Source organism: Sphaerodactylus townsendi, linkage group LG02 (assembly GCF_021028975.2).
Source record: "Sphaerodactylus townsendi isolate TG3544 linkage group LG02, MPM_Stown_v2.3, whole genome shotgun sequence".
NCBI lineage: Eukaryota > Metazoa > Chordata > Lepidosauria > Squamata > Sphaerodactylidae > Sphaerodactylus > Sphaerodactylus townsendi.
Genome location: NC_059426.1, coordinates 15,422,866 through 15,564,950, shown reverse-complemented (window position 1 = coordinate 15,564,950; position 142,085 = coordinate 15,422,866). Strand labels below are relative to the sequence as shown.

The 142,085-nt window shown below is 50.9% G+C and overlaps 1 protein-coding gene across 1 annotated transcript; it reads left to right on the top strand.

The window, feature by feature from the left end:
* The first annotated feature begins 25,550 nt into the window (after positions 1 to 25,550).
* Positions 25,551 to 111,306, top strand: PIKFYVE (phosphoinositide kinase, FYVE-type zinc finger containing). Its single transcript, XM_048485388.1, has 36 exons — positions 25,551 to 25,636; positions 29,597 to 29,732; positions 31,706 to 31,863; positions 34,288 to 34,399; positions 36,643 to 36,790; positions 37,263 to 37,430; positions 47,361 to 47,423; positions 49,379 to 49,508; positions 51,184 to 51,364; positions 52,227 to 52,301; positions 53,848 to 53,955; positions 55,186 to 55,326; positions 60,607 to 60,733; positions 64,257 to 65,371; positions 67,093 to 67,193; positions 69,533 to 69,604; positions 72,237 to 72,408; positions 74,491 to 74,669; positions 76,107 to 76,220; positions 76,361 to 76,469; positions 79,347 to 79,501; positions 80,163 to 80,253; positions 80,726 to 80,786; positions 81,893 to 82,048; positions 83,398 to 83,518; positions 85,627 to 85,722; positions 88,530 to 88,613; positions 91,470 to 91,561; positions 93,368 to 93,532; positions 94,859 to 94,918; positions 96,865 to 97,041; positions 98,664 to 98,767; positions 100,445 to 100,573; positions 102,579 to 102,867; positions 106,770 to 106,844; positions 110,035 to 111,306. The coding sequence occupies exons 2-34, from the start codon at positions 29,643 to 29,645 to the stop codon at positions 102,654 to 102,656; spliced, it is 4,932 nt and encodes a 1,643-aa protein (XP_048341345.1). The 5' UTR covers positions 25,551 to 25,636; positions 29,597 to 29,642; the 3' UTR covers positions 102,657 to 102,867; positions 106,770 to 106,844; positions 110,035 to 111,306.
* Positions 111,307 to 142,085: the final 30,779 nt, after the last annotated feature.

Genomic DNA, 142,085 nt, shown 5'->3' with positions numbered 1-142,085 from the left:
CTAGATGGACTCTGGTCTGATCCAGCAAGCTAGTTCTTATGTTCTTATGAGCTCAAATCTCTTTACATCTATTACGATTAGGCACTAGTCCCTCTGGCTGTCCTTTTAAAACTGGGGTTCTTAATCTGTGGGATACTTGACGTCTCCCCAGGGGAGGAATTGTTTCATTCGCATTGTACATAGACAGAATTTATTTCCACAAAACTGATTCACTGCTTGTGTTTGTTTCAGCGAATATGCATTTTTAGCCCACTCCCGAACCTAAGTTTTAGATTCAAGATGAAAAAAAAAAGCTTGCATTTTTAGAGCCTAACAATGCAAACTTGCTCTGCCAGATTCATGGGAGGTGTAGGTCATAAGACCAATGTGACAGCAAAAAGTTTTAAGAAAAACTGCTTTAATATCTTTTTGATCAAATACCACCTGACGTTATTTTCCTTCATCCCAATAAAAGCCTCCACTGCCCATGTCTGCATTTTATACCAAAACTACAAGACGCACCAAGTAACTTCCATCTCTGCAGCAGAACAAAAAGAACAAAAAGAGGTCGGTGGATGACCGCGGCGTTCAACTACTCACGCCTACCTGCATAGGCGAATCTACACGTTGAAGCCGGATAGGTTTTCCGCGTTGCTGTTCCTCGGCCTCTCCGGCATCGATTGCGCAGCCTGTGGAAGAAGGCTGCCGCCGCGGCGGCTCCTTTGCCCAGCTGGGAGTGGAAACAGGAAGTGGATGCAAAGGAGGAAGATCCTGCAAGCGGCGCGGGGCATCGTCTGCCTCCCCCACTGCAATTGCTGGGAGGAGAGCGGAGGATCGGGTTTGCTGAGGAGCAGGTGGAGGAGACTGGAAAGGGTTCCCTGGGACCGAAGGGAGGAGGAGGGAAGGTAAGATGCAGATGCAAAGCACCCTGGTTGTTATTGTTGTCATTTCCATCTTGGGACTTCTAGGAAATGGAGTGGCTGGTCTTCATGTAACACCTCCCCAGTTGTAATTCCAAGTGCATACTGAAGTTGGGGAAGAAGACGAAGAGCAAGGGTTTGCATTTATACCCCGCTTTCCCAACCACGAGAGGTCCAAAAAATGGCTTGCAAACTCCTTTCCCTTCCTATTCCCACAACAGGCACTTTGTGAGGCAGGTGAGGCTGAGAGAGTGCAGAGAGAACTGTGACTGGTCCAAGGTCACTCAGCAGATTTCAGGCAGAGAAGCGGGGAAGCAAATCCAGCAGATTAGAGTCTGCTGCTCAGGGGGAGAAGTGGGGAATCAAACCTAGTTCTTCAGATTAGAGTCCACTGCTCTTAACCGTGACGCTATGCTGGCTGTGAGCCTGGCCTTTTGGCTGGGAAGAGCAGGATATCAAAATTAATAAAATAAATACGTTTAATTAGTTGCATAATTCTCTTCTGTATTTGGATATCCTATAAATCCCACCAAGAACAGCTATTCTTGAGGATCAAGGCAAAAAAAGGGCTATTCTGTTTCCAGAATAGAGCCCACAGCTCATGTGGAAGAGTGGGGCTTCAAACCTGGTCCTCCAGATTTGAATCCGTTTATACCTTGCTTTTCTCAGCTGTGTGGAGTCTCAAAGCAGCTGGCAAACATCTTCTGTTCCATACAACGGATTCCTTGTGAGGCGGGGGGGGGGGGGGCTGAGAGAGTTCGGAGAGAACTATGATTCGCCCAAGGTCACCCAGCAGGTTGTATGTGGAGGAGTGGGGAATCTAATCTGGTTTTTTTTGCATTTTAAAGTCTGCCACTCATGTCGAAGAGTGGGGGAAATCAAACCCACTTCTCCAGATTTGAGCCCACTTAGAGCCCACTTGCTCTTAACCACTACACCACGCTGGATCACGTTCTTTTGACTTCTTGGACGTTTAAATTGTTACAGCTTTGGGTTGTAAAGAGTCCAATTAAGAATTATTAATATAAGTAGGTAGCATTGTGACGGTATTGTGATACACCACCCAGAGCCCCTAGAGGATGGGGCAGTATAAAAGTTTAAAAAATAAATAAATATAAATAAATAATAAATAAATATTTCTGCTGGGATACAGGAAATGTTTGTATTTTGATAGGTTTTGTAAGAAAACATTTTGAAATAACAACAACAGTGATTGTATACAAGAAAATCTTTTAAATTGATCAACTTATGCCCCCATTACCCTGTTGGCTCTCTCTTTATATTTACGCTTGTAATTAAGCCCAACTTTGTTTCAGTGTTTTCTTTTGGTTGTATAATTGCTTTTTTATTGGTATAAAATATATATGTAGAGAGAGATATAAATAATAATTTACTATGATGTTTTCTAAAAAGAACGATGTGGCTTTTCATTCCTTAGGAGCAGCAGTGGCGTAGGAGGTTAAGAGCTCGTGTATCTAATCTGGAGGAACCGGGTTTGATTCCCAGCTCTGCCGCCTGAACTGTGGAGGCTTATCTGGGGAATTCAGATTAGCCTATGCACTCCCACACACGCCAGCTGGGTGACCTTGGGCTAGTCACAGCTTCTCGGAGCTCTCCCAGCCCCACCTACCTGACAGGGTGTTTGTTGTGAGGGGGGAAGGGCAAGGAGATTGTAAGCCCCTTTGAGTCTCCTGCAGGAGAGAAAGGTGGGATATAAATCCAAACTCTTCTCCTCCTCCTCATCTTCCTCCTCCTCCTCTTCCTCCTCCTCCCCTTCAGCCTACCCACAGAGTCTTTTGTAGAGACAAGTCTGGTGCACAGAACCTTGGCTGGGAGATCTAGGGTGGACCAATATTCTAGTTTCCCCAGCTCTGTGCCATGTTTCTTTTGTCTGCTTTGGTGGGGAGGGCAAGTCATGTGCTTCTGTTTTTCCCATGTGGTAGGTAGAAGCCACAATTCCCCTGAAAGGTTGCCTTGGGGCTCTTGGTAGAATTCATGTGTGTATGTAGCAACAGCATTTCTTTGGGACATGCCTTCACGATCTTTCCTTCCTTTCCTGTGCTGTGTAACAATCTGCTCCTGAACCTTGTCTTTGGTGTATACATGGTTTGACCAAAGCCCAGAGAGCTGCTATTTAAGAAACACAAACCTAGCTTTGTATGGGTGGGAGTGGTCATGCAATGCTTTTCTAAACCTGGCCTCTGACTACACAGTCATTTTTGTTGCATTGACCAGATGCTGGAGGTGAGGTGGCTCCTGCAATTTGTTGTGGGACAGGAAGTTTCCGCAAGTACGTCATCTATCCCAGGCAGGGGCAAACCTCCTCTAAACGTCTCTTGCCTTGAAAACCCTACAGGATTTGACATAATAGTCCCCAAACCAAAAAACCAACTAACAGAAACCCCTGACAGTAATTTATGTTTAGTTGTAGAGTTGCTACAGAGAGAAGATCACTTTCTCAAGGTTGCCCAGTTGCCTAAATCTTGAAGAAGACATAGTTACTCCGCAGTTATTCTGTGACGGTGGGGAGAGACTTGTGAAGTCACTCTGCTTAAAAACATGGGGTCAGCAATACAACCATTGCATTGCTAGGGCTGAACACTTTGAATTTGTTTTAAAGCAGCAAGTTAGAACATCTTCAAGGGTAACTGGTCCAGCATCAGTACTGGTATTATCTGTGCTGGGAGGCTTGTGACAAGAATGTCATTTTTCTCTTTGTTCAAATGGCTGTGTGAGGTACCTGATCCGTGTCCTGCTACAAGAGGAGATGCTAGCTTGAGATGAACCTCCTATGTTTCCTGTTTCAAACTTTTGTTTTAAAAGAGGACTTTCGTGGATACCTGCCAGAAATGGATCTGATAGCATCCTTGGTCTAGTTTGCTTGTTGTGAAATTGGATCGAGTTTGCTGTTTGTAAGGTAGCTGCCAGCTGGGGCTGTGATTTTATCCGTCGTCCCCCCCCCCCCATCTTCTCTGGAATGCTTGCCTTGGTCTTGAAAGCATCTGTGTAGCTGCCTGTGAACATCCTTTTGGGATTCTGGGCCGACTAGACCAGGGGTAGGGAACCTGCGGCTCGAGAGCCGCATGCGGCTCTTCTGCCCTTGCACTACGGCTCCATGAGCCGAGCCGCTGCCCCCTCCTTGCCGCTGGCTTCCCCTCTCGCCTGCCCCGTTGGCGCGGGGCGGGCACTTTCCCGGCAGCCAGCGAGACCGAGCCGCTGGCCCCATCCTTGCCTGCCCTGCAGGCAGCAGGGCAGACGTATCCATGCGCTTCTCAGAGTGAGCGGAGTAAAAGTTTAAAAAAACCAATATATACAGTGTTATCTTTATTTTAAATGTCAAAAATTATTTGCGGCTCCAAGTGTTTTCTTTTCCCATGGAAAACGGGTCCAAATGGCTCTTTGAGTGTTAAAGGTTCCCTACCCCTGGACTAGACTCTGCTCTCAGATTTGGCGAATGCCCAAAGAGAGAGCAGTTGCTTGCGATAAAAGAAGGTATCGTATTGTATTATATTATTCGATTTGTATACTGCCCTCCTCCAAAGGGCTCAGGGCGGTGAACAACAGCAGTATAATACCAAACATCAATAATCATAACATCAAGCAAAAAAAAATCAATAAACATATCCTGTTTCCCCGAATATAAGACATCCCCTGAAAATAAGACGTAGTAGAGGTTTTGCTGAAGTGCGAAATATAAGGCATCCCCCGAAAGCAAGACATAGCAAAGTTTTTGTTTGGAAGCATGCCCGAGGAACAGAACACAGAAAAATAAGACATCCCCTGAAAATAAGACATAGCGCATCTTTGGGAGCAAAAATTAACATAAGACACTGTCTTATTTTCAGGGAAACACGGTAACATCAATCAACATAGGAACTCCTCTTGTAACTGCTAAACCCCTCCCCCTGCAGGTGTTTCCAATGGGGTGGGTGGGGAAGGACTCTCACTCCTTCCCACGGGCACCAGCTAACTTCCGAATCACAGATCCCACAACTACAAAAACTAAAACACAATGGGGTTTACTGCAAGATGGTAGGTGCAAGGTGATAGGTCAAGAGGAAGCCAAGAAAGGCTTGCTCCATCCCTTCAGCATATAAGAGGACTTGTTTCTGTGGTCCATGATCTGCAGGACCTTGGGTACTGGGACGTGGCCGAACAGCTCCCTGTTTGCAGGGTAACTCCCAAGGTTACAGGCAGCACTGGATTTTGTTTAGACAAAGTTCTTCTCTCTATATAATGCAAGCGCAGAAGTAGCCTGTTCCTGCCTGTCCATGAAGAGCTATTAAACTTTGGTGTTTACAGCAGGCTTCTATCTCAGTTATGCCATAAGACTGTGGCCTCAGTTTGTTTTATTTAATTAGATTGGAGTGCCGCTCCTCAGGAGGGAAGGAGTTAATACAAAGGACCAGCATGGACCCTGTGAACATTTTGCTAAGCAACGCTTCCTTGAGAGGACAGCGGTGTCTGTCTGTGCCCTCAACAGAGATAGGTGTTATCAGTTTTGTTCCCAGGGGGAGAGCTTTGCAATTGCTTGGACTTGGGTTGTCATAGATTATTACCCTTTGGTGGTGGTTCCTAAAAGTAACACTCTTTTTGTCTCTAGTGACCTATAAGCTAGCATTGAAACCATAACTGGGGAGGCAAACGTAAGAGGTTATCATGTATCTGTTAGGGATAAACAGGAGGTATTTCAAGGCAAAAATGTAATATATTTACGGGGAAAGAACAAACTGTCTGTACTAACTCTGTCGCTGTCCGTTCCAGTTCAGTTGTCATCTCTCAGCTCTTCCCTTTAAAAAAAAATAATGGCTCTTATCTGAACTTCCAGGACTCTTGGATGTCTGGATCAGTTTTGAAGAGGCAATATGGTTATGCTGAAAGTTCAGGACGCATCTTGGGTTGATTAACTGAATTCTGTGGGCTTCAAAAAACAACATTCTCCTTAAAAATTATTTGTTTGAATGGCAGCTGAAGGTATCAACAGTGTAAGCATTATTCCAGTCTAAGCTTGTCAATTTCAGGAATAATACTTCTTGCCCTTCTTTTCCCATTGTGCAGACTGAGCAAACATAAACATAGCAGGATATTGAGCTGGTACTTTGCCTGGTGAAAAGATGCCGCTGTTATTGTTGTGTAGGTGGTCTGAATGTTCTCTTCAGACCACCAAGTTAAGATAAATTGTTCACCGTTTAGCCGAGGGAAATCCAGCTTAATTGTTCAAGTGTGACTGTTATTCTTCATTATAGAAAATTAAGTTTAGGCTGTTTATGGAACAGAAGAAGAAGAAGAGTTTGGATTTATATCCCCCCTTTCTCTCCTGCAGGAGACTCAAAGGCGCTGACAATCTCCTTGCCCTTCCCCCCTCACAACAAACACCCTGTGAGGTAGGTGGGGCTGAGAGAGCTCCGAGAAGCTGTGCCTAGCCCAAGGTCACCCAGCTGGCATGTGTGGGAGTGCCCAGGCTAATCTGAATTCCCCAGATAAGCCTCCACTGCTCAGGCGGCAGAGCTGGGAATCAAACCCGGTTCCTCCAGATTAGATACACGAGCTCTTAACCTCCTACGCCACTGCTGCTCCAACAGAAGCTATTGTAGGTTGTTACATGCTTCTGTCGATGCTTGTGGAACTGTTATAGTGGAATGGTTGTGCAGGACATACTAAAGGTTGGCTGGTGAGAAAATAAACGATTGCTTAAAAAAACAGTGTGACTTTTCAGCTCTTCTGGTGTGGGAGGGAATCATGATCTGCACAATTAGGTTTCTGAGTAAATTCTTGTTTTGCCTTTCTTACGTTCTATAGCAGGGGACTTCAAACTATGGCCCTCCAGATGTTCATGGACTACAATTCCCATCAGCCCCTGCCAGCATGGCCAAGTGGGTTGAAGTCTATGGCTCATGGGAATTGTAGTCTATGAACATCTGGAGGGCCATAGTTTGAAGACCCCTGTTCTATAGTTCCACCAGAATTTAGTTGTTTGACTGTGGCTGTGCTTAGACAGAATGGCCAGGGAGTTTAAAGGTTGACCTACAGCAGGGGTGTCAAAACTCGCGGCCCTCCAGATGTTCATGAACTACAATTCCCATCAGTCCCTTCCCACATGAGCATTGGCTATACTGGCAAGGGCTGATGGGAATTGTAGTTCATGAACATCTGGAGGGCCGCGAGTTTGACACCTGTGACCTACAGGATTCATAGATTTGTTTTTCCTTTCAGATCAGCTATATGTTCCCTGAATCTTTTTCTCCAATGTGGGCCTGTTTTCCTGTCATAGGCTACTGATGGACAATTCCTGCAAGATATTAGTGTTTGATTCCCGTGGCTGCTGATTTGACACATGGGTGTCAAATCAAATTCTTTATTACAGTCATCTGCCAGCATGTAGTACAAATTTTACAGTGCATAAGTAATAATCTGCGATCTTAAAGCATCAAAATTTCATGCGAAATAATTAAAATTCGCTGTAATTATGGTTATGGAATTAAAAATTGTTCATTGTCACCATCAATAACTGTTATCCGACTTCGGACTTCAAACACAAAAGCGCAAAAATTAGTCACTTGCCTTGAAACAGGAGGATTTTCTTCTATTAAATGCTTTTCTAAGCACGCCTTCTACGCAGAGACAGCCTGGGAGTTTGGCTAGTAATGGGTTGGTCACTTTATTTCAGAATGGTATACTTTGATCTTTAGAAAGGTTGAAGCTATTGGTTTCCCCCTGGAATCACTCCTTATGCTCACAAAGGTGGAAGCCTTCAGACTAGTTAAGAATAGACTCTTGGATCTTGATTTTCATAATTTGACTCTTGCTGCCAAGACAACCTGTTCTCCGACTACATTATTAATCCCATGCGAGCGAGGAATTATGGCAGCAAATCTTTGTCTGCTGATTAATCCCACCCAGAGGAGAGCCTTGGCTACTGCAAGATATAATGTGCTGCCATCAGCTCTGCTGGAGGGAAGATTTAAGAATATGGAACGTGCTAAAAGAGTTTGTTCATGTGATATGACTACGGTTGAAACACTTGACCATTCTCTGTTTCTATGCCCTAAATACAATAAGATACGCATGAAATACATGAATTCCATTTTCTTGCAATGTTCTCAGTGGCATGAGTGTTATAAGATACCCAATCTCCTGAACAGCTCTGATGTGCTCTTTTGTGAAACTGTTACAAATTTTATGCTGGAAATTAGTAATTTTAACTGTGCTTCTTAACCTTGTTTTGTTTTAAAATTTTGTCCTGTTTTGTATGCCAATAAAGGCTTGTGTTGTATTGTTGTAGTAATGGGTTGAGAATCTCATTCCTCAATCCATAATAATATGGACAACGAAGAAAGGTGTGACCTATCGCCTCCACTTCTCCCATTGTCTCTCTGGGCGTGGAATCTTTTTATATCTGCCTTTGAGCCAAAGGCAGGGACATGTATCCAGCCAAATTAAAGGCCTCTTCTAATTAGGTAGGTGTCAGGTTGTAAAAGGCAAGGTGTTGGTGCAATGATATACTTAAATTTCATAGGAGACTTAAAATATGGTGACTTAATGAAGTCTTGCTGTCACTCTACATCTTCAATCCTGTGTTTAACTAAGTGTTTCACCTGTTCATAATCTAGCTGCAAAGGCGCAGTAGGAGAGAGATCCGCTCTCCCGAAGTGTAGTTCGCACTTTGTCACCTGCTTTGTGTTCTTTGATATGGTTTTGCCATTATTTTCTTACTGCTTGTGAGCGGCTTTTTACTTTCAATCTGTGTGAGCATTTACTAAGTGTGTATCTTAACTGGTTAAATGCCGAGAGACTCTATTAGGCTGATAGCCTTGATCATTAGGAAATCTACTGTAATAGCATTAGTAGCACGGGGGAATGAACATGGATTTATGATCACGTGCTTTAACAACTTATTATTCTGAAATTCCTACCAGCTCCAGATTTTTCACTTTTGCCCAGCAGTGCCGGTTTTTGTATCCATGCTTGCTCTTAATATGACCAGAATCAAGAGAGACCTGGGTTCCGGAGCTATAACTTGCTGAGGATTTTTAATCGGCTCTGCTGTTAAAGGAACAGAAACTATTTTTGGTTTCTAATCTCCTGAGTGTTTTACTTGTATCTGTACACAATATTGAAATACAGAATAATAATGGTTTTGATTTTTATCCTGCCCTTCCCTGCTGCAGTGGCTTCAGAGTGGCTTGAAGCAATACAAAAGATAATAAAATGTGTAATATGCAATAAAAACAACAATATATACAACACATGTAGATGGTGCTTAATCCAACCAAGGAGGGAACAGCATCAGGATATTCCCAAACTATACTCTAAAAACAAACCTCGATAGAACCAGACAAGGGAAGTGAAAGTTTCCAACTAAGATGGAAACATTTAGGGAGAAGCATTTGGCATGTGACAGACGTCTGACCTTCATTGGTTTTTGCCTGTCTTTGTTTTATACAAGGCCAAGCATCAAGTAAAAGGTAGAATTATGTTGTCCGTTTAGTTTGACTTCTACTTCACCCACATTCTAGAGTTTTAGAGCTGTTTCCATGTGGTACATACAGGTAAACTCCAAGAAGCCTTTTGTACTGCTGCCCTTCTGTACTGAATGTCCATTGCATTTGCCAGGGAGTGGGGTGCAAATACACACTTATTACATTCACACCAGAGGTGGGATCCAGCAGGTTCTCACAGGTTCCCGAGAGTAGGTTACTAATTATTTGTGTGTGCCGAGAGGGGGCTACTAATTGGCGATTTTGCCACGTGATTTTTGCCTTAGTTACGCCCCTCCTCTCAGCAGTAGTGCGCAGAACTTGAAGCTGTCTAGCAGGAGGTGCACCGGCGTGCGTGGCAGCCTGCACCTGCGTGCATTCGTTTCCAGCCCAAGGACTACAGCCCCACCCAGGAATACCCCGCCCCCGGAATTCCCGGCCACGCCCCCATCATGCCCCGCCCAGCCCCATTGGCGCTACGCCACAGTTTGAATCCCACCACCATGGGAACCTGTTACTAAAATTTTTGGATCCCACCACTGATTCACACTTTGTTTGTTTAAGGCAGTAATCCTTGCATATTTACCTAGGATTAAGCTTCATTAGACTGTGAGATTTGCGGCACAATCTTATGCCTGTTTATTCAGAAATAAGCGTCTAAGGCAGGGGTGCCAAACTGATTTGTTACGAAGACCGGATATGACATAAAAGTGATTTGGTTGGGCCAGGCTCTTGGGTGGGGGGGCTGTGTCCGCTGGTGACGCCTCACCAGCCCAGATTGGCGTTATGGGGTGGGGTGGCTATTTGGCTGGTGGGCCTGCAATGGTCCAGAACAGGACTGGATGGCGCTGGCTGTCTTTGCTGAGCTTGGCCACCCAGATTGGCACTGAGGTGTGTGTGGCTCACCAAGTCACATTGGGAATGAGGGGTGCCTGCATGCACTGAGTTGCCCGCAGTGAACTCGCCGACCCAGAACACCACTGGGGGAGATGGTCGCCATTTGTGGGTGTGGCTATTCTAGCTGGCGAGCTAGCAGCTCGGATTGACATGGGGGTGGAGGAGACTTGCTAGGCTGGGTGGGTAAGTTCTTGTGGACCTCATAAACCCTTTCAAGGGACTACAGCCAGTCCTCGAGCTGCACATACCTAAAAGTGTCCCACATTAAGTGGTTTTCAACCAAACTGTTGGTGAGAAAATGACTAAACCGGGTTTGCTTCAGGAGCATTGTGGAGATTAAAACTGAAAGGTGAGAATCCGATGTTGCTAGTTGCACGCTGAAACGGATCGGGAGGGGGTGACGGGACCAAATAAATAGTTCTACTTTGGAACTGCTGTTCTGGATTAGACCGAAGAAACATTTATGTCACTGATCTTACAATGGTCAGGTAAGATACCTTAGCGAGAGTCGCAAGATGGAGGCTAACGTTGACAGCATCCTTTTTTGTTCCCCTAGTGAGCAAAATTGTACACTCTCTCAATATATAGAGGAGGGGAGTTGTTGGGCTATGTGATTTGGTCAGCCATAATTTGGGCTCCGTCCTGTTGCAGTTAGAAAGGCTAGACCTGGCTAGAGATTTGGGCCTGTGGCCATTAAGTATAGCAGTCGCTAGACCTGCCCAGGATGCGACCTTACGTGTGTGTCTGTGTGGGGTTGTGTGTACATGTGTTTTGCTTTGATTGATTGTGTATCTTTTTTTCAAGTCAGTTAAATTGCCTTGCCTCTAAATCTGAAGCGTCTGCAACTGGTGGGTTTATGGAATCGCTTTAGGGCAGGGGTAGGGAACCTGCGGCTCTCCAGATGTTCAGGAACTACAATTCCCATCAGCCTCTGTCAGCATGGCCAATTGGCCATGCTGGTAGGGGCTGATGGGAATTGTAGTTCCTGAACATCTGGAGAGCCAAAGGTTCCCTACCCCTGCTTTAGGGTTATCTAGTCTTTGCTGAAGTTCATTTAGTTATATTAAACCTTTATTTATGTATTTTATTATGTATTATGTATTTTATGTGCTGTTATTGGAACAGCTGTATTGTGAGCCGCCTCGAGCCCTTTGGGGGTGAGGCGGCCTATAAATCTAATAAATAATAATAATAATAATTATCATTGTTATTATTATTATTATTATTATTATTATTATTATTATTATTATTATTATTATTATTATTATTATTTTGCCACTTGAAAGCTGTTGTTTGTTGACATGGTTATCCGGCATGGGTTCACCATGGCTGTTGAAAGGAATCTGTCCTGATTGTTACAATAAGGAGGTGGAACAATGGGTTTGAAAAATTGTGATGACATTATTTTAGACCTTAAATTATTTTATCCTCAACTGTTTTTTTTTTCCTGATTTGTCTATCGTCAGGTTAAGCGTCTGATAAAAACATACAATCATAGAGCAGGAAAGGGACCTTAAGTGTTTTCCGGTCAAACAAGTAGGAAATTCACAAGCATATCCCAACTTCCATGGGAATGGCGCTTCGCTTCAGTTCCAACTTTCCATAGCTCCCGGCCACATGTTCCTGAAAGGGCAATTTTGCTGAATTGTGGGACGGGAAAGTTTTAGGTCAAATATATAATTTGATGATTGACGATAAGGAATTTATGATAAGAGCTATGAAACAAAAATGGGAGAAGGAGGGCACTCTGAATGATGAAAAAAGTTGAAAGAATAATGGCCAGCATGAGAAAAATAAAAATGGAAAAATACATGGAGTTGGAAAGAAAGTTGGTTTTAAAATGGTATAGAACTCCCAAACAACTTGCATATATGGTTAAGGGATTATCCCCAAAATGTTGGCACTGTGGAGACCAAGATGCACATTATAGCCATATGTGGATTGAATGCAAAGAAGTAAAAAGATTCTGGGGAAAGGCATTGCTATGGATAGAGAAATTGTTGAAAAATAAAGTGGAATTAAGAAATGATCTTATTATTTATGGGAATAATTGATGATGAAAAAATAGATATACAATATAGAAATATGTATAAAACATTGATTAAGAACATAAGGCGAATCTAGCCCTGCCGGAATTCAAGACCAGAGTCCATCTGAGTCTGAAGCACTGCTGGGTTACTCGCAGTGCGCCCTACCAGGTGCCTTTGGGAGCTCACGTGCAGGATGTGAAAGCAATGGCCTGCTGCTGCTGCTGCTCCTGAGCACCTGGTCTGCTAAGGCATTTGCAATCTGAGATCAAGGAGGATCAAGATTGGTAGCCATAGATCGACTTCTCCTCCATAAATCTGTCCAAGCCCCTTTTAAAGCTATCCAGGTTAGTGGCCATCACCACCTCCTGTGGCAGCATATTCCAAACACCAATCACACGTTGTGTGAAGAAGTGTTTCCTTTTATTAGTCCTAATTTTTCCCCCCAGCATTTTCAATGAATGCCCCCTGGTTCTAGTATTGTGAGAAAGAGCAATACATGCTGTGATAGCATTTGGATGGAAAGATAAGAAAAAATGGACGATTCAGAAATGGTTGGAATATATATGGGAACAAGTGACATTAGACATTTTTGAAATATGATCAAAGAATAAAACATGGCAAGAAAAACAGAATGAAATAATGAATATATGGACAAGTTATGAGAATTGGATGAAGGAGCCGGGGGTCAAAGAAGACATATGGATAAGAAGACAACAACGAAGGAACTTGTTTGGTTAAAGAAAAGTAAAACATAATATTAGGGGAGGTTAAAGAAAAGTAAAACATAATATTAGGGGAGGGTGGGAAGAAAAAAAGGGAAAATGTATTGTTTGGAAATTATATCAGAAAGATGTAAATAGAATAATTATTTTAAACTATACAAAAAATATTAAAAAAAATTTTTTTGCAGAATTGTAGAGAGTGTGTTACTCAGCTCATGCCTCTCCCAGACCTGGGAACTCCAAATTCGACAGGTGGACTGGCTGGATTTTGTTAGTAAATCTGTTAGTTCTGATATCATCCAGGACCAGTGAGTGTATGCTAGCTGCCATGCTCCAAGGAACTGCCTCCCCCCCTTCTAAATTCTTCATTATTAATTTCTTTTCCTTTCCTCCTTTTACTGTACAGCATATTTTGATCTATAAGATTATGTGTTCATTATTATTTTTATTGTGATGATCGTGATTGTTTTGTTTCCTGTGCTTTTCACTTGTTTACTTTTCTGTAACTTTTTTGGTTGGTAAAATAATTTAAAAACAAACATACCCTCTCTCCTCTGGTGTGTGCCCAGAGCAGCCATTCTCAACCAGGGTTCCCTGGTACCCTGGGGTGCCGTGAGCATGTCCCAGGGGTACCGCTGCAACTCTACCGCCCCCCTCATTTTTGTGGTGTCTCCCACCGGCGCCAGCAAGGACATGGAGCTGGCCCATGGGGCAGGGCCTGCCACAAGGTCAGCAGCCGCCACCCCACTTCTAGCGCTACCCTTCACCCTGGGAGGGGAAGGTGGGGGGTGCGGCAAGCAGGGGCAATGGGAGGGGAAGGTGGAGGGCGGCGGCAGGGATACCGTGAGATATGAAGAGTGAGGTCAAGGGTACCCTGACCTCGAAAAGGTTAAGAAACACTGGCCCAGAGGAAGGAAACACCCCCCCCCCCGTCAAAAACAAATCCAGGATCCCTGGTCAGTCTGGCCTGGAGGAAAATTTCTTCCTGATGGCAAAGTTGTGATTAGCATTACCCTGAGCATGTACGAAGGGGCCATGAGAACTGAGCCCCTAGTCCTCTTTCTTGCCTCCCTCCCATGATCTGCCAAAGTTCACAGAATCAGCATTACTGTCAGAGGGCCATTTAGCTTCTGCTTAGAACCTTCCAATGACGCAGAACCCACCACCTCTTGAGGAAGCCTGTTCCACCCAGGAACTTCTTTAATGGGCAGGAAGTTCTTCCTAATGTTGATTTCAACCTGTTGGTTCTGGTCTGACCTTCTGGAGCAACAGAAAACAACTCTGCACCATCCTCTATAAGGCAGCCCTTGAGATACTTGAAGATATCGACCCATTTTTCTTCCCGTGTTCCTGGGTTTCCTGGAAGCAGAATGAATGAGTTAGAATGAGTGTTGACATCTTTGCTGTCATTGAGTTGAGCTACTGTGCCAGATATGTCCATCTGGTGGTAGTGGTTTGGATCCTAACTGCTGCCCACAGAGTTAAGTCCGCACCGTGGACTTTTGCTGTCTCCCGGTTCCTACAGCAATTCATGATGACCCCCACATTCTACTGGAGGCGGGGAACATCTGTATGGGTGTTTTCCAGCTGCTGCTCAGGGAAGGCAGGATGAAGAATTTCGTCTGTTCTTGGCATTCGAGGGGCTCTTGCCCTCAGCATGTGGGGCGAGGAATCACTACTTGCTCTTCTGCTCATAAAACAGCACTCTGGGATCCGACTCAGTGACTTTGAAGCTTCGCTGATGATGAGGCGCTGGGTGAGAAACATTGTTTTCCTTCCTGCTTTCTGACTTAGTCATCGTTAGTAATCCTGTTTTTGAGCTGCTGAATGTCAAGATGTGCCTTCAGTCTTCGGCTTTAACCCAGTTTTGCGACTGGCTTCTCGTGGTCTTTGCACGACACACAGTTAAATTGTGAAGCTCCCTACGCCAGGAGGTGGTGACGGCTACCATCTTGGAAGGCTTTAAGAGGAGAGTGGACGTGTTCATGGAGAACAGGGCTATCCATGAGGAGGAGGAGGAGGAGTAGTTTGGATTTATATCCCCCCTTTCTCTCCTGCAGGAGACTCAAAGGGGCTTACAATCTCCTTGCCCTTCCCCCCTCACAACAAACACCCTGTGAGGTGGGTGGGGCTGAGAGAGCTCAGAAGAGTTGTGACTAGCCCAAGGTCACCCAGCTGGCGTGTGTGGGAGTGTACAGGCTAATCTGAATTCCCCAGATAAGCCTCCACAGCTCAGGTGGCAGAGCTGGGAATCAAACCCGGTTAGATACATGAGCTCTTAACCTCCTACGCCACTGCTGCTCCAGACTACTAATGAATACTGGTCATGATGCATACCTGTTTATGGAGTATGCAGTATGGAGTATGCAGGATTTTATGGAGGAGAAGTCGATCTATGGCTACCAATCTTGATCCTCCTTGATTTCAGATTGCAAATGCCTTAGCAGACCAGGTGCTCAGGAGCAGCAGCAGCAGCCGGAGAAGGCCATTGCTTTCACCTCCTGCATGTCAGCTCCCAAAGGCATCTATTTGGTGGGCCACTGCGAGTATCAGAATGCTGGACTAGATGGACTCTGGTCTGATCCAGCTGGCGTGTTCTTATGTTCTTAAGTTCTGTTGTCTCCAGTATCAGAGGAGTATGCCTATTATATTAGGTGCTGTGGAACACAGGCAGATTAGCGCTCCTGCCAGTCGTCTTGCTTGTGGGCTTCCGAAAGCACCTGTGCAAACAGACTGCTGGACTTGATAGGCGTTGATCTGACCCAGCAAGACTTTTCTTATGTTCTTATTGTCTACTTGCCTGCAGTGGTAATAATAATTTTTAAAAAAATGGTTTCCAGGCAGTAAAATGCCTCTAAGTTTGAAGAATTTGTTCTTTTTAAGCTGAGGGTAAGGCAGAAGATGATTTGTAGGAGTGTAGGCAGGAAGATGACCTACTGCCATGGGCAAATTAACTAGTAGACGTGGCTTCATGTTCTGTGAATAGGGTGAGGCTGATGCCACCTTAAGATGGATCGATACCTTGCAAGAAACTTGAGGACGCTCATAAAGATGGTGGGGTGTTGTTGTTTTTTGTGAGCCTCCCCGCTCTCAGCTATGCAGTTCACCTTATCACAAATTTTGGTATCTTCAGATTATTCAGTTCTTACCACGAGTAGGCAAAGATGTGTGCAGTGGTGGGATCCGAAAATTTTAGTAACAGGTTCCCATGGTGGTGGGATTCAAACAGTGGCATAGCACCAGTGGGGCTGGGTGGGGCACGACGGGGGCGTGGCCGGGCATTCTGGGGGCGGGGCATTAATCATTTCTCTGTGACTGTAAAAAACTCTTACTGTAAAAAAAAGTTCCTAATTTCCAGCTGGTATCTTTCTGTCCATAATTTAAACTCGTTATAGCAAGTCCTATCGTCTACTGCCAACTGAAACAACTAATTGACTGCCTGTCAAATACTTAATACTTTCAAATACTTAATTTTGTTTCTAGAAATCAAAAGAAGGATACTTTCCTTAAACAGGGAACTTTACCATATTTCCAAAACATGTTTTTAAAACAGCCCAACAGGGAGAATTATCCCGTTTTCTACCTTCGCTAACCAGCCACGTAGGAAACAACAGGACTTTATGATTTTTGGACCTAATGGAATTTCTAACGGAAAAGCAGACCCAATTAGTAACCCCCTCTCGGCACACACAAATAATTAGTAACCCACTCTCGGGAACTGGTGAGAACCTGCTGGATCCCACCTCTGGATGTGTGGTTGGCAAATGTTCAGTATGATATCATGTGACATAAGTTGTCCTTTGTCTTCTTGAAGGCCCTTAAACAGGTTGACGGTTCCTGGCTTTCTTGGAATGCTCACATATACCTTTCCAGTTCAATCCTAAACAGTTAGGACCTTATAATCCTGTTGCCGTCAATGGATTTAGGGCACAACTCTGCCCAGAATGAGATTTCAAGTGGTGCTGTGCTGAAATTTTGTTTACCTTGGGCTGAGTTTTCCCAACAGCTATGTTGAAAGATGCCTGAACTGTCCCACAAGCTACGATGACTAAGCTGAGGCTGTCATGCGTTGGTCACATACTTAGAAGGCAAGAGGCACTGAGAAAGACAATAATGCTTCAGAAGGTTGAAGGCAGCAGGAAAAGAGGAAGAGGAGGAAGAGGAGGGAGAGGAGGAAGAGGAAGAAGAGGAGGAGTAGTAGTTTGGATTTATATCCCCAGAATTCCCCAGATAAGCCTCCACAGCTCAGGCGGCAGAGCTGGGAATCAAACCCGGTTCCTCCAGATTAGATACACGAGCTCTTAACCTCCTACGCCACTGCTGCTCAACGTGAGAGGAATCGACCCAACATGAGAGGAATCGACTCTAGCATAGGTGTCAAACTTGCGGCCCTCCAGATGTTATGGACTACAGTTCCCATCACCCCCTGCCAGCATGATGCTGGCAGGGGGTGATGGGAGCTGTAGTCCATAACATCTGGAGGGCTGTGAGTTTGACACCTGTGCTCTAGAACAGTGGTTCTCAACCTGGGGGTTGGGACTCCTTTGGGGGTCGAACGACCCTTTCACAGGGGTCGCCTAAGACTCTGCATCAGTGTTCTCCATCTGTAAAAGGGATAAATGTTGGAGTTGGGGGTCACCACAACATGAGGAGCTATATTAAAGGGTCGTGGCATTAGGAAGGTTGAGAACCACTGCTATAGAGGAAGACAAAACCCTCTGTTTGCAAGGCCTGAGCAAGGCTGTTGTTAACGATAGGACGTTTTGGAGGATGTCGGTTTGTGAGTAGGAAGTGGCTTGACAGCACACAACAGCACAAAACGCATGCTGAAATGTCATTTTAGGATCCAGTACAGGCAAGACCATGTTGCCTCTAATGTATTGTGGTGTAGGAGGTTAAGAGCTCGTGTATCTAATCTGGAGGAACCAGGTTTGATTGTCACTCTGCCGCCTGAGCTGTGGAGGCTTATCTGGGGAATTCAGATTAGCCTGGGCACTCCCACACACGCCAGCTGGGTGACCTTGGGCTAGTCACAGCTTCTCGGAGCTCTCTCAGCCCCACCCACCTCACAGGGTGTTTGTTGTGAGGGGGGAAGGGCAAGGAGATTGTAAGCCCCTTTTAGTCTCCTGCAGGAGAGAAAGGGGGGATATAAATCCAAACTCCTCCTCCTCCTCCTCCTCCTCTTCCTCCTCCTCGTCTTCGTCGTCATCGTCTTCTTCTTCTTCTTCTTCTTCTTCTTCTTCTTCTTCTTCTTCTTCTTCTTCTTCTTCTTCTTCTTCTTCTTCTTCTTCTTCTTCTTCTTCTTCTTCTTCTTCTTCTATGTTATTGCAGTGATTATTGTGGGGGAACTCGCACATCTTGGAAAGCACGTTTTTGCCATCAAGTCACAGCCGACTTATGGTAACCCCGTAGGGTTTTTGGGGCAAGAGATTTTTCGAACGAGTTTGCCTTTGCTAATTTCTGCATAGCTACCTGGGAATTGCTTGGCGATCTCTTATACAAATACTAACCCAGGGCTCGCCCTGCTTAGCTTCCAAGAGACTGGGCTGGCCTGGGCTATCCACATCACAGTGGAAAGAATTAACCCGCTATAAAATGGACCTTGGTCGCTCGTATTCCTTCATGGATACCGTTGTTTGACTGGGCTTTAATAGAGGCATACAAATGCTGGAGTCCCTGAAGGCCTAGATCTGAGTTGCCTTGTCATGCTGTACTAGAGGAAAAGAAAGAAGAAGAAGAAGAGTTTGGATTTATATCCGCCCTTTCTCTCCTGCAGGAGACTCAAAGGGGTTTACAATCTCCTTGCCCTTCCCCCTCACAACAAACACCCTGTGAGGTAGGTGGGGCTGAGAGAGCTCCGAGAAGCTGTGACTAGCCCAAGGTCACCCAGCTGGCGTGTGTGGGAGTGTACAGGCTAATCTGAATTCCCCAGATAAGCCTCCACAGCTTAGACGGCAGAGCGGAGAATCAAGCCCGGTTCCTCCAGATTAGATACGCGAGCTCTTAACCTCCTACGCCACTGCTGCACCTGCCCGAAGAGGTGCCTCAACTGGTCTCTGCTCCTTTTCTTACCCTTTTGGGTTATCATCTAATTCTTCAGTCACAGAGCAGAGACATTATTACATTAGCATGTTAGCAGATCTTAGGTCCCATTCCCATGCAGTTTGCTCCCCGGCTTTCTTCCATATAAACTATACGGCACCTTATCATGAGGTAGTTACTTAAAGACCCTTTCTGTTCCTTCTCCTCATAGGCTTTTTACAAAAGCAAAGTAAAATGTATCCCCCAATTTCTGAAAGGTAGGTTCAAAGGTGTTCCTTTCTCACTTAGGCCCTTTCTGCATGGGCTATTTGTACTGGAAGGTAGCCGGGATAAATGCAGTGGGTTGCTACCACAGCTTTGCATGGAGCTGCGGCTGTTGCCTGTGCCCCGCTTCCCCGCACTCTGGGGACCCTCCCCCCACCTACAGGTCAGGATAGTGCAATTCTCAAATATCCCACCAGGGGGGGTTAAAGCAAGACTGACCCTGTTTAGGGGCAGGAACTGTGCAAAGTTCCCTCCCAAACCGGGTTTAATCCTGCCCCCACCCCGGGATAATTGGCCCGTTCGGAAAGGGCCATAGAGTGTGTCCCTGTAACTCTCAGGATACAGAAACTCTGTAACACAGTGGTGGCGAACCTTTGGCACAGTGGTGGCGAACCTTTGGCACTCCAGATGTTATGGACTACGATTCCCATCAGCCCCTGCCAGCACGGCCAATTGGCCATGCTGGCAGGGGCTGATGGGAATTGTAGTCCATAACATCTGGAGTGCCAAAGGTTTGCCCCCACGGCTCTAACACATTCTTTTAGATTGTAAGTTGTACCATCGTGAGCACCAATTAAGGATTACCATCATGAGCACCAATTAAGCTTAGCTCACTCCTGTGTCTACTTTCTGTTAGAGGATAAAAGTGGTAGGATCTCATTGGAAATAGCAAATTTTTTGGCAGAGATTCTTAGGGTAATTTTTTTTGTATCGATGTTTTTTCTGTTGTGTAAGTTTATATTTTGTTTGCTGTTTGGTTGTCTAACTGTTATTGTATATTCCAATTTGTATGCGGTTGTTTTTATTGGTTTGGGTCAATAATTAGTTCAAATAAGATAGTAAACCAGACATCTTTCCCCTTCAGTATCTCAGCATATTGACCCAGAAGAGTTTTTGAGATCTGGATGGTGTCTCATGTGGCCATTGGAGCGAGCCGACGAGGTGTTGTACCAGTGTCTCCAGTCTCCTGGGCGTCCATGAGATGGCCACAGATGACAGGCCCTCTCCGACGTTGGACTCGATGAGCGAGGTGCCCTCCTCTCCAGGCGGCAGTCCTTCCCACCTTACACACTTCAAGCCCTTGACTCCTGACCAGGATGAACCTGCTTTTAAATCTGCGTACAGTTCTTTCGTGAATCTGTTCCGTTTCTCTAAAGGTAAGATCGAAACGTGATTTTGTTTTCAGTGTTCGTGTCCTGTCAGCAGAGTTCTGTGGGGAGGGGAAGCAGCGACGTGGCTCGTATATATATATATATATATTTATATATATATATAAAAACCTTTATTAGACATAGAATCCATATAACAGCCAACATTGTCCAAACAAGTATTCCATACGTGAGAACCATCGTAGGTAATCATTCCAAAGTTTCTATAAGGAACCTAGCTACAAAAGTTAAAATCTCGGAGGCGGAATTGTTTAGTAGAAACGTAATCTTCCCCACAGCATTCATTAAAGATTACAGGACAAAGAGCAAAAAGTCTGGTCCTAGATCCCTGGTATTTGGGGCAGTCAAGCAATATATGTTCCATGGTTTGAATCGCTGTGATACAAGGAGGACATTTCCGCTCTTGCAGGTCGATTTTTTGGAACCTTCCTTGTAACATAGAGCAAGGGAAGGAGTTGCAACGAGCCCTAGTGATTATCCATCTATGCTTGGGCTCCTGAAGTAAACTCAAATAACCTGCCATGTGATTGATTTTAAATCTGATGTTAAAAAAGAGGAGGGAGATATTTATTTATTGTTTACAAAATTGGTATCCCCACAAAGGCCACCGGGGCAGCTAACAAACTAAAACATACATCATAAAACCACATTCTATAACCATGTAAAACACCCATAAAAATGTGCATCATTAAAAGAATGAGAAACAGAGCTAAAATACACACAAAGACATAAAAACAACTACTAAAACATTAGGCAGGACAGAAGGACAAGAGCCAGCTGAAATTTAATACCAAGCACTGTCCCTGTGAGGCGCGTTGCAGTATCTCTTTAATCTATAGTAGTTGATTAAAATGTGGAATTTACTATCAGAGCGTATAGTGATCACCATAAACCGTAGATGGCTTTAAAAGGAGATAAAATATGTTCATGGTGGTTAGATGCATCAGTGGCAACAAAAAGGAATCCCCACATTCAGAGGCCGGAAACCTCTGAATACCAGTGCCAGAAGTCAGTGTTCTTCAGCCTCTATGTCCTGTTGTCGATCCTCTGGAGCACCTGATTGGCTGTTGTGTGAGTCACATGCCAAACCAGTTGGACCACTGATCTGATCCAGCAAGACTCTACTTATGTTCTTATGTATGGGCCAACTCTTGTGAGCAAGAGTGGGGACTACACAGGCATTTACAGTGGAAGCCTGTACAAATATTCCAGGCCACATGTTAATATTGTTGCAGACAACCAAAGCCCGGTGAAGATGTATACTTCATGCAGAAGTGTATTCAGAGGGAGGGACTGTACATGTGGGTACTACCCCTGACTTCCACAGGTATATAGTTAGGGGCTTAACCAGTGTGGTCTAGTGGTTAAGATCAAGTGGATTCTAATCTGGAGAACTGGGTTTGATTCCCCACTCCTTCACGTAAGCGGCAGACTCTTATCTGGGGAACTGGATTTGTTTCCTCTCTCTGACATGCTTGCTGCCCACTACCTGGCACCAGCCTTCCATTCATGAAAACAAGCCAAATTGTGTGTAACGTATATGACAGAGGAACAAAACAGCGCGTCACACACTGAAGACGGAGGATCACTATATTCAATAAATGTATTTATGTATATTTTATAATTGTCCAGTTACTGAATCCAATGATTGTACATCCAGTTTTTTCAACAATAAAAGTTCATTTTTGAGATATATAATCCATATCTTCAATATCTACTGAACAAAAATAGTTCATTATTTCAATATCTTTAGGCGCTGTTTTGTTCCTCCACCAGCCTCCCATTCCCCTGCTCTTCCTCTCTCCCACCCATATCTGGAGCCCACCCGTATCTAGAGCCCATTTTATTGAAGTATAAAATGGGCTTCACTGCTAGTGAATAATAATTGGTTATTTTATGATCCCAAATGTTTCAGGGGCTAAGCATCATCTTGTAAATTGATTAGATGTGGTGGTTCTTGTTAGGTTTTTGTTGCTATTCTTGGTATTTACCACAACACCATGTTTCTTGCACTTTTAGTTTCACCTGGTTGAGGACAACCGACAGACTTTGGGCCATAGCTTGTCAGCAAGTTATTGGCCGGGCATAATACTCTTCAGGGGACATAGTGGGAGAGGCGGTCCCACAGATAAGCCAGACTGTTGCAGACAACTACTAGATTCATTTGGGCGGCTGAATCTGTCGTGTGTTGTGTCCAGGGACTGAAAGTTCTGTTCTGACAAGTGTTACGCAACCAGTCTATACCTATTTAGACATCTGATTTTTGTGAGTCGGATTATATTGCGAAAAGGTGGTCATGGCCTGGAAAAGCGGGCCTTGTCATCTATTACACAGACTTTTTTAAAAGTCATTTAAAAATGGCAGTTATTAACACTTTGTATCTAAAATTCATACAGAACTTACATACAAAATAAGCTTTCTTAGTTTTAAAACTTTTAAAGATTTCTGCCCCCCGGGCTCATTTACATTTTAGAATTTGAGAAGCTAACAGTTATTATTCTTTCAAGCCCATTTGTTTACATAGTCAAGTGGTTAAGAGATTTAATAGTTGAGGCCAATGTTTGTGTGCTTGGTATGAACAGTACACTTTGCCTGCCTTGTGTCATGGTACTGTTCACATTCTCCCCACTTGAAGGTAAATGCACAGGTAAAGAAAGAGGGCCTCCCTCCCTCCCTCCCTCCCTCCCTCGCTTGCTTCCTCGCTTGCTTCCTCCCTCCCTCCCTCCCTCCCTTCCTTCCTTCCAGCAGGCCTCCAATGTCATTCATAATTGTGCAAAAGAATTTCCACCTACTGTCTGACAGAGCCAAAATTGGCACGCCACTGTTACAGGTATGAACAAGGATAAGCTATCCAAGTCTCAAAGGTTTTCAAAGTCCCAAACGCCGCTGGTTCGCTGGCTCTTTAACAACGTTTGCCAGGCCAGACCTGGGCGATATCTGACCCACGGGCCATATCCGGCCTGCGGATGACCCTGGCCCCTGCGTGCTGAGGCGGCGTCTTTGAAAGCCCTGCAGAAGCGCGGTTGCCTTGGCTGCCGGCTTCTCGCGGGCTTTCAAAGCCATGCCCTGCCTTTGGGCCGGTCCTCCACAATGTTACTCTGTTTCTTATGCGGCCCCATGGAAAAAAATAATTGCCCACCCTGGTTTGGGCCGTAAGCGGCCAAAGGGCACGTGTAATGCATTCCTGGCTCTGAAACAGCCACGCTGATTCACAACCCTGATGGTGCAAAAAAATACAGCCGCTTAAAGAGACGGCTTACAGGAAAAAATAGGGGAGTCAATTCATGCATGATGATTATACAGAACATCTGAGGGAATTATAATTAATCAAAGGGAGAAAAACAAGCCCGAATCATAATAAACCAATAACTTCATCCACTGTCTCCCACACACACCTAAAAACTACCCCTACTCTCCATCTGTCCCTCTGAAAACCAGACCCCCCTGGCACACATTGCAAGGACCCTTCCCCTCTACCCAAAAGAGTGATTTCCACCAGCAGGAATGCGCCTTCAGTTGGATGCCAGCCCCAGCCAGTCTAGACAAACACATCCTGCACTGCAGTGTGGCGTTTCCCCACCCCCCACAAATAAACAATGTCTTGAATACAAACTTGGCTTACGCCGCTGAGCAAAATTTGAACAGCCCTCATGTAGAAATTTCTGAAGCAGTTGCTACATTTTTAATCCATGTCCTACATGACATGTAACAATGATCCTGTTTTTGTATTTGGAATGTATGGTACTTCTGGTTTATGCCTAATAAAGGTTTTTGGATTGGATTGGATTGGACTACATGAGCTCAGGTTTTTGGTAACATTTGTTGTTTATTACTTCTGCTAAGAAAGTTGCAACCTTGAGAGTTATTTCAGGGGACCGATCATTTAGTAAATGAGGTACTTTGTATGTTGCAGGTAGGCTAGGTTTTGTTTTAAGAAGCGGAGTAATATAAGTACTACGTAGAGAAGAATAGAACTGACAGTTCAGAAGAATATGCTGGATTGAATCCACTTCATTTAATGGGCACGGACACCTTCTCTCTGAGATTGGTATGCCTTGATATCGTCCTTCCGTCACTTTAGAGGGGAAGGAGTGAAGCAATAACAATACAGCTGGTCCAGACTGGTTCTTTAAGCTGAAAAGTTGGTGGCTGGCACAGGGCGTCTGTTCTTGAAAGAGAAGTTGTAAAACTCCCTCTAGTGTTTGTGAAGGGAGGAAAAACTTCTTTCCCACCCCAGCATGTCTATGGGTGGATCCATCATAGAAAGGATTATGCTTGAACATGTACCCTGCCCCTTTTCTTGCGACTTTTTCACACATGCATAAACAGTGGAGTTTTTATAAGGGGTACCTTGTCTCCTCCCCGCCTGAGACTGTGTTCTTGGAGAGGAACGGTGGTGTCTGGAACGAGATTTTCAATCCTGATACTGGCCATACCCTGGATGATGTGAATACGCAAACCTGTCTTCTCTCTTTTTAGAGTTTAACGCTAGTGAGCAGCTAGTGAGCAGCAGTGACCCTAGTGAGCAGCAGTGGCGTAGGAGGTTAAGAGCTTGTGCTGAGAGAGTTCAGAAAGATCTGGAGGAACCGGGTTTGATTCCCAGCTCTGCCGCCTGAGCTCTGGAGGCTTATCTGGGGAATTCAGATTAGCCTGTGCACTCCCAAACATGCCAGCTGGGTGACCTTGGGCTAGTCACAACTTCTCGGAGCTCTCTCAGCCCCACCCACCTCACAGGGTGTTTGTTGTGAGGGGGGAAGGGCAAGGAGATTGTAAGCCCCTTTGAGTCTCCTGCAGGAGAGAAAGGGGGGATATAAATCCAAACTCCTCCTCCTCCTCTTCTTCTCCTCCTCCTCCTCCTCCTCCTTCTTGAAACCCTTCTAAAAACAATTCTGCGCAATCCTGACTGTGAAAGTTCTAATCCATTTTTTTTGAAGTAGTGGGGAAAATTGCAGCTTCTGGTGGGAAGGGCAGGGAGGGGGCCCATCGTAAACAAATGAACGAATAAACGCTGAAGTGATGGCTAAATGAAGTTTAATTTCCTTGTAGCTTGATCCACACGGAATCGTCCCCCACCCCTTTGTCAACGCGACTCGGAATCGTTCAAGAGGATGCAGGGAAATCTCCCGCTCGGAACAGGTAAGCCGGCCTGATTCAGACAGGTAGCACGCTACCGGTATTGTTTGCTCCTACCCTGTTTCCCCGAATATAAGACATCCCCGGAAAATAAGACATAGTAGAGGTTTTGCTGAAGTGCGAAATATAAGGCATCCCCCAAAAGTAAGACGTAGCAAAGTTTTTGTTTGGAAGCATGCCTGACGAACAGAACACAGAAAAATAAGACATCCCCCGAAAATAAGACATAGCACATCTTTGGGAGCAAAAATTAATATAAGACACTGTCTTATATTCGGGGAAACACGGTAGGAATGTGAGTGATTTCTGCCGACCAGCTCTTCTCATGACAGTCCCCTGAAGGATAAATTCACCTCTCGATAGTGGAGTGTCAGCAGTTGGCAAGAGCTCCGCAAACAGTGTGGAGGCCAGAGTTCAGGAAGAGCGCCGGATAAAATGACGCCAAAGGTGGCATGACGGTGCAATTCCTCTTTTGGCTGCTAGTCTTAGGGGAAGCGTCAAGCATCTGTTCCCAGAATGCTAGTCCTGATGCCTTTCATAGATGGAGCAAGAAGCATTCCAGGAACGTTTGCGCTTGTGCAACTTAGCAGCTGGCACGGAGTAAACCTGCCCTGGTAGGTGTACGTTTGTGCCCTGACCTTCTGCCAGGCCGCTCTTGCTTTTGGCCTTCCTCATTGAACAGTCTTGATGATGCAAAGCAGAGTTTCTGCGTTTCAGGTTCTCGTGATTATTGGCTGTCTAAAGACCTTCCCTTTTAAAAATTCTTTCAGTTGCCTTGCAGCAGAAAGCCTAGATCAGTGGTGGCGAACCTTTGGCACTCCAGTTGTTATGGACTACAATTCCCATAAGCCCTTGCCAGCATAGCCAGTTGGCCATGTGGAGTGCCAAAGGTTCGCCACCACGGGCCTAGATGCTTTCCCAGGTTACAGCCAACTTTCCTTTATTTTGGTGTCGTATTGAAACCAGATTTCTAGACCCTTCTTTAATTCTGACCCTTTCTATATTCTTGGTCGTGAAACAGGATAACTTCCCGTTAAAGCAGACGGTACTGAGCGGTGACAAAAAAGTTAGATGCAGTTGCCTCAGTGTTACTTTAGATAACTTCCATTTTTATTTAATCATTTATATACTACCTTTCTTGTCAGTGGGGAGTGTGGCAAAGCCTGTTAGAATGCAAAGAAATAAATATAACAGAATTAGGGGAAAGGGGGGAAGGCCTCTGAGCAAAGAGCAGGTCTTCCTCTTTCTCTCTCTGGCCCCTTCTGCACATGCAGAATAATGCGCTTTCAATCTCACAATTGTTTGAAAGTGGATTTTGCTATCCCGCATAGTAAAATCCAGCTGCAAAGTGGATTGAAAGTGCATTGTTCTGCATGTGCGGAAGGAGCCTCTGGGTCAAGTCTATAACCCTTGGATTTGGACCCAGAGGACAAAATACCTCTAAGAAACACAGGAGAAATGGAGTCTTAACTCATCCAGATCTTGTTCAGACTCTTCCCCTCCCCCGCCCTATCATTTCCTCATGAACTGAAGCAAGGGAGGGGGAAATCCCGACGTGGTTGTGTGAATTGGCCCACCAACGCTCATTTTATCTCGGAAGATGCAACTGCATGTCTGTACTATGAATTCAGAAGCGTAGAGAAATTTTAAGTGCTGGAATGAAGCACATTGTCTTTTTAAAAATCCTACTGTGGAGTCCTTTGCTTTTTTTGATGTGTTTTTAAATTCCTTTGCAGAAGGGAGGAGTGATTTCTGCCAATTCCTTGCTTTTCTGCTGCAGACCTTGACTCTGCTCTTGTGTTGTCTTTGGGGTCACCCCGTCCTGCAAGAGAAGTGTTCCAAGATACATTTGGGTCTGGAATGGAGGGAGGCAAAGAACTCCCACTCAGCCAGTAGAAATTCCCTTTGTCAGTTGAAGTGGACAGTGAAATCTAAGCCATTAAGATACTTCCTAGCTGTGTAATACAGCTTGGCTACCAGAATTGATATGAATTAGGAGAACTGGTGCATCTGTCCACATAATGGCCCTCTTCCACCAGGGTTTGGCAGTGCTGGAAGATTTACTTTTGTTAACTCTCGTCAGGATCTTATAGTGCAGTGATGGCGAATCTATGGCACGGGTGCCAGAGGTGGCACTCGGAGCCCTCTCTGTGGGCACACGCACACAGGGTTTGTCATGTGGGGGGCGGAAAATCACCCCCACACACATCTAGGCTGGCCTGGGCCACTGAGCACAATGTGTGTGCACCGCGGTGAGCAAGGAGGACTCGGCTGGCGGGCCTGGTGCCTGTGCTCTGGGTGGCTGCTGCCCGAGGGGGCGGGGGCAGAGGAGGCAGAGATGCTAGAGAGGCACAGAGTGGTGCGCGCAGGACTTGCTGGAGGCTAGAGCAGGCTGGCCCTTGCTTGAGCAGGTGGGGTGGAGGAAGAGGGAGCCAGCCATTTTTTTCATCCCCAGAGCCCCTAGGGGATGGGGCGGTTTAAAAAAATCTAATAAACAAACAAACAAACAAACAAACAAACAACATTCAGTTTAAATTGCTGGGTTGGCACTTTGTGATAAATAAGTGGGGTTTGGGTTGCAATTTGGGCACTCAGTCTCAAAAAGGTTCACCATCACTGTTATAGTGGAAAAACAGTTGTGGGAATCGCCATCACTCAGCGAGGATTTATTTGGCAAACAGCGCAAGCGTGAATTGAATGCTCACCTGTCATTAATTCAAAACACATTTTTTCAGACGAAGGATCCTGTCAGATTTGGGGGTGTGTGTGTGCCATTTGAATTGCAGTATTGTATTGCCTTCGGCATCCAGGAACCAGTAAACTAGAGTTTCCTTGCCGGAAAATGAAAGTCGCTGAACAGCTGTAATCCTGGGTCCAGACCAGTTCAGTTGTGATGAGGGCAAGCCATCTATGTTTCATCACATGCCTGTTTATCCATAAATAGGCAGTGAGATCTGGTGATTATGTCTCTGCTTTATTGGCCCAGTTTCTTTTCTAAGAGCAGAAATGAACTGGGAGGAGAGCGATTGACACTTTTTAATTGAGCTGATCTTAATTCTCTCCTCGTTTAAGTAAAGGGAAACACCGCTAAAGTGGGTTCCCATTTATTGTTTTGACAGTAAATAGAGGCAAAGGAAGCGTTTGTGGTAAAGCTAGCTCATTATTGTTGTCTTAATTTGAACAGAGCTTTAGTTGCTTCTAGAAGAAGGTTTGGATTTATACCCCACCTTTCTCTCCTGTAAGGAGACTCAAGGTGGCTTACAAGCTCCTTTCCCTTCCTCTCCCCACAACAGACACCTTGTGGGGCAAAGAGTTCTGAGAAAACTGGGACTAGCCCAAGGTCATTCAGCAGACTTCATTTTGTAGGAGCAGGGAAAGAAATCCAGATTACCAGATAAGAGTCCAACACCCATTTGGGGAAGTGAGGAATCGAACCCTACTGTCTTCACAGTCACCTGCGCATGATTTTAATTCACCCTTTGTTGCTTCCAAGACTTGAGTATTCCAAGTTCTGCTAAGAGACTGTAATCCATCGATCACCTTGGCAGTGGCTAAATTCTTGGAAAGCATTTTAAACACCCGTATTTAAATGTTTTAAAAGTTTTCTCTTTTAAATGGAAACATACTAATAATTTATATGCCATTAAAGGTTAAAATTGAAATTGACTAGCCCAAGGTGACACAGCAGGAATGTAGAAGTGTGAAAACACATCTGGTTCACCAGATAAGCCTCTGCCACTCAGGTGGAGGAGTGGGGAATCAAACCCAGTCCTCCAGATTAGAATCCACCTGCTCTTAACCGCTGCACCACACTGGCTCTGTAGTTGCAGGGTTTTAAAAGCAACCGCGGACCTCACAGGGAGAAGCTTGTTAATTTGCTGAGCTGTCCTGTTAACCTTGTGCTTTTAAAAAAAAGGTGGCAAAGATGTAAGAGTTTGACCGTTGTTCTGTTTATCCCCCCAGGTCAGCCAGCATCACTAACCTGTCTCTGGATCGTTCAGGGTCTGCCATGGTGCCTCCCTACGAGACCTCGGTCAGCCCGCAAGCGAACCGTACTTACACAAAGGAGGCCAATGAAGACGAGCGCAAAATTCTGCTGGTACGAGCCAAGCTCTTGTTTCTGTATCGCACCCTTCTGAGAGAAGTGGGTCTCTGCAGTACACTATTTGGGAGCTTGCAATTTTGAGCGAGGCCGACTTGTACATAGAAAAGTGCCCCGCTGGATCAGTCCAGTGGTCCATCTAAGTCCAGTGTTCCAGTACATGTCGCAACCCACCAGATGCACAAATCGACAGGATTAATTAATTGAAGGTGCAATGAATTGTCAGGCCCTAAGTAATATTGAACAATATTTTTCCATTTGAGCAGAGACGTATGGCCTATTACCTCCATACCTTAACGAACCCACGCACAAGGAGAGCCCTTACCATTGCGCGTTTTAACATTATGCCCTCTGCCCTATTAAAGGGTAAGTTCAGCAATTTAGATAAATCCGCAAGGTTATGCAGTTGCAAATAATGTGGTTGAAAGCCTGACTCACCAACTCTTGCACTTCACCAGATTTGATAACAGCAGATCTAAATATACCAACTTACATTTTTTCTTCCAATCTGGGCTGCCTGATCTGACTAGGTTATCTCTATTGTTAAACAACTCGGACCCCAGTCTTTGTGAAGAGATCGCCAATTTCATTGCGGAGATAGTTGAGAGTTCCCAGTAGAACGTATTTGTTGTGCTCCCCGTGGGGCCTTTTATCTATCATGTATTCATGCAATTGTTCCCGATTTATGTAACTCTTTCTGACTATGCCAATAAAGGCTTATGTATGTATGTATAGAACAATATTTTTCAACTTGGATCATAGGTAGATTTTGCTATTCTGCACAGTAAAATCCAACTGCAAAGTGCATTGAAAGTGGATTAAAAGTGCCTTATTCTGCATGTGCGGAAGGGGCCTCTGACACACATGTTTGTTTGAATTGTGCCCCAATGAGTTAATGCTGAAGAAATGTTTGTAACTCTCAGGGGTGTCCCTGGTGATGTTGCACAAGGACTTTCCCCCAGAACCCTGCTGTTTTCACAGACTGCATGTTATGGGGGGTTGATTTCCCTTTTTAATACAGTTAATGTCCCTTTTTAATATAGTCCACTTCTGTTCCCAAAGGGCAAAAAAATAAAATTCTGAGGGGGAGGGAGCATCTAAGAAGGCATGAATGATTTCAGTGGTCCCGGTGAGAGAACCGGAGAGAGGAACTAGAACCAGGGGGCATCCATTGAAAATGCCGGGGGGAAGAATTGGGACTAATAAAAGGAAACACTTCTTCATGCAACGTGTGATTGGTGTTTGGAATATGCTGCCACAGGAGGTGGTGATGGCCACTAACCTGGATAGCTTTAAAAGGGGCTTGGACAGATTTATGGAGGAGAAGTCAATCTATGTCTACCAATCTTGATCCTCTTTGATCTGAGATTGCAAATGCCTTAACAGTCCAGGTGCTCGGGAGCAACAGCCGCAGAAGGCCATTGCTTTCACCTCCTGCATGTGAGCTCCCAAAGGCACCTGGTGGGCCACTGCGAGTAGCAGAGAGCTGGACTAGATGGACTCTGGTCTGATCCAGCTGGCTTGTTCTTATGTTCTTATGACTTACTCGGAAGTGGGGAAGCAGCTAATTAAAGGCAATAAAAATAGCTTTGCAGTGGTTTTCAGTTTTGCAAAAGCTCACTATGTCCCCAAACCGACTGAAATTTGTTTGAGCGTTGCCTCTAAGCGTCAAGAGAACAAAACATTCCGAAGAGCCTTTTTATTGGGTCACTTAAAGAATCCCTGGACAAAAATGTTGCAAGCCAGGCGGTTCAACAGTTCATTTTTAAAAAATGCTTTGTAAAAGTAACTCTGAGCAGTAGATGCATCAGGTAAGTAGGCGTCTGTACCTTCTCTTGGCTTCAGTATGCCCGAAAACCATTTGGAAATAATTTGTATCAGATGTAAACGTCTTCTACCTTCTGCCTTGAAGACATTTAAGTCCTCATCAGACATGCACTGTCTTTTTTTTTTACATCTTTGCTTTGTAGGACTCCGTCCAGTTGAAGGACCTGTGGAAGAAAATCTGCCACCACAGCAGTGGGATGGAGTTTCAAGATCACCGCTATTGGCTGCGGACGCATCCCAACTGCATTGTGGGAAAGGAACTGGTCAACTGGCTCATGAGAAATGGCCACATCACCACACGGTACGGGAGCTTGATGAGTGCGTGAAATGTTACTTTTAAATGTTTGGATTTAATCCACATACAGCAGAAGCTCGGTTTTCATTGCCTTCGGTTTTCATCGGTTTCAGTTTTCATTGATTTTTTCAGTGACAAATTTGTCTCGGTTTTCATCCATTTGCAGTAAAGTGCAGGAGTTTGTGGAGAAAAATCACCTGGACAGAGCTGTTTCAGGCCGTGTCTGCAACTTGTTTAATGACAATGTCTTGCCCCATTTCAGACAAATCTTAAAGAGGCGTCAGAAACAGACCTCTTGGGACAGCTTTCTGGGGCGACATTGGTCCACTGGCTCTGAAGCTGGTCCTCGTGTTATTGTTTGTTACTGTTTTCAGCATTAAACACTATGTTTGTTCACCCAAAATGTGTTTTTGGTATGTTTTTTGGAGTGTCTAGAATGGATTAATTGGATTTACATTGATTCCTATGGAAAAGTTTGCTTCGGTTTTCATCGGTTTCGGTTTTCAACTATTCTTTTCGGATGGATTACCAACGAAAACCAAGGTTCCGCTGTATTTGGATTACATTGTTATAGAGTTCCACTTCTCTCTCTTGCCTTGACTTGCTTGGGTTGCATTCTGGTTGTGTGTTTTGACTGTGGAGATAACATGTCATACGACTTATGTTATCCAGGGGCAAGGTCATGTACAGTGTGTAACATGCCTCTTTTTTGTGTGAGTCACCTTGAGGTTTTCCCCCCCAAGAAATTGCCTCACTGCTTTGAGGCACACAGTGGTCTAGATTGCCTGGGGTTGATAGGCGAACTTGATGCTACTGTACAGTTAGATTTGGTGGCTGGTGGAGTTGTCTTTGAGCTACCACTGGCCCTGAGTAATGCTCGTTCTGTGCATCGATCGAGTGTCTTCAGCTCAGAGAACTAGTGATCATTCTGGCCTGTCTAAAAGCACAGCACGGCTTGGGTGAAATCAAAGGTCAAGTGGAAGAAACTGAGGCAGCTGAGGCCTCAAGGGGGTGCCTAAACTGTAGTGAAATAGTCCCATCCTTCATTGCGACAGCCCAAGGCTCATTCCGCACATGCAGAATAATGCACTTTCAAACTGCTTTCAGTGCTCTTTGAAGCTGTGCGGAATGGCAAAATCCACTTGCAAACAGTTGTGAAAGTGGTTCGAAAACGCATTATTTTGCGTGTGCGGAAGGGGTCCGAGTCATTCTTTGAAGAAGAGAAGAGTTTGGATTTATACTCCACCTTTCTCTCCTGTAAGGAGTCAAGGCAGCTTACAAGCTCCTTTCCCTTTCCTTGGAGCTGCAGTGGCGTAGGAGGTTAAGAGCTCGTGTATCTATTCTGGAGGAACCGGGTTTGATTCCCAGCTCTGCCACCTGAGCTGTGGAGGCTTATCTGAGGAATTCAAATTAGCCTGTATACTCCCACACACGCCAGCTGGGTGACCTTGGGCTAGCCACAGCTTTTCAGAGCTCTCTCAGCCCCACCTACCTCACAGGGTGTTTGTTGTGAGGGGTAAGGGCAAGGAGTTTGTTAGCCCCTTTGAGTCTCCTGCAGGAGAGAAAGGGGGGATATAAATCCAAACTCCTCCTCCTCCTCCTCCTCCTCCTCTTCTTCTTCCTCTTCTTCTTCTTCTTCTTCTTCTTCTTCTTCTTCTTCTTCTTCTTCTTCTTCTTCTTCTTCTTCTTCTTCTTCTTCTTCCTCCTCCTCCTCCTCCTCCTCCTCCTCCTCCTCCTCCTCCTCCTCCTCTCCCCACAACAGACACCTTTTGAAATAGGTGGGACTGAGAGCGTTCTGAGAGAACTATGACTAGCCCAAGGTCACCCAGCAGGCTTAATGTGTCAGAGTGAGAAAACAAATCCAGTTCATCAGATAAGTGTCTACCACTCATGTAGATGAGTAGGGAGTCAAATCCTGTTCTCCAGATTAGAGTCCCCTGCTCTTCACCGCTAAACCACGCTGGTAAAAGATGAACGGTGCGAGACCGCAGTTTTGAGACAGAACCTATCATTGGAATGAGACTTCTTTTCCTTTCACTTAGGGAAATTCAATGTAGAGGTGTGAGTAGCGGACTGCCTTCCATTTCTCTAGAATTACACCTTCATGCCCTTGTTTGATTGGGACAACCTCAGTTAAGGGATATTTCCCTGACTCCATCATTGCACACTTACTACTTCCCCGTTTTGCTGCAGCCGCTACCGTCATCTGCGTTGCGAACTGCTTATGAGTCTTGAGGGTTCTGTGGCTCAGTTTGTGGGATAACTGCAAATATGCAGTAGGTTTCCTTGAAGGCAGGGAGTTTGCTGTGCAGATAGGGGAAGAGCCCTAGTACTCATGCAGTTCAGTTTGCTGAAGCTAAAGGAGGAAAACGTTTGAGACTGGGTATGTCTGTCCTTGCTGGTTGAAGTCTGTGTGCTGTTTGTTTCCAGAGCTCAAGCCATAGCGATTGGGCAGGCCCTGGTCGACGGCCGGTGGCTGGAATGTGTCAGCCATCATGACCAGCTCTTCCGAGATGAGTATGCACTTTACAGACCTCTACAGGTTGGAATCTTATTTCGTACTGACTTATGTGCAAGCTGTCCTTTTTTTTTCCTGTGTTTTGACTTAATTATTTCACTGCTAGGGATTCTTTTTCTTGGTTTGGGAATGCACCAAAGGACTTCATGAGTTTAAACATTCCCTCCCACCTTATCACCAGAGAGATTTAAGCCAGCTTTTCACCAGATGCATGCTTGTACATGTTGCCAAACGCTTGATGAGACCCTAGAACACATTCTACTTGTCTGCCCCAACTTCACAGACTTAGCCTTTTCCAGAACGTCCCAATTACAGTTAGCCTGCTCTCTCCCAACGCTAAAATGAAATATCTCCTGAACAGCCAGGACTAAGATGCTGGAAACAGTGGCCAATTTTTAAATGCAGATTGTCCCTCTGGGCGCCTCCCTCGGCCCAATTGAACAATGTATGCATGTGCCTGACATCTTTTTAATTATACTGTTTTACTTCTCTTACTCGTTACACCGTGTGTCCACACGATGCCTAATAAAGGTTTTTGAATTTGAATGTGAAAATTTGACTTCATGAGTTTGTAAGCTGCCTTGAGACTCCTTACAGGAGAGAAAGGCAAGGGATAAATCCAAGCAGTGGTGTAGCTGGTTAAGAGCTCGTGTATCTAATCTGGAGGAACCGGGTTTGATTCCCAGCTCTGCCACCTGAGCTGTGGAGGCTTATCTGGGGAATTCAGATTAGCCTGTGCACTCCCACACACGCCAGCTGGGTGACCTTGGGCTAGTCACAGCTTCTCGGAGCTCTCTCAGCCCCAGCTACCTCACAGGGTGTTTGTTGTGAGGGGGGAAGGGCAAGGAGATTGTAAGCCTCTTTGAGTCTCCTGCAGGAGAGAAAGGGGGATATAAATCCAAACTCTTCTTCTTCTTCTCCCCCGGTTTTACCCGTGCCACAATCTTGTAAGGTAGTGTTTTGTTGAAGGCTTTTATGGCTAGAATCAACTGGCTGTTGTGAGTTTTCCAGGGTGTGCGGCTGTGGCCTAGTAGTTTTTGCCGCTAACGTTTTGCCGCACATTTGGGCCTGGCTTCTTCAGAGGCACGTCACGGTAAGATCTGTTTCAGAGACATGCCACGCCTCTGAAAATGCCAGCCGTAAATGCAGGTGAAAAGTTAGGGGCAAAAACTACCAGACCACGGCCACATAACCCGGATGTTGGATGACATGATGTTGGATGACATGAAAAACCCAGCGGTCGCTTCATCGAACGTGTACTTTCAGAGCCAGTCCCTGCTCCTGGAAAAGACAGTCAAATATGATTAGAAGAAGAAGAAGAAGAAGAGTTTGGATTTATATCCCCCCTTTCTCTCCTGCAGGAGACTCAAAGGGGCTTACAATCTCCTTGCCCTTCCCCCCTCACAACAAACACCCTGTGAGGTAGGTGGGGCTGAGAGAGCTCCGAGAAGCTGTGACTAGCCCAAGGTCACCCGGCTGGCGTGTGTTGGGAGTGCACAGGCTAATCTGAATTCCCCAGATAAGCCTCCACAGCTCAGGCGTCAGAGCGGGGAATCAAACCCGGTTCCTCCAGATTAGATACACGAGCTCTTAACCTCCTACGCCACTGCTGCTCCTAGGAGGAGGAACATTTTGATCTCTTTTTAATTGAGATTGGTATTGACATGTGGCAGCCCCAAATATAGCAAGTTCCACTTGTGCACAAGATTTGGTAAAGGGAACGGTAGAGAGAGTTGTGCAATTTAATTTGTAGTGGCATGAAAGCCCACAAAGGATGGTGACACTGTCTAATTGTTTCCTACACAACTAGCACAAGTAACAAGGAGACCATGAACTGTGCTACATTCATCTATTGATCATGACAATCTTAGCGGAGTCTAATGATGTCTGAACTGTAGTCTTGAGATGTCAGGATAGAGTAGGCTGAATTGCGAGTCTCAGAATGTGCCATTCTCTATCTGTATGCAGACCAAACAACAACCATTTGTATGCTAGGTTAGGCTTAGCGAATGGTTGGCTCAAAATCACCCATCTTCATGGCAGGTAGGGATTTTCTGGTAACAAGTTTACAGATATGTCCCCCCCTCCAGATTTTTTTGTCTATCCATACTTTTGTTCTCAGCCCCGTTCCCTCAAACATTCATCTTTCCTCCACAGAATATTTCTGTAAAACTATCAGAATTAGTAAATCGTAACTCTTGTGGGTCAGCTGACATGGAATCATGATGGACACTTGTCTTCTTTTTTGTTCTGTTGTGATCTTTCAGAGCACCGAATTTTCCGAAACCCCTTCTCCGGACAGCGACTCCGTCAACTCGGTTGAAGGCCACTCTGAGCCGTCCTGGTTCAAAGACATCAAGTTCGACGACAGCGACACAGAACAGATCGCGGAAGAAGGAGACGACAACATGACCAGTGAGTTTGGTTGTTTAAAAATGTGTTCGTAACTCGGAAAGCCGTCTTGTACTTGGTGAAACTTCCGCTAGGATTTGCCTGCCACTATTGTAGTCCTTAAAAAGCTTTGATTCTTTTTGAAAGCTGAGGCGAATTTTTTTCCCCGTGCGGCTACAGACATCTGTTCCAATTTCTGAAATAACATAATATCCCTGGGCTGGCGGCCCCACAGTTGCCTCACTTAAGAAAAAAGATTATCCTCTAGACTTCCTCTGAAGGCGACCGATACTGGCAGGCCTTGAGTAGATGAAAAACTCTGCGTCTGTCCTTCTGTCTCTCTCTCTGTCTGCTTATAGCATTGCACTCTGGGCTTTGTGTAACTGAAGACCGTTTCTTCCCTCTCCTTGATATCTTCCATATGCACCTATTTGAACCCACCGACCCACCCACTTCTCCTCCCTGTATTTTCCTTCCCCTCGCCTGAATCGCAAAGATTCCGCCAGCCCTAGCAAGCGTCCCTCAGTCAGCAGCTTCCAGTCTGCCATGGACAGCGACTCAGCCGCTTCCATCAGCCTGAACGTGGAGCTGGACAACGTGAACTTCCATATCAAGAAGCACTCCAAGTACCCTCACGTGCCCCCTCACCCCGCTGACCAGAAAGGTAGGAGGTGGTTACTCCCCTCTTGGAGATGCTCGCGGTTGAGGGCAGGGCTCCTCAGAAAGCCACGGGTCTGAATGAGGCCTCCCGCCTCATCCCCTGGGTGTATTCTTTTTGGCCCTGTTGTTTTTAAGAACCTTGGGATCGGAGTGTGCACAATTTTTAATGTCGCATTCCTTACAGCAGCAACCCTTTGTTCCCACAGGTTGTTCCTACAAAAACACAGGCTCTTACCAAAACACACAAACAAACCCCATGTCAATCACCTAGTACAGTGGTTCTCAACCTGGGGGTCGGGACCCCTCTGGGAGTTGAACGACCCTTTCACAGGGGTCGCCCAAGACTCTCTGCCTCAGTGTGCTCCATCTGTAAAATGGATAAATGTTAGAGTTGGGGGTCACCACAACTGTATTAAAGGGTCGTGGCATTAGGAAGGTTGAGAACCACTGACCTAGTACATCACTGCAGGCTAAGACTTGAAGCCACCACTCTGAAAAGAATTGGGAGGTGCAATTTTACATGTGGATTTTTTCAGCCTTTATTTATTAATTAATTTATTTACACTTTGCTTATTTATATATTTTAATTTGATTCAACATGCCGTCCCTTTTGGACTTGGGGCAGCTCACAACATCTCTAGAAACATAAAAACCAGCTAACCATTGAAAAACAAGTAGAACATTCCAATAATTTACAATTATCCAATTATACAATTTACAATTATCCAAGATGGCGGAATACATCCAGTCCTGTGAGGGTTGGTAACCAGAAGGGAAAAGGGAGGGAAGAAAGAAAGAAAGGAACGGGGAAGGCCAGATGGTACCATGGTACTGTTTTCTTCCAAGTTGAGACTCAAAGCACATTGTTCTCTCCTCCTGTTTTCTCGTAACAACCACCCAGTGAGGTAGGCTAGGCTAAGAGTTTGTGACAGGCCCAAGCTTCCATGGCAAAAGTAGGAATTCATAGTAGGTCTCCCAAGCTCCTCCTCTGCCATGCTGTAGTAGACTCCCTCATCATGCTGTTCCTGAGGAGGGGGGTCCCCCGTCTCCCCGCATTTCAGAGGAGCATTTTTGTGGCCAAATAATATCCTGCTATCTGGAATCCCTTCTGTCGATGAAAATTACCAGACAACCCCAGTTTAAGAGGGAGGGGCTGTGACTTTGCATGCAGAAGACACCAGGTTCAATTTCTGGCATACCCAGTCGAAAAAATCAGGTTGAGGGTGATGTGGAATAGCTCTGCCTGTCTTGAGTAGACCATGGGCTGTCCAGCTCTGGTCTTCCAGGTCTTCATGGACTACGCTTCCCATCTGCCCTGCCAGCATGGCCAATTGGATTTGATGGGAATTGTGGATATAATGGGAATTGTGGTCCGTGAACATCTGGAGGGCCAGAGTCGGACATCCCTGAAGCAGACTATATTGTTGCCAGTACTGGACCAGAACCCGATTGTAGAAGCTGGAATCATGAGCCAATAACATCACCCAAGTTTGAAAAGTCTTAAAGTTTATCCATGACCGCAAATAAGGCTAACTACAGTCAAAAGAACGCATTCAAAGGTAGAAGGCAAGAATTGCACAAATGACCTATTGGCAAACTAGTTCAAAGCCCACTTCTTGTATTTGCTGAAAGCTTCTTGCATTTGTCTTCTACTTCCAAAAGCTGTTTCCCCTTTATAAAGCCACAGAGATCAAGGAACTGTCTATAGCTGGACTTAGTAAATTTCTACTATCCATTGGCCGAAGCTTAAGTCTCCATTATTTGGCCCACTTGCTTGGAAGAGGTGCTTCTTCTGTAGAGACAGAGAAAAAGACGGGAAAATGGCTCTACTAGTGTGTCCAACGCATTTGCTACCTGGCGACAATATTGACCTTGATAGATTGAAGGTCTCATTCAGTATAAAGTAACTTCCTGTGTGTTCAAGACAGGGCCTGCTTAGAGCCTAGTCCAGTGGTGGCAAACCTTTAGCACTCCAGATGTTATGGACTACAATTCCCACCAGCCCCTGCCAGCATGGCCAATTGCCATGCTGGCAAGGGCTGATGGGAATTGTAGTCCATAACATCTGTAGTGCCAAAGGTTCGCCACCACGGGCCTAGTCAGATGAGACCCCAGCCCTACAGTGGGTAGTGGGCCTGTGTGGAATATACCAGGCTTGAATAATTTGGGATGCGTTGTGAGCATTTGCTCGTTTTCTCTAAAGTAGAGCTAAGCTGAGATGGTGTAAATAATTATTGGGGGGGCGGGGTGGTGGTGGAGGAAAAGTAAAACCTAAAACCAGCCCCCAAACCAAGGGTAAAAATGGATAGAAAAAAAAATCTTCTTTACCTGATACTGTAAATTTGTTTGTGTCTGATACGGCAGAACAGAGCTGCTGGTTTAAAGCGCACCACAAAACCTAAATAAAAATATTGTGTAATGTATACATATAAATATCTCACCACGGTAATAACGCTGTAAACCTTCATTCGTTTTGCAGACATAAATCAGGAGAGCAAACGAATCTTCATCAGTGGTCAACTTAATATGAGCTATGATACAGGATAAAATTTTCTGTTGTATCAGTAGACGTTAGGCAATTTACAGGCCCATATAAGTTACAAAGTTAGCACAAAATTTAAATGTCTTATTTTTTTTGGTGATTTTGCAAGTACCTTCCCTTGATTACCATATACGATGATTGCAAACAAGCTTCTAATGTAACATAAGAAGAAGAAGAAGAAGAGTTTGGATTTCTATCCCCCCTTTCTCTCCTGTAGGAGAGAATTTGGCCCACTTGGGGCTGACAAGGTTCAATTTCTGGCATACCCAGTCGACAATCTCCTTGCCCTCCCCCCCCCCCCACAAAGGGGCTGACAATCTCCTTGCCCTTCCCCCCTCACAACAAACACCCTGTGAGGTAGGTGGGGCTGAGAGGGCTCCGAGAAGCTGTGACTAGCCCAAGGTCACCCAGCTGGCGTGTGTGGGAGTGTACAGGCTGATCTGAATTCCCCAGATAAGCCTCCACAGCTCAGGCGGCAGAGCTGGGAATCAAACCCGGTTCCTCCAGATTAGATACACGAGCTCTTAACCTCCTACGCCACTGCTGCTGTGCCTGATGCAATGAGATGCCTGTGGATAATTCATGCCTGCTATTTAGATTTGCGGCAACTTGGTGAAGAATGTTCAAGAATGTTGGGTTAAGTTTACCCAAACGCTGTAAATTGTTTAAACAACATTGTTGATAAAGGAGAAAGTTTTAATTTATATTGTGATATTACGCTAACAACTGTTGAAGATAAGTTAGGGCAGGGGTGTCCAACTCTGGCACCCCAGATGTGCATGGACTAAGATTCCCATCAACCCCTGCCAGCATGGCCAATTGGCTGATGGGAATCATAGTCCATGAACACTTGGGGTGCCAGAGTTGGACACCCATGAGTTAGGGTCTCTTGAGAGTCAGCATGGTTTAGTGGTTAAGAACAGGTGCACTCTAATCTGGGGAGTTGGGTTTGATTCCCCACTCTGCCGTTTGAGCTTTGGAGTCTGATCTGGTGAAACAGATTAGTTTGTGCACTCCGATACCTGTCAGCTGGGTGACCTTGAGCTAGTCACAGTTCTTCAGAGCTCTCTCAGCCCCACCAACATCACAGGGTGTTTGTTGTGGGGGTGGGGGGGGGGAAGCGAAAGGAGATTGTAAGCCCCTTTGGGTCTCCTTACAGGAGAGAAAGGGGGATATAAATCCAAACTCTTCTTCTTATTGTTATTGTTCAAAGTTTTATAATACACATTTAGTTCTGGTTTTGTTCTTGTGTTACAGCATATTGAGACTTTTATGGTGTGTTTTAAATCAGCATCTTTTTTCCCACCATATATTTGTTGATTAATTTTGTACTGGGTGTTTGATAACAATGGTCCTATATATAGTAAGTTTTCCTGATCGGTAGCCATGTTGGACGTTTACAGATTCTGAGATACTTCAATGCCAGACACTTTGGCTCATGAAATCTGATATCACCTTTAAACTGTGCATCTTCAGGGTTCCACAGGACACAGCTGTCTTTTGCACACTTTAGAACCAGATCTCTTTGTCTGAAAGCATTAAAACGGAAAGCGGCTGGTGACCATCTTTGCCTCTCTGTGGTAATGTCACCCTTGGCAGTTACCATTTTATAAGGCAGACGCTGAAATCCTGAAAGATGAAATTCAGTCACTCTGTTCTTTTTCATTTTCCTCATCTTTCCAACTCCATCTTCTGCAGAAATTCGATTGGTTCCTTTCCTTAAAAAAAAAAAAAAGACTATGACATACAAAGTAAATTTACACTTACGTGGAGAAGTTAACAAAGGTAATTCTCAGCCACGTTTTTGAGGATTGGGACTCTTTAGTTTGGAGAGGAGACGTCAGAGGGGGATATGATTGAAGTCTATAAAATTATGCATGGGATAGAAAATGTTGACAGAGAGATGTTTTTCTCTCTTTCTCACAATACTAGAACCAGGGGGCATACATTGAAAATGCTGGGGGGAAGAATTAGGACTAATAAAAGGAAACACATCTTCACACAACGTGTGATTGGTGTTTGGAATATGCTGCCACAGGAGGTGGTGATGGCCACTAACCTGGATAGCTTTAAAAGGGGCTTGGACAGATTTATGAAGTTGATTTATGGCTACCAATCTTGATCCTCTTGATCTGAGATTGCAAATGCCTTAACAGTCCAGGTGCTTGGGAGCAACAGCCGCAGAAGGCCATTGCTTTCACATCCTGCATATGAGCTCCCAAAGGCACCTGGTGGGCCACTGCGAGTAGCAGAGATGGACTCTGGTCTGATCCAGCTGGCTTCTTCTTATGTTCTTATGTTCTTATGAGATGTACGACGGCTTCTGCTTACTAAAACTGTTTTGATTGAAGTAATCTGTAGCTGACTGCCATAGCTCTATAGCTAAACTAATGTAGAATGGCTCTAGTAATGAGACTTATCCAGACAAGTGCTTTGAAGCACCCTAATCTTTGTATAATGCTGTTGCCTGTGTAAAAAAACAAAAATCCAAACTTCTGATGTAGTAAATTGAAAGAATGAGGGATGAACTGTACAGTCTTCCAGGCATTTCAGAGGAAATCCTGAAAAACCCAATTCAAAGTTACTCGGTGTGGCAGCTGACAGAAATTTATTGCCAAAATACTTGAAGAGGACTTTGAGGTTGAGCCACCTGACAGCCGAACCGAGGCTTGGATCCTGTGTTTTGCAGTTTTAAGAACATAAGAACAAGCCAGCTGGATCAGACCAGAGTCCATCTAGTCCAGCTCTCTGCTACTCGCAGTGGCCCACCAGGTGCCTTTGGGAGCTCACATGCAGGATGTGAAAGCAATGGCCTTCTGTGGCTTTTGCTCCCGAGCACCTGGACTGTTAAGGCATTTGCAATCTCAGATCAAAGAGGATCAAGATTGGTAGCCATAAATCGACTTCTCCATAAATCTATCCAAGCCCCTTTTAAAGCTATCCAGATTAGTGTCCATCACCACCTCCTGTGGCAGCATATTCCAAACACCAATCACACGTTGCGTGAAGAAGTGTTTCCTTTGATTAGTCCTAATTCTTCCCCCCAGCATTTTCAATGTATGCCCCCTGGTTCTAGTATTGTGAGAAAGAGAGAAAAGAGTTTTGCTTGTGCGAGATCTTGTACAATCCTAGATTTCCCCCAGGAATTTATTACAGTGTCCAGAAATGGGTGCCCCGGGATCTTGCACCAGTGAAACACAAATGGGGATACAGTGAGTGTGACTTGTGCAAGCGGCTACCATGGTGCTCACAAGTACTAGTGCAGGTGGAATTTTTGCATTGGGTCCAGCCTATCAGTCTCTAGAGCAGTGGTGGCGAACCTATGGCACGGGTGCCAGAGGTGGCACTCAGAGCCCTCTCTGTGGGCACGCGCAAACAGATTCCGTCATGTGATAATAGTGTAATTATTTCAGGGAGATTATTAGCATTAAACCTAAGACCTAGTTTTGGGGAAGCAGTGTAGGTAACCCTGTTAAGCGCTGTTAAATCCTACTGATTTTCATGGGAAGAACGAAAGCGTGAACCTTTTCCTGGGAATAAGCTCGGTTGCTGGCAATGAGGTTTGCTTCTGAGTAAACCCTCCTAGGGTCATGATGTACCCGTTCAAAGTATTGCACAGTTGCTTCAAAGCAAAGCCACCGACTACCACCAAGCTTACTCCCGAGTAACGCACGCCTTGGAATCAACCGTTTTTTCTATACTAAAACCTCAATATTCAGGTTAAATTGCCATGTTGGCACTTTGCGATAAATAAGTGGGTTTTGGGTTGCAGTTTGGGCACTCGGTCTCAAAAAGGTTCGCCATCACTGCTCTAGAGAATGTTTAAATCATGAATTAACTTGACTTTGATTGCCAGTGAATTCTCTTTTAAAGCTCAAATAAAGGCTGTTGACCTGTGATTGCTGAGTTTGCATCCTGTCACATAAGCCAACTTGTGAGCGTAAGAACAGGACTGGGAGGAGTTGCTGTCGCAGCACGCTGGAAAGTGTTTCAGCTTCATGTTCTTCGTCTAAAGTTGTGGAATGTTGTCCTAAGGCAGGGTGTCTCTTGTATTAATGCCAGACGGTATAGCTATGTCAGCGCATAATAGCTCAATTAAACATAGGCCTAGTGGCACTTTAAAGACCGACAAAACTTGTTCGAGGCCAAGCATTTGGGAGACATCAGATGCGTGAAATAATACACCTGTAGCAGTTATTTATAGTTAAAATTAGAAGCAACAGAACGGTGGAAGATGTTGCATAATTAAGGTCAGTTTGAAAGCAATAACTAGTTGGAGAGAAATCAGTCTGTTCAGAGTGAGCGAAGGCTATGGCCCACTGTTGAAGAGTAGAATTAATATAAGATTACACCAGATTTTGTGTTAAAACTGCTCTGCCCGGTCTTTGAACAGTCACAAGTGATTCTTGCTTACTGTCAATAGAATGGGAGGTGTTTCTCTTTGATCTTCCCTTTTCAGTGCCTCCCAACTTCTATGACTGTCTACCGGGGTCCCCAAACCTTTTGAGCTTGTGGACGTGGACTTTTGACACGGCATGGGGGGCATAACAACCAAATGCCTGCCACAGAATGACCAAAAACGTTTGCCACATCTTAACTTCAGTGGCGCAGTGTCGATCTTTGTGCCACGATGGCAGCTGCTCAGTCAGTCAAGAGCCTTGCTGATCAAAAGCCCTACCTACTTCCTAAAACCACAAGAAAAGGTGTCTGCCGACACCGTGGCACTCACGAGCACCATATTGGGAACTCCTGCTGTAAAGCATGCATCTGATGAAACTAAATCTGACTCATGCTGGAGAAAAGTTGTTGGACTGTCGAGCACCACTGTTTGTTTTCCATAAACCACCAATCTTGGAAGTTGCTCACCTCCACAAGCGATACAACCCGGTGTCTGATAATCTGAGCCTCTTTGAAGGTTGCCTCTGACTTCACAGTCCTGAGCAAACCTCTGCATTCAGGGCAGAGTTGTCCTGGAAGGGCAGTAGTTAAGGCTTGTAGTGATACCTGGATTATATATAGCACATTGAAATTGGAGCTTCTTAGAGTTCAGAACAGACAGTGGGAGGAAAGGAAGAGGATAGCAAAGCGTGCTGAGGTACTCAAGCAAGGCAGAACCAGTAGAGAAATTGCTTCTGTTCGGTTTTTTTGAGAAGCGAAGGCTCTGTTTCCTGTGGATAAAAGAATGGTTTTGCTGTGTGTGTAGGTTTTTAGTCCTGAAAACTGGCATCAAGCCGGAATTGATGGTGCTTTAGGTAGGTTTTGAGCATTCTAAAAATACAGGGAGAAGTGTAGGGGGGGAGATCTTCCGTTTACTGATGTTCGGTGGGGGTTTGGTCCTGAAACTTTGCATGCCAAGGAAATGTTCCCATTTTGTATGGAGCAAAACTGTGTTTTAACTGGCTTTTACTGGGTGTATAGAGTGTTTGTGACTGTTTTTCCTAATCTACTGGAAAGCTGAGCAAACGTGGGGAAGTTCATCATATTCTGGAACAGGGCTTGCTAAAGTTTTCGGGGTGCCGCCTGAGAGTTATTCGGCATGACAAGGTTTTTCGGCGCTGGCACACGACGGAGGTCTTGTCCCGACGCGCTTCCTCTTTGTGGCGTTCTGAGAGAGGAAGCGCATTGGTGCAAGAGTTCTTGTCCTGACACTCTTCCTTCTGCCCCGTTTGTTCTTCTTGCTTTCTGTGGGGAAGCGAGAGTATTTCTGGTGCAACTTTTCACGCCGGAGCAAGGCGAGAGGGGGGAACAGTTGCAGTGGGTAATATGTCGATATGAGACTTTGTTTGTCGTGTTGTTTACTTCCCTGGGGAAACTGGCTAAATTAGACAGGGGGACAGCCTACAAACACACTGTGGGGCCTATGGAGAAAGGTACTCATGCTCAGACTAGTAGTGGCTGATTGGATTTAGATAACTTCCTTGGGGTATCACTTCCTTTCTTAGGAATAGCTGTTAGAGAGCAAGTTTTGAAGCCCAGGCTCATTCCGCACATGCACAATAATGCACTTTCAAACTGCTTTCAGTGCTCTTTGAAGCTGTGCGGAATAGCAAAATCCACTTGCAAACAGTTGTGAAAGTGGTTTCAAAACGCATTATTTTGCGTGTGTGGAAGGGGCCCAAGATACTTCTGCTGTGTCCTCATTGGCATTGAACATGAGACTGTAGAACAGAATTTTTTTCGTCATAATTTTTTGTTCTTACATGAGAAAACACACAAATGCATGCATAAACACCTACAACGACCGCTACAGAATAAACAAGAAAAACAAGTTGAAGCATAACAAGCTAAAATATAACAAATTCTACCCATTACACACCCTACAATGACTTCCAGCTATCTCATCTTTGATTGAAAGTTAACTCTAGATTCATGCATATAATTAAAGATTATATTATACATCCTGCTGTTCAAATTCTGCAATTGTTTCTCTGCTTGAATAGGTTCTCACAAAATATTCCGTAAAAAGTTTCCAGTTCTCTAAAAAGTTGTCCACATTATTGTCCCATAACAGAGATGTCAGTTTTGCTGTTTTTGAATATTCTGTGACTTTTAAAATGTAGCCCTCCTCTGTTGATATTTTATTGTCTCTCCATTTTTGTGCATATAGAGTCCTTGCTGCAGTAGTCATGCACATAAAGAACTGTCTGTGTTGATGTAGAATATCATCTCCCATAAGTTCCCAACAAAAAGTTTCAGGTTTTTTGACCGTAGAATGGTTATAGTTCTGGGATGGTTTCCTTGGCTGCAGTATTAGCTGACCTCTCTTCTTTCCTTCACTCGCCCATAATTTCCATTCTCTTGACAAACCATGATTGTCCCAGAGAAGGGCGTCTCTTTACTAAACTGCCAACCTACACTGAGGGAGCCGGATAATGGTTCCCAAGGCGTTGCCTCCTGCTGTTTCTTGGGAGTGGTGGGAGAGGGAATAATTAATATAAAAATCTGTGAACAACAGTCCTGTTTTTCATTTTTATCAGAGCTCAGTCTCCTCTGTACTCTGGTCTGCTGTGTGGAACTCCACACTGGAGGGGGGGGGGGTTGATCCAGCCATTTGGTAAACGAGGCCAGTGTGAATCCAGAAACGGGCCCTCTGTTCTTGTCTTTTTCCAATCTGGCTTTATAGCTCCTTGACATTTGGCAGGCCTTTGCCAGCGCAGAGGCGGAACGTGAGACAAGGCAAAGTTATTCCAGTCTTCTGCTTTCTGGAGCGGTTACTACAGCAGGGGCTAAACCTAGAACCATGAGTAATATTGTTTTGTTTTCTTTTGCTGGTGGAGTGGGTGTGTAAGCCCTATAATTATATCAGCTGCACCAACCAGCTGTTGGTTCCTTAGTTTCTCCTCCCATCTCCATATATTATCCTTTTTATTTTTGCTCACGCTCTTCTTTCAGAGTACCTGATCGCAGACAACGGTGGACAGCAAATGGTCTCGATAAGCGACGCTTTCATCAAAGGTAAAAGGGGAACGGAGGGAGGGAGGGAGTGGGATGTGTTTTCCAGCCAGTGGAAGTGTCGGGTGCGTGGTTCACAGTTGTGTTTTTTCTCCCGCCTCCTTGTGAAAAGCTTTGGGCCTTGCGTTTGAGTGGTTGCATCCTGATGAAACCTATTCAGGCAAACGTCAGTGTGACCACATCTGTCCTTTGCCTCCTGTTGCTGTGCGGCACGTTATCAGGTTTTGTGAGCGTCTTGTGCAAACATTTCTACGTACGCACACAGAAGAAGCTACCTGAAATCCCGTTCTAAACAAATGACTACCTCTGGCTGCAACTTCCCTTGTGTAATAGTAGCAAAGTTCAGTTTCTGCTTCTGGGCTTTCTCAGATGCCAGACGTACAGCTTGGGCCTTTAAGAAACCCAGGTCCTCCACAGTTGTTTTTTTTTTTAATCTCATACTGGTCCTCTGGAGTAGCTTTTCAGTAAAAGAATATCATAATATTTTTGATTTCGTTAAAAGATTTGGCTATGACTTTTAAGGCTTTTATGCTGCCGCCTGGGGCTCCCTGCACTCCTTCGGGACCGGGCCTTTTACCCCAAATGTTCTACATCGCTCTCTGCAAGCTGCTCGGGCAGAGGCCAATCTACTGGTGGTCCCCAGCCCCTCAATGATGTGGCTAGCCTCCACCCGGGCCAGGGCTTTTACGGCCCTGGCCCCCGCCTGGTGGAACACTCTTCCTCCAACTGTCCGGGCCCTGTGGAATCTTGGAGAGTTCCGCAGGGCCTGTAAGACCGAGTTGTTCCACCGGGCTTTTGGGGAGGCCAGCCGCTGATGGTGAGCACCCTCTTTGCCTCTCCCTTTTTAACACCCTGGGAGCTGTGACATCTAGATCTACCGTCCCCCTCTTTGAGAGGGTTTTATTGATAGTTTTAATACTGGACGCCAAGTGGTTTCTGTAGAACGCTGTAATTTTATGTTTTAATGAGGATATTTAGATTAACTATTTATTGCTTATGTGATATTAATTTGTTGTTCCAGAGCCCTCAGGGGATGGGACGGTATATAAATATGATGATAAATAAATAAATAAAATAAATCTGTTCCTTAAGCCATTCCTTTTTCATGTGCTCCTTAAAAACAAGAACATGCCGAGGAGCATTTTGCAAATATTCTTGTAAAAACTGCAGCAGGGCTTTGGGCAATAAATGCCCCCCCCCCCCCCAAGCAGAGTGATCAGTTTCCCCTCAGTCATTGTGTGAAGACTTTTGGGGTTTTTTTGGCATTCTGTCACTGGTGCTCTTTGTCATTTATGGGTTTTATTTGTAGTTGTATCCTAAATTGGGTGGAAAGGTGACTCAGAAAAGTGTTTTTGTCCAGGAGCGGGGGTGGCCCCCACCCCCTCCCTGGACTTGCTCCCCAGCCCACGGCCGGCGGGTGCTTCCCCCGTGACTTGGGGCACCGTGACGTGGGGGGAGGCCCGTTGCCGCGTCGCCGAGGGACTGGAGTGCCCCGCGGCACGAGGGGAGTCTCGTCGCTGTGTCGACGAGAGGCCAGAGTGGCGCCCCGCTCTCTTCCCGGCCGTGGTGGGGCAGGGGAAGGTGGGTTGGCAACAGGGCCCCCGACGGGGACCCCACCCAGGGCGCAGGACAGTTTTAAATAAAATAAATACAATACTGCTTCACTGTACTATCTGGCTAAACCCTATTTACATATCCTCTTGAAATCTAATCGGGAAGCTTTTTATTTTGACGTCATTTGAGAGAGCCAGCGTGGTGCAGTAAAGCAGTATTTGAAAACCCACTTCTCCAGATTAGAGCCCACTGCTTTTAACCATTGCGCCACGCTGGCTCTCTCAAATGAAGTAAAAATAAAAACTTCCTGGAGAGCAGCTGCCAATCAGAGCAGACAGTGTTGACCTTGATGACCAATCACATGTTCCTGCATTATAATGTCACAATTCCCTTCCCCCTTTTAGAGTCGTTGTTCAATCGGAGGGTGGAAGAGAAATCCAAAGATCTTTTCTTCACGCCCTTGGGGTGGCATCATAGCAACCTTGACTTGCTGAGAGAGGAAAATGGGGAAAAGCAAGCGATGGAGAGATTGCTGTAAGTTGGGGTATGGGAGGGCTGAAGTCTAGAGTGCCCCTCTTTAGGCACTACATGGATTCTTAAGGGGGTGGGGCTTATTCTGCTCTTGCTGTTGGTGCCATCAATACATGAGGTGGAGGTGGAGTCCAGCAGGTTCTCACAGGTTCCCGAGAGTAGGTTACTAATTATTTGTGTGTGCTGAGAGGGGGTTACTAATTGGTGATTTTGCCACATGATTTTTGCCTTAGTTACGCCCCTCCTCTCAGCAGTAGCACGCAGAACTTGAAGCAGTCTAGCAGGAGGTGCACCGGCGTGCGTGGCAGCCTGCACCTGCATGCATTCATTTCCCGCCCAAGGACCAGCGCAGCGGCTGCGTCCTTGCCACAGCCCCGCCCAGGAATGCCCCACCCCCTGAATGCCCGGCCACGCCCCCATCATGCCCCGCCCAGCCCCATTGGCACTACACCACAGTTTGAATCCCACCACCATGGGAACCTGTTACTAAAATTTTTGGATCCCACCACTGGCTTAGCGAAATACTTTACTGCGGCATATGTAGTTCCCTTCCATCTGCTTGGTTTTGGGTCCCATAGAACAGTGGCTCCCAACCATTTTTTCACTTGCATACCCTTGGGCAGCCCATTTCCCTAAAATTGTATCCCATATTAGCAAACCCATTACGTAATTTCTTTTCTCATATCCCCAAATGCTCTAGCACCGTGGTGGCAAACCTTTGGCACAACAGATGTTATGGACTACAATTCCCATCAGCCCCTGTCAGCATGGCCAATTGGCCATGCTGGTAGGGACTGATGGGAATTGTAGTTCATAACATCTGGAGTGCCAAAGGTTCGCCACCACTGCTCTAGCACGTACCCCTGGGGATAGTCCTACCCCAGGTTGGGAACCACCACCATAGAAGATGAAGCTTCTGTTGTCAATTGCCTGCATTTCTTATTCTGCAGGAGTATATATCTGAAGCAGCAGGATGGTTGTAGAAAACCACTATCACACAGGGGAGCAACTAAGCAGAAATACTCCGTTTTCAAAAACCAGTGGCTGTCTCTCATCAGAGGGCAAGCTCATTTTGAAGACATTTCTGTAATATACCAAGTTTTGCATGTTGGGTTGATTTCAGAGCAATGCCTTGGCTTGTGGGAAAAATGGGGTGAGTTCTGCACGCAGGTGTTACGTCTTATGGGTTCGAAAGGTGAATCAGGATTAATCGAGGCTTAAAGAGTAGGGTAAGAGCCCAGTTTTAGTCTAATCTTGTCAGAGCTTGGAAGCTAAGCAGGGTTGGTCTTGGTTAGTACTTGGATGGGAGACCATCAAAGAAGTCCATAGTTGCTATGCAGAGGCAAGCAATGGCAAACCACCATTGGATGCATCTTCCTTTGAAAACCCCATGGCCATGTGGTCTCCATGAGTTAGTTGTGGCTTGATGGCTCACAGTCATTATTAAAGAAGACTGAATGTCTGTGCTTGTAATTCAGGCTCACCATGGTACATTGAAATCTAGGGCTACAAGTTAATTTTCAGGCAAAGGTAAACATGTTAGATATAAACAGTGTGGCCTTGTGGTAAGGCTGGATGTATCCCTTAAAAACTGCAGGAGTATGAAGAAACAGCTGCCCTTTGCAACAGGAGTTTTGGCGTTCCTTTTTTTTCTGATTCTTTAACCCTTTCCCTGCAGCTCGGCCAATCACAACCACATGTTGGCGCTGCTCCAGCAGTTGCTGTACAACGAGTCCTTATCCCTCTCCTGGAGGGACATCATCGTGCCCGTCGTCTGCCAGGTGGTTCAGACCGTCCGGCCCGATTTCAAGAACAGAGACGACGACATGGACATCCGCCAGTTTGTCCATGTCAAAAAAGTGAGTTGTGGGGACGGGGGCTGCGGAAGGGAAGAGAAAGAATTGGACTTCCGAGTCAGGCTGATGGTCGAACAGTGGAGTTTCTTCCATAACAAGAAGAAGAAGAAGAAGAGTTTGGATTTATATCCCCCCTTTCTCTCCTGCAGGAGACTCAAAGGGGCTTACAATCTCCTTGCCCTTCCCCCCTCACAACAAACACCCTGTGAGGTAGATGGGGCTGAGAGAGCTCAGAAGAGCTGTGACTAGCCCAAGGTCACCCAGCTGGCGTGTGTGGGAGTGTAGAGGCTAATCTGAATTCCCCAGATAAGCCTCCACAGCTCAGGCGGCAGAGCTGGGAATCAAACCTCCTCCTCCTCCTCCTCCTCCTCCTCCTCCTCCTCCTCCTCCTCCTCCTCCTCCTCCTCCTCCTCCTCCTCCTCTTCTTCTTCCTCTTCTTCTTCTTCTTCTTCTTCTTCTTCTTCTTCTTCTTCTTCTTCTTCTTCTTCTTCTTCCTCTTCTTCTTCCTCTTCTTCTTCCTCTTCTTCTTCTTCTTCTTCTTCTTCTTCTTCTTCTTCTTCTTCTTCTTCTTCTTCTTCTTCTTCTTCTTCTTCTTCTTCTTCTTCTTCTTCTTCTTCTTCTTCAAACTTTATGAATGCCAGAAAAGGTGGTGGTGGATACCCATGGGTGTCCGTAGGCACCATTTTGGACCCCCTAATGCAGGTAGAGGGCTCTTTGGTTCATCCTCCCGAGGCTGTTTTCTGGCTGACTTATTGCTGAGGATGGTAAAAAGCCCTGTCTTCAAAATAGCTTCACTTATTAATTCAAATTAGCCGTGGCTGGGAAACGGGAAGGTTAAGTGCAATGATGTTTGCTGTCTTGCCAGATTCCCGGCGGGAAAAAATTTGACTCGATGGTGGTGAATGGTTTTGTCTGCACCAAGAACATTGTTCATAAAAAGGTAGGCTGCATCTATGTTGAGTTTGTCTTTCTTGAGGAAAGGCTCATTCAGAGAAATTTCTTTTTGCTTGCTGTCATTTCCGCTTGAAGAACCGGTTCTGCAGCTCTTGAGTTCTGCTCTCTTGGCTGTCCCAGGGCCTTAGTACTAGAAAGCTTGTTGTAAGGTTGGTTGCCTGTCAATAGACATTAAGCAGACTCTGTTATTGATAATAGTAGTCTTTATTGAGGGTCTACACAAGGCAAGGTACCATACTTTCCATCGCCAGATCTGAGAAATGTGGGGAAGGCAAAGGGAGATATAGTTTCAGCTCCACAGCCTCTGACCACCCCCCACCCCGGCCATTTGGTGGGAAAAGCAGGGAGGTTAGAATATTGCCTGGCACTACAGGGAGGAGGAATGCGGTGGCCGAGTGAAGCTAAGACATCCTTCGAAGAGAGGCCAGTAGAGATTAGGGCATGGTTACATGACTGCAACTGTGTGATGTCACTGCTGACATAAATGGGCTGTTGGTTACCAGGCTTCTGCCAGGAGGCAACAATAGACCGACACCAAATTAAGCATACAGCAGCTGAAACTGTGGAAGGGATTAAAGCAACAGGTTCATTACACATGATTAATCACTTAGGTGAAAAGTGATTAATCATGTGTAACGAACTGGTAAAGTCCAGGCAAAACCAACTGTTATAAGTTCTTTATTGAGCTGGCACTTCTAGTCAGAAACAGGCGATGCGAGATCTGGAGCCCCAGATCTCGATCAACAGCTTTTACAGAGTAACAAACAGGCTCCCGCCAAGATAGGATAAACAAAGCAGAAATTCACACAGACTAGCAAGCAAGTGAGAGATAACCTAAAACAGCAAAATTCCCCTTCCCAGGCAGAGAGCCAGGAACCTCGACCTCTCAAGGTCGAAACGCACACACTCACTACAACCTTACATCAGGATTCTGACACTTGTGACCTGGATTCTATCACTTTGCTCCCGAGTATATCTTCAGGCTTCCATTAATAGTAAAATGTGTGGTTTTGTCTTGGTTCTGAACATGTCCTACCTACCTTCAGTTAAGTGCTTGTTTGGCAAAATATTTGTGTTCGGATGTGCGCATGATCCATACACGAATCCCTGCTACCAGTTGTGGTGACAGGATCCAATGGGTTCCTGAGAAGTCAGGAAAACTGCACCAGTTATGGGTTTAGTGAATTTTAGCAGGCAGAATTATGCCACACGTTTCATTTTATTTGAATTAAATTTGAATTAAATTTGAATTAAATTTCACAATGATATGAAATGAGCCACAACATTATGAGCCACAACACTGGCCGAGCGAATCCCCTGACAAAACAAACTGCGAAACTCGTAACGATCTAGAAGAGTTAAATAAGACTTCAATCTTGCACCTTGTGCTCCTGCGTTGACTCCAAGCATGACACCGTACTGACACTATTTTCAGTAGGGAAGTCAAAATTTGCAACGTGAACGTTACAAATGCATGTCAATTTGTTTTCCTTTGTATTTAACAACTTTGTCTCTTTTGTCTTTCCCCTCAGATGAATTTCTGTATTAAAACCCCCAAGATTCTCCTCTTGAAGTGTTCCATTGAATATCTCTATCGAGAAGAAACCAAGTTTACGTGCATCGATCCTATCGTCCGTCAGGTGGTAAAATCTTTCCCTTGTTTATTTTTTTTCAGGGTCTTAGCAAAGCCTAATGACTTGGACTGATTCCGCATGGGCCAAAAACAGCAGTGTGAAAACGGTGTGAAAACAGTATAAACCCTTCTACACAGTTTTAAACCCTTTTGCACCATTTTCACACTGCTGTTTTTGACCCATGCGGAATCAGCCTTGACTAACCAGCTCTGTGGTCTTTGTGTTTCCAAGACAATGATCTCAAGAACATTTCCCTGTTCTTCTGCTAGAGCCGTGGTGGCGAACCTATGGCGCTCCAGTTGTTTATAGACTACAATTCCCATCAGCCCCTGCCAGCATGGCCAATTGGCCATGCTGGTATGGGCTGATGGGAATTGTAGTCCATGAACATCTGGAGTGCCATAGGTTCGCCACCACTGTGCTAGAGCTTGTGCATCTTGTTCCAAATGTCACATTTCGTCAGAGCTCTTGTGTCTTAAAAAAATTAAAAGTATCTGACTACTTCCTAAAGCATGTTTGCAGAATATAGTATATGTGGTTGTGGATCCTATGCCGAATTTCATCGCTTCATGCGGCAAAATCTGTTTGGTTATTTAAATATTTACTTTACCTTTCCTCTTGACTCAAGGTTTCTCCACAATGAGTGGTTCTTCTGTTCGAGGTGGAACCACTTCAGTTGGAGTTCCTTGGAGGGTGGTTGGATTCCTTCCCAGTATTTCTTTTATTTCAGATGTTTATACCCTGATTTTTCTCTCCAAAGGAGACCCAAAGCAGCTAACAACGCTATTCTCCATTTTATCCTCACAAAACAGCCCTGTGTAGGGTGGGTTAGGCGAACCGTTCCAAGATCATCTAGTAAATTTCCATGGCCGAGTATCTCAGTCTTTATTGCTGCCTTGGCATGAAAATCCTGTTGCTCATCTCTGTTAACTATTGGTAGAAATATAAAGTTTCTGTAAGTTTTTGAAGCTAGGGGAATAAATAACACTTTTTTCCATTTTGAGGAGGAAACAAATTCTGAAATATATGCAATGTTTAGCTAGCTCCGCCACCTGTAGCCGCCATTTTGTGGGCGACGTTCACCGCACCATATCAGAATTCCAATGGTACTCACAGCTCAAAAAGGTTAGGGAACCCTGCCTTAAAGGCACTCAATCTTACAAGTGCTTAATCCTAATCTTACAAGCCCTGTCTGATCTCTCCACACTGATACTTGACCTCATCTTGCTTTGTCAGGAGAAGGAATTTTTGAAGAACTATGTTCAGCGGATAGTGGACGTCAGGCCTACTTTGGTCCTAGTCGAAAAAACAGTGGCTCATATTGCCCAGGAATTGCTGCTGGAACATGGTATTACTCTAGTCACAAATGTAAAGTCGGTAAGTGCTGGAATTCTACATGGAGTAGAGGACCGAGGTGTTCAGCTTTAAACATGAACTGTCGCAAAGGCAAGTGTTCTTGGAGACAGAAGTAGAGGATGAGATGTTCTCTGTTCATTGCCATTTAGTTTAAGGATCTTTTGTGGTTGCACATGGTGGGTCTAGCACTGACTAGGTTGACTCAGGCTAACCCAGTCTTGTCAGATCTTGGAAACCAAGCATGTTCATCCCTGGTTAATTCTTAGATGGGAGACCACCAAGGGTGCCTAAGGTTGCTCTGCAGAGACAGGCAATGGCAAACCACCTCCGAATGTCTCTTTACTTGAAAATCCTACCAGGTTGCCATAAATGCTCTGTAACTCAAGAGTACTTTTCACCTCTTCACAGTGCTTTGAGGATTTTAAAAATCGTTTGGCTTTTCTTCTTAAAGTGGCTGGAAGCCTGTTTGTCTTTGCTAAAAGGTTCAAGATTGCTTCAACCAGCAGGCATAGTGGGAGGAAATCAGTATACTTTTAACCCCCCCCTTTTTTTTTTCTATATCTTTTATTGCTGGGAAATGTAGGAACTTAAATGTTGGAAAGTTCAGTAGTGGTATAATGTTTCAAGTTTTGGTTTCCCACTGCCTAATCTGTTTGGTACAGCCTGTACCTGCAGTTGAGAACTCATCAATAACTTTTAGTCTTGTGTCTTAACCCAGGGCCATACAGACCTTCAAATAACAAGGGACAATTTTTAGGGTTTTAGAAGATGCCTTCTCCCCATTTGCAGTCTCTTCCGGCAGCCTGCAGAGCAGGCGTTGGTTCGTCCTGATTTCACCCTGAGCGGAGGTTAAAATGCTTGATTTCTCTCCATGGCCCTTGAAGCAGCACACAGTAAATGCTCCATCTACACTCACGCAAAAAAACCAACCAACCATCACCTCTTCTCCTCCATCCACAAAGCCATATGTTTTGAGCTTCCAAAAGAAAAAGGTTCTCCAAAAAGAAGAGCCAGTTGAGCCCAATGAAAAGCTGGTGCTCCTTTTGAGAACCTGTTTCTTTCTCTCTGCCTATGCCATGATTATACCTTTACTGGGGCTGTGTTATCCATAAGACTGACTAGGCCGAAGCCTAGAGGCCCTGCAGGGACTACAGACCCTGTTTATTGTTGTAAACCTCTCTACTTCTTGTGGAACGTTCTGGAATCCCTGCGATCCCTTTTCGTACAGCTATATGCTGAACAAGCATTACATTAAAAACTTGAAAAGTTGCAAGGTTTGCTTTGAATCAGTGGGGAGGGGGGAGACAATGGGCCAACTGCACACTAGCAACCGGGTTGCGATGTCATGCCATCCTTACTACACTTCCGTGAGCAATACAGTCCAGCCGTGACCTTGATTATATGTGCTCGAACATTCCCATGAGCCATTGGGACCAGCCCAAAAAATTTGTTATTTATAATTTTTTAAAAAGAACAAATGGCCTCCAACACATACAATTGTATAAAAAATTGTGAGTAAAATTCTTCAGGAGATCCTCCAAATGGATATAGGGCTATTTACTGCAGTCTACTACCTACCGTACCAGTGTCAGGCTGTCAGTTGTAGTGGGCAGAAAGTGCCGGGGTGTGTTGGGGGGGCGGGCGAAGTACCTGAAAGCCTAGAGCAGGGGTCTGCAACCTGCGGCTCTCCAGATGTTCATGGACTACAATTCCCATCAGCCCCTGCCAGCATGGCCAATGGCCATGCTGGCAGCGGCTGATGGAATTTGTAGTCCATGAACATCTGGAGAGCCGCAGGTTGCAGACCCCTGGCCTAGAGGCTCAGCCCTGGGTTAATACAGCACTGACCTTTACCTATAGAGGGAGGGAGGTTTTTCTAAATCAACCACATACAAGCGAGGAACATAGCAATGTGCATGTGACAAGGGATAGTGTCTACAAAAGACTTGAGGGTAAAGCACATAAATCCCAGGTTAAGGACAGAGACAGGGTATACAGGTGTCTCTATGCTAATAGTAGAAGTATCTTAATTCCTAAAATGGGGGAGCTAGAGTACAGAGTTTTGAAGGAGGACTTTGATATAGTGGGCATTACAGAGACATGGTGGAATGAGGAGAACCAGAGGGATGCTGTTATACCAGGCTACAGGCTCTATAGGAAGGATAGGACAGGGCGCATTGGGGGTGGAGTTGCCCTTTACATCAAAGAGAGCATAGTATCACATAAAATAGACAATGCAAGGGGAGCTGGTTCCCCTACAGAATCACTGTGGATATCAATACCAGGTGTGAAGGACAGTTTAATATTAGGAATATATTATCGTCCCCCTGACCAAAGTGCACAAGAGGATTCTGAGATGGAAAAAGAAATTAGAGAGACCAACAAAAACAAAAATGTAGTGGTAATGGGTGATTTTAACTATCCCCATATAAACTGGAAAAATGCATGTTCAGGTCATAGTAAGGAGAGAGCATTCCTGGATATGCTAAATGACTGTGGAAGAGAGCAGATGGTTGTGGAACCAACCAGGGGAGAGGTGATCCTAGATCTAATTCTATGTGGGACCCAGGACCTGGCGCAGGAAGTCAGTGTTGTTGAGCCGATAGGGAACAGCGACCACAATGCTGTCAGATTCAGGCATCTCAAAGCATGCTTAACAAGTGGCAACTACTAATGTAGTTACATTCACCTTCAGAAAGGGAAATTTCTCAAAGATGAGGGGGATAGTGCGCAGGAAGCTGAAAGGGAAAATCAAGACAGTCAAAACTGTCCAGGAAGCTTGGAGGGTATTTTAAAAACACAGTAATAAAAGCTCAGCTGGAATGTGTTCCACAGGTTAGAAAAGGTAAGCACCCAGTCCAAAAAGAAAGCCACCATGGTTAACAAGAGAGGTTGAGGAAATTATCAGAAAAAAAGAAAATGTCTTTTAGAAAATGGAAGTCCAGTTTGGCTGATGAAGAATATGAGAGGGAAACACAAAATGCAGGCAAAAGAGAAGCAAGAAGCCGTAAGGGAGGCAAAAGGATTATGAGGAACGCATGGCTGCGAACATCAAGACCAGCAACAAAACAGTTCTTCGGCACATCAAAAGCAGGAAGCCAGCAAGGAAAGCCGTAGGCCCGTTAGATGACAAAGGAACAAAGGGTGTGCTAAAAAAGATGGCAGGGAGATTGCAGAGAAGCTGAACAATTCTTTTGCATCTGTCTTCACCCAAGAGGGGGAGGTGAGGAACGCTCTCGCACCTGAACCAAGCTTCTTAGGAGGATGCATCTGGAGGAACTAGCGAAGATAGTGATAGACAAGGGAAGAAGTTCCTGGCAGCCATTGGTAAACTAAATGCTACCAAATCACCTGACCCAGATTGCATTCACCCAAAAGTTCTAAAGGAGCTCAAGCATGAAATTGCTGATCTTCTTCACTTTAATATGCAACTTATCCCTGAAATCGGGCTCCATCCCTGAAGACTGGAAGATGGCCAATGTCACACCAATCTTTAAGAAAGGATCTACTAGGGGGGACCCGGGAAATTACAGGCCAGTCAGTTTGACATCTGTTCCTCCTGGTAAATTGAAGGTAGAATCTGTCATTAAAGATAAAATTATAAAACATAGTAGAAAAGCAAGACCTGCTGAGAAAGAGTCAGCATGAAAACTTTTTTGCAGAGGCAAGTCCTCAGTCTCACTAAACTTACTTAGAGTTCTTTGAGGGTGTAAACAGGCATGTGGACAGGGGTTGAACCGGTGGACATTGTCTGCTTGGATTTCCAAAAGGCTTTTGACAAAGTTCCTCACCAGAGACTGTTGAGAAAACTCAGCAATGAAGAGGAATAAGAGGGGAAGATCTCCTCCTATGGATTAAAAACTGGTTGAGAAACAGGAAACAAAGAGTGGAGTGTAAATGGGAAGTTCTCACAATGGAGAGATGTCGGGAGTGGTGTCCCCTAAGGATCCGCTTTTGGGACCCAGTGCTCTTTAATAACTCTATTATTCATAAATGACCTGTTCCAAATGGGGGTGGGTAAGCGTGGTGGCCAAGTTTGCAGATGATACCAAATTATGTAGGGTGGTGAGAACCACAAAGGATTGCGAGGAGCTCCAAGCGGACCTTGATAAATTAGGTGAGTGGGCTCAGAAATGGCAAATGCAGTTCAATGCTTAGCAAAATGTAAAGTGATGCACATAGGGGCAAAAAATCCAAACTTCACATACACGCTACAGGGGTCAGTGCTATCAGTCACAGACCAGGAGAGGGATTTAGGCATCTTAGTTGATAGTTCCATGGGAATGTCAACTCAATGCATGGCAGCTGTGAAAAAGGCAAACTCTATGCTGGGGATCATTAGAAAAGGAATTGAGAATAAAACTGCAAAGATTGTCATGCCCCTTATATATATAAAACAGTGGTGCGACCAAGCACTTGGAGTACTAATGTCCAGTTCTGGTAGCCGCATCTCAAAAAGGATATTGAGGAGATAGAAAAAGAAAGTGCAGAGAAGGGCAACAAGGATGATTGAGGGACTGGAGCACCTTCCCTATGAGGAGGCTGCAGCGTTTGGGACTCCTTTTAGTTTGGAGAGGAGGCTGGCTGAGGGGGATATGATTGAAGTCTACAAAATTATGCATGGGGTAGAAAATGTTGACAGAGAGAACTTTTTCTCTCTTTCTCACAATACTAGAACCAGGGGGCATTCATTGAAAATGCTGGGGGGAAGAATTAGGACTAATAAAAGGAAACACTTCTTCACGCAACGTGGTGATTGGTGTTTGGAATATGCTGCCACAGGAGGTGGTGATGGCCACTAACCTGGATAGCTTTAAAAGGGGCTTGGACAGATTTATGGAGGAGAAGTCGATTTATGGCTACCAATCTTGATCCTCTTTGATCTGAGATTGCAAATGCCTTAACAGACCAGGTGATCGGGAGCAACAGCCACAGAAGGCCATTGCGTTCACATCCTACATGTGAGCTCCCAAAGGCACCTGGTGGGCCACTGCGAGTAGCAGAGAGCTGGACTAGATGGACTTGGTCTGATCCAGCTGGCTTGTTCTTATGTTCTTATGTTCTTATGTTCTATAGTTGTCTTGTCTAGAGTGATGCTACCATTGTTAAAGTAGAGGATGATATTGTGTTATTGTTAATGATAATAATGATAGCATCATCATTTTGCTTTGGAGGTTACCAGATGATTATGTAGACAAAGATTTAAGGACCACTGACCTTAACCAGTGATTCTCTGACCCAGCCTTATGCAACATGAACTGTACGCTGAGACACGTTCTTGATATTACCAATGTCTTACAGCAAGTCTTGGACCGAGTAAGTCGAATGACTCAGGGAGACTTGGTAATGTCGATGGATCAGTTGTTGACCAAGCCACACCTGGGAACCTGCCACAAATTTTACATCCAGATGTTCCAGTTGCCCAATGGTGAGTAGAACTGAGATGATCTGACCTGAATTGCCCAGAAATGGGCATTTATTTCTAATTTATTATATGTACAACAGCATAAAATAGTATCATAGAAAAGGAGGTTAGAGATATAAAATATTAACAATAAAGTGTTAAACTATTAAAATATGTGGCTAGTACCACACCGCTAACAAAACAACCCAGACATGTTCATTGCACTCCAAAGACCAACCTATGTAATTTGCCCTTGAATGTCCTAAACAAGTTCAGCAGGGCAAGGTTGTCATCAGAGAGTCCATTCCACAGGGTGAGGGGCCTTGACTAAAAAGACCCTTCCTCTGATAGTTCCTCGAACCGAAGGTGGTTCCTTTTTTGAGGTAAAGAGCTCGTTTTAATTATTTTTTTTAAAAAAATGTTTGTATTCATTTGAATCCATACTCACTCGCACACGCACACTGACTAAAATTATTTAAAGGAAAAATATAACAAACAAAACAACAAGATGGCTCTGAATGTTCTATAAAACTTAAGACATTATTCAATTTTGAATAGTGAACCTTCTATCCTACTTATTTCATTGAACATTCGGCTGTTTAATTATTTAATTAATGCCTACTGGTATGTATCAACTTCACAATTACTTATAGCCTTAGCTACTAACATGTTAACCTATTGATTCCATTCCTCTGAATCTAATTTTGATCTCCATTGGTAATATCGTTGTTTAATTTTTTTTTAAAGTTATTGATTCAGCCACATATTAAAAAATACAATTCCCACTTCTCATTGAACGAAAGAAGTCCAAGCACAGAAATTTCGGGAGGATAAAGTGAGAGCATGCTAAACCCGTGGTGGTGAACCTTTGGCACTCCAGATGTTATGCACTACAATTCCCATCAGCCCCTGCCAGCATGGCCAATTGGCCATGCTGGCAGGGGCTGATGGGAATTGTAGTCCATGACATCTGGAGTGCCAAAGGTTTGCCACCACTGGGCTAAACTAACCAATCTTGTAAGCAGCTCAGTTTAATTATTGATGAATTTTATAAGACAAACAACACTTTCCCCTTATTTCCTGTCAGGATGGATTCACCTTATTTTTTCCCCCTATCCCCAAATGGCTTTTCATGCTCATCTTTGTAAGGGAATTTCCATGTTCTTCAGACCTCACGGTGAGAGCCCAAACCTCCCTGTATCAAGAACTTCTCAGAAATCAAGGTGGGCCTCTTCCAATGGGTTCAGAAGAACTCCCTCAGCCGCCCTAATTTTTCAGGCAGACTCCTCTGAGGAAGCAGGCTTCCTTGGGTGTTTATTCTGTCTGGGGTCTCTGGTATTTTTCTCCTTGTTTTGTTTAATTATATCCCATTTCTGTCTCCAGTGGGGACACAAATTGGCTGAAAACATTTTCCCCTTCTCCATTTTGTCCTTGTGAGGAAGGTTAGACTGAAGAACATGCGAGTGACCCAAAGTCGCCTAACAAGTTTTCTTGTTAGAGTGGGGTTTTGAACCTGGATTTCCCAGATCCTAGCCCAACGATGGCGAACCTTTTTGAGACCGAGTGCCCAAATTGCAACCCAAACCCCACTTATTTATCGCCAAGTGCCCCTACCCTGGATGGCTAGAAAAGATTACATCAAAACTTAGACAGTTGTGTGATGTGGTCTGTGATCCCAATGCAACTTTTGGAGATTGGAAATAGCAGAGCAATGGGTATGGTCCACCAACGTCTTACTGACATTGAGTTGCAAACAGATTTTCCCCGGCTACCTGTCCTATATAAACCACTAAAATCATCATTGGATAGGTATTTCAGCTGCACCTTTATCTATCTGTAATAACATCAGCAAGAAGCTTCGATGGGCTTTTTTTCTAGGGCTCGCTTGATGCCTTCCCATCCAGCTAATCTGATGGGATCGATTTCTCCCAGTAATATATTCCAAGGCACAGGAGAACCTGTGTGTGCGGCTCAGGGGAAGTAGACTCAATGTCACATATCTTACTGCATTGCAAGTTACATGAAGGTGAAAGGAAGCTGTTGATCCAACCATTGTTAACCTGTCATGTATATCCATTCATAGATAACTCAGATACGAATTCTGTAAGAATCTTATTAGAAGATCGTGTTTCTGCCATTTCACAGAAGGTAGCTAAATTTTGTATATTGGTACACAACAAGCGTAGTTCCTTATTAAAACAAAGAGCCGCACTGTGTGATGAGGACTGTAATAATGCCTGAAGCTAATGTTATTTATTAATAGATTTTATAATGGATTTTAATTTATATTATATTTTTGTATAAGTGGAGTGCTATGTATTCACATGTACTCTGATTTTAAACTATTGGCTGGCCAAAAGGCCGTAATAATAAATATCTATCTATCTATCTATCGCCAAGTGCCAACCCGGCAATTTAACCTGAATTCTGAGGTTTTCATTTAGAAAAAAACAGTTGGCTCCCTCTTCCTCCGCCCCACCTGCTCAAGCAGGGGCCAGCCTGCTCTAGCCTCCAGCAAGTCCCGCGCGCACCGCTCTGTGCCACTTTAGCATCTCTGCCTCCTCTGCCCCCCCCTCAGGCAGCAGCCACCCAGAGCACAGGCACCAGGCCCCCCAGCCGAGTCCTCCCTGCTCACTGTGGTGCGCGCACATCATGCTCAGTGGCCCAGGCCAGCCTAGATGTGTGTGGGGACGTGATTTTCCGCCCCCACATGACAAACTCTGTGTGCGTGTGCCCACAGAGAGGGCTCCGAGTGCCACCTCTGGCACTCATGCCATAGGTTCACCATCACTGTCCTAGCCTAATACTGTAACCACTACAGCACACTGGCTTTCTTTGCTGGCAGGGGAGTGCTTCTCGGCATCTTTTGCATTCTTCTACCTCTTATGTGTGTTGATGGTTGCTGTACTTTTTTAGATGGCGGATTTTATTTATTTATTTATTATTTAGACTTTTATACCGCCCCATCCCCGAGGGGCTCTGGGCGGTGTACAACATTAAAAACACAGTTAAAATAAACTAGGTAAAACAATTAAAGCAGCAATAATAGTAGTAGGAGGCGTCCAGTGAACCCCATTTTGATTTTATAAATCCTCCCCAGGAGGGAGAGATGGCGAGTACCATAAGCTGGAGAGAGGCCCAGATGTCAGGAGCCAACAGAGGCGGGGGGGCACCTTCAGCGGCTGGTCCCTCCAAAGGCCCGGCGGAACAGCTCCGTCTTACAGGCCCTGCGGAACTCACTAAGATCCCGCAGGGCTCGGACAGCTGGAGGAAGAGTGTTCCACCAGGCCGGGGCCAGAGCCGTAAAGGCCCGCGTGGAGGCCAGCCGCATCATTGAGGGGCCAGGGACCACTAACAAATTGGCCTCCACCGAGCGGAGAGGCCGTGCAGGGACATATGGAGTGATGTGGTCTCATAGTGCTTGGAACAGTTCAAGTGATTTAACTTTTCTAATTTAAAACAGTTTGACTGTATTATGCAAGTGGTTATGTGCATTTGCCTCGTGCTACCATCTTTTCCTCTCCTCCCGCGCCCTCTAATTTCCCAGAGCAATCAAAGACACTGATGTTTTTTGACGGATGCCCGCAACACCTGGGCTGCACCATCAAGCTGCGCGGCGCCGGCGAATACGAGCTGGCTCGCGTGAAAGAGATTCTCATCTTCATGATCTGCGTGGCTTACCATTCCCAGCTGGAGATCTCTTTCCTGATGGATGAGTTCGCCATGCCCCCGTTGCTGGCCAAGGACGGCTCCCTTTACTCGCCGTCTGAAAAGCTGGGGGGAGAAGAAAACGGGTATCAACACTTGCCGAGCCGAGAAGCCGGCACGACGCTAAAGGACTCCGACGTGTTTTCCGACAAGCTGCCCGTTATCTCAGAACTGGTGTCCTCCAACGACGTTGGTTCCTCAGAACAAAAAACGCAGGCCAACAGTGACAACGGTGACCCACCAGGGCACCTCCTGCTGGATTCTTCCATTACAGCCCCCTTCACGCCAACGTTGATACCAGAGTCGCTGCTGGCCCTCCACCTGGGGATTTTGGACGGTGATCAGTTGGATAGCCTGCAAGATTTGGATAACCTCCAGGAGCCCAAAAGCCAAACGAGAGTTTTTAGGGACCCCCTGCAAGATGACACCGGATTATATGTCATGGAAGAGGTGACGTCCTCCGAAGATCGCCTCAAATCCTTCTCCTTAGCCTTTAAGCCCGAGCTGCAGGGAGTCATTCTCTGCATGTCCCCCATCATCACCTTCCCGGAGCCCTTTCTGTTAACCGACAGGGGTATGAGGTGCCCCACCAGGGAGTATTTCCCGGAGCAGGTTTATTTATCTCCTCTCCTCAATAAGGAATGCAAAGAGCTGGAGAGCAGGAAGAAGAGACAACTCCTGCGGGACATCTGTGGGCTACAAGCGATGAACGGAAGCACCCAGGCCAAGCCCGTTCAGATCTTGCCTCCCCACGAGTTGGTGGTCAGCAGAATCGCGGAGCCCCTGAGCGCGAGCAAAGTGCTGGCCACGATGCTGTCGGACTACCGGGCCAGGGGAGGGAGGATCGCCCAGAAGAGTTCGGACCCGTTCGTTCAGCCCAAAGAGACGCTGGGTGCGAAAGCGGAGGACTGCGAGAGCGGGTTTGTTCAGAACGAATCTTTGTGGGCTCATAAGGTAAGCGAAGGGGTTTGAAATGGGCTGGTTTTTGTGTGGGAAATGGGATGACACGTTAAACCGGGGTGCGGTTTGACCTCATTTGTTAAGAGGGCCAGATATGACATAAATGTGACATGGTTGGGCTGGGCACCTGCAGGAGGGGTGAGTCTGTTGCAGGGGGGGGGGTCTGTCTCAGCTGGTGAGCCCACAGTAGTCTCACTAGCCCCATGGTGGCAAACCTTTGGCACTCCAGATGTCATAGAGTACAATTCCCATCAGCCCCTTCCAGCATGGCCAATTGGCCATGCTGGCAGGGGCTGATGGGAATTGTAGTCCATAACATCTGGAGTGCCAAAGGTTCGCCACCACTGCACTAGCCCATATTTGCACAGGGTGTGTTTGTGTGGCCGGCCAGGACTGATCTGGAGCAGGTGGTTGTGTGCCTGGACTGGCAAGCCCACAGTGGGGTGGGCTTGGACAGATTTATGGAGGAGAAGTCGATGTATGTCTCCCCTCCTGGCCTTTGGGTTGGGCGCCATCTGTGCATGTATTTTTATCTGTAATTTTTGGAATTGCTGCTATAATGTATTTTAATGAATTTTAATGTTTTATTGCTATATTGTATTTACGAGATCTTATATTGTATTTGTTCTATGTCTCATTGTACACCGCCCAGAGCCCTTCGGGGGTTGGGCAGTCTATCAAGACCAGTAAATGAATAAAATCTTGATCCTCCTTGATCTGAGGTTGCAAAAGCCTCAGCAGACCAGGTGCTCGAGAGCAGCAGCAGCAGAAGGCCATTGCTTTCACCTCCTGCATGTGAGCTCCCAAAGGCACCTGGTGGGCCACTGCGAGTAGCAGAGTGCTGGACTAGATGGACTCTGGTCGGATCCAGCAGGCTAGTTCTTATGTTCTTATGAGCTTGCTGTGGACTCACCAGGCTAGATTGGGAGTGGATGCTGGGACTGGCGAGCCCCTTGTGGGCTCACCAGGCTGGATTGGGAGCGATATTGGGGTTGCTTCAGCTGGCTTGTGGGCTGATAAGAGAATGCTACTAGAACAGTCCGGAAACCACACAACACCCCAGTGATTCCGGTCGTGAAAGCCTTCGACAATACATTCTGCTTGACTATTGGAGACTTGACTGGCCGTGCAGATTTTTAAAAAACGTTGCTTTGGCTGCAGCTGTTGCACAGACCTGCACCATACTATTTAAATTAAAATGTGGTGGTCATTTTGTGGCTGGCTCCGCCTCCTACAGCAGCCATTTTGTTGCTGCGCCTATCATGCTGTGTCAGAATTCCAGATATGTCCGCAGGCTCAAAAAATGTGGGGATCTCTACCTTAAGCAAATATGCCAGAATCTAACAGCTTTAAAGAGAGGGAGACAACCCCTCTGTAATTCCAAGGTGAGGGACCCTCCTCATGGCTTTGCAGTGTCTGCCACGGGGATGAATAATGTACAGAAGGATGATTTGGGCATCCGTTTCACATATATCTTGTACTTCATGCACTGAAGGACTGTGTGCCTGCTCTGTTGTATCATCATCCACGCCTTTTCCTAGACCAGGCAGCTGAGATGGTTTGACTTGGACAGCTGGGCGAAATAATGTTACAACATATTGGGGGTCAAAGTCTCATTTTTTAGAGAAATGGCCTTCCTCCTTGGCATTTCAGCATTGTTGATGGTGTGCATTTGTGAATGGCTTGTTAATTTCCTGTTGGATGTTCCTTGTCAGGTTGACTGCCTCAGCCCTCTGAATCATCAGAGACTCTGTGTGCTGTTCAGCAGCTCTTCGACCCAGTCCAGCAATGCTCCAAGCGCCTGTGTTAGCCCATGGTATGAAACTCCTTTCTGTCTGTTTTCTCTGGTTGACTTAAATAGGCATCCTGGTTGACTTAAATAGGCATCCTGGTTGACTTAAAAAGGCATCCTGGTTGACTTAAAAAGGCATCCTGGTTGACTTAAATAGGCATCCTGGTTGACTTAAATAGGCATCCTGGTTGATTTAAATAGGCATTATGGTTGACTTAAATAGGCATCCTGGTTGACTTAAATAGGCATTCTAATCCCCAAGGAGGTTTTTCCTTCCTATGTAAAGACTAGGTGGAAGTGCATGTTGTGTATGACCCTGGGCATTGGAGAAGGATTCGGGTAAGGGGGCGGGGGAGTAGACTCTGCAGTTTTTCCTTCAGCTTCAAATCAGAAAACTTTCAAGGAGTGGGTGGTAGAAAGTGTTGCCAGGTTGTAGCAAACTTAGGGCAGTGGTGGCGAACCATTGGCACTCCAGATGTTACAGACTACAATTCCCATCAGCCCCTGCCAGCATGGCCAATTGGCCATGTAATCCATAACTGGCCATGTAGTCCATAACAGAATTGTAGTCCATAACATCTGGAGTGCCAAAGGTTCTCCACCACGGGCTTAGGGCAACTCTCATGAGATTTTCAAGGCAGAGGTGATTTGCCATAGCTTGCTTTTGTGTGGCAACTTCTTTGGTGGTCTCCCATCCAAGTACTAACCATGGTGGTGAGTTTCCAAGATCAGATGAAAGCTGGCTTGCCTGGGCCATCCAGGTCAAAGCTTTTGAGGAGAATGGGTGGGTGGGAGCGTGGACGCCACAACTCCTTTGTGTCTTCTTTAGGGTCCTCCCGCTGAAGGAGAACGCTTGAGGAGTTGGACAAACTTCCCCCCATCTCTTTTGTCTCTACTTTTGTTGCCTTGAGCCCAAGGGAATGACTCTTGGATGCGTTGTGGAGTTCTTCCTATTGGCTCAACAGAGCGCCTGTAGAGCTGTGATTTCATAAAAAAATAAGCTACTACACAGAGAGCAAAGATGACAGGCACACTTAAAAAGAAACGTGTCTCTCTGCGTGAGCCGGTTTGACAGCTGTGTTACTCTCAGTGCTTCTTACCGGCTAGTACCGTCTCTCAGGCCCATAATACATGGCTTTTTCTGTAGCCCCTGGGCTCTGAAACAGCCTCCCAAAAGAGGGTTGGATCCTGCATCTCCCTTCTGTTAGTGGAGTTGCTGCCTTCTACCAGAAAGCCTCTTTCCCTGGGGAAAGAGGGTTGTGATGCCTTCTGTTGGAACTAACCCAAGCCAAGAAATTATCTTTCCTGCAATGCTTTAACACTGTCTTATATAACTTTCTGCCACGTGAGCTTTTTGGCTGAACGTATCATGGAATCACGTGTACCTGTGAGCGTGATGGTCTTTTACGTACAGATTTCGTTGTCTTTTGTAGATGCAGGATTTAATTGGTGGATCATCCCACTCCCAAGGGGCTAAAGGGTAGGGTCTTTATGCTGCCACAGGAGGTGGTGATGGCCACTAACCTGGATAGCTTTAAAAGGGGCTTGGACAGATTTATGGAGGAGAAGTCGATCTATGGCTACCAATCTTGATCCTCTTTGATCTGAGATTGCAAATGCCTTAACAGACCAGGTGCTCGGGAGCAACAGCCGCAGAAGGCCATTGCTTTCACCTCCTGCATGTGAGCTCCCAAAGGCACCTGGTGGGCCACTGCGAGTAGCAGAGAGCTGGACTAGATGGACTCTGGTCTGATCCAGCTGGCTTGTTCTTATGTTCTTATGTTCTTATGTCTAAATGTTTCAATAAAGAATATTTGATAATGTTTCAATAAAGAATATTCCTTCTGGGTGGCTCCATCATCTTCCAAGATTTGGGGGATGGTGGGTGCCCAGAGGGCCTTCTCTGCGGTGACCCCAGAACACACTCCCCCGGGAAGTTTGCCATGCGCTGACTTGGCAAGAGTTTAGGCCACCCTCTGTACCCGGGCATACGGGTAACCCCTCCTGGGCAGTATCTCCCCCTCATACCCCCTTCCATTTGGTACCTGCTGTTGCAGTCTCAGCGCTCCATTGGTTTCAGTTCCAGCCCAACTTTTGAAATGTGTTGCGGGAGGCATTATGGGGCATGGTTGTCTATGTTTAAGTATTTTTAGGAGGGTAAGGGTGGGGGCAGGAATGGGTTTTAAAGTAGTTTTATTACGGTTTTAAGATGGTTTTACGTGTTTTTCCCATCTGGAACTTTGGTGTTGGCCGGGAAATAAGTGTAAAGATAGATAAATTACATCAATAAAATAAAGAATGTCTGCATTTGGCCATCTGAGCGTTCTTGGGAGATAGATTGCAAGTCTTTTCAATCGTTTTAGGATTGTGACGATGGAATTCTATGGGAAGAACGATCTCACGCTGGGTGTGTTCCTCGAACGGTATTGCTTCAGGTACGATTCTTTTTCAATACCCTTCTTGACAGTAAAGGAGAGGTGTATCCTATCCCGTCTCAATACTCCTCTGAGCAAAGTTGAAAGCCTTAGTCCAGTGTTGTCGAACCTTTGGCACTCCAGATGTTATGGACTACAATTCCCATCAGCCCCTACAATTGGCCATGCTGGCAGGGGCTGATGGGAATTGTAGTCCATAACATCTGGAGTGCCAAAGGTTCGCCACCATGGCCTTAGTCCATCTTGAGGAGTGCGGTTGCCAACTCTGGATCGGGAAATTCCTGGATATTTTGGCATACAACCTGGGGGGAGAGGGGAGGGACCATCGCAGGATATAATGCTACCCCCCCCCCCCAGCAAGTATTTTCTCCAGAGGAACTAATTTCTGTCACCTGGAGACCAGTCATAATTCTGAGAGATCTCTGGGCCCCACCTGGAGGTTGGCAGCCACACTGAGAAGCTGCCTTCAGTGGCTCTGCCACTGGAATTAAGTTTCTTTAAGTGAACGAAAGGTCTGTGGAGAATAGTTGGATCCATCCCAGCGCGCTCTTATTTAGCATGGCGTTCTGGCTTAAGGGCTGTGTCTGAGCTGGTCCCAAAGTTAACTTAATTCTCGTAGTGGTTTATTTCTTTTATTACGGCTCCACTTCTACTTTTAAAACAGCAGAAAAATTTGGGTGACCCTCCCACTGGCCTCTTATTCAGGCTCTAACATGGCCTAAAGCACGGTGGTAGAGTGTTAGCTTTATAGGACGTAAGATAAAATGTTTATTTCATGGCCTGTCCAGTGAAAAGGATCTTGGGTAATGGGAACAGGAGAGAGGTGCTGCTTGAAGAATCATTGCCAGGCAAGACAGTTTTACCCACGTCAGTTAGCTCAGCTGACTTACGGTGATTCCATGGGGTTTTCAAGCCAAGAGACTAATGGAGATGATTTTGCTGTTGCCTTCCCTTGCATAGTGACCTTGGCATTCCTTGCTGATCTAATATCCAAATACTCACCAGGACTGACTCAGCTTTGCTTCCAAGATCTGCTGAGATCAGAATAGCCTGGACTATCAAGCTTAGGGCTCCAGTTTGTCTACCTCTTTATTCATTCATTTAGAAAGTTTATATGCTGCCTCCACAGTGTCCTGCTTGGGCCAGCTAATGACCATGTAAAAACAAACTCACCGCCCAGAGCCCTTTGGGGATGGGGCGGTATAAAAATCTAATAAAATAATAATAATAATAACAACATTCATTACAACTTTAAAAGTGCAGCAAGCAGAATTGTAATGACAGTTGAGCGAAAATGCATATTGGACTCTCAAGGCATAACAGGAAGCATCCTGTAACTAACATAATTCAAATTACCTTTAATAGCATTTGTTTAGTTTTTGGATTAAAAACAACACATGCTAAGAGAAGAAACAATAAAACTGGCCTACTCAAGTTTCAGTTGATCTTTTGTCTTAAAATTTTGGCCAAAAGAGTTGCTATTGCCGTAGTAAAATGAGGGTCTTGGTCTCTTAGGAGAAATTGAGTCAGCATAGAGTTACTCACATGATTCTTCCCCTTAGAGAGCAGCAGTGGGGTAGGAGGTTAAGAGCTCGTGTATCTAATCTGGAGGAACCGGGTTTGATTCCCAGCTCTGCCGCCTGAGCTGTGGAGGCTTATCTGGGGAATTCAGATTAGCCTGTGCATTCCCACACACGCCAGCTGGGTGACCTTGGGCTAGTCACAGCTTCTCGGAGCTCTCTCAGCCCCACCTACCTCACAGGGTGTTTGTTGTGAGGTGGGAAGGGCAAGGAGATTGTCAGCCCCTTTGAGTCTCCTGCAGGAGAGAAAGGGGGGATATAAATCCAAACTCCTCCTCTTCCTCTTCTTCCTCTTCCTCTTCTTCCTCTTCTTCCTCTTCCTCTTCCTCTTCTTCTTCTTCTTCTTCTTTTTCTTCTTTTTCTTCTTCTTCGTGTTTATTAAATTAGTACATTCTAGAATGATGTGAGAAACTGAATTAGGGGTATATGCTCCACAAGGGCAAAACCACGAGAGGATGCCTGCAAATCTTCCTGAGAAAACATTAGAGGGGAAGGCATTTAGTCTCACCAACATAAATGCTCTTCTAAGTGATGGAGAGTCTAACCTATGAAGATAAGCGGGATCTTGTATAAATAAAACAGTCACAGGCTAGGGAGAAAAGCAGCAAAGAGAAAATCGTCGATTATTGAGGTGGTGCTGTTGAGATTCAACATTTTCCGTTGTAATATAGGGGGTGTCTTTGTTACCTGGAATGTGGAAGGCAGCGACAAATCGCTTCTGAAGGCCCCTTCCACGCATGCAGAATAATGCACTTTCAATCCACTTCCAATTCACTTTGCAGCTGGATTTTACTGTGCGGAATAGCAAAATCCACTTGCAAACAATTGTGAAAGTGGATTGAAAGTGCATTGTTCTGCATGCCTAAATCTCGTTTCCTGCAAACCCTGTGTGGTTGTCGCAAGTCAAGCTGTGACTTGATGGCCCTTTACGCATGTAGAGGTACAACATGAGGTAAAATAAAAGAGAGGTGGGTTGTTATATCAAGAACAGACAAACTGAAGAGGCTGTCCTGCATGGAACGCGCTTCCTTCACGATTCTCTTTGTTTCAAGGCCCTCTTACCAGTGCCCCAGCATGTTCTGTGAAACTCCCATGGTGCACCACGTCCGGCGCTTCGTCCATGGGCACGGCTGTGTACAGATTATACTGAAGGAACTGGACTCCCCAGTGCCCGGCTATCAGCACACGATCCTTACCTACTCCTGGTGTAGAATATGCAAGCAGGTAATTGTTGTCTCTTACCTGAGGAATCGGTTCTCCAAGCTTAATTAAATCAGCCAGCGTGGTGAAATGATTGAGAGTGGTGGATAATCTGGAAAACCGGGTTTGATTTCCCACTCCTCCACATGAGCGGCAGACTTTTCATTCATTCATTCATTCATTCATTCATTCATTCATTCATTCATTCAGTGCCCTTCCCTAAAAGGCCCAGGGTGGTTTCCAACAATTAATAAAACAATACATTACACAGAATAAATATTTTAAAGCAGTGGTGACCAACTCTGGCGCTTCAGATGTTCATGGACTACAATTCCCATCAGCCCCTGCTGGCATTCATGCATGCCTACCAGCAGAGGCTGATAAGAATTGTCGTCCATGAACATCTGATGCGCCAGAGTTGGACACCCCTGCTTTAAAGCCACCAGTATAAAATATCCTGTAAGCTAAAATGTATCCAAGGACCTCTTGTTAGTTCTCATGCTGTTTAATACCTGGGTCCCCTATTATTCAGTTGAGTAAAAACAGGACCCCAACAGAGAGAGGGAGAAAAACATTCAGCGGGACGGGGGGGGGGGGGGGGGGGGATGGGATCTCTTAGCTAATTCTCCTTCACTCTTTCAGTCATATGCCTCATGGAATAGCGCTGTTTTACAGGCCCTGTGGAACTGCGTAAATCCTGCAGGGCTCTGGTCTCCCTAGATGGAGCTTTCCACCAGGCAAGGGTCAGGGCTGAAAAAGCCCTGGTCCTGATTGAGGTCAGCCAGACCTCCCTTGTGCCAGGGTGAACTGGATTTGGTGAACTGGATTTGTTTTTGTGCTTCTCCATATGAAACCTGCTGACCTTCGGCCTGTCACAGTTCTCTCAGAAGTCTCTCAGCCCCACCTACCTCACAAGGCGTCTGTTGTGGGGAGAGGAAGTGGAAGGAGTTTGTAAGCTGCTGTGAGTCTCATTACAGGAGAGAAAAGCGGGGTATAAATCCAAACTCTTTTTCTTTTCATCATGAAATGGACCTGGAGTGTGGATAGTTACTAGCAGAGTGTAAGAAAGTAGCTGAATGCAGGCACCATTTTTGAATGAAATCAAATTTTGCCCAGGTGCCTGTCGATAACCCTGTCAGATAAACATACATCTGTGAAGGAGGCTCACTCAGCTAGAGATCAGCTCTGCAAGAGCCGGTGTAATGTACTGTCTTAGACCAAGCCACGGATTGGGAAGTTCCTAATTCAAATCTGCCCTCTGCCTAAGAAACCACCCTTTCTTAGTTCCGCATCAGCAAGAGGGAGGTGGTGATATTGTGTCTTTTGGGGCCGTTGTCAATTATGGCAAGCTAATGTATGTGAAATATTTTGATCACACACCCAAGCGCTGCAGCCACGCCAAGATGCTATTATTATTCCTTGCTGCCTTTGACCCAGTTAACAATGCTTAACTTCATCTTCTGCTATAAATAAAGTCAAGCGGGTGCATGCTTGAGATTCTTGCTACACCCAATAATTGTGGAAGCAATGGGTCCGGCTAAGGCAGTGATGGCAAACCTTTTCGAGTCCGAGTGCCCAAACTGCAACTCAAAGCCCACTTATATATAGCAAAGTGCCAACACGGCAATTTAACCTGAATGCGGGTTTCAGGTTGAAAAAAAAGATTTAGCTCTGAGGCATCGTTACTCAAGAATTAGCTTGGTGGTGATGCGGTGGCTGCTTTACAGGAGCAACTGTGCAACTCTTCCAGCAAGATTGAATCCACGACCCTAGGAGGAGTTTATGACAAAGCCCATTGCCAGCAACCGAGCTTACTCCCAGGTAAAGGATCATGCTTTAGTTCTTTGCATGAAAATCAGTGGGGTTTAACAGCACTTAACAGGGTTACCTACACTGCTTCCCCAAAACTAGGTCTTAGGTTTAATGCTTGCTAATGTCCAGGCCTAGCAGCCCAGGCCAGCCTAGATGTGTGTGTAGGGGGGGGGGGGGGGCATTGTTTGCATGCTCCACAGAGGAGCTCTGGTACTTTTCAGCACCCGTGCGGATTCGCCACCGCGGCTGGACCGTAGATTTTACGCCTGTTTCATTCAGTTTTAATTTCTCCAGGTTACGCCGGTCGTCCCGCTTTCCAATGACTCGTGGTCAATGTCATTTGCCAAATACCTCGAGCTCCGTTTCTACGGGCACCAGTATACCCGCAGAGCCAACGCTGAGCCCTGTGGCCACTCCATACACCACGACTATCACCAGTATTTTTCCTACAATCAGATGGTGGCCTCTTTCAGGTAAGGCTGGCGGTTCTTCGGAAGGGGTTTCCAGCCTCTCAGAGGGAGAGAATGGCATTCAGATCTAAATGACAGGGTAGGAATGTTTGACTGGGTTGGGTGTGTAGCTCAGTGGTCCCCTTTCCTGGTGCCTGCCAAATGTTTTTAGAAAGTGGGTGGGGATCAGATGGAAGTTTTGCCTAGCCAGTCTTTTGATTGGCTATTGGAGATTTGATCAGCTGTGCAGATTTTTTAAGAAGTACATTGGTTGCAGCTCTCATTGCGTCACAAGAATCTTTACTGTGTGACTGAAATTAAGCCCCAGCGGCCATTTTGTGGCTGACTCCACCTCCTACAGTAGCCATTTTGTGGCTGTGTCCATCACCCTATGTCAGAATTCCAAAGATGCCCACAGGCTCAGAAAGGTTGGAGAGCCCTGGTCTAGTTGTTAATGTAATGCTCAGTAGAAGGATTTTTCATGTTCGACAGGCCTCACGCCTGAACCAAAGTATTGCAAGAGACTGTGAAGAGGCCTACTTTCTTGGCAGCCTCCTGTAGTGATTTTTTTAAATGTCCTGGCTTGTCTTAATTGGCTCTGTTTTATTGTTGTAGTTGGAAGTCGCCTCAAGCAGATCTTTCTTTTCTTTTTAACTTTTTTGAAATTTTATCTTCTATTATTAACAGAAAAGTAAGCATACACATACGCATTATTAACTGAGAGTGGATCTTAACTTTAGTAACATTCTTTAATTAAAAGAGCCTCCAAAGTCTTACAAATAGTATTCTTCAAAATCTTTGGACATATGATTGTATCTGTAGTTTTAAACTATTATGCAGACATTTTAAAAAACTATTAATACCAATATTGATATTATTTTCTAAACTCATCATACTATAAATTTTACTATATAGTAATATTCTTCTTATTCAATATCCTTGTTTTTTAAACTTGCTTTTTTAACCTCTGTTTATCTCATCTCATCTCAATATAAAGGGACTTAACATGGATTTTAAAATTGTCAATAATTTATCCTTTTCTTTTATTATTCTTGTTTTCAGGAATAGTGTATAAAGTGCAAGTTCCAGTTCTCTTGAAATGCTTGAGCAAGTCTTTTTTCTAAACACATAATTAGAGCAAAGGAAAGCTTTAGCGCACAATCTCAGTTCGTATATTGTGTTTTGGGATGTTTTGCCATCTTAATTGTGTTAGGAAACATAGATTTTAAACTAGATTATTTTATAGTCAGTTTTATAGTAATTGTATTATAGATTGTTTTATGAATGGTTATAAATTTCCCTGAGCTTGAAAGGCGTGGGACGGTATAGAAATTTAATAAAACAAAATAAACCTCAGTTTACCCTGAATAGTGGCTTAGCATAGTGTCTGAATTGTGAGCTGTAATGTGAAATTTGATAGCTTTCAGTTTTGAAGATTAGTTTTTCCTCTTTTTTTTGTAGTTATTCACCTATACGGTTGCTTGAGGTATGCGTGCCACATCCCAAAATCTACATCAAACGTCGGGTTCCACTAAAAGTTACCATTCTTCAAGATCTGAAAGATTTTGCTCAAAAGTAAGTCTCTTTCCCCCTCACTCTTCCCGGTCCAGCACTTCTAACCTGAAGCTGTAACATGTATCAGAACACTTCAATTCACTGTATTTTGCGCTTTAAAACTGTAAAACAGTTTAACGTCTGAAAACCTCCCATTGCAGAGTGTCCCTTGTGTATGCAGCTGTTGACGAGCGCCTCACCTCTCTGAAAACGGATACCTTCAGCAAAACGAGGGAGGAGAAGATGGAGGATCTCTTCGCACAAAAGGAGGTAATATACCGGGTGAAATACAGGCAGCATCTAGCACCCGTAGGTAATGCAGCTTGAAGGGGTATTGCTCAATGGGACAGGTGTCCAGTTTACACAACACAGGTGGAAAATCTGTGCTGCAGCTTACATAATAATTAGGGGATGAGCTCTTGCAACTCAAGACTTGAACAAATTCAATCAACTTTTCTTTGTCGTCTTTTGGGGATCCCTAATTGTGTTGCTTATGCAACTCTTTGCTTAGAAACTGGGTTAAACTTTCTAGAAAAAAAAGCATGGCTTTTGTTAGGTCTCGAACCTTGAAGAAATAAACAGACTCTGTGTTGTTGATCAGTAGTGTTTATTAATAGGCACTGAAGCACTCAGCTTGACAAAGCCTGTTCTGGTGAACCTGGCTGTTGTTATCCCCTTTATCCCAATGTTAGTCCCATTTTCCCAAGAAATGTGAGAAGGAGTTAGTTTGAAGCTGAGACGTCCCAAGGTTGGCAACAGATAGAGATAGAGAGTCACCTGGCATCCTGTCCCCATGAGATAACGGAAACCCGGTTCTCACGTGACCAAAGTGTCAGGAGAAAGCCTAGTTATCTGCTCAGTGTGTGAAGCCATAAAGTAAAGATCAAGGAAAGAATTCCCCAGAATGGCAGTGGTAACATATATATGGCTGGTTACATATATCTTATTATTGTAAATGCTTTGGTCAAAGACCATAAATAAATTTTACTTACTTACATCTATCTTGTTGCAATTACATTGAGTTAGGAATGCATCTCAGTTACCTAGATACAATTCCTCTGACAGCTTTTAATGTTAAAATTTGGCTTCACCTGTTTTTCAGATCCAATTCTGCTAGTTTAGTCTGGCTCATGCTACCAGACCAATATCAATCTAAATGGTGCAGATAGGTTACTTACAAAATCAGTTCAGTAGGCATTCCTTTTGACTTCTGATGAATCTCAAGTCTTCAGGATGCTGAAACAAAGAATGTTGGATATAGCAAGGCAAATCCTGTGCTCAGGATCTGCTTTCTCCTGGAACTTGGCTTGACTCCATTTTATGGAGTTTTACCTGCCTGTTTTCCCCATGTTACATCTCCACAGTTAACAACAACAACAACGGCCTTTATTGGCATACAAAAGCAAAAAATTACAAACTGGTTGTGTATAATAAAGAAAAATTACAAGTGAGAAAAAAGCACAATTAGAAATTACTGATCTCAAGAATGAAATTTCCAACATTCTCACAAAAAAGCGCATCAGAACTATTCAGGAGATATGGAATTTTATGACATATATAGTATATTTCATCCATACCTTATCACATTTGGGGCATACAAAAAAGAATGGTCAAGTGTTTCGACAGTAACCAAATCACAAGAACAAACTCTTTTAGAACGTTCCACATTTTTGTATCCCCCATTCAAAAGGGCTGGCTCTCCTCCGGGTGGGGTTAATCAAGATGTGAAGGTATGCTGCCATAACTCCACGTTCACATGGAATTAATAATATGGTAGGGGAACAAGTTGTCTTGGCTGCAAGGATCGAGTTCTGCAAGTCAAGATCCAAGAGTCTGTTCTAGACTAACCTGCAGGCTTCCACTGTCATAAGCATGAGAAGTGATCCCAGAGGCAAGCCAATTGCTTTAATCTTGCTGAGAATCAGAGTATACCACTCTGGAATAAAGAGATCTGATAACAGATTGGGAATATAGCTATTTGAACCTGCTTGAAAGTGTATATGCAGCCAAAATTTTATGACCCTCATCCATGCCAAAGTTTTCAGAGTAGTTTGGCCCATCTCTGTGCACAGCACGGCGTAAGGCACACATCTAGGGAGCCCCATTAGTTTCCGAAGAAACTTGGAATGTAATATATTAAGTGATTTATTTATTGCTGAAATCCAGAAGGGGGAGCCATACAATAACAGGGAACCAATCCTAGCCTCAAAAACCTTCAGGGCAGAAGGAATGTATTGGTTACCCTGGCTACAGAAAAAGCGATATATTGCCATAATGTTAGTTTGTGCACATCTCCACAGTTGCGGTATGGTTAAATATCCTTTTGACGGCAACCCTCTGGGGCAGATCTATGAACGTTCCTTGTAATGAAAGATACCGCTCCTGCTCACTAGGACAACCTGAAACAGCAACATGGGTATTGTTGCATTGTGCTCTTTGTACACCCCAGTTTAACCATTGTTAATGAATGGCCAAAGAATTCCTGACAAGAAGTTAGTATCACATCTCTTAGCTGTTCAGCATCCTCTAATAATGGTGACAGTAGACAAGTGGTGTAGGAGGTTAAGAGCTCATGTATCTAATCTGGAGGAACCGGGTTTGATTCCCAGCTCTGCCGCCTGAGCTGTGGAGACTTATCTGGGGAATTCAGATTAGCCTGGGCACTCCCACACACGCCAGCTGGGTGACCTTGGGCTAGTCACAGCTTCTCGGAGCTCTCTCAGCCCCACCTACCTCACAGGGTGTTTGTTGTGAGGGGGGAAGGAGATTGTCAGCCCCTTTGAGTCTCCTGCAGGAGAGAAAGGGGGGATATAAATCCAAACTCTTCTTCTACTCTTCTCTTCTAATTGCTATGAGGACTTGGGAAGCTAAGCTAAGACTGGAATAGCCAACTCCAGTGAGTAGAGATGGCAGTGTATTCTGTTTGATAAATTATTTTGTGGACATCCTATGCCGATAAGGGTTGGTTGGTTGGTTGGTTGGTTGGTTGGTTGGTTGATTAGGGGAAACGGGACTCGAGGCATCTAATCTGTGCTTGGTAGCCACCTAGGAAGATGGCCAAGAAAGAGTATCCTGGGTAGAGGAGAGGAGAAGGCCCTTTGGTCTGCGGAGGGCTTTTTCAAAACTTTCTCCTGTTTCCTCTGCTAGATGGAGGAAGTTGAGTTCCGGAACTGGATCGAGAAAATCCAAGCGAGGATGCTCTCCGTGTCGCTGGACACGCCTCAGCAGCTGCAGTCGGTCTTTGAATCTCTCACCACAAAAAAACAGAACCTCTGTGAGATGCTGCAAGCGTGGAATAACAGGTGTGAGGGCGACAGCGCTCGCTTTTTTGGGGTTCTTGAGTCTGAATTGTTGTGGCGTTTGTGGCAGTTTCCCTCCAGTTCCAATATAATAGTTCTGGATGGATGGAAACGTCAGTGTTTGCCATGAATTGGTTTTTCTGGCAATGAGTTGTTTTTCTGCAGTTGGTCAATCATGGGCAACTGTAACGTCCTGGATTTCTTTGTAAACATTGGGCATTTCCTTATTCCCTGACATACTCCTGAGTTTCTTGGTCGATCTATAAGGATTGGAATGTGTTTGGGCACAATTATCCCTCATGTCTGCCAGTTTGTTTGTTTTCCCCCACAGAGGTGTTAAATAATCCGAACTGTCAAGGGAGGGTTCTGTCATTGTTGGTGATGTCAGAGTACACCCCCTTATTTTTTACACATACTTTACATCGATATCATGGCCACATTTTTTAAAAATGTTGGACACCCCTGTTGTAGACAGACCACTTGATGGAAACACGTCTTGAACCATTTGTGTGGCCGAATGAGTTCTGGGAGAAATATAGGTTTGGTCTGCTAGATGTGCTTCCTCCTTCACAGTTGGTCCCCTGAAAACGAAAGCTGCTTCTGATGTTGTTATGATTTATGGTCAAAAGATATATGGGAACAGTAATTTGTATCCTATCTGCAGGCTGCAGGAGCTCTTCCAACAAGAGAAAGGCAGGAAACGCCCCTCGGTGCCCCCTAGTCCCGGAAGATTGAGGCAAGGCGAAGAAAGCAAGGTAGTGAACCCTGTTGTTTGAAACGATGAACTTTAAAACTGCTGTTTACCTCCCTGTTGGAGATACAGAATGTTCCTGCGGGCATGGCCTGCGGGCATGGCCTGATAGGAATTGTAGTCCATGAACATCTGAAGAAGTCAGCTGACATCTTGACATCTCCTTCTTGGATGTTCTACATCATCCACAAACACACAATATTTCAATTTGCCATTCTATTTTAAGCATAGGAAGCCCTCAGAGTTCAGTGAGGCTTACTCCCGATTTAAACACGTGCAGCCCACGGCAACATGGGCACTAGAAATAAATATCTTCAAGTTGGTGGATCACTTGAATTAAACAGCCTATCGCAGTAGAAGGAAAACTGAACTTTGAGTGGTCAAAGCAACTTCTTGGTGCCTATGGAGGCGGAAGGGCACAAACCCCAATTGGAAGCTGCAGCAAGAACCAAGTGTCTTCCTTTTTTATTCCGCAGATCAGTTCAATGGATGCCTCACCCCGTAATATTTCTCCAGCCCTGCAGAATGGCGACAAAGGTAATTTTTGGATTTCCTTCACGAGCCCTGCCAAAAGGCAGAAACAACTAGTGGGTTTTTCCTACGATGGCCAGAGGCAAAAATTACTTGTCTTCTTCTTGCTAAGTTAAAGAATTCTTCCAACTGAAGAGAGGTGGACGTAGAGCATCTATAGAAGTTATAAATGTCTATATTGCACATACATAAAACATGATTTTTCATATTCGTACAGTTTCCGTGGAGTTTACTGTCTACATTTACATTTTTTTAAAATTACATCACTGTCTTTTCAATATGTCTTCATCTTTAGTAACATATTTATTATAAAACATATATTTGCCTAGCTCTTTCTTCTATTCTGGTTTAACTTCATTTTATTTTATTTTATATTTACAGCTGTGTAATTTTTTTTAACAGTTCCATTTTTTGTTTTATTCTCAAATCAATCTTTCATGTATAAAAGATTAAACCATTATTGCTTATTCAGTCAGTTTGCTCAACCATTCATTCAAGTCTGGATATTCATCTGTTGTCCATTTTGCTGCATGTATTCCTCTGGCCACTGTCAACGTGTACTTAAATAATTCATTGTATTTTGCAGGGAGTGTTACTTGGCTCAATATTCAACACTTAGCAGCATTTTTCAAATTTGAATTTTAAAATCTTTTGCATTTCATCATTTATATCTATCTGGCATTTTCTTGCTTTCTTAAATGTGTACCACGTATGATAGAAGGTTGCATCTCTGTTCTGAAATTTCCAACACTTCCCGGTATAATCCTTGTTTGCTCTATTTATATTTTTAGGGGTGGAAAAAATATTAAAACCGTCTTAAAACATGTCATACCAATTTTCTGTTTATATTTGACATTCTGTAAATTTGATTTCTTTGGTACAGGAGTGTCCAACTCTGGCACTTCAGATGTTCATGGACTACAATTCCCATCAGCCCCTGCAGGCATGGCCAATTGGCCATGCCAGCAGGGACTGATGGGAATTATAGTCCGTGAACATCTGAAATGCCAGAGTTGGACACCCCTGCTTTAGTACCAAGATTTTCCTAGTGGCTCATGTGTATGTTTTCTCCCATCTTGGAGTAATCTCTCGTGTGTATGTTCACTTAACAGAGGACCGTTTTCTGACAACCTTGTCAAGTCAGAGCTCCACCAGCTCTTCTCTCCTCCAGCTTCCCACCCCTCCTGAAGTTCTATCAGATCAGCTGACTGGAGGGACGTCATTTGCCAATGCGCTCGCTGAACCCGAGGCCACAAGCAACTCTGAAGGTATGTCCCAGTGCCGGCTAAATGAATTATGTTGATGACGGCCTGACTGATTTTGTTAATTTTTTTAATATTATATTTGATACCCAGCCCTTCCCAGCCAAAGCTGGGCTCAAGGCGACTTACAGACATGATTTAAAACAACAGTCTTAAAATCAGTTTCCACATAAACCCAACTAAAGAACTTTAAAACCCAATAAACATGAAAGATGTTGAAAAAACGGCTGCCCAACTGGACCTCTACATAGCCCCAAAACAGCCCCGTCCTATTAATGATCTAATTGTTAACCATCAGGATGAGGAAGGAGGGGGTTAGGGTACGGAGGCCAGCAAGATGGGGTGGACCCATGGTTGCCATGGCCCAAAGGCCCAGCAGAACATCTCCATCTTGCAGGCCCTGTGGAACTGTCTACTGTTCCCCAGGGCCCTGGTGTCAGCTGACCACCAGGCCGAAGCCAGAGCAGAAAAGCCAAGAATGTCCTTGGGGCCAGGGATCACCAGAAGATTACCACCAGAGGATTGAAATGCCCTCTGTAGGCAGTATGGGTAAGGTGACCAGATTTTCACCTTTTTAAAGAGGGATGCGCGCGTATGCGGCCGCAGGAGCGCACTGCCTTCTGGGGCGCTCCCCTGTTTCCTGCCCTGTCACAGGCGGGAACCGGGAGCGCCCCAGAAGGCAGTGCGGCAGCCTTCCAAAAATCGGGACATTGAAAAAACCCCGCGGGACGCGGGACAAATTGGTTAAAAGCGGGACTGTCCCGCCAAAAGCGGGACATCTGGTCACACTAAGTATGGGGAGATGCAGTCTCAAAGTTACAAAGGGTCCCAGACCCCTCAAGGCCTTAATTCTTTTTGCTGGAAGTGGTTTTTGTTAAGGGAAGAGCAAAAGACGAAAAGGCAAATTGGCGCAGAGGGGTCGTTAATTTGAATTCAGCTCTGAGACTCCTATGCCTTTTGCACAGATCTGTAAAATACCATTGTTTGTACAGTTCCCACAGCCATTTCCCCTGTGGCTATCTTGAAACTTGTCAAAACTATTTTATTCCAGAGAGCTTCTTTCGTTTCTTCCGGCCGTTGCTGCTTTTGATGTTCTGATATTGATCTTGGTTCGTTCTCATCTGCACCCCTGCTGCGTATTTAATTGTGCCTCTTATTTGCATTATGCTGCTGTTGTTTTGTTTTGCTCTTTAAAAAACCAGTTATGGGTGTGTTAGTTTAAATTTTGAAAAGCTACCTTCAGTGCTCATTCTTTATGAGTTCACTTTTGCGTGTAGCCTGCCTTTCAACCGTTGAAATGAGCATTGATGGAAAACCACAGTTCAGTGACTTACGGAGGTGCCGTTCTGTTTCAGATCCCTTTGACGGACACTTGCTGGGCTCCACAGACAGCCAGGTGAAAGAGAAATCGACCATGAAAGCGATCCTGGCAAATCTCTTACCTGGAAACAGCTACAATCCCATCCCATCCCCTTTGTGAGTGAAATCATGGTTAGGGCTGAGTAGAAAAACAGGACAGATGTTCCAGCAAAACACAATGTTTAGAATTTGTTGTCTGACAAGACTAAGAGTGATTATTCTGAGGGTGTGTGTGTGTGTGGTGTGTGTGTGTGTATGGTGATGGAGGGAAGGGTAGGGTAGGTTTTTGGATGCAGTTGGGTCAAATTCAGCCTCCGAGTTGTTAATTAAAATGAGCAGTGTTTGTTTTTTATATAGTCCCATCCAGAGGTGGGATCCAGCAGGTTCTCACAGGTTCCCTAGAGTAGGTTACTAATTATTTGTGTGTGCCAAGAGGGGGTTACTAATTGGTGATTTTGCCACATGATTTTTGCCTTTTCTTTTTTTATGCCCCTCCTCTCAGCAGTAGTGCGCAGAACTTGAAGCAGTCTAGCAGGAGGTGCACCGGCGTGCGTGGCAGCCTGCGTGCATTCGTTTCCCTCCCAAGGACCGGCGCAGCAGCTGCGTCCTTGCCACAGCCCCGCCCAGGAATGCCCCGCCCTCAAAATGCCCGGCCACACCCCCGTCGTGCCCCGCCCAGCCCCATTGGCGCTACACCACAGTTTGAATTCCACCACCATGGGAACCTGTTACTAAAATTTTTGGATCCCACCACTGGTCCCATCATCCTCTGAAACATAACTCTGTCAAGACAATCAATCATTTTTATTTAGGCCAGAATAAAACACGATCAGGACAATTTCTAATGGGACTAGTGTGCAGGTGACGCTGTCTGGTTTTTGCCTGGTGTGTCTAAAAAATCCCCTCCCCCTTATCCTGTCTAAATGAACAAGTCTTCAGTACTGATCAGTTGCTGCCTTCATTGTACGCTTTCTCGTGAACTCACAAGACCAATTGTGTGTGTAAATTTCCATCAAGTCACAGCTGAATTATAGCAACCCTCAAGAGTTTTCAAGGCAAGGGACAAACGGAGGTGGTTTGCTGTTTCCTGCCCCTTGCGTATCAATTCTGGATTTCCTTAGTGGCCTCCCCTTTTTTTATTATTTATTTTTTATAATTTTTAATTGTATCATTTGAATATTCCATTTTATATTAATACTCTTCTTCATTTTCAAACAATACATTTTCCCCCTTTTCCCCTCCCCCCTGTATTTTCTTCATAGTTTTATCAAACAAACAGCAGTAAGTTCATTCTTTGTAATCCCTTCTCCCATATCTCCTCATTGACTCCAGCTTCTTTCATCCAGTCCGCATATATTGACCATATCTTCAAAATTTCGTTCTGTTTATCTTGCCACAGTTTATTTTTTGTTATTATATTGTTATTATATTTTGTTATTATATTGAAAATGTCCAGTGTCACTTGTTCCCAGATATATATAAATTTCTGGATTGTCAATTTTTTCTTTTCTTTCCAGCCTAAAGCTATTGTGGCATGTGCTGCTTTGATCATTATTTTATACATATAGCTATATTTTAATCTACCCTTCTATCCTCCATTACACCCATGAACATTAAATCATTATTTATCCCAATATTAATCTTCACCAGTTTCTCGATATGTAACATTACGGTTGTCCAAATTTTGTTCACGTCTATACATTCCGTCCACATATGGCTATAATATGCCTCCTGGTCTCTGCAGTGCCAGCATTTAGGACTAAGTCCTTTAATCATTTATCTAGTTGTTTTGGTGTTCTATACCATTTCAATATCACTTTTCTTTCCAACTCCATATATTTCTCAATCTTTATATTTTTCCAACTGTCTATTAAATTTTCAGTTAGTGGCCTCCCCTGTGAATACTAACTCGGGCCCCTTCCACACATGCAGAATAATGCACTTTCAATCCACTTTCACAATTGTTTGAAAGTGGGTTTTGCTATTCCGCACAGCAAAATCCAGCTGCAAAGTGCATTGAAAGTGGATTGAAAGTGCATTATTCTGCATGTGCGGAAGGGGCCTCGGCTGACCCTCTTTAGCTTCTGAGATCTAATGAGATATCAGACTAGCTTGGTTGCCATCCACGTTAGGGCCGGGTTACAGATACTACAAATGATGCACATTTTAAAAAAATCATTAAAATCGACACCAGCGTTTAAAATCCTCTTGTGTTTCCAATGCAGCGAGCCGGACAAGCACTACTTGATGTATGAGCACGAGCGTGTTCCCATTGCAGTCTGCGAAAAGGAGCCCAGTTCCATCATTGCTTTTGCTCTCAGGTAAATGAGTTGATTCTGCCGCGCGATTAGCTTTCGTGTTTTGGAAGTGGAAATGCAAACCTCGCTGTGGCCTTCTGTATGCAATGCCGAATAGTAATCCAGATTCTCTTTTCTCCCCCTTGTGGTTCAGACCCTCGCCCTTTCTGCACACAGCAAATAAAACGTTTTGAGGCAGGAGATAAAATGTTTCCTCTGTGGAGACCCGCATGGTTTTTAGCTCAAAATGTTTTATTTCCTGCCTGAAAAAGTTTTATTTGCATGCTGTTCCCTGGCGATTCTCTCTTGACGTTGTTTTCGCTTGCTGTGTGAATTCTTTAAAACATTTCCCATGCCTCTCCACAGTCCCCGGATTTCCTCATCCGTGCCATTTTCTGAGCTTATGGAACCATCTTACACTGAATTTCCATCAGGTTTTTTTTAAATTAAGGGGTCTCACATCTATGTGGTTATGTAGGCGTGACCCCTGGAGAATTGCAACACGAGGCTTTGAAGCTTCCTAGCTATGAATCTTAGAAGTAAAAACAAAAACAAAAAAAACAGAACAACCAAAAAACGATGGCCAGGAAGTGTTTTCAAGAGGGTGAGTGCGGACAAACAGGTCTTTTGAAAACTTTTGCAAAACGTTTTCAGGGGCTTGTGGGGAAAGGGCTGCTTCCCCCAAACCCATCTTGGTTCCTTTGCAAACTCAGGTGAGAGAAGCCTCTTCAAGAAGGGGATGCTATGTACATGGAAAACTTTCTCTAGCTGTTGAGGTTCCTGGGTCTTTCCTTAAACACCTGCCCGATTGTCAGTGCCCCTTCTACTAACAAACGTAATTCTTCTGTCTTGATCATCAGTGGCATTAAAGAGCCAGTGTGATATACTGGATAAGAGCAGCGGACTCTAACCTGGATAACTGGGTTTGGTTCCCCACATGAAACCTGCTGGGTAATCTTGGGCTGATCACAGTTCTCTCAGAAGTCTCTTAGCCCCACCTACCTCACAAGGTGCCTGTTGCAGGGAGAGGAAGGGAACGGAAGTGTAAGCTGCTTTGAGACTCCTTAAAGCTAGAGAAAAGTAGGGTTTGAAGAAATCTTCTTCTTTCTGCTCCTTCTCCTGCCCCTCCCTGCAAAAAAAGGGAGGGCTTTCCCACCTGGGAGAGAGACAAAGGGAGGGATCTCCAGGCATGTAGAAAAACATAAGCATAAGCATTTTATTGTCATTGTGCACGCACAACGAAATTTACAGCAGCATTCCTCGATGCACACAATTACAGACTCATACCCCATCATCCCTTTCCCCTTCCTCCACCCATCCCTACACAGCCCCAAACACATCAACACGAAGCCGCAGAGTTCAGCATAGCCACAGCTCTAGAGTAGAAGCTGTCTCTAAGCCTCTGTGTCCTAGTTTTGATAGACCTGTATCGTCTGCCAGATGGTTACAGTTCAAAAAGAGAGTGTGCTGGATGAGACGGGTCTCTCAGAATATTTTGGGCTTTCTTTAGGCTTCGGGAATTATAGAGTTCTTCCAAGGAGGGGAGAGGGCAGCCGATAATCCTCTGTGCAGTAGTGATCACCCTTTGGAGCGCCTTCCTATCTGCCACTGTGCAACTGGAGAACCATACACAGATGCAGTAGGTTAAGACGCTCTCTATAGCACAGCGGTAAAAGGACACCAGGAGTTTTCCATTCAGTTGTTGTTTCCTTAAAAGTCTCAGATAGTACAGTCTTTGCTGGGCCTTCTTAACCACCGCAGCAGTCTGTACGCCCCAGGTCAAGTCCTCTTTAATCATAACGCCCAGAAAAACATTCTGTGCTGAACTAACGAAAAGGATTTGTCCAAAATCAGCTGAGTATACTGTTCTGTCAAAGGCTTTCCTGGCCAGAATTAACTGGCTGTTGCGGATTTTCCTGACTGCACGGCTGTGGTCCGGTAGTTTCAGTTCCTAACTGTGCCAGGGAGAGAAACACACCTTACTGTGACATGCCTCTAAAAATGCCAGCCACAGATGCAGGCAAAACGTTGGGGGCTAAAACTACCAGGCCGTGGCCCCACAGCCTAGAAAACTCACAACAGCCTGAACTGAGTATGTTTCGCTGCCTTTCAGGAGACCTAGAAATTCCAGGCAGCTGAGTGTTGGTCAAAAGGGGGAAATATGAAAAACAACAGAAGGTGCTCAGGTTCTGTTCCTGACATGGGCCAGTGCATTCTGCTGGTGTTGAACGAGCATTTTGTAACTCAGGGGAAAACTTAGATGCAAACTGTTTGTGCTTCTGGACTAGATCCAGCGATTCGTGAGCAGAAAGAGAAGTGTACTTAGTGCAGGGGTCTTCAAACTATGGCCCTCCAGATGTTCATGGACTACAATTCCCATCAGCCCCTGCCAGCATGGCCAGGTGGCAGGGCTGATGGGAATTGTAGTTCATGAACATCTGGGGGGCCATCGTTTGAAGACCCCTGACTTAGTGTGAGTCAGCTTGCCCAAGCAGACGTGTGGTGGTGGCGGCAACACACAACCCCATTATATTTTTAACAAAATCAAAGTCTGTGTATGATATGCAACAGATGGTTTGTTGGCTTTGGATTTGAAACGGTATCAAAAGACGTACTTTGCGCTGTGTAGCTCACATGCCTGAAAGGCGGCTTTTGTGACGATTGTTGTCGCTTAGCGCAAGCAGACGGCAAGGAGTAAGTTTAGTGCAGCGCATGCAACGTCTGTTAAGCGTTCAGAAACCTTCCATGGGGATCCAGCCTTCAGTGTGGAGGCTGGCGGTCCTGGTTGGAATTCTGCGGACGGGCAATGCATGCAACTTTTTTATTTGCAGTTGCAAGGAATACAGAAGTGCCTTAGACGAACTATCCAAAGCGTCTCTGAAAAGCAATGGAGAAGAAGGACTTCAAACAAGCGGGTGAGGATCTGATAATCTACTGAGCTGGCAAATTGAAACAGGGCTCCTCGGAACAGCCTTCTCGTACCCTTGGAGGAGTACCGGCGGCGTCACTTCATCAGTGCTGCTTTATCGTTAACTATAACAATAGTAGTGGTGTAGTGGTTAAGAGCAGGTGGATTCTAATCTGGAGAACCAGGTTTTATTCCCCTTCTTCTCCACCTGAGTGGTGGAGGCTTATTTGGTGAACCAGATGCGTTTCTGCACTCCTACATTCCTGCTGGGTGACCTTGGGCTAGTCACAGTTCTTTGGAACTCTCTCAGCCCCACCTACCTCACAAGGTGTCTGTTGTGGGGAGAGGAAGGGAAAGGAGCTTGTAAGCCACCTTGAGTCTCCATGCAGAAGAGAAAGGGGGAGGGGGTATAAATCCAAACACTTCTTCTTCTATAACTGTTTCTGCATATTTTGACATCAGTGTTATTTATTTATAATTTGCTTTATAGACTGACCTTTCCCTGACAGGCTCAGTGTTGCTTACAACAACATTATAACAAAATCATAAACAGCCGTCAGGTTCTCACAATAAATAAATATCCCCTGGCACCAGAGGTGGGATCCAGCAGGTTCTCAGCAGTTCCCGAGAGTGGGTTACTAATTATTTGAGTGTGCCGAGAGGGGGTTACTAATTGGGTCCGCTTTTCCGTTAGAAATTCCATTAGGTCCAAAAATAATCAAGTCCTGTTGTTTCCTATGTGGCTGATTAGCGAAGGTAGAAAACGGGATAATTCTCCCTGTTGGGCAGTTTTAAAAACATGTTTTAGAAATATGGTAAAATTCCTTGTTTAGGGAAAGTATCCTTCTTTTGATTTCTAGAAACAAAATTAAGTATTTGAAAGTATTAAGTATTTGACAGGCAGTCAATTAGAGGAGAAGTAGTTGTTTCTGTTGGCAGTAGACGATAGGACTTGCTATAATGAGTTTAAATTATGGACAGAAAGTTACCAGCTGGAAATTAGGAACTTTTTTTTTACAGTAAGAGTTTTTACAGTAACAGAGAAATTATTAATGCCCCGCCCCTGGAATGCCCGGCCATGCCCCCGTCGTGCCCCACCCAGCTCCATTGGCTCTACACCACTGTTTGAATCCCACCACCATGGGAACCTGTTACTAAAATTTTTGGATCCCACCACTGCATGGCACCCTAATCAAGATAAGGTGATGGAGAGTAAACTGAGGCCAGCTCTGTTGGAATGACATTGCTGCTCTCAACTGTAGGCCTGGTGGAATATCTCTGACTTACAAGCTCTGCAGAACTGTGACAAGTGCCAAAGGGCCTGGGTCTCACTGGACAGAGCATTCCACCAGGCAGGGCGGCAGAGCCGAAAAGCTCTGGCCCTAGTGAAGAACAGCCAGATGTTGTTTGGGCCAGGGACCACCAATGATTTGTTCTCCATATGAGGAGAGGTGAGTTATTTAACATTGGCAGTTCCATGCATTTTGGTGCATTCACACTGGAGTCTGGCACATAAACCAATGATGGGAAGGGGAAATTGACTTGTAATATAAGACAGCTTGGACTCCCGGCATGTTCTCTCTTTTTAAATATTTTATTTATGAATATTGCAATAAACAAATAAACAAACAAAGTTTGGACAGATCGCAAAGTCATAGTGTATCAATCATTATAAATTTCTTGGTAATTATTATTGATCTAATCCTACCTATAAAACCAGTGGCGTAGGAGGTTAAGAGCTTGTGTATCTAATCTGGAGGAACCGGGTTTGATTCCCCGCTCTGCCACCTGAGCTGTGGAGGCTTATCTGGGGAATTCAGATTAGCCTGTACACTCCCACACTCCCATCTGGGTGACCTTGGGCTAGTCACAGCTTCTCGGAGCTCTCAGCCCCACCTACCTCCCAGGGTGTTTGTTGTGAGGGGGGAAGGGCAAGGAGATTGTCAGCCCCTTTGAGTCTCCTGCAGGAGAGAAAGGGGGGATATAAATCCAAACTCTTCTTCTTCTTCTAACATACAATAACTACAAAAATTTATAACAATTACAGCACGTATATTAATAGAATTACACACTAACTTATTACACAAATAACATATAGGGTGACTTCCCTCCATCTCCTAATATTAATTCTAACAGAAGTTGTAATAAGGCAAACAAAACATGTTCTCTTATCTCACTTATCTAGTGAGGCATAGATTGTTCCTTCTTATGGCTTTCCAGAGTGCTGTCTGCATATCGCTTAATCCCCAATCTCATATCATCTATTGGTCTGTTAATGGTTGCTGGCCAAATAACTATATAGAACCTCCCTATTTGTCACTTGAGGGAAATGCTGGTGGATAGTTTTTGCCGTCATGCCCTGCTCGTGGGGTCCCTAGGAGCACCTGGTTGGCCATTGTGTGGCCAGATTGCTGGAGTTAATGAGCCCTGGTTTGATCTAGCATGGTTTTTTGTAATGGAGGTAATTCTTCTTCTGCTCTTCTTCTTACTTCTGAGCTGCTATCCGTGGTAAAGTGAAGCCCTGTTCCTACTTTACTGGCATGGTTCATAACACAGGAGGGCATAGAGTCAGCATCCACAGGGGCCATAACAGCTCTGGATCCACACTGACTTCTCTTATGGTCTCATGTTCTTACTTTGAGGATGACTAGTCCCTGTTAGAAATGGGCGGTGGATTCTTGGTTTGAACTGATCATGGCTGTTAACACTCTTAGGCCGGAGTTCCAAGCTGTGAGGATGAGGCCAGATTGTTTAAACTTAAGGATTAAAGAGCGTGTGTATGTTACGGATGAATGTTCTCTTGGTATTGACACTTGTGTGGTGGGTTTAAATAGCAATATTAACAACAGGCCTTTGCTTCCAGTCTGGCTGAGAGTAGAGCAAAGAACAGCAGTCCAGTCCGAATGCCTGAGGCAAGCGTGGGACCCACAAACCAAGCGGCGGAGGCGGAACAGCGTAAGAACGGAAAGATTTTTGCAGCCCCTTTTCAAACGGAGATAGATTTGTATGACTTCAGAATTCAGGTTTTCATTACTCCATCGACAGTTCTGGTTGTTGGTATGGTAAACTTTGCCACCAGGGTGTGTATATCTTGTATAACAAATACGTAAATTTGTGGTTCATAATTGACATTCACTACGGGAGCTTCTTAAAATAACAGATATGGCTTGCTCTGTTGAATTCTGTGAGACATGTTTGCCGGGGGGCGGGAGTCCACCCAGGGAGGGGCCTAGTTCCCACTACACAAGTCAACCTATGTCCAGTCTGTGCCATTTCAGGCAGCATGTGGGAAATTCACCAGACTGCGTGCTCTGCCACGAGAGAAGGTAGCTTCCTGGGGGGCGTGGATTACAACCAAGCTCTCTCCCTTGATCTTTTTATGGTTATCAGTGGCTCCTGACCAGTGTCTGAAGCAAACCTTGATATTCAGAGGCAAAAAATCTCTGAAGACCAGTGCCAGCCGTCAGCATCCAGGGAAGGCCTTGGCCTTTATGCCCTGTTGTCGGTCCTTCACTGTCACTGTGTGAGACAGGATGCTGGACTAGATGGACCACTGGTTTGATTTAGCAGACCTGTTCTTATGCAAGGTTTTTTCTCCTGTCTTGTGAGCCCTTCTTAGCTGTCTGAAGTGGGACACAGCAGTCACTTTTTCAGTGGCGTGTTCAGACTAGGCCAGAGGTCTGCAACCTGCGGCTCTCCAGATGTTCATGGACTACAAATCCCATGCTGGCAGGGGCTGATGGGATTTGTAGTCCATGCACATCTGGAGAGCCGCAGACTGCAGACCCCTGGACTAGGCCGTAACAGGAGAATAGAAAGTGGGTGACCCCAAGAAAGAGGCCTGCAATATGGGGTCACTGGTGTCCGTAGGTATGTCAAACTTTTATCCTTTTCCTAAAGCTCAGGACACGTCATAATTATACCCCACTTTTTTTGGGCGGGGGGGGGGGGGATAATGGCTACCATCAAGATGGGTAGATTGCCTGAGATATTCTTTTCCGTTGGTAGAGGAAAGTGTCCTGTTAAAGAATGGGTTAGTTCTCCCATTTGGTATAATTCATACTAATCACCCCCCACCTTTCCAAATACTAGCAACTTTACTTTACTGATCCTGCTCATCCAGCCAATCTGGCTCTGAACAGTGTCATGCTAAGATTAAAAGGGGGATATATTTATATATCTGTATAAACAGTACAATATTAATACATTTTAATCTTAATCAACTGGGGGAAAATGTGGCAATTGACAAAGTAATTATATAGTCTACCCCTGCTTAAAAAACCCCTTCAGATTCTCTAGTTCACAGCAAGAATTCCGAATAAAAGGTTTTATTCATCTATCTTTTGCCACATTAAGCAGGCCATAACTAAACAGAGAATGTTGAAGGGTGCCTGTTTGACCATTAGCAGTATCTGAAGTATGAAGGCAAGAAGAGTAGCAAACCATTTCTATTTGACCGTCTTTTGGTTTTGCTAAATAAATGAAAGCTTTTGTATCTTGAAGAATTAGAAAAAGGAAATGGTGGTGGGTTTCAAAGCACCAGAAACGTGTCTATCATCAAGCTAGTTTTATCACCTGACGGTTGTCAGAATGTTCCAACCCATAAAGACATTCTTGTTTGTGGAACGGTAGAACAAATGAGTTAGCCAAAAGACCAGAATGGCAGCCAGGTTTTGATGGTGGTTTTGCTAGAATGATTGGACTTAATGGTGACCGTCCGGCTGACTGGTACTAACCTTTCTTTCCTTGCTTTGGTTGTAGCAAAGAAGCCGTACGGAGTGCTGTCCTTCTTCCGCGGCACCGGAGGGAAGAGCCCCGATCTCTCTGCCCAGAAAAAGGAGACTTTGCGTGGAGCGGACAGTGCCTACTACCAGGTTGGGCAGACAGGCAAAGAAGGGGTAGAGAACCAAGGAGCAGATGCCACAGGTAAGCTTCCTGGCAGGTGGGTGGTTCTAACTTACACGACCACTCAAAATCCTTCTTAAGCAGAGATCTAGGTCCGTGGTGGCTAGCCTCTGGCACTCCAGATGTTATGGACTACAATTCCCATCAGCCCCTGCCAGCATGGCCAATTGACCATGCTCAGGGGCTGATGGGAATTGTAGTCCATAACACCTGGAGTGCCAAAGGTTCACCACCCCTGATAGGTGCTTGCCGAAAACTTCACTCTGCGCAAGGGTCTGTTACCCCAGTCAATAACAAGTCTCAAGATGTTATGGACAAATCAATAACCCCAGTCAATAACAAGTCTCCAGATGTTATGGACAAATTTATGGAGGAGAAGTCGATCTGTGGCTGCCAATCTTGATCCTCCTTGATCTGAGATTGCAAATGCCTTAGCAGACCAGGTGCTTGGGAGCAGCAGCAGCAGAAGGCCATTGCTTCCACATCCTGCATGTGAGCTCCCAAAGGCACCTGGTGGGCCACTGTGAGTAGCAGAGAGCTGGACTAGATGGACTCTGGTCTGATCCAGCTGGCTTGTTCTTATGTTCTTTTGCATGAGGTTTTGGAAGAAAGATTGAAGAAATTTAAGTTATGCAAATGTGAAGAATATTATGACTTCTTTAAAAAGGGAGGACATTTGGGTGAATAATCAGAGTAAATAAAAAGATGGAAACTTGCTACTATGATATACAGCTTGTAAAAACTATGACTAGAAACTGATGACAGCAATCATATATCAGTGTTTATTTTGTATTAATATATCTGAGTAGCAGAATTTGCTTATGATTTTATAGAACATCCTTTATATTCAAATGTGAACTCTCCAGTTTTTAGAGCTGCATGTTAGAAAAGATCTAGTTTTTTCTTTCCCTATTCTATTCTACCGTTTTTATGACTGTTTTTATATTGCTATTAATAAGATTTTTTAAAAAGAAAAGAAAGGTTTTAGAAGCATCGCCGTGTGCGAGAGAAGTTAACATCAATGATCTGACTGACTTTTGTTGCTCAGCTATTGTTATTTTTGTTCCATTGTCACATTTTCTGGTTTTAATAGTTTACAACTTGGCATTTGGAAAGTAGTCACCGTTGAGTCTTTTGCTTGAGAAGAATGCCCTTTCAATCCACTTTCATAATTATTTGCAAGTGTATTTTGTATTCCGCACAGTAAAATCCAGCTGCAAAGTGCATTGGAAGTGGATTGAAAGTGCGTTATTCTGCATGTGCGGAAGGAGCCTTAGTGTGTTTGTTTTTTAATATGTGAACTCCCAGTCGGCATCCCTGATCCATCTTTTGTTTTTCCTGTTTCAGATGAAGCGGATGGAAGCGATGCCCAGAAGAAACAGCTAGCAAATCCTCATGTCGAACTCCGTAAGTAGGAGCAAGTTACGGAACCAGAATGGGGGGGAGCAAATGGCTCTGACCCAGCCCAGTTTCTGCAAAGATGGCAGGCTATAAATAAGACGGCTATCTGTCTGCAGAAGGAGGCTGTCTGGTTCTCTGTGTTCCCAAGAAGTCCGTATTTTTAAAAAGGATTGTTTTTGTTATCATGTCATAAGTAGAGTTTTCAAAACATCTAGAGGTGGTTTTGAAGTCGTTACGGGCAACACAAGGAATAGGCGAGACGCAGCGATATCATCCGGTGGAGAGAAGCCAGTGGCGATATAGCGTGATCCGTGGATCTGGCTACTCTGCCGAGCTGGCGGTCCCTGGCACCTTTTATTAGGGTTTTTGGGAAGGCGGGAGAGTGGGAGAATGTTGCACAATACATGAGTCATAGGGGCTGCAGACGTGCGAGAGGAAATGTTCCTGTCAGGGCCTAATCCATACCTTTTGTCCCTTTGTCCAGGACATCTTGTGACCCGTGAGTCACGGGGGTCTTGTGACCGGTGAGTCCGCTTGCCCAGAGGGCAACAGATGGCGCAGGCATTCCTGTGCACTGTCTGAGGCTCTGCCGGGTTCGCAGGCTCACCCCAACATGGTTTGTCATTCCTGCCTCCACGTCACACCTCGGAGTTCTCCCATCCAAATGCTTACCGGGGTCGGGGCTGAGCGTGTGTCACCCGGCAAGTTTCCATGGCAGGGTGAAGATTCAAACCCAGGTCCTAGTCTGACACCTTAACCGCTATGCCACGCTGGCTCTTGTTAAGAACAACAACCTAGTCCAGTGGTGGCGAACCTTTGGCACTCCAGATGTTATGGACTACATTTCCCATCAGCCTCTGCCAGCATGGCCAATTGGCCATGATGGCAGGGGCTGATGGGAATTGTAGTCCACAACATCTGGAGTGCCAAAGGTTCGCCACCACGGACCTAGTCCTCCACAAAATTGCAGTGGACTTTCTTGCCGAATTGTGTGCTCATCAAAGCCAGTCTTAACAGCTGGGACAGCAAATTCTGAAAAGAGGGCCTGAGGAAAAGAATCCTGCAATCTGTGACCCTGTTGAAAATGTTCCTGCCTGTCTTTGTCATGCAGACCCTATCCAACCCAAGACTCTATCCAACCCAAGAGAGGCTTTCTTGGTCGGACCGACAATTGCAATAGTAGATGGCATCCAATGTGTCCTTGTGGAAGCTGGTGGCCGATTTTGACTTTCTTTCCTTGTGGGTCCCTGTAAACTGGTTCCAGAGGGTCCGAAGACCAATCAGAGTATCTTCAGATAGGCTGGGAGGCAAGATTTGGAAAGCCATTTTCCAGAAGGGCCCTTGGACCTTTTCCCACACCTCTACCCTGCCAGATTTGTCTGTCTTTGCTAGTGATCTGTCACTTGGGGCCATTTTGCATAACCAGCGTGGTGTAGTGGTTAAGAGCAGGCGGATTCTAATCTGGAGAACTGTGTTTGATTCTCCAGTCCTCCACCTGAGTGGTCGAGGCTTATCTGGTGAACCAGATGTGTTTCCGCACTCCTACATTCCTGCTGGGTGACCTTGGGCAAGTCACAGTTCTTCAGAACTCTGTCAGCCCCACCTACCTCACAAAGTGTCTACTGTGGGGAGAGGAAGGGAAAGGAGCTTCTAAGCCACCTTGACTCTCCTTACAAGAGAGAAAGGTGGGGTATAAATCCAAATTCCGCTGCTTCTTCTTCATAGGCACTGGAATTCACTGGCATGAGTTGTTATTCATTTAGTGTGTGTTGCACAGAAAAGGTGTGTGACTTTGTTTTGCATATTTGGTGTGATAAATTGGTTCAAGCCAGAGGATAATTCTCTGGTGGAATTAGCATGCAGAAGAGAAGATTCGGCCTCTGGAACATCCATTCTAACAGGTAGACCTGCCACTGCCTTTATTGCTGAAGGGCTTTCTCCTTCCTTTGCAGAATTCTCCGATGCTAACGCCAAGTTCTACTGCCGGATTTACTACGCGGGCGAATTCCATAAAATGCGCGAGGTGATACTCGGGAGCAGCGAAGAGGATTTCATCCGCTCTCTCTCGCACTCTTTGCCCTGGCAGGCACGAGGAGGCAAATCGGGAGCGGCTTTTTACGTGACTGAAGGTAACATTCGACTTACTCCATATTTCCTTTCTTTTATAGTCCACATTCCTTGTAAGCCGTCCAGACAAGGGGCGGCCTGGCAGCGGGAGCTCTCGGAGGCCGTTCAGTTCCACTCAGTATCTGCAACACTGGGGAATGATTAGAGGGCCTGTGGTTTGTAGTCCATCTTTCTCGCTGGGACTTGAGGCAAATTACGACAGAGTGAAAACGATCAACGTGACAGGACATTCAATAAACAATGAAATACGATTAGGATTTTAGTAGTCTGGAATCCGCCAGAAGTCGAAACAAACAGAACTGAAGCAAACCTTGAGTATTAAGATGTAGAAGAATTGGTTTTTATACTCACTCTTCTCTACCTTACCGAGTCTCAGAATGGCTTACATTCCCTGCTTTGTGAGGTAGGTGAGACTGTGAGGTAGGTGAGGCAGGTGCCTTGTGAGGTAGGTGAGACTGAGACTGGCCCAAGGTCACCCAGCAGACTTCATATGGAGTAATGGGGCATCAAATCCAGTTCTCCAGATTAGAGTTTGCCACTTTCAACCACTACGCCATTCTGGCTCTCAAATGATACATTAACATGATAATATTAAATAATGCAGAAATGACATAGTAGGATTCTACTTACAGTAAGCTATACACAGTAATGTGGACTAAATCCTCTGCATTGGTTCAGTGGCCAAGACGTTTTATTGCTGGTTGAAGGAGAGGGAGGGGGAGGGTAAATAATCCCCCCCCCCATTCTCTCTTGTAACTCCTTGCAAGGCAGCTTACAAGCTCCTTTCCCTTCCTCTCCCCGCAACAGAAACCTTGGGAGGTAGTTGGGGCTGAGTTCTGAAGGACCGTGACTAGCCCAAGGTCACCCAGCAGGAATGTAGGAGTGGGGAAACAAATCCAGTTCATCAGATAAGAGTCCACTGCTCAGGTAGAGGAGTGGGGAATCTGCCACTCATGTTGAGGAGTGGGGAATCAAACCTGGTTCTCCAGATTAGAGTCCACTGCACCGTACTGGCTAATTTAATACCAGAGTTCAGCATGAGCCTTTTGACACAAACCATGGGTGAAAGACCATGGTTTGTGTTAATAGAGAATATCAGGCCACACAAGATATAGGGGTTTCCCATTTTCAGATAAAATGCCTGTAAGGTATATTTCCTGATGTGTTTTCTTTTATTGTCTTGTCTTGTATTTATGACAACTGAAGAAGGCTGGATAGGCTGAAACACATATGGTCCTGTATAGGTCATTTATAACGGTTATATCATCATCAGTGTCTGAGATCTTTGTAACGGTTCATTCTGATTCGTTGTGCTGTGCAGTCTGTATTCCAGGCCTCCTCTTTTTAACAAACGTTTTTGTGTATACCATATAATCTAATTGTTTTGTTATAATTTTTATAGTTTTTAACTCAGCCTTTGGAGCTCCCTCGGGTTTTTGCTGCAGTGGGATGGGCTCAGTATCTTGAATGTATTTAGACCCAGCTGAGGACTTCAAATCAGGATACAGCTACGGTTCCCATGTGCGGAATGCAGTTTAGATGGCAACGCTCAACAGGATCGGTCAGTCGATTCACACACCACCATATGCCATTTTACTGCAACGTTTTAATGCTTGTTCCCCAGATGATCGTTTCATCTTGAAGCAGATGCCCCGCCTGGAGGTCCAGTCGTTTCTAGACTTCGCTCCGCACTACTTCACGTACATTACTAATGCTGTGCAGCATAAGGTAGGGCTTACAGAACCATTCTGGCCAAAGGATTCAGTCAGCCTTCTTATATAAAATATTCGGAGTGCCACATTGCATCCCTTATGCTACTCTCTGTTTGGAAGCAGGACAACATCTTCTGGTTACGAAAGCTTGGCTGGCCACCCTTAAGTTCTGGGTTCGCCTGTGCTTTAATTCGGACACTGGTAGCCTTATCAATCATATCCTCCCCCAGCTCCATGGATCTACGTGGTGGCGGGCAGTTGAAATTAAAATACTTTCCCTGGGATTCTCCTGGGATTCCTGGGATTCTCTTTTTTCAACTAAAAAGGCGACTCCTTGACTAGGAGCTACAAGTTCTACAAGACCAAGCGCGAAGTAACTGTTCCCCCTTCTTTTTCAACATCAAATCCAAAGCCAATCTGATGGCAGACTATCTGAGTATACTCCAAGAGCCCAAGCTTAGATGGATATACACAAGGGCTCGTTGTAATTCCTTCCCTTGTTCTGTACTCCAAGGGAGGTTTCTTAAAATTGACTCGCAAGAGCGGAAATGCCCCCGCTGTACTATAGTGGTGCAATCCATGGAACATATCATGCTTAACTGCCCCAAATACGAGGAAGCTAGGGCCAGGCTTTTGACTCTTCTTCCTGCTAAGTTTAAGGCATACTCTGTTGCTGCTGGGAAGGTTGCATTCCTACTGAACAACTCTTCTTCTGTGATTTTAAATTCTGTAGCTAGGTTCCTTTTAAGAACTTTGGAATAATACCGGTGATGGTTTTATGTATGGAACATTTGCCTGGATAATGCTGGTCGTTATATTGGTATTATGCCTAATAAAGGTTTTATGTGTGTATGTCCTAAGACTAATGGACAAATTAAAGACTTAAACCATTCTGGCCGGGCTTTGCTCTGGAGTACTCTTGTTTTTTAGAATGCTTTCTTGCTACTCCAAATCCACATAGAATGCGGTTTTAGGAAAGGTTGGTTTAAAGAATGTGGTGATGTTTTTGCAATACTACCTTTATTCAGCTGATTCTCCCACACTCCCCACCCACCCCAAGCCCTGAACTGATGCAACGCTCTTCCACCCATGGGTCCCAAGCCCCCATGGAACTGCTTTTCTTCAATGTTTTATGGATCTGCTACTAAGAGTAAAGGGGCTACATTTCTTGCTTCTCTTTGCCTGCATATGAAGGAGACAACAAGGTACAGTTACCTGGTCATAGAAGATTTCTTTTTTTGGTGCAAACAGGGTCAGAGACTCTGCCTGCTCATTGTGTCACATAGTCATGTCACATGACTTCCTGTCACCACCTCTTCTTGTCACATAAACACATCACATAAAATGACTTCCCATCATCCCTTTGCTGCTCAGTGAGTACCATGCTGTCACCTGTGGTTAAAAGTTGGTCCCCAGTGCCTGAATGGGTTGAAGGCCACTGTTTTAACATTATGTAGATCAGAGGTCTGCAACCTGCAGCTCTCCAGATGCTCATGGACCACAAATCCCATCAGCCCCTGCCAGCATGGGCAATTGGCCATGCTGGCAGGGGCTGATGGGATTTGTAGTCCATGAACGTCTGGAGAGCCGCAGGTTGCAGACCCCTGATGTAGAGGAACTCTAGAGTTGTCATGACAACAAACACTTGAGCGCCTTCTCTTTGCTGAGCGAAACGTTGTGTTGTCTGTTTCAGAAGCCAACAGCTTTGGCCAAGATCCTTGGAGTATATCGGATTGGTTTCAAGAACTCTCAAAATAACACCGAGAAGAAGCTCGACTTGCTGGTCATGGAAAATCTCTTCTATGGCCGGAAGATGGCACAGGTGAGTTAGCAGCTCAGCCGCTGGGACAGCAAGTTAGTTTTGGGTGAGGGTTTTTCCTGTAAAGGTCGAGAGGGAGCCAAAAGCACACTTAGGCAGCGGAGGTATGTTTGAGTGCTCGCCTTTCCTTCTCTGAATTTCTGTCAGTCAGATTCCCCAGGACCCATCGCTATGGTTTGGGTAGCCTGACCCAGCCCCTTTTTGGCTGACAGGACAACCTTGTGCACTGTAGATGCTCACGAGAAAGCTCTTGGAATGAGAAAAGCCAACTTAGGCACTTTCACGCATAACTGAATAATGGACTAATAAAAGGAAACACTTCTTCACGCAACGTGTGATTGGTGTTTGGAATATGCTGCCACAGGAGGGGGTGATAGCCACTAACCTGGATAGCTTTGGGGTGCGGGCTTAGGACAGATTTATGGAGGAGAAGTCAATTTTATGGCTCACCAATCTTGATCCCTCTTTGTTCTAAAAGATTGCCAAATGCCTTAACAGACCAGGGTGGTGCTCGGGAGCGGCAATGCCGCAGAGAAGGCCATTGCTTTCACATCCTGCATGTGAGCTCCTAAAGAGCACCTTGGTGGGCCACTTTCATGGGCGAAAGCAGCAGAGCTGGACTACAGATGGACTCTGGTCTGATCCAACTGAAAGCTTGTTCCTTATGTTCTTATGTTCTTATGGACTTTGGGTCCATTCCAGTGCACTTGGCAACTGGATTTTATGTTGGGCTTTTCTTGTTTCTAAATTCCTATTTCTTCCAGGGGTAGGGTGTTTCCAGTTCCACATGTGTTTTGATCCCTGTTGTGGTCGACTGAGTAGCACACCAGTTTTAAGTCCCATCATATCTCCCTGCGGATTTAAACTGCAGGTTTTTATCCCGGATGTAAACCGATGTGATATGGAATTGACCACTAGAGGGAGCAAAACACATGTGGAACTGAATCCCGCACACCCAAAGAAACAGGAACTTGCCAGCCAACAAAACAAGAATGCGGAAAAGCCCTTTGTGAAATGCGAAATCCACTTGGAAATGATTGCTAAAGCACTTTGTTCAGTATGTTCGAAAGTGCCAAAATAATGATTCAAGAGTGGCTCTCCCTTCTGAAAGCAAGAGGCTGCCTTTGATGTCAAGACCGTCTTCAGACAAAAAGGCTTATGTAGGACAGATCTTAAAAAAACTTCATGCTGTTTCATCTGGGCTTCATTACATATGACAGGATTATAGAAGTGAAATTAAAATATGTGTTTTTGAGCAGTAGGTTTGGAGAGGAAGGGAACAGTGAGTCATCTGGTTTTGTTATATAGCTGCTATGTGTTAAAGCACAAAGCTGTTTTAAATAGGATACAACAATAGTTGCTGATTTCCCTCACCCCCCCATGATTAATTCTGTCAAAATTAGCACTTCTTGGAACTGTGAGGTTCACCAACAAAGGAAGTAATACTTCATAATTTCTGGCACTATTTTAAAATAAAATCCCAGTGTGTTGGCCTTTCTCTGCCAATCGGAAGAGGGTCACTGGATCCTCCCAATTAAATTCAGCTGTGAGGCTCAACTATAAACTAACGCTGGTACCCCATCCTATGACCCACACAGCTGTTGAGAGCTGGCTGTGAGAACCAGGGTGGCATAGTGATTAGAAGCAGGTGGACGCTAATCTGGAGAAACGGGTTGGATTCCCCACTTTTCCACATGAGCGGCCGACTCTTATCTGGTGAACTGGATTTGTTTCTCCGCTCCTATATTCCTGCTGGTGACCTTGGGCTAATCACAGTTCTCTCAGAACACTCTCAGTCCCACCCACCTCACAAAGTGTCTGTTGTGGCTAGAGGAAGGGAAGGAATTTGTAAGTCGCCTTGAGTCTCTTTACAGGAGAGAGAGGCAGGGTATAAATCCAGACTCTTCTTCTTGATGTTGTGAGGAAGGGAGATAGCTGGCACTGCTGTTTTAGAGAACACCCTGAAGTAACTTCCCTGTGACAAAGCTGCCGTCTCTTCTCCTGCTAGGTTTTCGACCTGAAGGGCTCCCTGAGGAACAGAAATGTGAAAATGGACACCGGGAAAGAGAGAGCTGTGGACGCGTAGTCTTGCTAAGATAGGAGAACCTCCTGTAAAGAAGCTGGAAAAGGGACAATCCCTTGTACATCCTGCTCACACCTCCAAGGCTGTCCTTGAGGGTTTCCACTCCACAGCTTACTTCCTCATAATTTCCCTTTCCAGCCACCTGATCATTGGATTACTCTCCCTCTTGGTGGCCGAGATGACACCACTGACGAACTTGTGGTTGGGATCATTGGTACGTAGCCCTTGACCCCGAACAGCTGGGGGGGGGTTGCCGTCTCGCAAGGGGCAACTTTACGTAGTACGGTGGCCGTGTTTCATCTGCTCTGTCAGCTGGTGTGCTGCTTAACTTGGCCCACCCCCCTATATTGTCAGACTGTCAAACGTGGAAATAACAGAGACCGTAGGAAAGTCCTAAAGCAGTTTATTTCTTGCAACGCGTAGAGTAGCAATAGCAAGCAGGATCTGAGCTAAAGAGCTCTGATCCAGGATTTATATCAGTGGTGGTGAACCTATGGCACTCCAGATGTTCATGAACTACAATTTGCCACCATTGATCTATATCCTTCAACCTCCCCGTTTCGCCCCACACCAAATGTCCCTTACAGTTTCTACAACATTTGCACTACAGAGCTTCAAAGAACCTGGGAACCCGCTCAATGCCTTCTTGCAGATGAGCTGGCCAGGGAGAAGCGCTTGCCAGGAAGGGAAGAGGGAAACAGGAAAGCATTTATAGGAAAACATTTGCCATTCCCACACAGCAAGACATCTAGGCACTGACAGGCATGGTCCTGACAATATTGCCGCTTTGTGATTCTACACCATAGGTGTGTCAAACTTCACAAGAGTCTCTCCAGATGTTATGGGACTACAGTTCCATAAGAACATAAGAACCAAGCCAGCTGGATCAGACCAGAGTCCATCTAGTCCAGCACTCTGCTACTCGCAGTGCCTTTGGGAGCTCAGCATGATGATGGGAACTGTAGTCCATAACATCTGGAGGGCCGCGAGTTTGACACCTGTGTTCTACACTATTGCAGGTGGGGGGGGGGGAGCTGGGTCTGAAGAAGCCACTTGGCAGATGTGACAATCCACGTACTGTGCTGATTTGCATGAATGGTTTTGCTGTGTCGTGCAAGGAATGGCTCTGCTGTCTTCTAATCCAGTAATATACCCAACCCAACAATATATCAAATAATATATATATGGATAGCCTGCCTGAACTTCAAAGTCCTTTGGTCCTTCCTGGGCACTGAGGTCGCAGCAGGAGGCCGGCCTCGCTGTTCTGCCCCCTTTGGAGGTCGGGGTGGGGGGTGGCACCTTGGACGGTTTCTCAACAGTGGCCCCTGCCCTGTGGAATGCCTTCCCACCAGAGGTCCGCCAGGCACCTACTCTTTTGGAGTTTTGGCACCTGGCAAAGACCAGCAACTTCACCTGCGCGTTCAACTGATTTCGCCATACTGGGATTGGCAGGAGGGGGGGGGGGGGTCTGGTATACTCCACCTACCTTTGGGAAAGGTTGGGGTGGGAGTTTCCAAACTAGGAATGTTCTATGGTTTTAGGATCATTTTTATAGAGGTACTGAATGGGATTTCATCATGCTTTTTATTGTAACCTGCCCTGAGTGTGATTGGTGTTTGGAATATGCTGCCACAGGAGGTGATGATGGCCACTAACCTGGATAGCTTTAAAAGGGGCTTGGACAGATTTATGTAGGAGGAAAGCTTCGATCTGCTGGCTACCTATCTTGATCCCTCCCTTGGATCTGGAGATTGCAAATGCCTTGTAGCAGACCCAGGTGCTTTCGGAAGCTAAGCAGCAAACGCAGGCAGCAGGCCATTGCTTTCACATCCTGCACGTGGAGCTCCCAAAAGGCACCTCCAGGGCCATTTCATGAGTAGCAGAGAACTGGACTAGATGGACTGTGGTCTGATCGAGCTGGCTTGTTCTTATGTTCTTATGTTCTTATGAGTTTATTGTAAAGGGAGGGCAATAAATTGAAATAAAGATAACCATTTTTTTAAAAAAAGTTAAGATTTTGGATTTTGTGGCGCCACAAGACACACACAATAATAACACACCTGCCACAGAGTTTATTATGTTTATGCTTTGCATCATTTAACTCTAAACAATACAATAGCTTTTGGGGTTTTTTGGATTGTACACACACAGTTTAATATAGTATGTTTACGCTTTGCATCGTTTAACTCTAAAGAGTCTAAACAGTGTAATGGCTTCTGATCTTTTACAAAAGAGACACGGGCAATTTCTAAACGTGTGATGGATGCCTGAATCTCCAACAGTGAGCACAGCCTTTCTTAGACCCACCCCATGTGATTCCACTTCTCCTTGTACTCTGACCTCTTTTAGTGTTGTGTGTACTTAATATTTCCTTGCCGAAGCAAGACAAGCACTCTGTTTCCCCTTCTCTCACTATGTGACAGCTGTGTAGAAAGGCTTCCATGTGGTCTCTGTGGGGTAGGAAGCAACCCTTTCCAGATTTGCGCCTTTTCACAAATTGGCGTCACATTTTCTTCACTGGGTTTGAATGAAAGCAGAGAAAGTTTTATGCCCACAGCACGGTTTGATTATGCAATGCTCCCATTGGCTTGTATTTAGAGGACAGACGTTGGAATGAGACTTGCTCTTTGTCAGGGACCTTAGGCACTCCAGATACTGTGGATCAGCTCCCCTGCCAGCTTGGCCAATTGGCCATGCTGGCAGGGGCTGATGGGAATTGTAGTTTGTGAACATCTGGAGTGCCATAGGTTCGCCACCACTGTTCTAAGTGGTAACTGAGGTTTGAAATACCACTCTGACAAACTGTGCTAGAAACGCATACAAATGAGCCACCTATTGTGTCGAGATATATAGGATAGTCATTTTGGCGGTGGACGCTACTGTCAACTTGTAGCAGACTTATAGTCACCCCTTGCGGTTTTCAAGGCAAGAGTTGTTCAGAGGTGGTTCGCTTTGCCTTCGTCTGCTTCATGACCCTGGTGTTTCTTGGTGGTCTTCCATCCAAACACTGACCAGGGCCGACCCTGGTTAGCTTCCAAGATCTTATGAGATTTTGGCTCGCCTGGGACATCCAGGTCTGGGCTAATAAGGTGAAGCAAGATGGACCTGCAGTCTTGAGGGAGCATTCAGAGCTTATGAAGAAGAGGAGGAGTTTGGATTTATACTCCGCTTTGCTCATCCATAAGGAGACTCAAAGGGGCTTCCAAACTCCTTCCCTTCCTCTTCTGACAACAGACACCTTGTGAGGCAGGTGGGACTGAGATAACTGTGACTAGCCCAAGGTCACCCAGAAGGCTTCACGTGTAGGAGAGGGGAAACAAACTTAGGTCTCCAGACTAGTCTGCCACTCATGTGAAGGGGCGGGGGATCAAAACTGTTGCTCCAGGTCAGAGTCTACTCTACACATGTGTAATCCGGTTCTCCAGATCAGAGTCCACTACACCCACTGGTTCGTAGAGAGCATTTGGGAATTTTAGGCAGTACCTTCTCTCTACTTCTGACAACTAGAATATATTGCTTGGACCCATGGTGGTGAACCTTTGGCACTCCAGATGTTATGGACTACAATTCCCATCAGCCCCTGCCAGCATGGCCAATTGGCCATGCTGGCAGGGGCTGATGGGAACTGTAGTCCATAACATCTGGAGTGCCAAAGGTTCGCCACCACTGGCTTGGACCATTCTGAGGGTAGAATCCTGGAAACACCCCTCCTCCTCCACTACCACCCTCCGCCTCGGGGCATTTAAAAATGAGAATCTACCCTAATTTAGACAGTTGGCACAAGGATCTTGTTGGGATATTCCTGAGATCTCCGCATTATGTGCTGAGATCTTGAATATGCCCATGCAATTGAAGTCATCTTGTCCGCAGAGCTGCTTCTTTTCCCTGAGATTTTACTGGAAGGGGGTATATTTGGTGATGATATTCTGGACTTCAAAGGTGGTGGCAGGGGGCAGGTGAGAAACGTGATGGGAGGAAGTGGGTGGATGCCACGTGGACTGAAGGTTCCTTGAAGGGGGGGGGGGGTGCTCGGGGCCCAGATTTTCCATGTTATTTGCAACTGGCTTTTCCCCCAAGGTCGCATATCTAACCCAAATTATCTTTCCTTCCTTGTAGATTACATCCGCACATTTACTTGGGACAAAAAACTTGAAATGGTGGTTAAGTCAACAGGCATTTTGGGAGGGCAAGGTGAGTCAGAAGAATGTTTCCAGTTTGTTTATGTAATAATGCTACATTCAGTGCTATGTTTCCCTCCTCCCTGCCCCTTCTTAAGTTCTCTTTATTTTTGGGTGTATGCTTTCAACTGACATTAAGTTCTCCTGGGAATATAAACATACAGACTCCATCTTGGAATGGCAGAAGCCATAAGATCCTTTTACTGTCTAAGGGGTGGGATTTTTAAATCCTAACAATTGTCCAGATTGGGGACCGGGGAGTGGGAAAGAGCGATGTTGCATTTTCTGTTGTTCCAATATGGGCAAAAAAAAAGTTTGGATGGAATAGTTAAGATAGCAGGTCCCCAAACAGTTTGCTGAATTATTCTTTAGGCCAGTGGTTCTCAACCTTCCAAATGCCGTGACCCTTTAATATTGTAGATTTTAGCCTGGTTTTAAAATATCAACTTAGAAGGTTCTTTATTATAGTCTGTCTCAACAAAATTGCAACAGAAAAAAACTCTAAATTAAAAGAAAATGCTAAATACTAAAAGATAAAACTACAAAGTTTTAAATTTAAAACTTATCTTTAAAAGGTGGAGGAGCTCAACGAAGAGCGACCGCTCGGCCGTGACCCTTTAATACAGTTCCTCCTGTTTTGGTGACCCCCAACCCTAACATTGATCCATTTTACAGATGGAGAACGCACTTTCTCGATCTGCAGAGGGTCTTAGAAGTGAAACTTCTGTGAAAGGGTCGTTCGACTCCCAAAGGGGTCCCGACCCCCAGGTTGAGAACCACTGCTTTAGGCTCTGAACTCATTCTGGAAAATGCAAACTGGCATGTTTGCACCTGGTGACCTCCAAGCGCCTACCCTGGACCTAAATGTTTAGCACATGGGCATCTTCCTGCTGTTTGGAAAGACCAGCATCTGGAGTGTCGATCTTTTGCTGTGCAGTGGCAAGCTGCTTAAGACAAGCATCCTATTTGATGGTCATAGAGGGTCTAAATGGCAGCTGGATGGAATTCGCAGCTGCAGGGGGTGATGCCAGCCTCCAGGGGGCACCTGGAGAACCCCTGGAATTAGCAGCTCATCTCCAGACTATAGAGATCAGTTGCCATGGCGAAAATGGATGCTTTGGAGGGTGGCTTCTGTGCCGTTGCACCCCCACACTGAGATCCCTGTCCTCCCCAGGCTCCACCCCCAAATCTCTAGTTGTTCCCCAGCCTAGATTTGCCCACACTTCCCCCTCATCCCTTTCCAGTTGCCAGGGGGGAAGAACAGAATTGGAAGAAAAGAGTTGGAAGAGACCCCCAAGGGCCATCAAGTCCAACCCCTGCAATGCAGGAACATATAATCAAAGCACTCCTGACAGAGATGGCCATCCAGCCTCTCTTTTAAAACCTCCAAAGAAGGAGACTCCACCACACTCCGAGGTAGTGCATTCCACTGTCCAACAGTCCTAATTGTTAGGAAGTTTTTCCTGATGTTTAGGTGGAATCTCTTTTCCTTCACCTTGATCCCGTTGCTCCTGGACCTAGGCTCTGGAGCAGCAGAAAACAAGCTTGCTCCCTCACCAACGTGGACACCCCTTCAAACCTCGGGCTACCTTAGCTGATGGTAGAGGCATTCGACTGAAGCTTGCTTTCCTTACGTGCCTTTCCAGATTTGGTTTCAGTTTTCATCTCTACAAATATTGTACAAATATTTGTTTACTTTGCAGCCCCTTTTCTCACTGAGATTCGAGGAAGATGACAAAATTAAAAACCGTTCAAGCACAGTATGAGATGCGTTAAACCATGTAATAAGATTGGGTTGCAAAGTTAGAAAACTGTGACAAGAATAGAATGACACATGCAGAGGTGGGATCCAGCAGGTTCTCACAGGTTCTCAGAGTAGGTTACCATTATTTGTATGTGTACCGAGGGGTTTACTAATGGGTGATTTTTGACGCGCATTGATTTTGCCTTAGTTACAGCCCCTCCTCTCAGCAGTAGCTAGCGCAGAACTTGAAGCAGTCTAGCAGGAGGTGCAGGCACCGGTCGCATGGCAGGTGCCTGCGCCCTGGAGTGCATTCGCTTCCCTGCGCCAAGTGGACTCAGCGTGCAGCGGCTCGCGTCAACTTGCCACAGCCCCACCCAGGAATGCCCGGCCATGCCTCCATCATGCCCCACCCAGCCCCATTGGCGCTACGCCACAGTTTGAATCCCACCACCATGGGAACCTGTTACTAAAATTTTTGGATCCCACCACTGGACACATGACACAAGAAGTGCAAAACTTTGGTTACAGAAGTGAGAACTTTGCTGCGAAAACGAGATAATGCATACAATAGTGCCATAAATCAGCGTCCTTGTCCTTTTATAAAAGCATCCTTCTGAACCATTTCCAATATTTCAAGCCCGGTTGCCGTTGGCAAATGAGAGACCGCGATTCCTGTTTCCTTGCCTTGTTAGATGGATTTTATGGGAATATGAGGCCTTTCCAGAGGTGGGATCCTGCAGGTTCTCAAATTCAGTTCCCAGCAGTGGAGTTCACCTAATTATTTGTTATTATTGCCAGTATTGAGGGGGGTTACCTAATTGGAGTCTGCTTTTCACGTTAGGAAATTCCATTTAGGTCCAAAATCGCATAAAAGTCCTGTTGTTTCCTATGTGGCTAGTTAGCTATTGCAGAAAACGGGATAATAATTCTCCCTGTTGGGCTGTTTTTAAAAGCATGTTTTAGAAATATGGTCCAAAGTTCGCTTGTTTTAAAGAAAGTATATTTCTTTTGATTTCCCTTAGAAACAAAATTCAGCATTTGAAAGTATGAAGTATTTTGACAGGCAGTCAATTAGAGGAGAAGTCGATTGTTTCTGTTGGCGGTAGATCTGATAGGACTGGCTATAATGAGTTTAAATTCTGGACAGAAAGATACCAGCTGGAAATTAGGAACTTTCTTTTTACAGTAAGAGTTTTTTACAGTAACAGAGAAATTATTAATGCCCCGCCCCCAGAATGCCCGGCCACACCCCATCATGCCTACCGCCACTTCATAGGTAGCTCACACCACTGTTTGAATCCCACCACCGTGGGAACATTTTTGGATCCCACCACTGGGCCTTTCTGACCTTGACTTGCCCTCTTAATTGAAACAGGAAGCTGTCATCCGTGTTTAGCTGTTGTGGTTTCGCTGCCTCTGGATTAACCTTCGTTTTTTTTCCCTTGTTAAACATTATCAGGCAAAATGCCAACTGTGGTGTCTCCAGAATTGTACCGGACCAGATTTTGTGAAGCCATGGACAAGTATTTTCTGATGGTGCCGGATCACTGGACAGGGCTGGGCCTGAATTGTTAAGATGAAAGACCTCTTGAGGAGGCGTGGAAGAGAGATTACTTCCGATTCCCTCAACACCGTTGTCTTCAGTTGCAAATCAGAAGAATCTCAGCCTACCCCAAACTACCTGGCGGTGAACCCACACTTTCATGCAGGACCGTTAATAGAAGAGCTGCTTTTCAGGATTACTTACGATCAGACTCACATCCCACTATCTCACTTACAGGCTGAACACGTTGTCCTCTAACCAGGCAACTGTTGAGGGTGGACTTTTTTTCCCCACCGGTCGCTGGAAACTGTCCGAGCACTGGATTCGAATGTCGGCCTGTTCGTAATAGCTACTTGCGTTAGAAACCTCGCACATTTTACACAGTTGGTTAATCTAAAATTCAAGTGAATTTGCAGGCCTCCAAATCAGCCCGCGAGGATGTTGCGATAGAGATTTCTTTAAGAGGGGGAAAGAAACCTGTTATTAACCCAGCAGGGTCTTGTCACTGTGGTGACCCAAAGCGTAAGCGTGGTTGTGCAACTTGCTCTGTTATGCACTGAGGTTTTTCTACAGGTTTCGGTGTGCTGCAGGTTTTGAGAATTTTACAGCCCAATCCAGGGGTCGGGGGCGGGGGGGGGATCGTCTCTTGGACCCAGCACAGGCCCAAACTGGCAGATTTACCCTCTCTGGGGCACGTACCCCCGCAGAGGGGTGGTGTAACCGTGATAAGCCCTACCAAGGCTTATCACTTTTTTCCTTTTTTTGCTGCACCCCACGCCACTCGAGAGCCCTCTGGAGGTGGCGTGGTGGCGGAGCCTTCCCCAGCCCCCTCTGGATTGGGCTGCCCGTTATTTGTAGATTCACCATTTTGTCTTTTGGAGCACTGCTTTTCTTTTAAAGGTAAAACACTTTTTTTAAATGCAGTTGTATGTTTTACTGCAGGTCCACTTTTCCCCGTGGACCCCAATTCGGATTTCAGTTCATTACCAGGGGATGGAATTGCCCTGTTTCAAGCCGGCTTCTGCGTGCTCACTGCCCACAAGCGTACTTTCTCAAAAGCAAACCTCTTGACTGATCCGAGGCCCGTCTTGAGAACATGACCATCGCAAGACAGTGTTTATGACATTTCTATTTCTCGTGCTTCTTACCCTCCAAGGGGTCACCTGTCTTTGTGATGACAAATATTTTGGCTCTAGACCCGTGGTGGCGAACCTTTGGCACTCCAGATGTTATGGACTGCAATTCCCATCAGCCCCTTCCAGCATGGCCAATTGGCCATGCTGGCAGGGGCTGATGGGAATTGTAGTCCATAACATCTGGAGTGCCAAAGGTTCGCCACCACTGCTCTAGACTGACCCGCTCTGTTTTTGTTTCAATAACGGCACCGTTAAAGTGCCGATCCTTCATACTTGATTGCTTTTCGTTTCATTACCAGGTAAAGTATTGCATTCCATGGATCTCTCTCTTTTTTGAAAGAGCAAAACCAGGCTGTTGAGCAGTAGCCTCTTTCGCTGCGTAGATACTGATTTTCAGTTTCTGTAGGTGCTCTGAACCGAGCTGGTATGTGGTATCGTACACCAGGTATGTGGGGATTTGGATGGTCTTCCCAACCTGAAAGTTTATTTAAAAATAATATGAAAACTGTACTTTTTGTTTGAACATTATAAATATTATAAAGGCCAGTACAAATGAGAGTGTCTGTATTTAAGAAGGTATGACTGACTTTTCTCTTTAACTGGCTAAGAGCAGGGGGGTAGAGAACTTGCGGCTTCAGATGTTCAGGGACCATTAATCCCCTATCAAAAGCCGCTTGGTCCAGCATGTGGCCAATTGGCCATGCTGGTAGGGGCTGATGGGAATTGTAGTTCCTGAACATCTGGAGAGCCGCAGGTTCCCTACCCCTGGGCTAGAGAGTGGATGAGATCAAGAATCCCATGGCAAAGCACAAGGATTTGGATTAGCAGTGTAATCCTAAAAGGAGGTTACATCTGTCTAGACCACAGGTGTCAAACTCGCGGCCCTCCAGATGTTATGGACTACAGTTCCCATCATCCCCTGCCAGCATCATGCTGGCAGGGGATGATGGGAACTGTAGTCCATAACATCTGGAGGGCCGCGAGTTTGACACCTATGGTCCAGACCCATTCACTTCAGTAGATTGAGAAGGGTGTAATGCGGTTTAGGATTGCGCTGTAATTATCTCTCACTGCATCAAAGACGATTCTAAGCCTGCTTCGTGAATAGCCTGTTATGGCCCTTCAAAGGAGGGGGGGGGGGTCCCATTTGTGTGGGGGTCCCATGAACAGTCCCGTTCCAAGCACCCCACAAAGACGTGCGATGGTGCTGACTTTCCGCAAACCTCCACCTCTGTAGGAACAATCCAATCTTAGCATTTAAAACCTAGTCTTAGCATTAGAAATCATAGCATTTCTGTGGAAAACTGAGGTTCTATTTCAATACTTCTCAGATGGGGCACATTCACCCCATGCAGTATGAAACACGAGACCTGCATAGCTGGATATTTATTCTTGGAGGTGTTTGGAAATTCATTGTGCAAGTTCCAATTCATTGTATCAAGAATGCAAATTGGTCACACCTTTCAGTGTCTATATGGGAAAGCTCAATTATTTGCTTTCAACTGGAGTCCTGTTATTTTATCCTGTTCAGAGCTGCAATGTTTGAGGGTTTTTTTTTAATGTTCAACGAGAGGATCGGTCTCAATCTGACGCTGTGACCCATCTTTATCCCCTCGAATTTAGTCTTTTTTTATTTTTAGCTCGATCGACACACTCCTTAATTAAAGAATGCGCTTTGGAACATCTATGTTTAACCTTCGGCTGATTTGAAGTACGGGTTGTAACCGATTCCCTGCACGAATCTGAGGTTTGCTATTACGCCGCTTCCCCTAGCATTGCTGCTTATGAGATTTCTGGAAATTGTTTTTAAATGCTTGAAGGTGAAATGCTTATGTTTAGCACTGGTTACGAAAGGTGCATGTTGGTCTAAAACTATAGCTTTTTTCTTTCAAACAGCTTAAGTGGCAACTGGAAAGGATCCTGTGTTCCGGAAGAAGCTTTGATTTCTACAACTCAGGGCCCGATATGCTTGTATTTCAGGCTGGGGTGTTTTGGGTCGTTAACGATAACCAATTAATTTGGCTAATTTCTGCCTTGAACTCTGCAGTCTGACTGTCTGAAGAGCTAAGCTGTGCACATTTTTCCTGGATACGAAAATCCTAAACCTTGAGGTACTTTAAGCCTCTTCTATAAAAAAAAATTTGTTGCCTTAACTCAACTGGCCAGAAGGCCGCTGAAACTTTTTCATGACCTTCTCCTCTAGTCTCAAAGTATCCTCACTTGCAACACAAGCAATGTGCTTTGGAAAAGACGGCCACAGTTTCTAGAGCAGTGGTGGCGAACTTTTGGCACTCCAGATGTTATGGACTACAATTCCCATCAGCCCCTACCAGCCCCTCCCATCAGCCCCTGCCAGCCCCTGCCAATTGGCCATGCTGGAAGGGGCTGATGGGAATTGTAGTCCATAACATCTGGAGTGCCAAAGGTTCGCCACCACGGTTCTAGAGCATTGTTGGCTCATTCTTCAGTGGTTGGCCAGTAGTTGCAATTACGTTGGGCTTGTATTCAATTTCAAATGTAAAAGTTCCGTATATTCAAAACATGTTGCAGATTTTTCAAGCACAGCTTGATTGGCGGCGACGGAATGAGGCGGACGGATTTGCAAGCAGTAGAACAGATTGTAATACTTCAAATTGCGGATCGGTAATGGGGTTTTTCATATCTCCTCAAGTTAAAAAAAACCTCTTTGCAACAACACTCACACACCCCGGCGGAAAACCGATTGGAGGGGAGAGCATATAGCCCCTTTCCCCCTGATCTCGGCTCGCAGGAAGGTAAAAACAACATTTGGAAACGATTCCTCTCACCTGCCCCTTACCGTTTATTTCATTCCACCACCTCATTCTCATTGTATTCGGCTGTATGTGGCAGCTGATTTTGTTTCTTGGACGTAAGCTACAGTGTTAGAAACCAGCAGGAATTTGCTTCCCGGATAAATGAGATGCAATGAATGTCTGTATATAGGCTTGAGATTGGTGGTCAGCAGGATCAACCATGAAAGTGTCAAGGTTAGGACAGGAAAATTCTTCTTTTTTTTCTTACCCTTTTATATTGCAGAAGCCACCAAGAGGGGCGATCTTTGGGGCTTTGCATCAAAGGAACTGACTCAAAGCACGTTTGGCTGTGCATTTTCTCTGCTGAACGGCTAGCATTTAACGTTGTCCTTTCAAGTCAAGTCCTTCAATACTGACTTCCTCCACTTTCTAGAAAGCAATAAGTATCATTCATCAGAGTGGCTGAGATCTGAGGCTACTAGCGTCAGGCGCCTGAACCGGACAAGTTCTGCAGAGGTTCCTGACTTTGCTTGGTAGAAGTTAGGTACAAACACAGTATTCTAGAAGCACATCATTCAGGCAGTATTCATGTTCCAGTCAGTGCAATGTGTTTCTTATTAATTTTGCTGTACAGATAAACCACATGTGAGTTGTATACAGAGTAAGGAAGTTTTTACAATTGTGAAGCAGATACGCTTCCCTAAGTGTTTTTTTCATGGGTGGGAGGGGGAGGAATATTTTTGGGTCTAATTATGGAAAACGCCAATATATTTTTGTGTTCGCTGTGCTTGTATAGCTCAACTGGGAATCTGTGTTCCTCACACAGTGGGGCCCTCTTTAAGTTTCCCTTCGAGTTCGAAGGGAGGGGTACCGCATAAATAGGAACTACGAGAAGCAACCCTGTTAAAATACTGCAGACCAAACTTAAACCATGTACCGTAGAAGCACTTATTTAATGTACATACTGTATATATTTCTATCCTATCTTGCGTGTTGAATGTATTTTTTTTAATGATCCCGCAATGTTCGACTATTTAAGAGGAATGACCTTGGTTACTTGGACTACTAAATTGTATATAGGTTGTGACGGGGAGAGAAAGAAATAAAGAAATAGTATCTGCTGTCTTTTGCTGCTTTATTTTCTTGGTCATCTCTGGAGTACTCAGGAGAGTAAAAAGAAGACTTGAGTGCATGTGTAGTATTATGTCTTGTTCCCAAAGGCCTTTGATGAAGCTCGCCCACAGACATTCAGGGACTGATGCATAACTGAGGATGCTGCCCACCTGCTTACGCACGAGTTCCGTGACTTTTTCTGCTTTTGTCTTCCCTGGTTCCATCCCTGAGGGTTGGGATAGACCCTGGAAGGCGCCATTCAAACGTCGTGGTTTTACATAAGTATTAAAGCAGTGATTCCCAACCAGGGTTCCGTGGTACCCTGGGGTACCATGAGCACGTCCCAGGGGTACCATGACTATGCTACCGCCTGCCCCCCCCCCCACCGGAATCAAATGGATTTTGAAGGGGGGGTTGGAAGTCTCATGGGCTCCCTTTAAACAACATTGAAAAACAGCATTGTTTTATTTGCCTGAATTCGGTGTGGATTGGGAGGGGGGGGGTAGATTTAAAGGGAGCTCTCCCTTTAAATCCCCCAATCCTTGCCAAATGTAGGCAAACAAACAACGCGGCTGTCAACACTGGTTTTCCCTCCCCTCCCCTCCCCTCCCCCTGATTGCCACTCCCCCCACCTACAGGCCAAAAATGGAAAAAACCCTTAAAAATGCAACCCCCCCCCCCACAAATGTACTTCAAGGGTACCCTGAGATATGAAGAGCGAGGTCAAAGGTACCGCGACATCAAAAAGGTTGGGAAACACTGTATTAAAGGTAAAGGGGTCGTCGTTGTCCCATGAGGTGACGTCACATTGCAATGTTTACTAGGCAGACTGTGTTTACAGGGTGGTTTGCCAGCATCTCCCCCAATTGTCTACACTTTACCCCCAGCGAGCCGGGTTCTCATTTTACCAACCTCGGAAGGATGGAAGGCTGAGTCAGCCTTGATCCGGCCACCCCAAATCAACTTCCGTCGGGATCAAACTCAGGTTGTGAGCACAGCTTTGACTGTGATCCTGCATGTTACTGTTCTGCACCACAGGGCTCCTTGCGTAAGTATGGGTAGATATTAAATCCTTTCTCACCTTTTGTCCTAGTAATGCGTAGCATGTTTCTTCAGCAGTGGCGTAGGAGGTTAAGAGCTCGTGTATCTAATCTGGAGGAACCGGGTTTGATTCCCAGCTCTGCCGCGTGAGCTGTGGAGGCTTATCTGGGGAATTCAGATTAGCCTGTGCACTCCCACACACGCCAGCTGGGTGACCTTGGGCTAGTCACAGCTTCTCGGAGCTCTCTCAGCCCCACCCACCTCACAGGGTGTTTGTTGTGAGGGGGGAAGGGCAAGGAGATTGTCAGCCCCTTTGAGTCTCCTGCAGGAGAGAAAGGGGGGATATAAATCCAAACTCCTCCTCCTCTTCTTCTTCTTCTTCTTCTTCTTCTTCTTCTTCTTCTTCTTCTTACCTCACAATTCTTCATCCTCACATTAATGGTTTGAAATAGAACATGCTTTCTAAAAAAAATATAAAATCCACACAACAATGGGGTTTCGGTTGGAAAGCAAATGAGATCTGGTCTAAAGTCTGTGTATGACGATAGTTACCAATGGGTAGCCATATTTGTCTGTCATAATAGAGCAAGTCACATGGAGCCTAATAATAATTAATAATTTTCAATGTGAGTTTCTGTGAGTCACAACTAATTTCTGATTCATGCAGGGAAAATCATGCTGGGAATTCTTAGAAGAGGAGTTTGGATTTATACCCTGCCTTTCTGTACCTTTAAGGAGTCCCAAACTGGCCTACAAACTCCTTTCCCTTCCTCTCCCCACAACAGATCCTTGGTGATGTAGGTGAGACTGAGAGAATTCTGAGAGAACTGTGACTGGCCCAAGATCACCCAGTAGGCTTCACGTGGAGGAGTGGGGACACAAATCCAGATTAGAGTCCAGATTAGAGTCCACCTGCTCTTAATCACTACGCCATACTGGCTCTCTTAAGAGGAGAATTATATTCCACTGGGAGGAGTGGGGGCTTTGAACAGCTGAGGCAGAGAGAGTCGGTGTGAATTCTGCCAAGGATGTTTGGAATGTAAAATTTCAGTTTAAGGGAAAAAGGTAAAAGTTGCGGTAGAAAGGTTAAGCGTACGAATCCCATCACAAATCAAATTGCCACTGAACTTCTATGAGCATGCTATTGGACCCACAATTTTTTAAATTGCCCCACCAGCAGTGGCATAGGAGGTTAAGAGCTCGTGTATCTAATCTAGAGGAACCGGGTTTGATTCCCAGCTCTGTCACCTGAGCTGTGGAGGCTTATCTGGGGAATTCAGATTAGCCTGTGCATTCCCACACACGCCAGCTGGGAGACCTTGGGCTAGTCACAGCTTCTCGGAGCTCTCTCAGCCCCCCCCTTCCTCACAGGGTGTTTGTTGTGAGGGGGGGAAGGGCAAGGAGATTGTAAGCCCCTTTGAGTCTCCTGCAGGAGAGAAAGGGGGGATATAAATCCAAACTCTTCTTCTTCTTTATGGGATATACTCAAGGCAGTTTAAAATATTTACCACCCATCATTAAAAAAAATCAACACAAAAGCCAGGGAACACATACCAAAACAAGAAGGTAAGACAGAAAACTTAGCTATGCTTACCAACAGTATCTGATTGGGCTTCTTAGAGACAAGTTCCAAGATGGGGAAATGACCAAGATGACCAGTATTCCAGGTGGGAACCATGTACACATTTATGCCAGCGATCCTGTGTACATTTATTCCTCTTTGTAAGACCTTCCTAATAAAGGAAGCTGCTTTTGGGGCATCAGGACTCTTATTGGGCATACTTTGTTTATGGGGTGGTTTGCCAGTGTCTTCCCCAGTCATCTATACTTTACTCCCAGAAAGCAGTCAGTTTACTGGGCTTAGAAGAATGGAAGGCTGAGTCAAGCCTTTACCTGGCTACCTGAAACTGACATCCATCAGGATCGAACTTAGGTCGCGAACAGAGCTTTGACTGCAGTACAGCAGCTTACCATTCTGTGCCATCGGACTCGCTGAGGAAACGTTATGGATATATTAATCAACATGTTAATGAGCAGTTACATTCACATGTATAATACTGCTGTCCCCGCTATTATTTAACATCTATATGCGACCACTTGCTCAGCTGGTACGGAGCTTTGGGCTGATTTGTCACCAGTACGCTGATGACACTCAGCTCATTCTGTTGATGGAGGGGGGAGCTGTCACGGCCCCTGCAGCTCTACAGCATTGTTTGGAGGCGGTCGCTGGTTGGTTACAGCAGAGCAGGCTGAAACTGAATCCATCGAAGACGGAGATCCTTTGGCTGGGCCGCAGGGGGGAGGCAGGGGATTTCCAGCCGCCGGAGTGGTAGGGGACCATTTTGGCACCGGCCCCCTCTGTCCGCAGTCTGGGGGTCCACCTGGATTCGTCTCTTTCAATGGAGACCCAGGTGGCCCTTGTAACCCGGACTGCATTTTTCCATCTTCGACAGGCCCGGCGGCTGGCCCCCTTCCTCTCTCAGGCAGACCTGGCCACTGTGATACATGCAACGGTCACCTCCAGGCTTGACTATTGTAACTCGCTCTACGCGGGCCTTCCCTTGCGCCTGGTTTGGAAACTGAAACAGGTCCAACATGCAGCGGCGCGTTTGCTCACAGGGGGGGCTTCTCTGTGATCATATTCAACCCCAGTGCTAGCCAGCTGCACTGGCTTCCCAGTGGAATTCCGAATCATCTTCAAGGTGTGGGTTTTAACCTTTAAGGCCTTTACGCCGCGTGGCCTGGGGACCCTCGTGTGATTCGGAGAGACCGCGATACCCCCATATGCCCCTACTCGGCCTCTGCGATCAGCAGAGGCCACTTTGCTGGCGGTCCCTGGCCCCTCCATGATGTTGGTTTCCACACGGGCCAGGACCTTTACGGCTCCTGGCCCCAGCCTGCGGGAACACTCTTCCTCCAGCTGTCCGGGCCCTGCGGGACCTTGATGAGTTCCGCAGGGCCTGTAAGACCGAGTTGTTCCACCGGGCCTTTGGAGCGTCCAGTCGCTGAGTGGCGCCCCCTTCCCCCTACCCCTCTCCTTCCCCCCCTGCATCTTCTTGCGCACATACCATCTGTTACACTTTACCACCTATTATCCTCCCAGAGAGGAACCTGACCCCTCCCTTTTCTTTTACTGGGGTGATCTAAATTGAATTGGCCATAATAGGGCACCTATTATGATGCTAACCGCTGTTTTTAAGTAGCTTTTAATGGTTTTTAGTATTATATTGTTGTTATCGATTTAATTAATTGTATATGTGAATGTTGTTCACCGCCCAGAGCCCCCAGGGGATGGGGCGGTTTATAAATCGAAACAATAAATAAAAAATAAATAAATAAATAATTTCGGCGAGGCCAATAGGCCTTACAGGGGTTCTCTCTTGCCCTGAATGTTGAGAATCCTTGGTCCTTCAGTTACAAAAGGTTGCTGACCTCAAACATATTGATTATGAACTTGACTTGTGTGCCAGGAACAGGCTACCTAATTTGCATCTTAGGCAAATTTGTGCCTCTGTGCTGAAATATCTAATGCGATGCCAGCAGGGTGCAGTGGTTAAGAGCTGGTGGACTCTAATACGGAGAACCAGGTTTGATTCCACACTCCTGCATGTGAGCGGTGGACTCTTATCTGGTGGACTGGGTTTGTTTCCCCACTCCTCAAAATGAAGCCTGCTGGATGACCTTGGGACAGTCACAGAAGAAGAAGAAGAGTTTGGATTTATATCCCCCCTTTCTCTCTTGCAGGAGACCCAAGGGGGCTTACAATCTCCTTGCCCTTCCCCCCTCACAACAAACACCCTGTGAGGTAGGTGGGGCTGAGAGAGCTCCGAGAAGCTGTGACTAGCCCAAGGTCACCCAGCTGGCATGTGTGGGAGTGCACAGGCTAATCTGAATTCCCCAGATAAGCCTCCACAACTCAAGCGGCAGAGCTGGGAATCAAACCCGGTTCCTCCAGATCTTTCTGAACTCTCTCAGCCCCACCTACCTCACGAGGTGTCTGCTGAGGGGAGAGATAGGGAAGGAGTTTGTAAGCCCCTTTGAGTCTCCTTACGGAGAGAAAGGCAGGGCATGAATCCAAACTCTTCTTCTTAACTTGTCTACTGGTTGCTTTCTGTTTTCCTCTGCTGGTCCTGCCAATTATCCAGTGGTGGGATTCAGCCGGTTCGCACCATTTCGGCAGAAACGGTTGTTAAAATGGTGCTTGTAAACAACCAGTTAAATTATTTGAATCCCACCACTGCAATCATCCCAAACCCCTGAGAAAGGAACAGGAAACACATTGCTTTGTATTGTCGAAGGCTTTCACGGCCGAAATCACTGGGGGGCTTTGTGGTTTCCGGGCTGTATGGCCGTGTTCTAGCAGCATTCTCTCCTCTGACGTTTCGCCTGCATCTGTGGCTGGCATCTTCAGAGGATCTGATAGTAGGAATGGAAAGCAAGTGGAGTATATATACTGTGAGGTCAAAAGGTGAGGCCCTCTGAATAGAGTAGCCTGGTATGTGAGTCACAAAGAAGTCTGTAGCCTGGGAGTAACAATGAAGATAGCAAGGTCAATAGAAGGAAACTTCTTTTCAGATGCATTCACCTATTGACCTTGCTATCTTCATTGTTATTCCCAGTGGGTGGCTATATTTCATCTGATACTCACTCAGCCATCCGGCTTTGCCTGTAAAGAGAAGCACTGGGGCCAGTCACAACCCTCACTCAGTAAAGTGTATCCTATCCTCAGAGTACTGACCGTCAGCCATCTATTCCTTTCAGGAGAGATAGAAATTTCTATCTCTTACTATCAAAGAGATAGAAAAAGTGCAGAGAAGGGCAACGAGGATGATTGAGGGATTGGAGCACCTTCCTTATGAGGAGAGGCTGCAGTGTTTGGGACTCTTTAGTTTGGAGAGGAGACGTCTGAGAGGGGATATGATTGAAGTCTATAAAATTATGCATGGGGTAGAAAATGTCAACAGAGAGAATTTTTTCTCTCTTTCTCACAATACTAAAACTAGGGGGCCTACATTGAAAATGCTGAGGGGAAGAATTCGGACTAATAAAAGGAAACATTTCTTCACGCAACGTGTGATTGGTGTTTGGAATATGCTGCCACAGGAGGTGGCGATGGCCACTAACCTGGATAGATTTAAAGGGGACAGATTTATGGAGGAGAAGTCAATCTATGGCTATCAATCTTGATCCTCCTTGATCTGAGATTGCAAATGCCTGAGCAGACCAGGTGCTCAGGAGCAGCAGCAGCAGAAGGCCATTGCTTTCACATCCTGCATGTGAGCTCCCAAAGGCACCTGGTGGGCCACTGCGAGTAGCAGAGTTCTGGACTAGATGGACTCTGGTCTGATCCAGCAGGCTAGTTCTTATGTTCTTAGGACAGCAGTATTTAGAGTTACCACCAGTGCTTGGAAATGTGGTCATTTATCATCCTATCTCGATGGGAAGACAGCATAATGGTCCAGCGGCAAGTCGTGCATGCAGGCAATGTTTTAACACTAGATGGCAGCATTAGAAGGCATAATAATTTCCACCAGTGGTCACTGAATCGGATTCCTTTATAGGAACCATTGCAACCATTCTTTCTCTGTGTCTGCTGGAGAGTTTTTGACTCTCAAAAACATGCACCTTGAAACTCTGTAAGGTGTTACTGGGCTCGCATCTCACTGTTTGCCAGAAGACTTTTCAGGTGCGCTCCTCCATATCATATTATTTCTGACTTGTTTTGCTGATCAGGAGCTAAAAAAATCTATATGCCCCGACACCAAGTGGGCAGTTACTTTGAAAAATAAAATAAATGCCATCTCCCCTCCAAATTCAAGCAGTTTTCTGATACTGCTGAAATCATGGAATCCTGAAAATCTTTGGGGCATTATGGACAGTTCATGTTCTTGAATTAATGTGGTTTGCCCATACAGGGAATATTAATAACTACCGTGTTTCCCCGAATATAAGACAGTGTCTTATATATATTTTTGCTCCCAAAGATGCGCTCTGTCTTATTTTCAGGGGATGTCTTATTTTTCTGTGTTCTGTTCGTCGGGCATGCTTCCAAACAAAAACTTTGCTATGTCTTACTTTCGGGGGATGCCTTATATTTCGCACTTCAGCAAAACCTCTACTGTGTCTTATTTTTAGGGGATGTCTTATATTCGGGGAAACAGGGTAGTGCAACATAAAACCCATTGGCTGTTTCAGTTAAATACGAATCTGTAAGAAATGCAAGGATATTTCTGTGGAGGGCTCCTTCACGTGCTCTCTGTAAATGGTGAAAAATCCAAATGCCTTGTTCAGGCAGGGGGCATTCCATGCTATCTTAAACCCTTACGTCTTTTTTTTTTGGGGGGGGGGGGGAAGGTTAATCACACGTCTCCACAGCGGGGCATCTTAACTTAAAAGAATAACCTAGTCTTGGTTTCAGAGGTTGGAAAACATAATGGCAAAAATTGTCCATGGTTTTCTTGCCAGTCTAAGCAACTCTTCATCTAACTGAAGAGGGAAAAATTAACTGGGTGGGCTTATCCAGAGTTTGACCCTTCTAAACCCTTCTGACCCTTCTAAACCCGTTGATTTCAATTGACATTGAAAAGTGGAAAACTGCAGTCAAGTTGCAGCTGATTTATGGTGACCCTGTTCATTTTTGAAGGCAGGAGAAATTTGGAGGTAATTTGCCATTGGCTGTCTCTGCACAGGGACTCCAATATTCCTTGGGGGGGGGGGGTGTCTCCCATTCAAGTCCAAACCCTGCTAAACTTCCAAGATGTGACAAGACCATGCTAGTCTGGGTCATACAGGTCAGAGTTTAGGACTGCCTTTTCAACAGAGTTTCTAGCTCTGGGCTGGGATTTACCCAGAAATTTGGGAGTCGATTCTGAGGAAGGGAGGGTTTGGGGAAGATATAATGAGGTATAACCATCTTCCAAAGCAGTCATTTTCTCCAGGTGAATGGATCTCTGTTGCCTGGAGATCAGTTGTGATCCCAGGAGATCTCCAACCACTACTGTAGACTGTCAGTCCTACCCAGTGGTGGGATCCAAAAATTTTAGTAACAGGTTTCCATGGTGGTGGGATTCAAACTGTGGCGTAGCGCCAATGGGGCTGGGCGGGGCACGGTGGGGGCGTGGCCAGGCATTCCGGGGACGGGGCATTCCTGGGCGGGGCTGTGGCAAGGATGCAGCCGCTGCGCCGGTTCTTGGGCGGGAAACGAATGCACGCAGGCGCAGGCTGCCACGCGCGCCGGCGCACCTCCTGCTAGACTGCTTCAAGTTCTGCGCGCTACTGCTGAGAGGAGGGGCGTAACTAAGGCAAAAATCACCAATTAGTAACCCCCTCTTGGCACACACAAATAATTAGTCACCTACTCTCGGGAACCTGTGAGAACCTGCTGGATCCCACCTCTGGTCCTACCTGTAAGTCTCTTGCAGGGATGTATGCTTCCGTGCAAGTAATGCTTGCTTTGATTCCAAATGCCAAGAAACCCACCCCCCCGGGTCACTAAATTCGTGTAAAAGAGCTTTCTGTTCTTTGAAACACCAATTACGTCAAATGGACACTGGTGCTGACAGGGCAGACATTAAAACTGCTGGCCAGAGCCTCCGTTTTTGGCAATGGACGATGAGTACAATGGCCAGAATAAACCCCCCTCTCTGCTTCTGCGTATGACATCAGCCTTTTTTTGCGCAAGTGTGTAAGGTGCTTGTTCACCGGAGTCGATGAAGGAGGTGTTTGGACATTCTTCCCAGCCGAGTTTCTCTCTGGATTTTGGAATTTCTGAACGGTGAAGGACCTGGGCCATTGGTGCACTTGTGGTCTCCTTCACATTGAGCACATGTTCTCTTTGGGTTGGATTCCCAGTTAGGCACACATTTTCCCCTCTTTGGCACTCGCCCGTCCTCAGATCAGAGAATCCCCACGGTTTCTGAAACCTGTTGAAGTCTGTCCTTTTCTCCCCCTTTGCAGGGAAAGAGAAGCTGATCCGTATGCATAAGATTTTCTTTGGGTTGTGTAGCTCCTCCCTGGCTTCACTCGCTCACACCACAAAAGCTCCTCCCACTCTCTAGACCCCTGATTCAGATCAAGTACCGTGTTTCCCCGAATATAAGACAGTGTCTTATATTAATTTTTGCTCCCAAAGATGCGCTATGTCTTATTTTCAGGGGATGTCTTATATTTCTGTATTCTGTTCGTCAGGCATGCTTCCAAACAAAAACTTTGCTACGTCTTACTTTTGGGGGATGCCTTATATTTCGCACTTCAGCAAAACCTCTACTACGTCTTATTTTCCGGGGATGTCTTATATTCGGGGAAACAGGGTAGCGCATGCATAAATCTCCTGCATTTCTTAGGGGACCCTAACCACGCCCATATTTCCTGCTGCCTTTTCCTCCTCCTGCAGTTTCGCTCCTGCCCGATTCATAATGCAGAAGAATGCATTAACGTAAAAGCCTGCTGCCCCCAGATCAATTTGGCTGCGAAGTGGCTGGGTCGTGATTCTTTTGGGGGGATGATTTATCAATCCTCTGGAGGGCACGCAAGTGTCGATAATGCACTGTGTGCCAGAAAGCTCTTGATGCTGCTGCAGATACCCACAGAACAGTAATGGAACTGTGTGTGTGTGTGTGTGCGCGCGCGCGAGCGCAGAGGGAGTGGGGGGGATGTTCCTCTGGTTATCCCAACCCGCAGTATAAGTGGTTCTGTTGAACATCCACCCAAGCCCTTATTTCCTGCACGTATGGCTTGCCAACCCATCGTTGGCAGAGCTGACGCATCAGTTGCCTTAGAGCTTTCTTATCGTAGCAGTTGTCAACGATCCCTAGAAGTAGACCTCCTTCGGCTTTGGGTTTCAGGTCCACAGTTCCATATTGACATTCCCAGGTTTTGCTTACTAGAAGCAGGACAAGGAAATGGGAGAGGATCAGGCGGGCGCTTAGGAAGAGGGCAGAGTTGAAGGGGAGCCCTCCGCCAAGTATGCGCTGGAAGCAAAACGGCGGCCGTTGCCAGCACATTGCATGGATTGGGTTCCCCTGTCATTCTCCAACGTTGCGGGTGTGTCTCCCCCCCCCAGGAATGTCACATGTTTCCTGTGAGCTATACGAGAAGCTCGGGATCTCCCCGAGACCGTTTTTAGCCTGTGCTAAAAGAACATATAACATAGCCCGGGGATTCCCTATACTGCAGATAGCACCAATGGCCTCTGGGTAAATGTTATCATTTAAAGTGATAGTGATGGGACAGCCAGGGTGGTATAGGTGTTTAAGAGCACTGGAGAGCCGGGTTTGTTTGATTCCCCATTCCTCCATATGAGCAGCGGACTCTTATCTGGTGAACTGGATTTGCTTCCCTGTTCTTTCTTGTATCAATATATTCTATTTAGACAGAAAATTACAGAGAGTGGGATTTTTTTTTATCCTATTAAACCACCCCTCAACGTTCCATGATAATGGATAAACTCGGAGTATGATTCCCTCTGTCTCTTGCTTTCAGTCTTCAACTGTTGCTTGGAAGTTAACAAATCCAGTTGACCCAATGAATCCATGAAAATACAGCCATTGTTACAGAGAAATTCTCCTTTACTAGAGTGGTGTAGTGGTTAAGAACGGTGGACTCTAACGGGGAGAACTGGGTTTGATTCTCCACTACTCCACATGAGCGGTAGACTCTTATCTGCTGAACTGGATTTGTTTCCCCACTCCTCCACATGAAGCCTGCTGGGTGACCTTGGGCCAGTCACAGTTCTCTCAGAATTCTCTCAGCCCCAGCTACCTCACAAAGGTGTCTGTTAATGGGGAGAGGAAGGGAACATAATTTGTAAGCCCCTTTGCGTCTCCTTACAGGAGAGAAAGGTGGAGTATAAATCCAGGAGCAGCAGTGGCGTAGTGGCTAAAAGCAGTGGCTAAGAGCAGGTGCACTCTGATCTGGAGGAACTGGGTTTGATTCCCAGCTCTGCCGCTTGAGTTGTGGAGGCTTTTCTGGGGAATTCAGATTAGCCTGTGCACTCCCACACATGGGGGTGGGGGGGGGGGGGGGTGGGGGGGGGGGGGGGTGGGGGGGGGGGGGGGTGGGGGGGGGGGGGGGTGGGGGGGGGGGGGGGTGGGGGGGGGGGGGGGTGGGGGGGGGGGGGGGTGGGGGGGGGGGGGGGTGGGGGGGGGGGGGGGTGGGGGGGGGGGGGGGTGGGGGGGGGGGGGGGTGGGGGGGGGGGGGGGTGGGGGGGGGGGGGGGTGGGGGGGGGGGGGGGTGGGGGGGGGGGGGGGTGGGGGGGGGGGGGGGTGGGGGGGGGGGGGGGTGGGGGGGGGGGGGGGTGGGGGGGGGGGGGGGTGGGGGGGGGGGGGGGTGGGGGGGGGGGGGGGTGGGGGGGGGGGGGGGTGGGGGGGGGGGGGGGTGGGGGGGGGGGGGGGTGGGGGGGGGGGGGGGTGGGGGGGGGGGGGGGTGGGGGGGGGGGGGGGTGGGGGGGGGGGGGGGTGGGGGGGGGGGGGGGTGGGGGGGGGGGGGGGTGGGGGGGGGGGGGGGTGGGGGGGGGGGGGGGTGGGGGGGGGGGGGGGTGGGGGGGGGGGGGGGTGGGGGGGGGGGGGGGTGGGGGGGGGGGGGGGTGGGGGGGGGGGGGGGTGGGGGGGGGGGGGGGTGGGGGGGGGGGGGGGTGGGGGGGGGGGGGGGTGGGGGGGGGGGGGGGTGGGGGGGGGGGGGGGTGGGGGGGGGGGGGGGTGGGGGGGGGGGGGGGTGGGGGGGGGGGGGGGTGGGGGGGGGGGGGGGTGGGGGGGGGGGGGGGTGGGGGGGGGGGGGGGTGGGGGGGGGGGGGGGTGGGGGGGGGGGGGGGTGGGGGGGGGGGGGGGTGGGGGGGGGGGGGGGTGGGGGGGGGGGGGGGTGGGGGGGGGGGGGGGTGGGGGGGGGGGGGGGTGGGGGGGGGGGGGGGTGGGGGGGGGGGGGGGTGGGGGGGGGGGGGGGTGGGGGGGGGGGGGGGTGGGGGGGGGGGGGGGTGGGGGGGGGGGGGGGTGGGGGGGGGGGGGGGTGGGGGGGGGGGGGGGTGGGGGGGGGGGGGGGTGGGGGGGGGGGGGGGTGGGGGGGGGGGGGGGTGGGGGGGGGGGGGGGTGGGGGGGGGGGGGGGTGGGGGGGGGGGGGGGTGGGGGGGGGGGGGGGTGGGGGGGGGGGGGGGTGGGGGGGGGGGGGGGTGGGGGGGGGGGGGGGTGGGGGGGGGGGGGGGTGGGGGGGGGGGGGGGTGGGGGGGGGGGGGGGTGGGGGGGGGGGGGGGTGGGGGGGGGGGGGGGTGGGGGGGGGGGGGGGTGGGGGGGGGGGGGGGTGGGGGGGGGGGGGGGTGGGGGGGGGGGGGGGTGGGGGGGGGGGGGGGTGGGGGGGGGGGGGGGTGGGGGGGGGGGGGGGTGGGGGGGGGGGGGGGTGGGGGGGGGGGGGGGTGGGGGGGGGGGGGGGTGGGGGGGGGGGGGGGTGGGGGGGGGGGGGGGTGGGGGGGGGGGGGGGTGGGGGGGGGGGGGGGTGGGGGGGGGGGGGGGTGGGGGGGGGGGGGGGTGGGGGGGGGGGGGGGTGGGGGGGGGGGGGGGTGGGGGGGGGGGGGGGTGGGGGGGGGGGGGGGTGGGGGGGGGGGGGGGTGGGGGGGGGGGGGGGTGGGGGGGGGGGGGGGTGGGGGGGGGGGGGGGTGGGGGGGGGGGGGGGTGGGGGGGGGGGGGGGTGGGGGGGGGGGGGGGTGGGGGGGGGGGGGGGTGGGGGGGGGGGGGGGTGGGGGGGGGGGGGGGTGGGGGGGGGGGGGGGTGGGGGGGGGGGGGGGTGGGGGGGGGGGGGGGTGGGGGGGGGGGGGGGTGGGGGGGGGGGGGGGTGGGGGGGGGGGGGGGTGGGGGGGGGGGGGGGTGGGGGGGGGGGGGGGTGGGGGGGGGGGGGGGTGGGGGGGGGGGGGGGTGGGGGGGGGGGGGGGTGGGGGGGGGGGGGGGTGGGGGGGGGGGGGGGTGGGGGGGGGGGGGGGTGGGGGGGGGGGGGGGTGGGGGGGGGGGGGGGTGGGGGGGGGGGGGGGTGGGGGGGGGGGGGGGTGGGGGGGGGGGGGGGTGGGGGGGGGGGGGGGTGGGGGGGGGGGGGGGTGGGGGGGGGGGGGGGTGGGGGGGGGGGGGGGTGGGGGGGGGGGGGGGTGGGGGGGGGGGGGGGTGGGGGGGGGGGGGGGTGGGGGGGGGGGGGGGTGGGGGGGGGGGGGGGTGGGGGGGGGGGGGGGTGGGGGGGGGGGGGGGTGGGGGGGGGGGGGGGTGGGGGGGGGGGGGGGTGGGGGGGGGGGGGGGTGGGGGGGGGGGGGGGTGGGGGGGGGGGGGGGTGGGGGGGGGGGGGGGTGGGGGGGGGGGGGGGTGGGGGGGGGGGGGGGTGGGGGGGGGGGGGGGTGGGGGGGGGGGGGGGTGGGGGGGGGGGGGGGTGGGGGGGGGGGGGGGTGGGGGGGGGGGGGGGTGGGGGGGGGGGGGGGTGGGGGGGGGGGGGGGTGGGGGGGGGGGGGGGTGGGGGGGGGGGGGGGTGGGGGGGGGGGGGGGTGGGGGGGGGGGGGGGTGGGGGGGGGGGGGGGTGGGGGGGGGGGGGGGTGGGGGGGGGGGGGGGTGGGGGGGGGGGGGGGTGGGGGGGGGGGGGGGTGGGGGGGGGGGGGGGTGGGGGGGGGGGGGGGTGGGGGGGGGGGGGGGTGGGGGGGGGGGGGGGTGGGGGGGGGGGGGGGTGGGGGGGGGGGGGGGTGGGGGGGGGGGGGGGTGGGGGGGGGGGGGGGTGGGGGGGGGGGGGGGTGGGGGGGGGGGGGGGTGGGGGGGGGGGGGGGTGGGGGGGGGGGGGGGTGGGGGGGGGGGGGGGTGGGGGGGGGGGGGGGTGGGGGGGGGGGGGGGTGGGGGGGGGGGGGGGTGGGGGGGGGGGGGGGTGGGGGGGGGGGGGGGTGGGGGGGGGGGGGGGTGGGGGGGGGGGGGGGTGGGGGGGGGGGGGGGTGGGGGGGGGGGGGGGTGGGGGGGGGGGGGGGTGGGGGGGGGGGGGGGTGGGGGGGGGGGGGGGTGGGGGGGGGGGGGGGTGGGGGGGGGGGGGGGTGGGGGGGGGGGGGGGTGGGGGGGGGGGGGGGTGGGGGGGGGGGGGGGTGGGGGGGGGGGGGGGTGGGGGGGGGGGGGGGTGGGGGGGGGGGGGGGTGGGGGGGGGGGGGGGTGGGGGGGGGGGGGGGTGGGGGGGGGGGGGGGTGGGGGGGGGGGGGGGTGGGGGGGGGGGGGGGTGGGGGGGGGGGGGGGTGGGGGGGGGGGGGGGTGGGGGGGGGGGGGGGTGGGGGGGGGGGGGGGTGGGGGGGGGGGGGGGTGGGGGGGGGGGGGGGTGGGGGGGGGGGGGGGTGGGGGGGGGGGGGGGTGGGGGGGGGGGGGGGTGGGGGGGGGGGGGGGTGGGGGGGGGGGGGGGTGGGGGGGGGGGGGGGTGGGGGGGGGGGGGGGTGGGGGGGGGGGGGGGTGGGGGGGGGGGGGGGTGGGGGGGGGGGGGGGTGGGGGGGGGGGGGGGTGGGGGGGGGGGGGGGTGGGGGGGGGGGGGGGTGGGGGGGGGGGGGGGTGGGGGGGGGGGGGGGTGGGGGGGGGGGGGGGTGGGGGGGGGGGGGGGTGGGGGGGGGGGGGGGTGGGGGGGGGGGGGGGTGGGGGGGGGGGGGGGTGGGGGGGGGGGGGGGTGGGGGGGGGGGGGGGTGGGGGGGGGGGGGGGTGGGGGGGGGGGGGGGTGGGGGGGGGGGGGGGTGGGGGGGGGGGGGGGTGGGGGGGGGGGGGGGTGGGGGGGGGGGGGGGTGGGGGGGGGGGGGGGTGGGGGGGGGGGGGGGTGGGGGGGGGGGGGGGTGGGGGGGGGGGGGGGTGGGGGGGGGGGGGGGTGGGGGGGGGGGGGGGTGGGGGGGGGGGGGGGTGGGGGGGGGGGGGGGTGGGGGGGGGGGGGGGTGGGGGGGGGGGGGGGTGGGGGGGGGGGGGGGTGGGGGGGGGGGGGGGTGGGGGGGGGGGGGGGTGGGGGGGGGGGGGGGTGGGGGGGGGGGGGGGTGGGGGGGGGGGGGGGTGGGGGGGGGGGGGGGTGGGGGGGGGGGGGGGTGGGGGGGGGGGGGGGTGGGGGGGGGGGGGGGTGGGGGGGGGGGGGGGTGGGGGGGGGGGGGGGTGGGGGGGGGGGGGGGTGGGGGGGGGGGGGGGTGGGGGGGGGGGGGGGTGGGGGGGGGGGGGGGTGGGGGGGGGGGGGGGTGGGGGGGGGGGGGGGTGGGGGGGGGGGGGGGTGGGGGGGGGGGGGGGTGGGGGGGGGGGGGGGTGGGGGGGGGGGGGGGTGGGGGGGGGGGGGGGTGGGGGGGGGGGGGGGTGGGGGGGGGGGGGGGTGGGGGGGGGGGGGGGTGGGGGGGGGGGGGGGTGGGGGGGGGGGGGGGTGGGGGGGGGGGGGGGTGGGGGGGGGGGGGGGTGGGGGGGGGGGGGGGTGGGGGGGGGGGGGGGTGGGGGGGGGGGGGGGTGGGGGGGGGGGGGGGTGGGGGGGGGGGGGGGTGGGGGGGGGGGGGGGTGGGGGGGGGGGGGGGTGGGGGGGGGGGGGGGTGGGGGGGGGGGGGGGTGGGGGGGGGGGGGGGTGGGGGGGGGGGGGGGTGGGGGGGGGGGGGGGTGGGGGGGGGGGGGGGTGGGGGGGGGGGGGGGTGGGGGGGGGGGGGGGTGGGGGGGGGGGGGGGTGGGGGGGGGGGGGGGTGGGGGGGGGGGGGGGTGGGGGGGGGGGGGGGTGGGGGGGGGGGGGGGTGGGGGGGGGGGGGGGTGGGGGGGGGGGGGGGTGGGGGGGGGGGGGGGTGGGGGGGGGGGGGGGTGGGGGGGGGGGGGGGTGGGGGGGGGGGGGGGTGGGGGGGGGGGGGGGTGGGGGGGGGGGGGGGTGGGGGGGGGGGGGGGTGGGGGGGGGGGGGGGTGGGGGGGGGGGGGGGTGGGGGGGGGGGGGGGTGGGGGGGGGGGGGGGTGGGGGGGGGGGGGGGTGGGGGGGGGGGGGGGTGGGGGGGGGGGGGGGTGGGGGGGGGGGGGGGTGGGGGGGGGGGGGGGTGGGGGGGGGGGGGGGTGGGGGGGGGGGGGGGTGGGGGGGGGGGGGGGTGGGGGGGGGGGGGGGTGGGGGGGGGGGGGGGTGGGGGGGGGGGGGGGTGGGGGGGGGGGGGGGTGGGGGGGGGGGGGGGTGGGGGGGGGGGGGGGTGGGGGGGGGGGGGGGTGGGGGGGGGGGGGGGTGGGGGGGGGGGGGGGTGGGGGGGGGGGGGGGTGGGGGGGGGGGGGGGTGGGGGGGGGGGGGGGTGGGGGGGGGGGGGGGTGGGGGGGGGGGGGGGTGGGGGGGGGGGGGGGTGGGGGGGGGGGGGGGTGGGGGGGGGGGGGGGTGGGGGGGGGGGGGGGTGGGGGGGGGGGGGGGTGGGGGGGGGGGGGGGTGGGGGGGGGGGGGGGTGGGGGGGGGGGGGGGTGGGGGGGGGGGGGGGTGGGGGGGGGGGGGGGTGGGGGGGGGGGGGGGTGGGGGGGGGGGGGGGTGGGGGGGGGGGGGGGTGGGGGGGGGGGGGGGTGGGGGGGGGGGGGGGTGGGGGGGGGGGGGGGTGGGGGGGGGGGGGGGTGGGGGGGGGGGGGGGTGGGGGGGGGGGGGGGTGGGGGGGGGGGGGGGTGGGGGGGGGGGGGGGTGGGGGGGGGGGGGGGTGGGGGGGGGGGGGGGTGGGGGGGGGGGGGGGTGGGGGGGGGGGGGGGTGGGGGGGGGGGGGGGTGGGGGGGGGGGGGGGTGGGGGGGGGGGGGGGTGGGGGGGGGGGGGGGTGGGGGGGGGGGGGGGTGGGGGGGGGGGGGGGTGGGGGGGGGGGGGGGTGGGGGGGGGGGGGGGTGGGGGGGGGGGGGGGTGGGGGGGGGGGGGGGTGGGGGGGGGGGGGGGTGGGGGGGGGGGGGGGTGGGGGGGGGGGGGGGTGGGGGGGGGGGGGGGTGGGGGGGGGGGGGGGTGGGGGGGGGGGGGGGTGGGGGGGGGGGGGGGTGGGGGGGGGGGGGGGTGGGGGGGGGGGGGGGTGGGGGGGGGGGGGGGTGGGGGGGGGGGGGGGTGGGGGGGGGGGGGGGTGGGGGGGGGGGGGGGTGGGGGGGGGGGGGGGTGGGGGGGGGGGGGGGTGGGGGGGGGGGGGGGTGGGGGGGGGGGGGGGTGGGGGGGGGGGGGGGTGGGGGGGGGGGGGGGTGGGGGGGGGGGGGGGTGGGGGGGGGGGGGGGTGGGGGGGGGGGGGGGTGGGGGGGGGGGGGGGTGGGGGGGGGGGGGGGTGGGGGGGGGGGGGGGTGGGGGGGGGGGGGGGTGGGGGGGGGGGGGGGTGGGGGGGGGGGGGGGTGGGGGGGGGGGGGGGTGGGGGGGGGGGGGGGTGGGGGGGGGGGGGGGTGGGGGGGGGGGGGGGTGGGGGGGGGGGGGGGTGGGGGGGGGGGGGGGTGGGGGGGGGGGGGGGTGGGGGGGGGGGGGGGTGGGGGGGGGGGGGGGTGGGGGGGGGGGGGGGTGGGGGGGGGGGGGGGTGGGGGGGGGGGGGGGTGGGGGGGGGGGGGGGTGGGGGGGGGGGGGGGTGGGGGGGGGGGGGGGTGGGGGGGGGGGGGGGTGGGGGGGGGGGGGGGTGGGGGGGGGGGGGGGTGGGGGGGGGGGGGGGTGGGGGGGGGGGGGGGTGGGGGGGGGGGGGGGTGGGGGGGGGGGGGGGTGGGGGGGGGGGGGGGTGGGGGGGGGGGGGGGTGGGGGGGGGGGGGGGTGGGGGGGGGGGGGGGTGGGGGGGGGGGGGGGTGGGGGGGGGGGGGGGTGGGGGGGGGGGGGGGTGGGGGGGGGGGGGGGTGGGGGGGGGGGGGGGTGGGGGGGGGGGGGGGTGGGGGGGGGGGGGGGTGGGGGGGGGGGGGGGTGGGGGGGGGGGGGGGTGGGGGGGGGGGGGGGTGGGGGGGGGGGGGGGTGGGGGGGGGGGGGGGTGGGGGGGGGGGGGGGTGGGGGGGGGGGGGGGTGGGGGGGGGGGGGGGTGGGGGGGGGGGGGGGTGGGGGGGGGGGGGGGTGGGGGGGGGGGGGGGTGGGGGGGGGGGGGGGTGGGGGGGGGGGGGGGTGGGGGGGGGGGGGGGTGGGGGGGGGGGGGGGTGGGGGGGGGGGGGGGTGGGGGGGGGGGGGGGTGGGGGGGGGGGGGGGTGGGGGGGGGGGGGGGTGGGGGGGGGGGGGGGTGGGGGGGGGGGGGGGTGGGGGGGGGGGGGGGTGGGGGGGGGGGGGGGTGGGGGGGGGGGGGGGTGGGGGGGGGGGGGGGTGGGGGGGGGGGGGGGTGGGGGGGGGGGGGGGTGGGGGGGGGGGGGGGTGGGGGGGGGGGGGGGTGGGGGGGGGGGGGGGTGGGGGGGGGGGGGGGTGGGGGGGGGGGGGGGTGGGGGGGGGGGGGGGTGGGGGGGGGGGGGGGTGGGGGGGGGGGGGGGTGGGGGGGGGGGGGGGTGGGGGGGGGGGGGGGTGGGGGGGGGGGGGGGTGGGGGGGGGGGGGGGTGGGGGGGGGGGGGGGTGGGGGGGGGGGGGGGTGGGGGGGGGGGGGGGTGGGGGGGGGGGGGGGTGGGGGGGGGGGGGGGTGGGGGGGGGGGGGGGTGGGGGGGGGGGGGGGTGGGGGGGGGGGGGGGTGGGGGGGGGGGGGGGTGGGGGGGGGGGGGGGTGGGGGGGGGGGGGGGTGGGGGGGGGGGGGGGTGGGGGGGGGGGGGGGTGGGGGGGGGGGGGGGTGGGGGGGGGGGGGGGTGGGGGGGGGGGGGGGTGGGGGGGGGGGGGGGTGGGGGGGGGGGGGGGTGGGGGGGGGGGGGGGTGGGGGGGGGGGGGGGTGGGGGGGGGGGGGGGTGGGGGGGGGGGGGGGTGGGGGGGGGGGGGGGTGGGGGGGGGGGGGGGTGGGGGGGGGGGGGGGTGGGGGGGGGGGGGGGTGGGGGGGGGGGGGGGTGGGGGGGGGGGGGGGTGGGGGGGGGGGGGGGTGGGGGGGGGGGGGGGTGGGGGGGGGGGGGGGTGGGGGGGGGGGGGGGTGGGGGGGGGGGGGGGTGGGGGGGGGGGGGGGTGGGGGGGGGGGGGGGTGGGGGGGGGGGGGGGTGGGGGGGGGGGGGGGTGGGGGGGGGGGGGGGTGGGGGGGGGGGGGGGTGGGGGGGGGGGGGGGTGGGGGGGGGGGGGGGTGGGGGGGGGGGGGGGTGGGGGGGGGGGGGGGTGGGGGGGGGGGGGGGTGGGGGGGGGGGGGGGTGGGGGGGGGGGGGGGTGGGGGGGGGGGGGGGTGGGGGGGGGGGGGGGTGGGGGGGGGGGGGGGTGGGGGGGGGGGGGGGTGGGGGGGGGGGGGGGTGGGGGGGGGGGGGGGTGGGGGGGGGGGGGGGTGGGGGGGGGGGGGGGTGGGGGGGGGGGGGGGTGGGGGGGGGGGGGGGTGGGGGGGGGGGGGGGTGGGGGGGGGGGGGGGTGGGGGGGGGGGGGGGTGGGGGGGGGGGGGGGTGGGGGGGGGGGGGGGTGGGGGGGGGGGGGGGTGGGGGGGGGGGGGGGTGGGGGGGGGGGGGGGTGGGGGGGGGGGGGGGTGGGGGGGGGGGGGGGTGGGGGGGGGGGGGGGTGGGGGGGGGGGGGGGTGGGGGGGGGGGGGGGTGGGGGGGGGGGGGGGTGGGGGGGGGGGGGGGTGGGGGGGGGGGGGGGTGGGGGGGGGGGGGGGTGGGGGGGGGGGGGGGTGGGGGGGGGGGGGGGTGGGGGGGGGGGGGGGTGGGGGGGGGGGGGGGTGGGGGGGGGGGGGGGTGGGGGGGGGGGGGGGTGGGGGGGGGGGGGGGTGGGGGGGGGGGGGGGTGGGGGGGGGGGGGGGTGGGGGGGGGGGGGGGTGGGGGGGGGGGGGGGTGGGGGGGGGGGGGGGTGGGGGGGGGGGGGGGTGGGGGGGGGGGGGGGTGGGGGGGGGGGGGGGTGGGGGGGGGGGGGGGTGGGGGGGGGGGGGGGTGGGGGGGGGGGGGGGTGGGGGGGGGGGGGGGTGGGGGGGGGGGGGGGTGGGGGGGGGGGGGGGTGGGGGGGGGGGGGGGTGGGGGGGGGGGGGGGTGGGGGGGGGGGGGGGTGGGGGGGGGGGGGGGTGGGGGGGGGGGGGGGTGGGGGGGGGGGGGGGTGGGGGGGGGGGGGGGTGGGGGGGGGGGGGGGTGGGGGGGGGGGGGGGTGGGGGGGGGGGGGGGTGGGGGGGGGGGGGGGTGGGGGGGGGGGGGGGTGGGGGGGGGGGGGGGTGGGGGGGGGGGGGGGTGGGGGGGGGGGGGGGTGGGGGGGGGGGGGGGTGGGGGGGGGGGGGGGTGGGGGGGGGGGGGGGTGGGGGGGGGGGGGGGTGGGGGGGGGGGGGGGTGGGGGGGGGGGGGGGTGGGGGGGGGGGGGGGTGGGGGGGGGGGGGGGTGGGGGGGGGGGGGGGTGGGGGGGGGGGGGGGTGGGGGGGGGGGGGGGTGGGGGGGGGGGGGGGTGGGGGGGGGGGGGGGTGGGGGGGGGGGGGGGTGGGGGGGGGGGGGGGTGGGGGGGGGGGGGGGTGGGGGGGGGGGGGGGTGGGGGGGGGGGGGGGTGGGGGGGGGGGGGGGTGGGGGGGGGGGGGGGTGGGGGGGGGGGGGGGTGGGGGGGGGGGGGGGTGGGGGGGGGGGGGGGTGGGGGGGGGGGGGGGTGGGGGGGGGGGGGGGTGGGGGGGGGGGGGGGTGGGGGGGGGGGGGGGTGGGGGGGGGGGGGGGTGGGGGGGGGGGGGGGTGGGGGGGGGGGGGGGTGGGGGGGGGGGGGGGTGGGGGGGGGGGGGGGTGGGGGGGGGGGGGGGTGGGGGGGGGGGGGGGTGGGGGGGGGGGGGGGTGGGGGGGGGGGGGGGTGGGGGGGGGGGGGGGTGGGGGGGGGGGGGGGTGGGGGGGGGGGGGGGTGGGGGGGGGGGGGGGTGGGGGGGGGGGGGGGTGGGGGGGGGGGGGGGTGGGGGGGGGGGGGGGTGGGGGGGGGGGGGGGTGGGGGGGGGGGGGGGTGGGGGGGGGGGGGGGTGGGGGGGGGGGGGGGTGGGGGGGGGGGGGGGTGGGGGGGGGGGGGGGTGGGGGGGGGGGGGGGTGGGGGGGGGGGGGGGTGGGGGGGGGGGGGGGTGGGGGGGGGGGGGGGTGGGGGGGGGGGGGGGTGGGGGGGGGGGGGGGTGGGGGGGGGGGGGGGTGGGGGGGGGGGGGGGTGGGGGGGGGGGGGGGTGGGGGGGGGGGGGGGTGGGGGGGGGGGGGGGTGGGGGGGGGGGGGGGTGGGGGGGGGGGGGGGTGGGGGGGGGGGGGGGTGGGGGGGGGGGGGGGTGGGGGGGGGGGGGGGTGGGGGGGGGGGGGGGTGGGGGGGGGGGGGGGTGGGGGGGGGGGGGGGTGGGGGGGGGGGGGGGTGGGGGGGGGGGGGGGTGGGGGGGGGGGGGGGTGGGGGGGGGGGGGGGTGGGGGGGGGGGGGGGTGGGGGGGGGGGGGGGTGGGGGGGGGGGGGGGTGGGGGGGGGGGGGGGTGGGGGGGGGGGGGGGTGGGGGGGGGGGGGGGTGGGGGGGGGGGGGGGTGGGGGGGGGGGGGGGTGGGGGGGGGGGGGGGTGGGGGGGGGGGGGGGTGGGGGGGGGGGGGGGTGGGGGGGGGGGGGGGTGGGGGGGGGGGGGGGTGGGGGGGGGGGGGGGTGGGGGGGGGGGGGGGTGGGGGGGGGGGGGGGTGGGGGGGGGGGGGGGTGGGGGGGGGGGGGGGTGGGGGGGGGGGGGGGTGGGGGGGGGGGGGGGTGGGGGGGGGGGGGGGTGGGGGGGGGGGGGGGTGGGGGGGGGGGGGGGTGGGGGGGGGGGGGGGTGGGGGGGGGGGGGGGTGGGGGGGGGGGGGGGTGGGGGGGGGGGGGGGTGGGGGGGGGGGGGGGTGGGGGGGGGGGGGGGTGGGGGGGGGGGGGGGTGGGGGGGGGGGGGGGTGGGGGGGGGGGGGGGTGGGGGGGGGGGGGGGTGGGGGGGGGGGGGGGTGGGGGGGGGGGGGGGTGGGGGGGGGGGGGGGTGGGGGGGGGGGGGGGTGGGGGGGGGGGGGGGTGGGGGGGGGGGGGGGTGGGGGGGGGGGGGGGTGGGGGGGGGGGGGGGTGGGGGGGGGGGGGGGTGGGGGGGGGGGGGGGTGGGGGGGGGGGGGGGTGGGGGGGGGGGGGGGTGGGGGGGGGGGGGGGTGGGGGGGGGGGGGGGTGGGGGGGGGGGGGGGTGGGGGGGGGGGGGGGTGGGGGGGGGGGGGGGTGGGGGGGGGGGGGGGTGGGGGGGGGGGGGGGTGGGGGGGGGGGGGGGTGGGGGGGGGGGGGGGTGGGGGGGGGGGGGGGTGGGGGGGGGGGGGGGTGGGGGGGGGGGGGGGTGGGGGGGGGGGGGGGTGGGGGGGGGGGGGGGTGGGGGGGGGGGGGGGTGGGGGGGGGGGGGGGTGGGGGGGGGGGGGGGTGGGGGGGGGGGGGGGTGGGGGGGGGGGGGGGTGGGGGGGGGGGGGGGTGGGGGGGGGGGGGGGTGGGGGGGGGGGGGGGTGGGGGGGGGGGGGGGTGGGGGGGGGGGGGGGTGGGGGGGGGGGGGGGTGGGGGGGGGGGGGGGTGGGGGGGGGGGGGGGTGGGGGGGGGGGGGGGTGGGGGGGGGGGGGGGTGGGGGGGGGGGGGGGTGGGGGGGGGGGGGGGTGGGGGGGGGGGGGGGTGGGGGGGGGGGGGGGTGGGGGGGGGGGGGGGTGGGGGGGGGGGGGGGTGGGGGGGGGGGGGGGTGGGGGGGGGGGGGGGTGGGGGGGGGGGGGGGTGGGGGGGGGGGGGGGTGGGGGGGGGGGGGGGTGGGGGGGGGGGGGGGTGGGGGGGGGGGGGGGTGGGGGGGGGGGGGGGTGGGGGGGGGGGGGGGTGGGGGGGGGGGGGGGTGGGGGGGGGGGGGGGTGGGGGGGGGGGGGGGTGGGGGGGGGGGGGGGTGGGGGGGGGGGGGGGTGGGGGGGGGGGGGGGTGGGGGGGGGGGGGGGTGGGGGGGGGGGGGGGTGGGGGGGGGGGGGGGTGGGGGGGGGGGGGGGTGGGGGGGGGGGGGGGTGGGGGGGGGGGGGGGTGGGGGGGGGGGGGGGTGGGGGGGGGGGGGGGTGGGGGGGGGGGGGGGTGGGGGGGGGGGGGGGTGGGGGGGGGGGGGGGTGGGGGGGGGGGGGGGTGGGGGGGGGGGGGGGTGGGGGGGGGGGGGGGTGGGGGGGGGGGGGGGTGGGGGGGGGGGGGGGTGGGGGGGGGGGGGGGTGGGGGGGGGGGGGGGTGGGGGGGGGGGGGGGTGGGGGGGGGGGGGGGTGGGGGGGGGGGGGGGTGGGGGGGGGGGGGGGTGGGGGGGGGGGGGGGTGGGGGGGGGGGGGGGTGGGGGGGGGGGGGGGTGGGGGGGGGGGGGGGTGGGGGGGGGGGGGGGTGGGGGGGGGGGGGGGTGGGGGGGGGGGGGGGTGGGGGGGGGGGGGGGTGGGGGGGGGGGGGGGTGGGGGGGGGGGGGGGTGGGGGGGGGGGGGGGTGGGGGGGGGGGGGGGTGGGGGGGGGGGGGGGTGGGGGGGGGGGGGGGTGGGGGGGGGGGGGGGTGGGGGGGGGGGGGGGTGGGGGGGGGGGGGGGTGGGGGGGGGGGGGGGTGGGGGGGGGGGGGGGTGGGGGGGGGGGGGGGTGGGGGGGGGGGGGGGTGGGGGGGGGGGGGGGTGGGGGGGGGGGGGGGTGGGGGGGGGGGGGGGTGGGGGGGGGGGGGGGTGGGGGGGGGGGGGGGTGGGGGGGGGGGGGGGTGGGGGGGGGGGGGGGTGGGGGGGGGGGGGGGTGGGGGGGGGGGGGGGTGGGGGGGGGGGGGGGTGGGGGGGGGGGGGGGTGGGGGGGGGGGGGGGTGGGGGGGGGGGGGGGTGGGGGGGGGGGGGGGTGGGGGGGGGGGGGGGTGGGGGGGGGGGGGGGTGGGGGGGGGGGGGGGTGGGGGGGGGGGGGGGTGGGGGGGGGGGGGGGTGGGGGGGGGGGGGGGTGGGGGGGGGGGGGGGTGGGGGGGGGGGGGGGTGGGGGGGGGGGGGGGTGGGGGGGGGGGGGGGTGGGGGGGGGGGGGGGTGGGGGGGGGGGGGGGTGGGGGGGGGGGGGGGTGGGGGGGGGGGGGGGTGGGGGGGGGGGGGGGTGGGGGGGGGGGGGGGTGGGGGGGGGGGGGGGTGGGGGGGGGGGGGGGTGGGGGGGGGGGGGGGTGGGGGGGGGGGGGGGTGGGGGGGGGGGGGGGTGGGGGGGGGGGGGGGTGGGGGGGGGGGGGGGTGGGGGGGGGGGGGGGTGGGGGGGGGGGGGGGTGGGGGGGGGGGGGGGTGGGGGGGGGGGGGGGTGGGGGGGGGGGGGGGTGGGGGGGGGGGGGGGTGGGGGGGGGGGGGGGTGGGGGGGGGGGGGGGTGGGGGGGGGGGGGGGTGGGGGGGGGGGGGGGTGGGGGGGGGGGGGGGTGGGGGGGGGGGGGGGTGGGGGGGGGGGGGGGTGGGGGGGGGGGGGGGTGGGGGGGGGGGGGGGTGGGGGGGGGGGGGGGTGGGGGGGGGGGGGGGTGGGGGGGGGGGGGGGTGGGGGGGGGGGGGGGTGGGGGGGGGGGGGGGTGGGGGGGGGGGGGGGTGGGGGGGGGGGGGGGTGGGGGGGGGGGGGGGTGGGGGGGGGGGGGGGTGGGGGGGGGGGGGGGTGGGGGGGGGGGGGGGTGGGGGGGGGGGGGGGTGGGGGGGGGGGGGGGTGGGGGGGGGGGGGGGTGGGGGGGGGGGGGGGTGGGGGGGGGGGGGGGTGGGGGGGGGGGGGGGTGGGGGGGGGGGGGGGTGGGGGGGGGGGGGGGTGGGGGGGGGGGGGGGTGGGGGGGGGGGGGGGTGGGGGGGGGGGGGGGTGGGGGGGGGGGGGGGTGGGGGGGGGGGGGGGTGGGGGGGGGGGGGGGTGGGGGGGGGGGGGGGTGGGGGGGGGGGGGGGTGGGGGGGGGGGGGGGTGGGGGGGGGGGGGGGTGGGGGGGGGGGGGGGTGGGGGGGGGGGGGGGTGGGGGGGGGGGGGGGTGGGGGGGGGGGGGGGTGGGGGGGGGGGGGGGTGGGGGGGGGGGGGGGTGGGGGGGGGGGGGGGTGGGGGGGGGGGGGGGTGGGGGGGGGGGGGGGTGGGGGGGGGGGGGGGTGGGGGGGGGGGGGGGTGGGGGGGGGGGGGGGTGGGGGGGGGGGGGGGTGGGGGGGGGGGGGGGTGGGGGGGGGGGGGGGTGGGGGGGGGGGGGGGTGGGGGGGGGGGGGGGTGGGGGGGGGGGGGGGTGGGGGGGGGGGGGGGTGGGGGGGGGGGGGGGTGGGGGGGGGGGGGGGTGGGGGGGGGGGGGGGTGGGGGGGGGGGGGGGTGGGGGGGGGGGGGGGTGGGGGGGGGGGGGGGTGGGGGGGGGGGGGGGTGGGGGGGGGGGGGGGTGGGGGGGGGGGGGGGTGGGGGGGGGGGGGGGTGGGGGGGGGGGGGGGTGGGGGGGGGGGGGGGTGGGGGGGGGGGGGGGTGGGGGGGGGGGGGGGTGGGGGGGGGGGGGGGTGGGGGGGGGGGGGGGTGGGGGGGGGGGGGGGTGGGGGGGGGGGGGGGTGGGGGGGGGGGGGGGTGGGGGGGGGGGGGGGTGGGGGGGGGGGGGGGTGGGGGGGGGGGGGGGTGGGGGGGGGGGGGGGTGGGGGGGGGGGGGGGTGGGGGGGGGGGGGGGTGGGGGGGGGGGGGGGTGGGGGGGGGGGGGGGTGGGGGGGGGGGGGGGTGGGGGGGGGGGGGGGTGGGGGGGGGGGGGGGTGGGGGGGGGGGGGGGTGGGGGGGGGGGGGGGTGGGGGGGGGGGGGGGTGGGGGGGGGGGGGGGTGGGGGGGGGGGGGGGTGGGGGGGGGGGGGGGTGGGGGGGGGGGGGGGTGGGGGGGGGGGGGGGTGGGGGGGGGGGGGGGTGGGGGGGGGGGGGGGTGGGGGGGGGGGGGGGTGGGGGGGGGGGGGGGTGGGGGGGGGGGGGGGTGGGGGGGGGGGGGGGTGGGGGGGGGGGGGGGTGGGGGGGGGGGGGGGTGGGGGGGGGGGGGGGTGGGGGGGGGGGGGGGTGGGGGGGGGGGGGGGTGGGGGGGGGGGGGGGTGGGGGGGGGGGGGGGTGGGGGGGGGGGGGGGTGGGGGGGGGGGGGGGTGGGGGGGGGGGGGGGTGGGGGGGGGGGGGGGTGGGGGGGGGGGGGGGTGGGGGGGGGGGGGGGTGGGGGGGGGGGGGGGTGGGGGGGGGGGGGGGTGGGGGGGGGGGGGGGTGGGGGGGGGGGGGGGTGGGGGGGGGGGGGGGTGGGGGGGGGGGGGGGTGGGGGGGGGGGGGGGTGGGGGGGGGGGGGGGTGGGGGGGGGGGGGGGTGGGGGGGGGGGGGGGTGGGGGGGGGGGGGGGTGGGGGGGGGGGGGGGTGGGGGGGGGGGGGGGTGGGGGGGGGGGGGGGTGGGGGGGGGGGGGGGTGGGGGGGGGGGGGGGTGGGGGGGGGGGGGGGTGGGGGGGGGGGGGGGTGGGGGGGGGGGGGGGTGGGGGGGGGGGGGGGTGGGGGGGGGGGGGGGTGGGGGGGGGGGGGGGTGGGGGGGGGGGGGGGTGGGGGGGGGGGGGGGTGGGGGGGGGGGGGGGTGGGGGGGGGGGGGGGTGGGGGGGGGGGGGGGTGGGGGGGGGGGGGGGTGGGGGGGGGGGGGGGTGGGGGGGGGGGGGGGTGGGGGGGGGGGGGGGTGGGGGGGGGGGGGGGTGGGGGGGGGGGGGGGTGGGGGGGGGGGGGGGTGGGGGGGGGGGGGGGTGGGGGGGGGGGGGGGTGGGGGGGGGGGGGGGTGGGGGGGGGGGGGGGTGGGGGGGGGGGGGGGTGGGGGGGGGGGGGGGTGGGGGGGGGGGGGGGTGGGGGGGGGGGGGGGTGGGGGGGGGGGGGGGTGGGGGGGGGGGGGGGTGGGGGGGGGGGGGGGTGGGGGGGGGGGGGGGTGGGGGGGGGGGGGGGTGGGGGGGGGGGGGGGTGGGGGGGGGGGGGGGTGGGGGGGGGGGGGGGTGGGGGGGGGGGGGGGTGGGGGGGGGGGGGGGTGGGGGGGGGGGGGGGTGGGGGGG

Excerpts from the sequence above, each read along its gene's own strand:
- PIKFYVE (XM_048485388.1), top strand. The coding sequence starts at position 29,643 with ATGGTGCCTCCCTACGAGACCTCGGTCAGCCCGCAAGCGAACCGTACT. Across the intron at positions 51,365-52,226 it reads AGTTTGTCCATGTCAAAAAA|ATTCCCGGCGGGAAAAAATT; the intron begins GTGAGTTGTGGG and ends CTGTCTTGCCAG. Across the intron at positions 69,605-72,236 it reads CTCGAACGGTATTGCTTCAG|GCCCTCTTACCAGTGCCCCA; the intron begins GTACGATTCTTT and ends CTTTGTTTCAAG.